At 35.3% G+C, this 118,635-nt stretch overlaps 8 protein-coding genes across 17 annotated transcripts; 5 read left to right on the top strand and 3 right to left on the bottom strand.

Annotated features, from left to right (window-relative positions):
• Positions 1-4,293: 4,293 nt before the first annotated feature.
• On the top strand, positions 4,294-7,739 carry LOC122293192 (3'-5' exoribonuclease 1-like). Of its 4 annotated transcripts, none has more exons than XM_043101688.1 (6): positions 4,294-4,522; positions 4,648-4,727; positions 5,069-5,189; positions 5,683-6,239; positions 6,358-6,533; positions 6,927-7,739. In XM_043101688.1, exons 3-6 carry the CDS (start codon positions 5,120-5,122, stop codon positions 7,405-7,407), a joined length of 1,284 nt encoding a protein of 427 aa, XP_042957622.1. In that variant the 5' UTR covers positions 4,294-4,522; positions 4,648-4,727; positions 5,069-5,119; the 3' UTR covers positions 7,408-7,739. The 4 variants fall into 4 exon arrangements, with proteins under 4 accessions (XP_042957622.1, XP_042957620.1, XP_042957621.1 ...); XM_043101686.1 differs by having other exon boundaries at positions 5,022-5,189; XM_043101687.1 differs by having other exon boundaries at positions 4,294-4,727.
• Positions 7,740-8,814: 1,075 nt separating this feature from the next.
• Positions 8,815-23,437, top strand: LOC122294235 (pre-rRNA-processing protein las1). 6 transcript variants are annotated; one of them, XM_043102817.1, is made up of 9 exons: positions 8,815-9,088; positions 9,569-9,660; positions 10,018-10,125; positions 13,440-13,546; positions 13,888-13,943; positions 16,667-16,838; positions 19,892-19,921; positions 20,553-20,843; positions 22,466-23,437. In XM_043102817.1, exons 1-9 carry the CDS (start codon positions 8,897-8,899, stop codon positions 23,311-23,313), a joined length of 1,896 nt encoding a protein of 631 aa, XP_042958751.1. In that variant the 5' UTR covers positions 8,815-8,896; the 3' UTR covers positions 23,314-23,437. The 6 variants fall into 6 exon arrangements, with proteins under 6 accessions (XP_042958751.1, XP_042958750.1, XP_042958752.1 ...); XM_043102816.1 differs by having other exon boundaries at positions 19,838-19,921; XM_043102821.1 differs by having other exon boundaries at positions 8,950-9,088; positions 9,514-9,613; positions 19,838-19,921.
• Positions 23,438-28,582: 5,145 nt separating this feature from the next.
• On the bottom strand, positions 28,583-30,329 carry LOC122295102. Its single transcript, XM_043104150.1, has 3 exons — positions 29,614-30,329; positions 29,179-29,342; positions 28,583-29,098 (listed from the first exon to the last, which is right to left on the bottom strand). The coding sequence occupies exons 1-3, from the start codon at positions 29,732-29,734 to the stop codon at positions 28,805-28,807; spliced, it is 579 nt and encodes a 192-aa protein (XP_042960084.1). The 5' UTR covers positions 29,735-30,329; the 3' UTR covers positions 28,583-28,804.
• Positions 30,330-46,769: 16,440 nt separating this feature from the next.
• Positions 46,770-53,609, top strand: LOC122293925 (heat stress transcription factor B-4b-like). The gene is made up of 3 exons (XM_043102387.1): positions 46,770-46,805; positions 51,668-52,012; positions 52,877-53,609. The coding sequence occupies exons 2-3, from the start codon at positions 51,761-51,763 to the stop codon at positions 53,486-53,488; spliced, it is 864 nt and encodes a 287-aa protein (XP_042958321.1). The 5' UTR covers positions 46,770-46,805; positions 51,668-51,760; the 3' UTR covers positions 53,489-53,609.
• Positions 53,610-68,088: 14,479 nt separating this feature from the next.
• LOC122295077 (F-box protein At2g26850-like) lies at positions 68,089-73,223 on the top strand. The gene is made up of 5 exons (XM_043104108.1): positions 68,089-69,879; positions 69,982-70,061; positions 70,271-70,449; positions 71,097-71,171; positions 72,677-73,223. The coding sequence occupies exons 1-5, from the start codon at positions 69,205-69,207 to the stop codon at positions 72,862-72,864; spliced, it is 1,197 nt and encodes a 398-aa protein (XP_042960042.1). The 5' UTR covers positions 68,089-69,204; the 3' UTR covers positions 72,865-73,223.
• A 1,243-nt stretch (positions 73,224-74,466) lies between these two features.
• Positions 74,467-79,693, bottom strand: LOC122295076 (protein FAR-RED IMPAIRED RESPONSE 1-like). Of its 2 annotated transcripts, XM_043104106.1 has the most exons (4): positions 79,562-79,693; positions 76,751-78,905; positions 76,579-76,657; positions 76,175-76,455 (listed from the first exon to the last, which is right to left on the bottom strand). In XM_043104106.1, exons 2-3 carry the CDS (start codon positions 78,827-78,829, stop codon positions 76,622-76,624), a joined length of 2,115 nt encoding a protein of 704 aa, XP_042960040.1. In that variant the 5' UTR covers positions 78,830-78,905; positions 79,562-79,693; the 3' UTR covers positions 76,175-76,455; positions 76,579-76,621. The 2 variants fall into 2 exon arrangements, with proteins under 2 accessions (XP_042960041.1, XP_042960040.1); XM_043104107.1 differs by lacking the exons at positions 76,175-76,455; positions 79,562-79,693 and adding an exon at positions 74,467-74,708 and having other exon boundaries at positions 76,751-79,330.
• Positions 79,694-79,923: 230 nt separating this feature from the next.
• LOC122295078 (Holliday junction resolvase MOC1, chloroplastic-like) lies at positions 79,924-97,165 on the top strand. The gene is made up of 6 exons (XM_043104110.1): positions 79,924-80,352; positions 82,491-82,596; positions 83,318-83,370; positions 91,600-91,731; positions 94,314-94,386; positions 96,711-97,165. Exons 1-6 carry the CDS (start codon positions 79,924-79,926, stop codon positions 96,797-96,799), a joined length of 882 nt encoding a protein of 293 aa, XP_042960044.1. The 3' UTR covers positions 96,800-97,165.
• Positions 97,166-109,650: 12,485 nt separating this feature from the next.
• On the bottom strand, positions 109,651-116,820 carry LOC122294999 (protein N-lysine methyltransferase METTL21A). Its single transcript, XM_043104004.1, has 8 exons — positions 116,670-116,820; positions 116,500-116,567; positions 112,658-112,777; positions 111,943-112,016; positions 111,803-111,860; positions 111,633-111,734; positions 110,924-111,035; positions 109,651-109,927 (listed from the first exon to the last, which is right to left on the bottom strand). Exons 1-8 carry the CDS (start codon positions 116,732-116,734, stop codon positions 109,807-109,809), a joined length of 720 nt encoding a protein of 239 aa, XP_042959938.1. The 5' UTR covers positions 116,735-116,820; the 3' UTR covers positions 109,651-109,806.
• Between the last annotated feature and the right edge of the window lie 1,815 nt (positions 116,821-118,635).

Below are 118,635 nucleotides of genomic sequence, written 5' to 3'. Positions count from 1 at the left end.
TATAAAAATTATATACAATAGAAAAAATTAAAATATATATACATGAACCGGTCCGGTTCGGTCTGGTCCGGTTTTAAAAAAAGAAAAATAAAAACCAAACCGATATTGACCGGTTTTAAGAAAAATAAAGTTGGTACCGGACGGAACCAAACTTAGGACCTGATCGATCCCACATGTTTGATCTGGTTCGGTCTGGTTTACTGGTTTATTTTTATACCCCTAGTTGGGAGTTATGCCAATCAAACTACAGACCTTTGGCATTACATGTACATGTATTTATTTGATTAGTTATCAGTTTATATATACATATAGAAATATAAATATATATAATTAATTTTGAAACGGTACACCAGAATTTATATCAAAATATTCTATTCTAATACTTAAATTGAAATTATAACTTTAACGAAATTTAAAACATTGATAAAAACTCTCCCATCACTCTATTTAAATGTGGATTAATAGGACTTATTGAATTCAGAAATTATCTCAACTCATTTCATTCAATTTCATCTAATTATTATAGCCTTTTTAAATTCATAAACAAAATATAATAAATAATTCAACTTATTTAAATATTAAAACAAAAATAATATTAAAAAATAATATTTTAATAATAATTTATTCAACTTTTAACTTTCGTCTCATCTATTCTCGATTCACTATCCAAACTCACTTAAATCCAAACCTCTCCTAAATGAAGTTGTTTTGATTTAATTTGTGGATTTTAATACGTCCCATCAATTTTGTTTGTTCTATTTTCTTTTTTTCTTTTTTTTTTGAAAATGTAAGGGAGGAGAGCTTTCTGATATACTATATAATTTAAGGAATATTTGAAAATTATTTTCATCTAATTCATAAACATAATTAAATATAAATACTTTTAAATTAATTATTACAGCTTTTTTAAACTTTTAAACAACAAACATTTCAACTTTTCAAATCTTAAAATAAATATAATATTAAAAATTTAGATTTTAATAATATTTTAATTTATAATATTTTTTATTCAATTTTTTCTATTTTTTTTTTAAATCTTAAAAATACTTAACTCAAAATATCTCATTGTTATTCAGAAACCATCTTGCTACTTTTAATAAAATTCTTATCCGATCTCATTTCCTATACATCTCCTTATTTTTTAATTCACCATTTTACTTAGAAAATTAATAGAGCTATTGAGAGTTAGGTCTGGACATGGTTTTTTTTACTTACTGATTAATAATATAACTTTTAATAATGTTATGATAGAGTAGTACACCTAAACACTATTCTTTTAAGTGTGATTTGGATAATGAATTAAAATGATACGAGTTGATATGAAAGTTAAATAAAATATTATTAAAATATTATTTTTAAATATTATTATTATTTTAAAAATTAAAAAAATTAAATTATCTATTATATTTTATATAAAAAATTTTTAAAAATAATAATGAAATAAAATAATTCGAAAGGCATGCTCTTTGTATGGTTTCTTTCTCTTTGTTTGGTCCGATGTTTTCTGATTCTGTTGGATTTTATTATTTGAAAACGTGGCTAATTTCTGATTGGTCAGATCAGTTTTTTTTTTTTTACCGTTAGCAGTAGTTGAAGTTTAATTTAACTGAAGACGTAGCAACTCCGCAGATTGCCAATCTGGGCACTAGGGTAGCTAGTAAGCTACTAGCTAAAGCTTGATTGACGCGCGGGTTGGCCTACTTCTTGCTACCCTACCTACCTACTTCACCACTCATGGTGTAATTAATTACGAATTGACCGTTAACGATTCTTTTAAATATTAAAAATTATATTTTATTTTTGTATTTCTTTAATTTGATTTTAAAAAATTAAATCCAACGGGTTTAATTTTAGGAATTTGTTGTGTTTTTATTTATTTATTAATGTTATAGGATAAAGAATCTAAAGTGTTGTTTTTTCTTTAATTAACTCATACTCCATAAGGTGTTATAACCTAGTAATTTGTGTTGCCATATTGGATTTAAGTTATATATAAATCAATCCTTATTCCATTTATTTCATTAAATAGGTTAATTATCTCAACTATTAATTAAGTTGGTGTTGGGTTTGCCAGTTATGATCATAATGATTAACTATTAATGTCTAGTATTTAGTTGGAATTGGATCATATTTGAGTCAACAAAAAAAAATAAAAATAAAAATACTACTCTCATCGAGAGTTGGATCTCAATTGAAACTTAACAATTTTTTATTTAATAATTAATAAAATATTTTTAATAATATTATGATTTTAAAAAAAATATTTAAGGGTATAAAAAATGAATGAAAAAGTAAAAATAAAAAATAAATTTTTTTTACTCTTATCAGGACTCATCTTATGCTAGCACTGCTCTTGAATCAATTGCAATTCAATCCACTTAATTAAAGGGCAGAGTGGGTCCCAACATTATCCACGGATAATGTCCTTTCTCTTATTTTTTTCATGTATTTTTTAATCTCTTTAAATATTAAAAAAATACAATATTATTTAAAAATACTTACTTAATCACTAAGTACAAATTAAAAAAAAATCAATAAACTCCATGGAATAATCTATCAGTAACTTTAGCATTATTCTTAATTAAAAGAGTTAGACCTTCAACTTTTCGTAAATTTCTCTCGAGTTCTTGAATGGTAAAAGGAAATTACTACTCCTACCTAATACTTTTCTTCCATCTTCTTTACTCGTTGGAATTTAATTACTTTTTTAATCTTATTTAGTACTTCTAATTTTTGAGCTCATAAAATAATAATGTACACATTGGAAGAAAAATATTTAAGCATATGCCTCAAGCTTAGTCTCAGCCGTTGTTCTAGGAGTGTAACTAGTTTTTCAAGTCTCATTCTACTCGGGTTTGTCCTAGACTTTTTCTTTTTACTGGGTGATTGAGTATACCACAAAGCTAAAATTAGAGCAACAATCAAACATTTCATAACCTAATTACTTCAAAAAGAGGACCAATGAGAGAAAGTGTGTGTGTGTGTTTCAATACTTTTGGTGCATTTCTTATATCAAACTGACTGAGAGATTTTCTCCATTATGTTACTAAGCTTGGCCTTAAAGGCTAGCATTTTAAGTTTCAGAAATTGTCCTAAACCTCCATTCAATCTCAAAGAGTAACGCATGCCTTTATAGCTAGGCGTTACAACCTTTTGTAATTGGTTGAAGAGAGGATTGCTTATACGGGTGCGCTCCTTTAGATTACATTTTAAACATGGTCATATTTGCTTTTTATTTCTAGAGCACTACTCGAAAATTCCAAAACCTAGTTACTTTTCACAAAGAGGATCAATTTGGGAGAGAGAAAGTGCGAGTTTCAATGCTTTTGGCGTGTTTTTTATATCAAACTGATTGTGAGAATCTTGCTAGTCCGTTACTCGAGTTGGCTCTAAAGGCTAGCCTTTAAGTCTCATAACGTAGCTTAAAGTGTCACTTCAATCTCGAGATACAACCCAGACGTTACAATCTTTTGTAAGTGGTTGAAGAAGATGAGATAACCTACATCGGCACCCCTAGTTACATTTTAAACATATGCTATATTTGCTTTCTATAGTATTTATATTTCTTCAAAACTTGTATTGTATTTTTTCTAATGTGTGCATTTTCCTTAGATTTTAGACTATCATTATTAAATATGACATGAATCTTTCGTACCTATTAAGTTTTGGAAAAACGTCTAAATTCTTGAAAAGAACTAGAGCACATTTATAGCAAACCTAACCTCTAGTCCTCTACACTAATCTCTCTTCAAAAAGCTTATCTAGTATTTTAATGAGCAATACCTTACATAATTTAATTTAATTTCAAGAAACTAATCAATTAAAAACCCACTTATTATCCTAAATTTAAGTACGAAAATAATTTATAAAAAATAAAAAAAATTAAGATTGAACTAAAAAAAATCAATTAAAAAGAGTGATGCAATCCATTGATGTGATTAGTTAAAATAATTATTTTATATTAAAAAATAATATAATTAATCATATTAATAAAATATATAAAAGAATATATAAAATAATTTCACACAAATTTTTTTTCTGAGAAAAAGAAAGAAAGAAACGAAGACAAGCAACAGAACCAGGTTTGTGGGTTGAGAAAATCAGAATCTCACAGTAATTAATTGATTAGAAGAATAATAAATAACAAAGGGAGACGAATCCAGCGTATCTCAACAAATCTTATCATCAATTAACAATGCATGATTTTAGACGCGCAATCTTCGCAATCGGCCGCGTGTGCACTTTCTTGAAACTATGTGACCGAACACACAGAGAGAGACGGACACAGACAGAGAGAGCGCGCGCGCGCGCGCGAGAGGAGAGAGGGGGGAGAGAGAGAGAGCGAGTACTCGGTGCACGAGCCTAGAGTTTTGCCACTGCCTTGGGCTCTACTCTTCCCTTAATAAATGCATTATAAATATTAATATGCCTTCCCCTGAATTCGGTCTCTTCTCATGAAAACTATCTCACAACTGTTTCTTTCGCCGAATCTCTCTCTCCTTCTCCTTCTTCTTCTCTGCATGTAAGCAACAACACAAGCACACAGGCACACACAAAACTTTATAAAACGCCCTTTCCCTTTCATTGTGGGTTTGCTTCTTTCTTTGTTTCCCTTGTTTACGCCTCTGATGGGTTGGTTAAATTTAGGTGGAAAGTTTTGGGGGTGGGATCTGATTTTCCTGACTATTGTTAACGCTACATGATCCCGATGGCCCTTGAACACAAAGGTATGTTCTTGTTCAGTAATTTTTGTTCTTATTTCTTCTTCCTTCTCTCTCTCTCTCTCTCTCTCTCCCTTCTTCGTCTCTGTCTCTCTCCGGGGGGCATACTCTGGTGCATTGTTATTTGAATCTAAAAGTTGCGAATTTCATACTATTTTGGCTATTTAGATTTTGTGGTGGGGTATGGAAAGTGGGTTTTTTGTCACAATGTTCTTCTTTTTCTCAATCTTTTTCTTAAATTCTCAGTACTTTCGGATCGGGCATTGTGGACCCAAGTGGAGTTTTTTCGTGTTTGTGCAGTTTAAACATTTGTGGTTGTATTAATTTTATGTTACGACGCTGAAAAGATTAAAACGTGGAGCTTTCGAGAAGAAATTTTGAAGAATTTGATTTCGAAGATGATATGTGATGATCTAGCACCACATAAACGGAAAGCCCAGCGATCGAAAGAAGCTGAAGTTTGTCGTGGTAATGAAGTTAGTTATCCTGTTTCTTTTCGTGTTTCAGGAGATGTTTGGGAGGTTGACAGAAATTTAGTCGAGTCCCCTTTATTGGTTTGGGGGAACTGAAGCTAAGTGTAAAATGGAAATATTAGCGTTTGGAGTCATGATTTATGCGAGGAAAGGCGTATGCTCTGATTACAAGGGATTTAAGGTTCAATTGTATTTGATATTAATTAATTGGCATCAACCTTAAACAAGAACTTTTCTGATTAGGGGCATGCCACTACCATATATTTCTCTCGTTCACATACCAATGCTTGACGTTTTATAAATCTCCCTTTCACACCATTTATTGTTTTACAATATTCTTCATTACTCACGTTGAAGTATATCAGACTTGGAGTTTTGGTTATGAACAATTCATGGATTGTCTTAATATGGAAATTCTTGACACTCTTATTTCAGTTATACTCTGTCTCATTGATGTCTTTTTTGATTTGTTGTAACTTCTATGGCAGAAACAACGCAAAATTTCTCTGGGGCACACATGGGATGCCACAAGAGGAAGGAGTTACCTTACAATCAACAAAATCCGCGGAATCTCTCTGGAGGGTTCTTTGATTCTAAAGATGAAAAAAGTAACCGCTCGGGAGCTGGTTTCATTAAACCTGACAGCTCACTCAATAGCCCATGTTTTGCGCCTGTTCATGAAGGTCATTTTAGACCAATGCTTCAACAAGACTTCCATGTTTGGTCTGCTTTTCATCCCAATGTCCAGAAGGCACGACAGAACCAGTTTTATGCATTCGAAAGCTGTTTTTATCCTATGTCATCACAATGTTACCTACCGGATTTTCGGCTCCAAGAATTCCAATATTTCGTTGTCATAGACTTTGAGGCAACATGCGACAAGGAGAAGAAGCCTTTCCCTCAAGAGATTATTGAATTCCCATCTGTATTAGTAAACAGTATGACTGGCCAACTAGAAGATTGTTTTCAAATTTATGTGAGGCCTACATACAATCAACATCTAAGTGACTTCTGCAAGGAGCTTACTGGCATCCAGCAAACCCAGGCATGCTTATATTTGAGTGCATGAGCTTGCTTGCAATTCTTTTTTTCTTTCATCTCAGTCAAAGGATAGTGCACTATAGATCTAACCATTGGCAATTGTCACTCTGAACTGGCTGCAGGTGGACAAAGGTGTTGTTCTGAGTGAAGCTCTGCTTATGCATGATAAATGGCTTGAAGAGAAAGGGATTAAACATACCAACTTTGCTGTGGTGACATGGACAAATTGGGATTGTCGAGTAATGTTGGAATCTGAATGCCAATTTAAAAAGATCAGGAAACCACCGTACTTTAACAGGTAGCAAGTTTTAAAAGTTTTGTAAGATTAAATTTTTGAAACTGAATAAAATTCACATCCTTTTTTCATTGGTTCGTTTAGTTTTCTCATGAGAATTACTCGTTCTGCATGTGTATAGTGCATTATTTAAAAAAATTGGTGCCAAGACAGAATCTCTAATCCTAACTTAGTGGTATAAATGGTTTCATTTTTGATATATTGAGTCTTTCTTAAACATTACAGAAAATACATCTGATTCGAATATTTTTAGAATCCCATTGACTCGTTTCTTTTTGGGAAATAAAATTTTCTGAAATTCACAAAATTATGACATTCTGCAATGAGTTCTTAGGTATAGTAGCATTCCACCTTGATAGCTGATGAATTAATATTTCCTTGTTTGAATTTTGGTAGATGGATCAACCTGAAGGTCCCATTTCATGAGATGTTTGGTGCAGCCAGATGCAACCTAAAAGAAGCTGTCCAGCGGGCTGGCCTGGCTTGGGAAGGTCGTGCTCACTGTGGCCTAGACGATGCTAAGAACACTGCCCGTCTGCTTGCCCAGATAATGCACCGTGGATTTAGGTTCACTATTACTGACTCACTGATGTGGCAGTCCGCAGATTGCACCTTGGCAACACAGCAGTTCCTGGATCCCCAGCATTCCGTCAGGATTAAGCACCCATCACTGCCTTTTATCTGCTTCCGCCCTGTCCAGGTTGATCCCAGTAAAGAATCTAAAGATCAAGGAATGTTCTGCTTTTGTGGGGTGAAAAGTAGCAAACAAGTGGCTCAGAAACCCGGACCAAAGCATGGGAGCTTCTTCTTTGGGTGCGGTAATTGGACTGCTGCTAGAGGTGCCCGATGTTCATATTTCAAATGGGCCACCTCTTGACAGAAGGAAAGACAGAGAACTGAAGAAGGTCGCCGGGAAAAATGAAAACAAAAAGAAACAGAAAGAAGAGAAGAGTCAATCTACCTTGACTTGTAAAGTTGATTAAGCCTTAGGAAGCCTCATGTGGAAAGACAGCTCTTAACTTCTATAGTTGATTTAAAAGAAAAAAAAAAGCATAGAAATGCAGTTGTACGAGAATGACTATGAGAATATGCTTTAACCATGCTGGGACATGGGGTTTAATCATCTAAAATAATTCCTGAATATATGTTCTTGAATAGGAAATTGGAATGACAAAAATCAGTGATCAGAGTGTTTTCCTTTGTAGCTTATGTTCTCCTGTGTTCATCATTGTGCTCTTTCCTATTCCAGTATTACTTATTTACTAGACCTGTCTGTATTCTTCAATCTTCATGACTTGTTTAGTCAGCATTCAAACCTTTTTTGTAACTTCCAAAAACAATCTCCAAATCCAATCCATTTTAAGGATAGTATCCACCTAATATAAAAAGAAATGAGGTATTTTTATTAACTTATTAAGTGAAATGATGGAAAAATTCTATATTTTAATTTAAGATGAATTTTTATAATATTTATTAATACTTGATATTATTTAAGAAACTCATAAGGACAACAATAAATATTTTAAAATTAATAAATACTTTATATTATTTAAGAAGCTCATAAGGCAAATAATAAATATTTTAAAATTACTTCATTTATTTATTTATTTTCACCTTAAATTTTTAAATTAAAATCGTAATTTGTTTTAGAATAGTCTTTAATTAATTCAAAATGCCTTTGCTTTGTTTAAAAATTTTAACATTCATCTCACTAATTTAAAATTATTTACATTATTACAGTTTAATAAAACTAGAATGATTATTTAATTTAGTCATGTAAAAAATATCAATTAAACGAAATCAACAAGATGCATAAATAAAAAAGATAAAAAGATTCTGATTTCTAAAGCAAAGAAAGGGAAGATTTTTGAAAAGAAATGATTTTTATAGTTTTAGAGATGATAAATCTCATGCACTATATTTAAAAAAGAGTAATACTACTCATCATCCTCTCATTATCTTATGATATGGCATTGAATGATTGGTTTACGAGTAAAATATCTCGTGATATGACATTAGATGATTGTAGACTATTTATTATATTTTACTCGTGAACTAATGATCTAATATTACATCATGAGATGGTGAGAAAATGAATGATGAATAAAATTTTTCTTTTAAGAAAATAAATTTAAAAATTATTATTTAATTATGAATTTTTTTAATAAAAATATATGCTTAGCATTACTCAATTTTCGAATTTATTTGGCTCATTGAAAAAGAAAAGAAAAAAAAAAAAAAATCCCCGCCCCAAGAGAAATACAAAACCCTCGTTGTTAATTTAAAACGGAGTAGGATTACGAATAAGGAGTAGGGATTAGGAATTAGGACTAGGGTTTTTACTCTTTCGGCACAAGAAAGTTTCAATGGAGTCGCGGTTAAAGGAAGAAAAAGAAGGTGAAGAAGAGGAACTTAGGGATAATGTGCAGCAGCTGGAGAGATCATTATTATCGCACAGTCGTAAATTGGTGCCCTGGTTGAACTGGGATGAGTGGCTCTTCGTCGAGCACTCTCTGTTCTCAGACTGCCCAGACACCGTAGCTTTGGCTCTTAGAAGGGTAAACGTCACTCTGAACCTCCAATACTCTGTTTTCTCATTTCTGCTTGTTTCCACGGAAAACCTTTTTCCAGATAATTATCGATTTCCAGCGATACATGTGGAAAAATACGCTGAGGATAACGCGCTTGGCAGGATAAGAATGAGGGGATACTCAAGATTTAATTTATTTGACAGTGTCGGTTGAAATTAGCTATCACAGGACATTTTTTTTTTACCTTTCCTGGACATAAAAGAAAAAACTCCCGATAAAATAATAGAATTTGAGGAAGAACTGTAGGGGGGAATTAGTAGCGGTTAATTAGAAAGAGGAGTTGAATCCCATGCGTGTGTTGCTGTTGCTTGTGAACAACGGCTAATGTATTTTTAATCAATTCAAGTGGTATAATCACTTTTTTTTTAATTAAAAATAAAATTTTTTCACAGAAACCAAACAGAGGCTCGATATTTCAAGGTTTTGAATTCTCTTTTGGGGTTTCAGATTTTGGCATGGCAAAGTAGAGGATGTCTGCCTGTGGCCATCGAGGTAACAGCTTCGATTATTGAAATTCAGCAAAAAGATCCTCATTTTAGGTAACTTCTATGCATAGTTTCACAAATTGAGCTCTGCTTGAGTTCATTTCATATTTCTTGTTCTTCAATTTGTAAGTACGTGCATTTTTATTGGTCAAGGAAAACTGAAATGCCAGAAATTGCAGTTACTGCATGTTTGCAAAAGTTATGGATGAAGAAATGAAGTTACTATGGAATTAAAATGTATATTCGGTTTTATCGAACTCTAGGATTTTGCTTTTTTTTTTTTTTTTTTTCTTCTTTCTGAAGTCTTCACCTGCAAGTTGTATGGTGTAAGCTATGTTTTTCATATATGCAATATGCTATGAATTAACTAATTGTCTAACCATTTTCTTGTGCTTTTTTGGTTGATCGTAGAAAGGACCAATCACATGGTGCTACATTTGATTACAGAGAGGACCAAACCAACAATGGTTCACTTTCTGAGGAAATTTTGGCAATGTTGTACTGCATGGCAATTATTAGGTGAGGTTCCTTTATTTACTTCATCTTTTTATTTTTATTTTATTTATTTATCATTTATTCATTCTTTTCTCGAAAGGAGGATTAGAAGCGTGTGATTTGTGCAGTGAATTTCATTGACAATAAAATGAATCCTCTTCCTTTTTCTCTGGTTGAGATGACTATGACATAAGAAAACTTGTGATGGCTAGAATGACAGAAGATAGTGTTGCTACATATTTGACAGAACCAAAAAAACAATAATAATGAATTTTTAGTCATGTTCTAAAGCTCTAAGTGAGCGATCTAAATATAGTGGTGGATTGGCATGAACAACAGTACTAGTTGAACCTGTGGAGTGGAAAATTTATAGTCGCTTTGATTATATTAGAGGATCAAGAATCTTTTTGATAGGTAATCAAGAAATTTTATTCATAGAACTAGGCAGAGCCCAAGTACACGGAGTAATGATTATACATGAGAATAACCTAGTTAGAGTTTACAATCGAAAGTAGAAGATCATGAACATATTTAGCCCATTACAAACAATAGCCCTCGCCCATAGGAACAAAGTTTTGAAAAAGAAAACTTTAAGCTCATCCATTGTTCTCTCACGGGACATTGGACTTTTAAATAGGACTAGCAGACGAAACGGGACTAGCAGGACTAGCGGAACTAGGAGCAGGACTATAAGCATTAGCAGCATTGGTGTGTGTGAGAGCAAGGGCGGTAGGTGAGCACTGAAGCTTCTAGTCAAATTCAAATAAAGGACAGGTTTTTCGATTAGCTGGCTGTTTTCAGCATGAGTGTGTGGGTGTGGTTGGTGCAGCAGAGCTTCTATCATTTCTCTCCCGCCAAATGCACCAATACATACATATAGGAACCATTCTCTAGATCGCTGCCAATTAGAGGATCAAGAATCTTATTGGGTTACTCAATTACATCTAGCTAGCTTTTTTTCTCTAGGATCCAGAGACACAAATTAGCACTACTGTGTGGTTGTTGCAATAATAAATTTTAACTTTCTGTTTACCACGAAAGGTTCTGTTGCTGATTTAGCTCAAGGATAATTTTTTCCCCAATCAGCCTTATTGAAGACTGAAGCACACTCTCACTGTAGATCATCTCATGACATTTTACCATAACATGCCATGGAAAGAACATAAAATAGTCAAATAGGGTCCTTTTCAATAAGTGGTAGAGATTATTTAGACTGTACGCCGGTCACCTGATTTACCATAAAGCAGATGATGTTGTGTATTGATCTTTATTTAGTATGTATCAAACTATTCAAAAAATGATTGAATCTATATTTTCCTATCAGCTTAAGATATAGGGATTGTTGATTTTATCGAGTATTAGAGTAGAGGTCTTTAGTTCAAACAGATCATTACCTCCCAATTAAAAAGTCCATAGATGAGGTCCATGTGTTGTCTGGTCCTGCACCAGACTGTGTTAGAATATTCATCAAATGATTAAATCTACGATTTCCTACCAGCTCATGCTTCTGGGCCATTGATGATTTAGCAGTATGGTTTTGACACTACCATATGTATATAAAAGGAGGACTACCTTCTCATGAACTGTTTCTGGTAGGGCTGCTCGATGAAAAATGATTCCTGACCTGATGTGTGTATTTTTTCCCTGAGATGAATCCACCCTCCACAGGTTGGAAGTTCATTTTGGTTCAACTAGAGGAATGCTTTTAATTCTTTTGACCAATATCCCTTTTGATTTAACCTGAGATATATATTGATATTTAATGTATGAATATATAAACTTACTGGTGCTGCACCCTGACAAGTTTCCCATTCAAAGTCATTGCCATTATTCTTAGTGCATGTGAAGAAAATCACGCCACTCATTGGCTGTGAACCATCTGAATGAAAAGTGCATTAAATATTCTCAAGTCAAAGCCTTTAATGTGTATATGTGCAATCTGTCAACCATTTATTTAGAGAGAGAATTTTTCAAACACCCCTTTTTTGTTTTGCCTTTTGTTTTTTGTACAATCAAATATATTGCCAACAACTTGAATGAAAATTGTTGACCATGCGTATTCAATTCCAAAGCACATTGCTTTGCTTGTGCTAGCTGTGCTATGCCTTGAACTCTCTCTTTTCTAAGCTGTTGCCAAGAATGGAGAATCTTTTGTGCCATTGCAGGGCCACAAATTAGCCCTAAGAGTGGTTTGAAGGCATTGCTTCCTGTAATGATAGTCCACCCAAAACAAATTCCCTTTTTAGCTCCTATGATTCTGTGTCTTTTGTGCATGCAGTGGAAGAGAGGGGTCTTTGGCTAAATGTTGGGAGAGAAGACTGGAGATGGGTAGAGACTGTTAGCTTGTTTGGTGGATGGGGTGAGGTTCTGTCAAAACTCGCAAGATCTTGGCTGTCAATGGATCTGAGCTCTGTACGGGGATGTTGGCAGTGAAGTGGGAGTTAAATCTTTGAGAAATGCTAGTTGGCATACCAATTGTCAATTGAGAACCCATTTTCACTGAATCCCTAATTTTAAATAATTTTTTTTGATCCATTAAAAATGGGTTGTCAATTGGTATGCTGTTTAGAATGATCCTAGATCTTTTGTTTACTTATAAAAAAAAAAAAAGAAATGCGGGTTAGATCTTCTGACTTTTGAGCTGAAAACCAAATTCGACTTGGCTATGTCATCTCGTTTGGAAGCATTTTCTTTCTACAGCCTTCCTTTGGGTTGGAAGTCGGAGGGGTGTGTTTCAAACCGATCAGTCAGAATTACACCCCTAATTGCTGGATTTCAATGGTTGAAAATCACAACTTTGTAGACCCAATGATATGAAGCATATTATAATCCAAGTTTGAAAGGGATACAATGTTTTTTTACGGACTTTACATGGCCTCCACTTTGCACACTCACAGGTATAAACACATCTATTTATTGAACAGGTTTAGAACCATGTCACTGAGCTATTCTGGGATGAAAGAAAACTTAATGAAGCTCACTCCAATTACCAGCAATCCTGCAAAGAAAGCGGAGATTTAACTGCTAACTATTACCAACTTTTATTCACATTGTGCAGCACGCTAATCCCACATTGGGAATATGAAATAACTCTCATGTAGTGAGTAGGTTATAAAAGTAGTCATGATGTTAAGTTCTGCATCGGCTACTTATGACTAGCTTTATGACCTACCCATTCTATCTAGATTATACATATTCCCAATGCGGATTGGGATTTGACATGTTGGCCACCCAAACTTGCATGGCAGTCATACTTATTCTTAGAGTTGATCAAGTTGCCTGTTGGTGTGCATGCATGTTATGGAAACTATGTTCACATATGAAACTTATTTTTGAAGGCTTGTGAATGGTGTTATCGAGAAGGCACGTAAGAAAACAGAGGTTTCAATTGCAGTGGCGGCTGATGCAATTGGTATTCCACGAATGCTGATTGATATTCGTCATGGTAAGCAACTTCAACTATTTAATTATAACGTGGAAATACTTTATAATTTTTTTTTTTTTTTAACTTGGAGATATTATTACATGTGTACCAATTTTATTTTTCATTTTTGGTTATGATTAATCTTTTAGTATGGTTCCTGGTCTTTGCACCCACCCATCCCCCACTAATATAGGAGTGAGTTTAATTATTTTAAGCACCCCATCTAATGTGATGCTGCTTGACTGTGAAGCCTATGGTGCTTCTCATTATTTTCAAATCCAATTTTGTTCTTGATATGTCCTGGATTGAGTCAAATAGAGAAGTAATTTTGTTTCTTGCACTTTTAATTGCTATGATTCTAGAGGGATCTCACCGTGAACTTCCTGCACTTAAGATGGTTCGTAGTGCCTCAGTGAAGGTATGTTTCATTCTCGCTATGAAAAATATAATGTTTCATTCTTGCTATTCTAATCTTTAGTTTGGACAATTTCTGATTCTTCCTTCTCATTCTGCAAGATACAATTGTGATTAGCATTTGTAGGTGTCTAGAATTACTGTCTCAATTAGGGTAGGTTTGGAAAGTGAGATGATAATTTTTGGTTTTAGATGTAAGTTTAAAATATTATTATTGTTTTGGGAGTTGAAAAAGTTGAATTGTTTATTATATTTTGTGTGGGAATTTGAAAAAGTTGTAATGATGAGATGAGATGAGAATTTTGTGTCTCATCCCACTTGCCAAACCTGCCCTTAGACATTATTACCATGGTATTAGATGACTGGACCAAAATTATTTCCCAAGGCTTCGTTCGGTTTTTGAGAAGACTAAGGACTTAACGTTAGGGGGAAAAATAATTGTGGCAAATGTGGCTCAATAATATTTGCAATTTAGTGACAATAGGATTGAGGTAGAGCGTAATCCAATTTATTTTCTGCAAATTTCTCTAACATATTAGTTCTAACAATATTAATTTTTTCACATGTATACTTCATGTGTACTTGGGCTATGCATATTTCTATATCAATAAAATATCTTCTTATAAAAAATACAATATTAATTTTATGAAATACTACGTCATTAAAATTAATGCATTTTCTCCTTTGTTATTCATAAAAAACAATATATATTTTCTCCTTTGTTACCCAATAAAACAACTGTTGGGGAAACATGAGTAGTTAGTTCTTATACTTAAAAAGAAAAAAAGAAAAAAAAGAAAAGAGTAGGTAGTTCTTCATGTTTACAATTTTGGAGGACATTTTTAAGTTCTGATTAGGTGTTCATTTGCTTTTGTGCCAAGTTTGGTCTGATCTGGGCCACTGGTTAGACCATAAATCACATCTTATTAATTGCTTTTAAGTGGATGAAGTTTCATGTTCCGAGAATAAAATTTGAAGTGTGAAATTTTCCCAATTTCCATTGAAAAGTTCTGCAAAGATATTTAGGAGCCGTTTGGATTGAGAAACCATCTCATCTAATTTCATCATTACAACTTTTCCAAATTCCTATAAAATATAATAAACAATTCAACTTTTTCAAATCCTCATTCAATTTTTTCAAATCTTAAAACAATAATAATATTAAAAAATAATATTCTAATAATATTTTATTCAACTTTCATATAAAACCATCTCATCTCATCTCATTATTCAAACAGCCCCTTAATGTAGCCACAGAGGCTTGCATGACCAAACAAGTAATTAGTTCAACTATACCAAAGCCTTACATAATTGAAGGTGTTATTAAAAAACGCAAAAAGCCATAGCCTAGATACACTTGAGTGTATAAGAGAAACACCAAATTAAGAATAGGAAATGAAACAAGAGAATCATGGAAGCTCAGCTTTTTAAAACCTATAGAAGCTACCTAAAGGAATAAAGTTATGGAAGAAGGATCGAGAGCAGAAAATGGATAACTCACATTCCTTTTGATAGAATATTATTTTTATGGGTTTGATCTGACATTTGGTAAGGTGAAAAAATAAGCTTTTAGAACTTGAATTTCAAAAGGCAAGATAGTAATGCATCGTTGAGTTGGCTTGATGTTTAGTCTTCGAGTCAAGCTCTCATGGTTTGTAATGCCTCAATGGAAGACCCAAACCACATGACTTATACTCTAAAAGGACTAGTCAATGATATAATTGGAGCCCCATTGGAACATTATAAAGAATAAGAACTTCTCATTCTCAAGCAATGTGGGATCCCATACACTACCTACCATTATTCTTATCATAGGGGGTATCACAATCTACTCTCCTTAAATTCCCGACGTCCTTGTCGGGCTTATCTGTTGTCGGTGGCACGGTTCAAGTCCCACATTTCTAGTTGGGATAGGCTCTGCTGCCATTTGTAACATCCCAATGGAAGGCCCAAATCACGTGGTATAGATTCTGTAAGGACTAGTCAATGATACAATTGGAGCCCCATTTGAATATTATAAAGAGTAAGAACTTCTTCTTCCCAAGCAATGTGGGATCCCATACACCACCAACCATTAGTCTTATCATATGGGGTATCACATGGTTTGCTTCAGTCGCCACATATTTGAGACTGTTTTCTTTAGGGCAAATTTTTTTGTGTTGGATTATGGGTTGTTATGCAATTCACAGAACTATTTGTTTTGTGTAGTAATAACTTTAATTTAACTATATGATTAAGTTGATTTTGGAGTTATCTACTTTCTTAAATACTCTCACTTATATAGAAAAAAGAAATTAGTCTAATACTGGTATCAAATCTAATATTCTTAATTTCATTTTATTGTTTTAAATATGTAATTTGGCTCAAGATCCGTTGGGCTCTGGTCAATGGCAATCTCAAATAAGTAAAGTCACATTAGGATGATTATTTGGGCCGCCTTGTTATTGATTTTCATTGAGGGAGATAATTTTTGCTTTTTGGATCCCAAGGCAAAAGAATTTTCCCCCAGTGCGAAACAATATTAATTCCGTGTCTTAAAAATTCATGGAAAAGTTAAAAAGGGGGAAAGAATAATAGAAGGGTCCACACTGTAATGTTCTGGAAGACATACCTGTCTAGTTTGGATATTTTTTACCCTAGAATCTGAGCTCATGCGTCCATTCTGTTGCAATTACTCATTCTAAAGCTTGGGACATTTGAAAATATCATGTTTGTTTGATGAAGCAGGCACTTGATTGGTTGAAATCATATTATTGGGAGCCTCAAAAGAAGGCAATTCCATATCAAGGTGCTGGAACCACGAGCATCAGAGAAGAAATTAAATTTAAACTCAGTGAATTGGCTCTCTCTCTGAAATTCAAGCAGAGTCCTTCGTATGCTTCTTCACCAAAGGGAAAACGTACGTACGAAACTTTCTTTTCTTCTTTTCTATTAGTGTTTTTGACAAGTGATGCTGTGATAATAATACACATCGCTAAGTTTTTAATATATGTGGTAAATGGGTTGATGCTATTGAAAAGGATTCTGCATTGAGCATTGTGTGATATCTATCTAATAAACATGAGCTTTGCATTCACGTGCAATCAATATTCATAGGAATTTATCTTTTTTGTCTGTCCTGTGAACGATACGTGGGCTGGATAGGTATTTCCCCCCCCCCCCCCTCCCCGCCCAGGGGGTCTGCCCACCAAAAAAAAAAAAAGAAGAAGAAAGAAAAGAAAAAGGAGAAGAAATAAAAACAATTTTCCCACCAACCATTGCTTGTTCTTTATTTTCGGGAGATCTTCACCTAATCTTGATTTATATATCATATTATAGGGTTCTTATCTTTGTTCTTGGGTTCTAATTCAAGCTGAGATTCCTCTTTCAAAAGCTGTACTCCCTTATTTTAAACTTTCCCCCCTAGTGATACCCCATATGATAAGGATAAGGGCGGGTGGTGATCCCACATTTCTTGGGAATGAGAAGTTTTTGCTCTTTATAAGGTTCCAATGTGGCTCCAATTGTATCATTAACTAGTCCTTTTGGAGTGTAGAACATGTGGCTTGGGCATTCTATTGGGGCGTTATAAATGGTATTAGAGTCTATCCCAACTACAACAGACAGTCCCGACGAGGAGTTGGGAATTTAAAGGAGGGGGGAGATTGTGAATTTGTGATACTCCATAGGGTCGACAGAATAGGGGAAGTCAGAGGGGGTTGGTAGTTTGATGTTGTTTGATCCGTGCGAAAGCTCAACAGAGGGGCATTTCGTATGGTCCCTCCTAGTGTATCCTTTGATTGGCTACCGAAAAAGGTTGAGGAACTTCAGAGTTGTATGGGGATTTCGTGTGTGGTTTATGCAGTTAAGGCATTGATTATAGCTATAGAGGCAGGACAACATGGTGTATGGTTTAAAAGAGAAATGGAGCTGAAGAGATTGAAATGGTCCATTAACTATGAAGGAAAGGAGGGGAGTGCAAGTCGTGGAAGAATAAGGGGAGGGCTGGAAAAGTTGATAAATGAGGCCCAAAATCCTAAGTTGGAATGTTAGGGGGCTAAACGAGATTAATAAACTCCTCCGAGTAAGAGCTTTATTAAGGCAATAGAAGGTGGACATCATTTTTTTGCAGGAAACAAAGTTGAAGCAGATTGATAGAAGAATTATTCGGAGTATATGGAGTTGTCTATATGTAGGATGGACCTACTTAACTTCGAAAGCGGATTTGGGTGGAATTTTGGTTATGTGGGATAAGAGAGTGGTGGAGAACATAGATGAGTTTGTGGGGGAATACTCAGTGGGGTGTCTCTTTAAAAATTCAGATGACGGTTTCCTTTTGGCCTTTGCGGGGGTATATGGTCCTAATTTGGATAGTGAGAGGCGGTTGCTTTGGGAGGAGCTACCCGGTCTATGTTTCTGGTGGGAGGCTCCATGGTGCATTGGAGGGGACTTTAATGTGACAAGATTTCCCATTAAAAGATCTGCTCGCCCGTGGGCCCCCTTGGGGCCGGCCCCCCGGGGGGGGGGGGGGGGGGGCGACAAAATCAAGCCATGGTGGAATTCTCAGATTTCATATTCGAGATGCGTCTTATGGACATATTGTTAATGGGAGGGGAGTTTACTTGGTCCAATAATCATGTGTGGTCAAGATTGGATAGATTTCTCATTTCTCCCTCGTGGGAGCTACAATGCCCAGACTTAAGCTAGAAAAGACACTCGAGGTTATGTTTGGATCACTTTCCTATAATGTTAGATGGTGGTGGCATTCAAGAGGGTAGAACGCCGTTCAAGTTTGAGAATATGTGGTTAAAAATGGAGGGGTTTGTGGACTTGATTAGGCAATGGTGGAATTCATACTCTTTTGAGGGCAACCCGAGCATGGAAAGCTGAAAGTTTTGAAGAAGGATTTGAAGATATGGAATGAACAAGTATTTGGTGGTGTAATCTTACAGAAAAAGAGCTTGTTTCAAGATTTACAAAGTTTGGAGGGTGGAGGGGAGGAGAACAATCATAAAGATCAAGTAGTTTCTGAATTAGAAAGATTGACTTTAATGGATGAGATATCGTGGAGGCAAAAGTCAAGGGCTTTGTGGCTTCGGGAGGGGGATAAGTGTACACAGTTTTAGCCTTACCAGGGATGCACATGATTGGAAAATTCTCGGTATGCTCTTTTTATGAAGTTATTACCATGCAACAAAGGCTTGATTTTCCGTGGAAGAACAATTGGAGAAGTAAAGCACCCACCAAGGCCGCATTCTTTGCATGGACAGTAGCACTAGAGAAGATTCTGACCATTGATAATCTTAGAAGACGTGGCCTCATAATTATGATTTTCTTTCATTGGGGCGTTACACCCCTCCCCAACACTGACCTGCCCAATAGTCATTTTATTTCATATATGTTTGTCGGTTATGGGACTGGAAAGTTAAATGTGGGTGCAGGTGCTGATTCATGTGGTTGTGGAGCATTTAGCTTGATCTTTTTTTCCTTTTAGAATGATTTTTTCTGCATATAAATGGTTACAGTAGGATTGTGTTGGATATCGGGAAAAAATAAGGTATTTGGCTGTTACACAAGTTGAAAGTTTAGAATTGTCAATCTTTGCTTGTTCAGAAAGATTGAAACATAAGACATGATTGAAAGTTTAGTGAAACTAGTGAGTAATATATATGGGTAGGCGAGTCTTTCAAAACTGCATGGGAAATTGCAGAAAGCAAGGACAATTAAGTGCTTTTCACTTTTACTAAAGTTCCACTTGTGTGCTGCTAAGCTATTGGTTATTTACCATTCTTCATGCATACATTTTGCATTTGATATCATATGCTTGTTATTGATTGATAACATTTTTGTTATGTACATACGATACTTACTAGTTCTCTAGGATATCATAATTCTATTGATTTTTTTTCACTTTCATAGGTAGCAGACATTGCGAATTACTTTGGGGGCGTAATAAATTTTTCTCGCTTGTAGGTCGCAAACATCAATTATCAAAATCTGGGGGTAAGATCATTGTACTGGTGATTGTTTTGACCTGGTAGATTATGAATGTGCATCTGTAAATGTACCATACTGCCTTGCCTCAAGTATAGTAAGAGGGTTGTATTGTTGTCTATATCAGAGAAGTAAAAGATGTTTGATATTAAAGAAGATTTTTGTTAAAACATGAAAGTCAAAGGAAATTTAGTAGGAAAAACAATTAGGCATTTACTTCATCAAACACAATCAAACTTAGACACCAAGTGATACAAGAGTGTAGATTAAATGATTTCTTTTTAATAAGTGAGTGTAGATTAAATGATAGCAACGAGGAAGCTATTTTAAATTGTTAAAGTGCATTGTGTTTATATATATGTAGAGGTACAGTTGTTGATACGTGCAAAAGATGAAAGTATACGGCTATCAAAATTTGCAGATATGAATCATTTTCTTTTTTAATAATTTATAAAAACTTCATTAAAAAGCATAATATCCAACTTAAAACTATAGATTGAAGCTTTTATTTTTATTCTAAATATTAAATCTTTTTTTATTTGTAATTGAAAATAAAGTTTTACTTAATTTCTTCTTACAGAATGTGCGAGCGCGCCTGTTTTCATATATATGTTGGCTGATGGATATTTTCTTTTTTCAGTTTCTAAGAAACAGATTACCAAGAACTTGAAAATTCTTGTTCAGTTATATTCATCTTTCCCATCAGAAGTTGTTTCTATATTGCTGGATTTCTTGTCGAAAGCCATAAATTCCTCAGATTTGGTTGAGCTTCCAGAAGATTTCCAAGTTGGTTCAATTACGTGTACTTCCTTGGATAATTGGAAACTTGTTATAACAAAACTCTCAAATAAGAAGCCAGAGTTACTGCTGACCCTTCTTAAAGCAGTTCTTGATATGATTGAAACTCAGGAAGCCATGAAATATGAGACAGGTAATACCAACTTAACCTTTGTGTGACATCCTTTTATATATTCTTTTGGGCCTTGTTCAGATTCTCACTTTTATGTTACTTGAAATTGCTACTTGTAAATGCTTCCAATCAGGAGGTTTTATATTGGATTCAAGTCACACTAATTAGAGTGCAATCATGATCACAATGGACCAAGCAAGTTTGTAATAAATTATTTGACTGCTGTGATTTTTTTTCCTGTTGTTGACACTGGGAATTATATTTTCTACCACCCATGCATATCTAGGAGAGCAGGAATAAAGAAATTTGTTGGCTTGTAGGTAAGCTGAGCTTCTTCCTAGCATTTTCCTTTGGCCACAGGAAGCCTGTGCATAAGCTTACAAATGAGGTCAACATGAATTCAAAAGTTGGTTCTTTCCAACATTCTTATGGCTTATTATGATTTGGTATAGGGAGTTGATATATTGCACCTTCACTGACTCTTTTTTCTCCCTTGTTTATATGTTCTTTCCAATGGAAGTCACTGTTTGATTGTTTAACTGACAATCTTCGCATGGGGAGATAGATGATGTAGCTATAGAAGAAAAATGGAGTAGTTCTAGTGAAGGGCGTTAGCACTATGTGATTGCATGATATCTATCAAGTTGAAGGGAAGATTCTGATTAGACTGCATTAAGTCCCTTCATGTTCTATGATATGGCAATTTTAGATTGTCAAAGAAGAAATTTGTTGATAAAATGAGTCTAAATGAATGAAATTGTGAAGATGTAACTGTAGGAATACTCAAAAGATAAGATAAGGATTTTAGTCATTCATTTAAAGGTAAGGAGCCTTTCCTTTCGAGGAAAAGATGAGTCACTTGACATTATCTGATAATATGGAAACTGATTAATGCATTGTGGAGAGAGACTTTTTTTTTTTTTTTATTTGATAAGTTGTTGAGAAATGATGAGAATGTTATAGATCTGTTTCTTTTTTAGTTTTCCTGTTTTCTTGTTGTCTTGAGTGTAGTAGGTATTTCCTTTGTGTACCTCCTGTGTACTTGGGCTATGCCTATTTGTGATAATAAAATTCTTATTACTTATAAAAAAAGAAAGAAATAGTTTGAGGAAGGCCTCTAAAAGCATGGTTAGTTTCGGTGAAAAAGGATACGCTAAATAGGGATACCCGTATGATTTTGGATGGAATAGACTTGTGGAAAAGGAAACATGTGGCCAGCACTGGTGAATCGACTAGGATTTATAGAACTGATTCCAATTTGATTGGGATGAAGCTTAGATGAGTTGAGTTATCCAAAATTATACTTCCGTGAGCTACTTAAGACTTTGGATTCATATCATATGTACTTGGTCAACTGAGATATATTTTTATTTCCTTTTGAAACGTGTTAGACATATCCATGCTTTGATACACAATTGACATTTTAATTCTTCATTCAAGTCTCTATCTCAAGGACATGTTCAATCATTAACTATACGTAAAGTTTTCCATGAAAAGTCATAAGAGCTGGCTTGAGAAATGGTTAAGCTGCACATAGCATGTCTTCTAGCTTTGCATGTTATGATTTGATCACATCTTCTGCAAAGGTTCGATAAATATTAATCAGATCACTTTCATGATTTGATCTGTGTAAATCTGTGCAGGAAGACAACATCAGACATGGTCAGACTATATGCAGGATATCTCCCAAATTGAGCACCTTTCTTATATGTTTGCATGGCTTGTTGAGAGTCTCAAGGGACTAAAGCCTCCTTGCCAAAAGTTTTCAGCAGCCGAAATTGAAGCTTATCCAACAGAAACAAATGTGTCAAAAACCGTTCTTTTAGAGCTTCTGCATAAATGTCTTCTGGCAGCAGCTTCAGGCAACAAGCAGCTTATGGATTCAGCCCTCCATCTTGCCCAGCTGATGGGACAAAGCTTTCTGATCGAGAAACTCAAAAAACTTCCCCCTTTAGGTTCATCAAATCTATATGTTACTGAAGAAGAAATCCCTTCTATGACGAACCTACTCACCCAGCAAGAGGAATCCATCAGTCAAGCAGCTAAGAAGCTGGAGTTGGTCAAACTTAACCGGATGAAGAGCAAAGTTGCTGAGACAAAATCCGGCGATGTGGAAAATATGAACAAATGGGTTGTGTCAAGGTCATGGAACCCCTGTCCAATTGGTATGTTGCCACATACCCTTGGTTCCTCCGGCTGTCTTCCTGTTCTTGAGCATTGTGATGTCCATGGTAAGGTTCCAGAGTCATCAGAAAGGAAAGGGAAGCGGGACTTGAACCGTTGCAGTGGCAAGAGAGAAGCCAGTTGTGACATTCAGCAAATAGACAAGTCAAGCATTAAGAAGAGGAAGGAGACAATGGAGGCATGCGTGTCGGATGCAATTCCATCAATGGAAGGTGTGAAAGGCCATCTGATGATGGGTGGAATTTGGATTCCCGTTGGGGAAGATGAGCTACTTGTCATGGAGTCTGATGTAAGAATTTTGGTTTAAATCACATTTGAATTTATATGAGCAGTCATTTATGGACACAAAAGTATTGAGCTTTAGTAGTAATACATTTGCCTAAAAGCAATTATATTTTTGAAAGAAAATTATATTTGCAGACTTTTTTTTATTGACATATCAAACACACCATTGACAGCATGCTGCATCAACACATATAAAAGAGTGTTTTGAATATTTTATCTCCCATAGTGAAGGGTATATTTGGTAATATAACTCTTTTTTTAAAATGAACAAAAATGAACAAATTAATTAACATGGATGTCTTTTTAGTACCTTGCTGACCTTCACCTTACTATTAAGCTATGATCACTTGCTGTGGCAGCATGTCGATCAGACAACCGATCTAGAAGGTGGAGGAAGGTCCTGCAGGGGCGACCTGAGAACATATTTTAACAAACATGAGAATACCCAATTGTGATCTCAGGTCGTCTCTGTTGGACGAGTCCACCTTTGTAGGGATGTCTTGCCCTTGTTTCCAAACAATTTGGTGATGCCATGGAGATATTCCATGTTACAAACTTACATAGAGTAGTCCAGAGAACACTTGAATTCCAGTACTTTTGCCCCTAAAATGTACTACACCTCAAGTAATTGCAAGAGGCATGCAATACTTGTTTTAAGTTCGTACAGCTTTGTACTCCATACATGCATGCAATCTCTACTGTGCCGTTTGAGACTTTGCCAAGAAAAAAAGAATTGAAATATCAGTACTATTTTTGTGTACTACAATTGCATTAGGAACTTCCAATATCTAAATTTGTTGCGGACTATGCGTCCAGATAGCCGAAAATTATGACCAAAAGTTAGCAGTACGTTTGTTTTGAGGGCTTGTAGTTTGGTAAAGAAGGGAAAAAATGAGGGAGGCGAGGTGAAAGTGAAACCCCTTCGACCCATTAACGGGATATACTTCCCAATATTTATAAATAAATTGAGATGCCCAATTTTTTTTATATACCAATTTAAGACCAATTACAAAGACAGTTCTTCTATTTGCAACCGCCGTTGCGTAACCGGCGCGGAACCGTCTGACGTGGCAGTGCCACGTCATTTAAAAAAATAATTAAAAAAAAAAAAAAAAAAAAGAGGCCGATTGAAATATGCGGGAAAATGGGAGGGAAAGTGCAGACCCAGAACCACAAAGTTCTGAAACTCCCTCTCTCTCCGACCGAGCACTCTCTCCGACCGAGCTCGGAGCTGACCGAGCTGAAACTCTCTCTCTTCGACCGAGCTGAAACTCTCTCTCTTCGACCGAGCTCTGAAACCGTGTCTCTCTCCGATTCCGTCTGTGTATGCGGTGCATTTAGGCGTTCGGAAACTCCCTGGATCTCCGACCGAGCTCTGAAACTCTCTATCTCCGACCGAGCTGAGCTGAAACTCTCTCTCTCCGACCGAGCTCTGAAACTCTCTCTCTCGTTGTTATTTACCTCCATATCTCGTTCTTACAAAATCTTTTTAGTCTCAAGATTCTGTCTGGGATAAGTAAATATAGTTCCTTTTTGGATTCAAGTACGTAGGTTCTGGGGATCTTATAAACATTCACCCTTCAGAACTCAAATTCCAATGTAAGTGTTTGTTTTTTCTTTTGCTCAATTTCTTTTATATCAGTCTACTTTTTTTGTCCCATTGAAAATATAGTAACCTGAATTTATAGTTTTGAAAATAGAATAAAAGACTTGTTTTTAAAATATTTCTAGTAACCTGAATTGAGGTAAAATAGTAGTTATTGTTTTCTTTCCGTATCCGTAGGCATTATGCTATTTATGTTTATTGCTTTGTCCAGTTGTTTGTGATGTCAGTTTTACTCTTTGAGACTTATGTAATGTGTTTGTTTAAATTGTTTCTGATTTTGGGTCTTCTGATGAGTATGCTATCGATATCTTTTATGTTGTGAGTTATACAGTTGGTGATAAGTAATAAAATGAAAATGCACATGGATCTTAATTGAAAATCACGACCCCACGGTATCACTCATTTCTTCAATGCTTTTATGATCATCCAACCGAATATTTTCGATCCTAAGGAAAGAAATATAGGCAATTTAGTATTCTGACAGTTTGTTCCCATTTATGGGGTTTAATTAAACTTATACCTGGGTTGGGATTGAATCCCAAGTATCGAGCATGTCTTTTATTTTTTTGTGGTAAATAACCAAATTCTATACCCCTAGAAGTTGGTGCTAATGGATTGGTGATTGGTGGTCCAAAATGTCTGACATACTAGTTTGTAGATTTTAATGTGGTTGGATGTTATGTTATACAATCCATTGCTATTGAGAAGCTGCATTATCTTCCACTCAGCATGGAAAAAGGAAAAGAACATCCTAGCACGCTAAGACCCTCTAGCTCAAATCCTGAATCCGCGGTATGTAATTTCATTTAATATATCAATCCATGGTAGAGTAGATATTAGTTGACTTTTATTTTCAAAATACATCAACTATTTGAAAGTATTTCATTTTAGGACATACCATCAACTTCTCCAAACATATCAATTCATGATTACTATGGACCAGTGCCTGTGTGGTCACCGGCCTTTCTCGATGCCAACCAATATCCAAGCAACCTACAGGTGGTGGTGTCATGTTTTCTGTTATATTTTACTAAGTTGGTTTGTGTCAAGAGTTTAATTGTGTTTGTTTTTCCTTTTTGCCAGAATGCTAGTTATCCAATTCAACATGGCATGGAAGGGCAGTTGTCGGACATCAATACAAGCTCCGCTACAAGCAGATTGCAGGGTACAGAGGATAATAGATATGTAGTTGGGGAGGAGACTGATTCGCCATGTACATCTTCTAGAGTCGAAGAAGTTAATTTTGATATTCCAGATGAACAAGAAACCGAGTCTGGCAGTGCAGGAACATCTAAGAAGACACAAATGGATGACATTGATGAGCCAATGTCGGGGATGGAGTTTAATTCCCTAGAAGATTTAATCAGTTATTATAAAGAATATGGTAAGAAAAGCGGGTTTGGGGTGATGACTAAAAGAAGTGAGAGGGGAGAGGATGAGACTGTTAGATCAGTACGATAATGCCCTGAAAAAGAAAATTGAGAACGAAAATGTCGCTGACTTCCACTCATTTAATCTCACAATTCCTTGCATCTCTAGATCGCCTATTGAAAAGAGATATCAAGATTTGTATACAAATGTTAAATTCAGGGAAGTTCAGATCCAGCTTACCGGCATTATCTACTTGGACCCAGTTTTACATAGAAGAGAGGGTACTGTGAAGACCTATTTGGTAGAGGATGAAGTTCGTGTTGAAGATTTTACGAAGCAAGTGACACGCTTAGTAGATTTTAATGAGGAAGATGGTGTCGCGAAATGTTCTTGTGGTTTATTTGAAATGAGGGGGATAGTGTGCCGGCACATCTTCGCTGTGTTCAAATGTAACGGGATTAAGACAATGCCACAACAGTACATTTTGGATCGATGGAGGAATGACATTAAAAGAAGATACACGTTAATTAACAGCAGCTATGACGCAGGCGAGGTGCGGGAAGATGCTAATAGATATTCAAGTCTGTTGAATATTTGTTATAAAATGATTACTTGTGCTGCGGGTTCGAAAAAGCATACTGAGGATGCAACAACTAAGTTGCATGCAATGATTGACCTGTACTTTGAGACCCAAGAACCCCCATCGCTGGCTGAAAATTGTTTAAATGTTGGTGGCATGACAAAGGAAAGTGCAGCTACCACTGGAAGTTCAACTCAAGTACTCAGTCCAAAGATAGTTCGAGGGAAAGGCAGGCCCCCATCTATAAGGAGAGCATCTAGGATGGAGAAAGAGCTGAGAAAAGTTAAAGAGAAAACGAAGAAAGCGCAGGGAAAGGGAAAACGCAAACAGGTGCATTGAAGTAAAATTACATTCTTGCATTTAATCCCGCATCCAGATTTGTTATTAATTACTTCCATATTTTATTAGCGGGATGGAGACGATACCCATGGTGTGGACACTTGCAGGAGCTTATTTGGCCCCTCCGATTTGGACGTCTCCAATATTGGACACGTGCAGGTAAAATAAATAAGTTTGTTATTTATTTTATTGTACTATTTTTAAGTCTATTGCTGTACTTTTTACGAAATTTTGCCACATCAGGCTATTCCAGACAGGTCGCTAGCATATGACATTAGGGAAACCCAATCAACAGATCCAGTGATTCAAACTCAACAAAGTGTAAGTGGATCCCCGTAGTTTAATGCTATTTTAATGACATTTGTCGTCTACACTAGTTGCTAATACACTAGTTGTTATTAATTACATATGGAATTTGGGTTGGACGGATCACAACCGCTGCACGTTGAGTTTGATGGATCACAACCACAGCAATGACAACTAGTGTGTAATTTTTCCATATTGCGAAGTATTCATCTTCTTCATCTACTTTTACTTCAACATTTGTGTCAATTACAATTGTAAAGAAAGTCGGCTAGTTTGGTGTGTATGGTTTGGTAGAAATTTATGATTAATATGCAGGAACTTTCTAACGACAATCTCATTGGCATTGAATTCATAGGACCAATGGAACCTGCTGCATAGTTGGTAGTATGTTGGGAGCAGTTTTGAGGTAGAGCTATTTCAGAAGTCACGTAAAAGTGGGAGAAGGGAAGTTGATGACTTTTTTAATATGTATCTATTTATAGATTTTATGGGTATGTATAGGACTTTGGATGGAAGTCTACTGCAATTTATTATGGCATAGAATTTTCAGATTTTGGTGGTTATGTTGATAAATTGTAAAGAAAGTGTAAAGATTCCAGATTTATGCGTGTCATGGTATTTTGGGTAGATTTAATGCTATTGGAATGATATTTAATTGGTCTTGTAATGACATTAGAAGTGTAATGAGGAAGATGGTTTCCATATTCAAGCTTGTATGGAATGATGTCTGGGCACTGCCCAGCTGTGTTCAAATAAGAGTTATTGTTGTGTAAACATAAATCGTAGTCCAATTGATGAACTACGTTCAATTGGAGGTAATTCAACTACTTTAATCCTGGGTCTATGCGCTGGCAATAAGTTGCATGCAGGTCGAGAGCATGATTGGTTTAATGGCAGAAGAGAACAACACGGATACGGGAAGAGTTTTGAATTTGGGTAAGTTTGTTTTTGTTGCACTTATAGCATCATTTGGCAGGTGGATTCACAGGACAGGCTAGAGAACAAACTTGCATGAAAAATACATGTTCTACTAGTCCTGTTATAAAATCTAGAGAAGTTCTTATGTGCCCAGCTACCAATTAGAGAATATTTACAGAGCTGAGAAGGGATCTTAACATTACAAGACCAATTACAAACATGAGTTCCAACTTCACCAAACAACTTCAATGTGTAATTACAATGTGGGTTACTCTAATCCCAATTCCAAGTCTAGAGTACAAAAGCCTACAAACATTCTGACTTCCAAAATATTGCATAAGCCAACAACGGGTAATCCCATTCACTCAAAATACTTAAAGTTAACAGGAAGGCTCAAAACAGAAGCCAACGTCCAAAAAGAAAACAGAGTACTAATGCAGCAGCCCAATACATCCCCAAGAACCGTGACACTAAACACTTCCTTTGAGAACGTTGTGCATGACGCACCAACTCCATCTCGAGCTGATCCACTATCTTGCGAAGGTCAATTTCCCTCTTTTCTAGCAGCTCGACTATCTTCTCGAGATCTTTCTCCTTCCGTAGCAGCTCATCAATTCTTTCTCGGATTTGGAGCTCAATTACTTGATTACTATCTGCCCATTTGAAATACTTGCAGAATGGTAATCCCTGAGCATACAAGGCCAAGAATATTAATGAATGCAGATAAGAAAACCTTAATGTACGTACAAGAATGAGCTATCCATTACCTCTGTGTTATAGTTTGGACACCCTAAGAAGGCTCGTCCAGGATTTTTTGCCGTAGTTGAGTACTTCAATGTGGGTTTGACCTCACAGAAGCACAGAGCTTGACTTGAGGTATGTTTAGCAAAAGAGGAAGACATTGATGTTGATGATGATGATGATGACATTTCTACCATGAACCAAAATAACATCAGCTCAAATAGAAGAGAGGCAGTACCAAGAAATTCAGTCCATAATATCCAATGTGTGAAGAAAATCATATCAATTCCAACAATTCAGTAACAGCTAAATGTAGCAGTCCCAACAAAGTAAACGAGAATTATGTTTCACATATAGGAAGATCACAACATCACAAGTGGCATACCATTAAAGCTTTACTTATAAACCAAAAAAGAGAAGAATTAATATTGAAACGGTAAAGAATATGCTAAATAATATACTTGGGGAAGATGACAGCAAGGTGTGCAAATGAGAATATGTTCCTTGCACTAATATGTATAAACCTGCAATGATTATTAGAACAATTAAGTACCCAATTATCCAATCAACTTTGAAAAACATGAGTTCCACTTAACGTAATTAGTCAATAATCATAATAACTGATCTGTGTGCGACACATCTAAATACTTTACAAAGAAATAACGCCTTGATGTATAACTTTTTTACCAACATTAGAAGGAGTTAGTTGATATTCCCCTTGCTCCAAGGTCCAATTGCACCAATGGTAGTCATCCTCAATCCAATTGCACCAATGTACATTAAAGAAACAAACGAGTGTAAAACAATCAGCCAATACACATACCTCAGACTTTACGGCTCATCAAATAGAAATTCAGAAAACAAAAAACATCAGGTCAAATAGGGGGATTCAGAGTGATTTTCACCTCTGATTTGGACTGTAATTTTTCTTTATGATGATTCACAATGTACACCAGAGTATCAAAGCTCAAAAATATAGGAAGAAAAATATAAACGATATGTTAGGTTCTTAATCAGAGCTCAAACTAATATAGGAAGAAAAATATAAAGAATCATAATGGTAATCAGAGCTTCTTAATCAGATCTCAAATACATAACAGAAAAAAAAACAAACAATCATGGACTTAATGATATCAGATTCTAAATACATAACAAAATAAAATAAAGAATCATGGACTAAATGTTATGCTCAAAAGCATAACAATAAAAATATAAACAACCAGCTAATGATATCAAATTCTAAATACATAACAAAATAAAATAAAGAATCATGGACTTAATCAAAGCTCAAAAGCATAACAATAAAAATATAAAAAACCAGCTAATGATATCAGATTCTAAATACATAACAAAATAAAATAAAGAATCATGGACTTAATAAGTACCCAATTATTACCACTTAAAAATATAAACAACCAGCTTCTTTATCAGATTCTAAATACATAACAAAATAAAATAAACAATCATGGACTTAATCAGAGCTTAAATACATAACAAAATAAAATAAAGAATCATGGACTTAATAAGTACCCAATTATTACCAGATCCAAAATATAAACAACCAGCTTCTTTATCAGATTCTAAATACATAACAAAATAAAATAAACAATCATGGACTTAATCAGAGCTTAAATACATAACAAAATAAAATAAAGAATCATGGACTTAATAAGTACCCAATTATTACCACTTAAAAATATAAACAACCAGCTTCTTTATCAGATTCTAAATACATAACAAAATAAAATAAACAATCATGGACTTAATCAGAGCTCAAGAACTTACCAATAAAAATATAAACAATCAGCTTCTTAATCAGAGCTCACATACATATCAAAAAATAAATAAACAATCAGCCTATTTATCATTGTCATAAATATATCACAAAAAAGCCCAATCAGAAATTGATACACCAAAACACATTAAAAGGGGGAAAAATAACATGATTTCAAAAAAAAATTAGACAATCAGCCTATTTATCAGAGCATAAATATATAACAAAAAAGCCTAATCAGAAATCGGTACACCAAAACACATTAAAAGGGGGAAAAATAACCTGATTTAGGGTTAGGGTTAGGGTTAGGTTTAGGGTTAGGGTTAGGGTTAGGTTTAGGGTTAGGGTTAGGGTTTCGGTGCTATGTGGTCTTCACATTCCAGATCTGGTGGAGGTCGCCGGGGATCTGTGTTTCGTCGGTATTCGGTACGATCGGTTGCAAGTTTACCTGTTGTTGGGTCCTCGGAGAGGATGAAGACAGAGAACAGACATACCGATCAAAGAACAAACAAACCGAACGAACAATAGGTCTCGGTTTGGATGGAAGGCAGGATCTGGACGACGGTGGAAGTGGAGGGTCGCGGTGAGGAGGGTCTTCGGGAGAGGGAGAAAGTGAAATGAAAAGTGAACCAGTTGTTGGGTCTTCGGAGAGGATGAAGACAGAGAACAAACATACCGATCAAAGAACAAACAAAACGATAGAACAATAGGTCTCGGTTTGGATGGAAGGCAGGATCTGGACGACGATGGAAATGGAGGGTCGCGGTGAGGAGGGTCTTCGAGAGAGGGAGAAAGTGAAACGAAAAGGGAAAATGAAATGAATGAATTCAAATCGAGTACGGGGTTGGGCTTGGGGGTTGTTTTTCTCTCAAAATGAAAACGACGCCGTTTTCATTTATTTGCCACGTAGGACACGGGGGTTACGCGAGCAGTTGCAAGTAGACTTTTTGTTACAAAGAAGTTTTCCTAAAGTACTGCAGTGGTGGGTCCTTTACGCTGTGGAAATGGAGGCCATAGCGTGAGAGGCAAGTTATTGGGAATGCATCTTATATGTTTGAAAAAATCACCCTTTACTTTCTTAAACTATCGTTCTTTCTGTATTATGATCAAACTATCAAAGATTTCGTTTTCTTCCAATTTGATACACAAGTTTAATAGTACCGTTATTAGATGAAAAATAGGCAATAGGAAACAATTTTAATGGTTGGATTCCAAATGATGGGTAAATTCACAATATGAGTGGTAATTTGAGAGTAATAAAGTGATCACTTTGATAGTTTGATAATCATATTGGAAAAGAAATAGTAATTACTCTAATAGACTCCATATGGGTTCTCTTCTTGATTTATTCTCATATTGCATATTTGGATATAGAATAATACCATATACAGTTCTAGAATGTGCAAGTCTCGTGCACTGATTTAAAAAAAAAAGTGAGATTCATTATTACAACAATAATTTTTTTTCATGTGAGTTATAGATTTATCCACTTTATTCAAAGGGAGTGCATGGAATCTGCACATCCAAAAGCTGCAAATATTATTTCTCTTAGATATATTAATCTTTGATTGAGGATGGCGTGTTTCCTTCTTTTGTAAGTGGCTTAATATTTTCTGAACAAGAGTATAAGCTTCAAGCATCATCGATCTAAAATATGCAGCTAGTTAGTTAAAAATACTGGGATTTGCAGAAGAGAAATAATATTTACAGTTTTAAGGTTTGCAATTCTCGTGCACTCCCTTTGAAAAAAGTGGGTAAATTTGAGACCTACTCAAAAAAATTATTTTTGTAATAATGAATCTCACTTTTTTTTTAAAGAGAATACGCGAGACTTGCACACTCTAAAACTATATATAGCCTTATTTTATGCTGAACAAAGTCATGCTTTCTTTGGTAATTTTTTCTGCATAATGGTCCACCTCTTTTGGTAATTTAGCATCCGAAAAGTTTTTCTAGTTTTTTTTTTTTGGTGGTATTACAACAATATTTGAGAGTGCAAACATGCTTTGGGACCTATCTAGATCCTGAATTTGTGTCCAAATCACTTTTTTTTGTTTTTTACTTAATGATTAAAGAAGTATTTTTTTAGTGATATTGTGAATTTTTTTATTTTTTAAAAAATATTTAAAAATATAAAAAAATGAATGAAAAAAAAAACTTTTTTTGCTTTTCTTGATGAGTTCTCGAGCTACATCGCTCTCTACTCTTTGAGTGTTTGCTAGTATTTTATTAATAACAGTTACTTTTTGGAATGATAACTCCTATCTTGTGCATTTAATGACATCCAATAAATAGCTAACGCATCAGCACTCCTCATAAAAGACTCATGCACCATATCACAGGATAACAAAAGTAAAATAAGTTTGGAGTCTTGGACCCATGTATGTTCTTCTGAAATTCTGAAAAGAGAGACCCATTTTGACAAACCAAACATTTGCACCCACCCCAGTACCATTGGCCATATGATACCGGCACACCAAACCAGCTCTAGACCATGCAACCCTTTGACCTTTTAAGTTACCAACAATCTTTACAATCCTTAAAATTAATTTATCCTTTAAATAATATTTACACATTGTTTACCCAAAATCAAGCTTTTGTGAAAGCCACAAAAATGGTGTTGAAGCCAAAAACCAGTTAAAAACACATTATAAACCCCAGAAAAAAAAATGGTTAATTTCACTTTACCCCCTCGAACTCTCATGCAATTCATAATGTACCCCCAAAACTAATAATTTAGATGTAATCAGGGGCACTTTTGTCTTTGCAGTGAAGGCTATGCACGTGAGTAGCACGTGGAGACACTTTCCTATTTTTTTGCTTAAACTTTCACCCTTACTTTATATGCACCTTCTTGTTTCCTCTTCAACAATCAGTCTCATCCATTTTAATAGGCATTTTCTTGGTGTCAATTTTGGCAGCCTGGACATTTCCATGAGGATCTCTTTCAAGCATCAATTGCGCATGGATTGCTTGAGGTAAAAGATCAAAAAGCTGTAGAGATTAATTTGTTAGTTTTTGTTTCCACATCCCACCTTCATCCCCAATATCTTGGACCAAAATCTCATTCAGTTCTACAATAAGGTGCTGCACTTTGGGAATAAAATCAATGAGTCCTTCAGGAATAAGAATAACTTCATAGTTATAACCAAGTTTGGCACGTTTATAGATAACATCTACAATGTAGTCTGTCACATTTCAAATCTTTACTCATGTTCATATCAATAAAGAGATACCCATATTCAAATATCCTTATCTCTCTGTGTAACATCATATTCCAAGAGTAAATCCCCGTACCTCAATTTTTGTTGCTTCAATGGATAGATCTCTCTATCGTAAGCATATTTAATATTTAGCTTCATGCAATAAATGGTGTAGAAGGATTCTACCAAGATCTTTAAATTTTTACCATCGTTAGACTTTGCTGTGAGAATCCTTTCTCCAGGCTCTCCAAATGTTTCATCATAGAATGTACGATGATAATTCTAAAAATAAATTTGTAGTTCTGCATTACTCAACTCAGCTATAAGAATCGATGGCTCTAGATACCAGTTGTTAGAACCCTAATAAGTTCAAATCACAAATTCCAGAAACAATACAGTGGAGAAGATGAATACTCAGTGAATGAAGATGAACATCAAAAGATTCATTAAAAATAAAGATAAAGACATGGATTGTTAGAGGTAATCCACCTCCAACATCCCCCTCCAAACTGTCTAAAAAAATACTAGATTCTAGGCCCCCCCCCCCCCCAATACTTCGCATTCCCCCATCTTTTACAGTCTGACCCATAACAAAAATGCATAACAAAAATAAGGAAAAGATAAAATGACAGCAAAATGCATCTGATGGTGACATAACAAAACACGGTGTTTCCTTTGGCATGAGATACTGTGTTTGTTAAGTGGTTCTTAGCTTGTATTCTTCAATCCTGCCAATGCCCCGTTTAACTTAATTGCCAATGCATCGTATTACTCTTGCATCAACTCCCTTGAAACACACTGTTAGACTTCCTCCTCAACACATCGTTTCTAGTTCAGCACTTAAGAACATAACCCACTTTAGTTTCACGTCCATCCTCGAGATCCAGCGATTTCTCCTTCCCTTCCCTAGCTGGGTTCCTAGCAAACCCCCCTCTTAAAGCATCTTGTCTACAAGGTTCTGTAATGCTTCAACACTTCCATGGAATTTATTTAGTGAAAGGTTCTAAAAAAAAAAAAAACACAACACTCTTGACAACATGGTAATCGAAATTCGGCTCTTCACAATTTTCCATCAATGAGTCAATGCAGTCTCCCAAACGGTCCATTCTTCAACTGGAGCGGCCAAATTCCCAACTGATGATATCAACTAAGTTTTCCCATCTTGAAGGAGAGCTCCAGTAGCGTAACCCAAGACATAGTCGTAACTAGAATCAAAGTTAGTTGGCAAACCATATCTCCCTTCGTACTTGAAAAAGTGGGATTGTCGTTTGAGTTGTCCTTTATATGCACATTCTTATTTCCTTTTCTCCAATCACTCTTTTGAATAGGCATTTTCTCGGTTTCAATTTTGGCAACCTAGACATTTCCATGAGGATGTCTTTCAAGCATCAATTGCACCTGGATTGCTTGAGGTAAAAGATCAAAAAGCTGTAGAGATTAATTTGTTAGTTTTTGTTTCCACATCCCACCTGCATCCCCAATATCGTGGTCCAAAATCTCATTCAATTCTACAATAAGGTGCTGCACTTTGGGAATAAAATCAATTAGTCCTTCAGGAATAAGAATAGTTTCATAGTTATAACCAAGTTTGGCACGTTTATAGATAACATCTACAATGTAATCTGTCACATTTCAAATCTTCACTCATGTTCATATCAATAAAGAGATACCCATCTTCAAATATCCTTATCTCTCTCAGCGTAACATCATCTTCCAAGAGTAAGTCACCGTACCTCAATTTTTGTTACTCTAGTGGATAGATCTCTCTACCGTAAGAATATTCAATATTCGGCTTCACGCAGTAAATGGTGTAGGAGGATTCCACCAAGATTTTAAAATTTTTACCATCGCTAGACTTTGCTGTGTGAACTCTTTCTCCAGGCTCTCTAAATGTTTCATCATAGAGTGCACGATGATAATTCTAAAAATAATTTGTAGTTCTATATTACTCAACTCAGCCTTGAGAATCGATGGCTCCAAATACCCCTTGTTAGAACCATAATAAGCTCAAAGCACAAATTCCAGAAACAATACAGTGGAAAAGATGAATACTCAGTGAATGAAGATGAACATCAAAAGCTTCATTAAAAATAAGGATAAAGACATGGATTGTTCATGGCAATCTACCCCCAAACTGTCCAACGAAATACTAGATTCCAAACCCCCCCATACTTCGCATTCCTCCCTCTTATACAGTCTGACCCATAACAAAAATGCATAACAGAAATAAGGAAAAGATAAATGGACAACAAAATGCATCTGATGGTGACAGAACAAAACGCATGAGACTCTGTGTTGGTTAAGTGGTTCTTAGCTCTTATTCTTCAGTCCTTCCAAAGCCCCATTTAACTTAATTGCCAACACACCGTAGTACTCTTACGTCAGCTCCCTTGAAAGCATCATTAGACTTCCTCCTCAACGCACCGTTTCCAGTTCAGCACTTAAGAACATAACATGTCCATTTTCGAGATCTAGGGATTTCTCCTTCCCTTCCCTAGCTAGGTTTCTAACACACACACACACACACACACACACACACACACACACACAGAGGCGTGAATTGAACTTTTTTTTTTCTTCCTTTGTTGTGTGGTCACATGATTGAGAAAATATGATGTATATGTGGTAGGCCTCCTTAAAGCATGTTATTTGGAGGAAATTAGTTGAATCGATGGGAATATATTCTCATCGGAAAAAGATTTACTTAGATTATTGTCCAAATTTGAAGGTTTCAAGTGGGAGAGAAAAAGATATATCTATTAGATCTTACAATATAATTATTGCTGCACATATATATATTTTGAACATTATTAAAGAAGTAAATAGAAAATAATATGTAACTCACTTCTTGTATCTATATCTCTAAATAAAAATTCAAAGAAAACCTTAGATCCAAGATGCTTGTCTACCACACCCAACGGGCAGATCTTTGAGCCAATCCAATGCAAAGCCCGCAGCCAAACCGAAACCAATACCACAAATGGCTCGAGGATTGTCCAACTATTTGATAACATACAAAACTTCTTAAACCCATAAGAGAAATGAAATTATACATGCTTCAAATAGACAAATCTCGTGCAGGTTTCTGCAAAAAAAAAAAAAAAAAAAAAAGCCTCCATCTTGGAAAATTATTAAAAAAATTATTTTTTTTAGTGGAATTCACTTTTTTGTAAGAGAAAAATTTCAAACATGGGTGTTAAGTGGAGGTTTACACCATTCAATGATATTGTGACACATACACTTTCTATTAAGAGAAAAATAGAACCTATTGCAGGTAATCGCCATCTCTCTCTTTCTCCTCTTTTATTAAGCCAACTGAAGTTCTCTCTTTTCTCAAGCCGCGTGATTTTTGTCTCCCACCCCCCCCCCCCCCCCGCGCCGGTCTCCTCAGGGTGTTACTTTCTCTCATCCCTTAGGTTGTTATGATTTTCATGTTATAAATCTGATGTTGTGATTTCGTTGTTGTGATTATGATGTTATGATTCTCATTTGCTATATCTCATGGTAACCAATTTGATTTAAAAAAAACCCATGATTGTGACAAATTTGGCTGCTAAACCACTAGTGATTCAAATACCAATTGGTTTAGAAGATAATTTTAAGGGAATTATTGATTTTGTGAAAATGAAAGCTATAATTTGGTCAAGTGAAGAGTTGGGTGCTAAGTTTATGTACGAGGATATACTAGCAGATCTTCAGGAACTGGCACGAGAGTATAGGTCACATTTGATAGAACCCATAGTTGAGTTAGATGATCAAGCTATGGAAAGCTACCTAGGAGTTGAACCTTGAGAGGAAATTATTAAGAAATTAATTAAGAAGGGAACCATCTCAAGTAGATTTGTCCCTGTATTATGCAACTCAACTTTTAAAAATAAGGGAGTTCAACCACTGCTTGATGTTGCTGTGGATTACCTGCCTTCTCCACTTGAATTGTTTGCGATGAAAGGGATTGACCTAGAAAGGGCAGATTTGCAAAAGAAGAGAATTTCCTGAGCGCTTATAGGGGTGAGAGAAAGTGAGAGCTTGAGAGAGAGAGAGAGAGAGAGAGAGAGAGAGGAAGGGGGAGAAAGAGAGCACCAAAGAGGAGGTTCCGGGAATTGATAACCTACACTATATTTTTCACTTGTTAAAATTCATAACGGTCACAAATTTATTAAAGGGTGTAAATTCCCTTTTAACACCTGTTTAGCCTGACCTCTCTTTTTTTTTAATGATCTTGCATGAGAATTATTTATTTGAGATTTACACCTAACATTACTCAATCTATAATATTTGTACAAATTAAGAGTACTACCGGCATGGTGTTGGACAGGGTGGACCCACTCCCACACCCCACCTCGCACCATGTTGGGGGGAGTGTTTCCAACCCTGGGTGGCCGAGACGGGGCCCCCCGCTTCGATATGGGGTTGGGGTTGAAACCGCACCCGAAAATTATAACACCTGTCTAGCCTGACCTCTCTCTCGCTTAACTCAATGACCCATTGGGTTTATAAATTATTTTTGGGTCTACAGTTTTTTTTTTTTTAAACCCAAATTATAATATAATTTTAATTTATACATTAAAAAAAATATAAACTCATTAGAATTTATTTTAGATTACCTTGGTCTCATTAGCTAACCTTTATATAGGAGGCAATACAATAGTCATATTTAAGCATGACTATTAAGTATCTATTGTATGGCTATTGTGAAGCCCCCAAGTTCTACGTACGGACACGTGAAAATCGAGACGTCCGGATGATGACAACACGGGTCACCACCCTATCACCAAGTGCCAAGTGTGTGTACATGCAATAAATGTGCAAATAAGAATACGCAGTGGATAACAAAAGTCTCATAACTAAGTATCAGAATTTTTCCTTGTTTAATACAAACCCGATTAAAACGTATATAATAAAATATTACAAGCCACAAATATCGTTTCAAACCAAATTACAAGCCATAAACTCCAAATCAATACTCCAGCGGAGCCGCCTCCTCGGGTTCAGCCTCCTCCTCCTCCTCGACCTCTGCATCAAAATTTACGGTACCAAAATGGTGCCGCAGGTAAGTAAAGATCCAAACGCCACAAGATAAAAACATATTAAAATCAAACAATATGCATGAAGGAATGCTAAATTCACATTATTTATAAAACCACATTTTTATTCCCACGCACGCAAAAAAAAAATCCATTTTGACCCAAAACATATCCTTTAAAACCAGTCTTTGTTATTATCATAGATAATGGCCCAAATCAAGAAACCACCATTTTTCCAGAAAATAGATCACAAAGCCTCAAACATAACCTCGCAATTTTTTCCAGAAAATGGCCTGTATCCAATATCCAAAAACCCGATCCAATTTATTGCATGCACCATGATCTCTTCTAGGGATCATCCGCACACTCTGGCTCCTGTGCCACACCGCAGGTAACGACTATGCTTGTGACACCTAAACGAGCGATGCCCAGTTTTCGCGCCCAGCACGTACCTAGACCAGGCCATCCTCTAGTCCCCGCCAGCCTAGGAACCACGGAGTCGACATGACAGCGTTACCATATCATGCGATCCGGTTGTCGTCCAACGACAACCCAGGGGATGTCACTCAGTATTATCCACTCCCGAGTGACCAGATGAGCTCCACCGAGATAATACCCCATCCCGGCTTGGGGTCATGATACACATGCACCCGAAAATTCATTTACACAAAAAAACTCAATTTTTCTCAATTAAATAAATGCACATGAATGCATCATGCAATGCACACCTCAAGAATAAAAATCATCCAACCAATCACAAAATCAACAAAATCAAGCAACTCCGTCCTCAATCCATTCGACTCCCAACTCCTTAGATTCAGTTCGGAATTAACCAACCAGTCAAATAATTAATTGTAAGAGCAAAAATATATTTAAATCTAAAATAGAGTTTGGAAAATACTTACAGCGCTATAAGATATTTTTCGAAAGATCACGACGTTGCAAATGGCAAAGAAAAAGCAATGTAACAGTGTAAAATACACTGTGGTCGTGGGTTGCAAAATACCCACTTTCGAACGGGGACAAACCAAGACTTGAAATTGATAGGGAATGACCTAGAGATGTTTATGAAACTAATGGAAGTGAGTTTTAGCCGTGGGTGGCGGTGGAACTGGCGGTGGATGCGAAAAAAGGGCAAATCGGAGTTGAGCTTGTGGGAGCTGCTCCAGCAACGGATCAGGGCTGGAAAAGGGTGGATTAGGATGACAAGAGGTAGGTGATAAAGTGGTGAAAAGATGGTGGCTGGAGGTGGAGCGACGGCGGTGGAGATGATCAAAAACTGTGTGGCTTAGATGGGCTCTTGGCGGCAAACGGCGGCTCAGATGGAGGTGAGATTTGGTGGGGAGGTGCACCAGCCGGAGGGGGAGGTTTCTGGGTGGGTGGTGCCGGCCACGTCGCCGGCTAGCGGTAGTTCTGGGCTGAGGAGCTGGACGGCGACAGAGGAGAGAGAGAGAGAGAGGTCGTGCGCGCGGGAGAGAAAGAAGAAAGAAGAAAGAAAGGAAAAAGAAAAGAAAAAGAGAAAAAGAAAAGATGAGGAAAAGAAATGAGGTCCAATCCTCACCTATGGAGTCCAAAAACTGATCCGACGAAAACAAATATAAAAAGTATAAAATGACTAAAATAAATTAAACACCACATCAAACTAAAATAAAACAAATTAAAATACAATAATTTAAAATAAAAGAATCAATATATTAATTAAATTAAAATACTCCTTCAGTGAAAATATACGTAAAAACGGGGTATCACATCCTCCCCCTTAAAAACAAATTTCATCCTCGAAATTTGCAAGATCAAACACTAACTTGAAGCAAGCCACATGATTCTACTGAGACCAAGTTTAAGAAACGTACCATCATTTACTTAAACAAATAGAGATACTGCTCCCTCATGTTCGCTTCTCTCTCCCAAGAGAAATCTTGAGCTAACGGATCTCCCTATGCCACCTTTACCAGAGGTATCGTCTTGGATCTCAACTGTTGCTCTTTCCAATCCATAATTTGTGAAGGAACAACCTCATAAGTAAGGTCCGGTTGCAACTGAATACGCTTTGGGTCGATAAAGCGTGGCTCTTGTTGTCCAAAACTCTTCTTCAAGGATGATACATGGAAGACATTGTGAATTTCTTCAAAATATTCTGGCAAAGCAATTCTATAAGCGATGGACCCTACCTTTTCCAAAATCAGAAAAGGGCCAACATATCTTGGATCCAGCTTCCTACTTTTATCAAAACACTTAACTCCTTTCATGGGAGAGACTTTGAGATAAACCCAATCACCTTCTTCAAAAGATAATTCTCCCCCCTTGTATCTGCGTAGCTTTTCTGACGACTCTGAGCTGCCGCCATTTTATCCCTTATGATCCGGACTTAACTTTGCATCTCTTGAATTATTTCTAGCCCAACTATTTTATTCTCCCCGACTTCATCCCAACACAATGGCGATCTGCACTTCCTCCCATAAAGAGCTTCATAAGGAGCCATCTGGATGGACGCATGGAAGCTATTATTATAAGCAAATTCTATGAGTGGCAAGTGATTTTTCCAACTCCCTTGAAATTCCATAACACATGCTCGCAACATATCTTCAAGGGTCTGAATAGTGCGCTCTGATTGGCCGTCCGTCTGAGGGTGATTTGTAGTACTAAACTTCAACTTAGTACCCAATGCTGCCTGCAAACTTTTCCAAAACTGAGATATGAACCTTGGGTCCCGATCTGATACAATACTCTTCGGTATACCGTGCAACCGCACTATCTCCTTTACATACAAGCAAGTCAACTTACCCAAGGAATCAGTATTATTAACAGGCAAGAAATGAGTACTCTTAGTTAACCGGTCAACAATCACCCAAATCGAGTTCTTCCCACTAGGATTCCTCGGTAAGCCCACTACAAAATCCATCGTGATGTCGCCCCACTTCCACTCAGGAATAGGGAGGGGTTGGAGCATACCAACTGGTCTTTGATGCTCGGCCTTGACTTGATGGATGTGTGGCATCTCTCGATATACAAGACAATATCCTTCTTCATCCCTTCCCACCAATAATTTTTCTTCAAGTCTCGATACATCTTCGTACTGCTAGGATGAACTGAATAAGAGGCCGCATGAGCTTCTGCCATAATTCGCTCCTTGAATTCTGAATCTTTGGGGACCACTCTACTATCTCAGAACCGAAAAATTTCATCTTTATCCATACTATAATGCAATGACCCTCTAGATTTTCTGACTCTTTTTCTGATATCCAAAAGCTTTGGGTCCTTCCTTTGAAGAGTCTTCAATTCCTCAAAATCAGCTACTCAAATATCAAGAATTGAAAATAATATTTCCTCTTGCTGTGAACTTTCAATAAGAAGTCTTCTCATCCCGCAAAGTAAAGAATCCAATCCTGACGATTCAGCTTTATCTTCCAAGTGCGACTTTCGACTCAAAGTATCAACAACTATATTTGTCTTCCCCGAATGATACTTGATCTCACACTGGTAATCACTGATTAACTCTAGCCATCGCCTCTGCCTCATGTTCGGATTCTTCTGGGAAAACAAGTGCTTCAAACTCTTATGATCGGTGTATACTTCGCAAATTTCCCCATACAAAAAGTGCCGCCAAATCTTAAGAGCAAACACAATCGTAGTCAGTTCTAAATCGTGCGTCGGATAATTCTTCTCATGATCATTTAACTGACGAGATGCATAAACAACAACCCGTCCATCTTGCATAAGGACACATCCTAATCCAAATGTAGACGCATCGCTGAAAACTACAAATAGCTTGTGCGGTTTTGGAAGTGCCAACACTAGTGCAGTTGTCAATCTGTTTTTCAATTCTTGGAAACTTCTCTCACATTTGTCTGACCAAATAAATTCTACATTCTTTCTAGTCAAAGCAGTGAGAGGTCTGGATAAGTGAGAAAATCTCTCCACAAAATCTTCGATAATATCCGGCAAGTCCCAAGAAACTCCGAATCTCATGCACGGTCGTCGGACGCTGCCATGATAAAATGGCTTCCACCTTACTAGGATCAACAACCACCCCGTCTTGGGAAATCACATGTCTAAAAAATCTGACTTCCTCCAATCAAAATTCACATTTGCTGAGCTTGGCATACAATAGGTGTTCTCTTAATTTCCCAAGAACTAAACGAAGATGGTAAACCTGCTCTTCAAAATCTTGAGAATAAATTAAAATATCATCAATGAAAACTACCACAAAGGAATCCAAATAAGATCGAAATACCCGATTCATTAAATCCATAAAAGCTGCAGGGGCATTGGCTAACCCAAAAGGCATCACCTTAAATTCATAATGCTTATATCTCGATCTGAAAGCAGTTTTGGGTACATCCTTGTCTCTTATTCTCAACTGGTAGTATCCTAATCTCAAATCAATCTTTGAGAACACAGTTGCTCCTTGAAGCTGATCAAACAAATCGTCGATCCGTGAGAGATGATACTTATTCTTGATGGTTACCTTATTTAGTTCCCGATAATTAATGCACATTTTGAGGGTACCATCTTTCTTTTTGACAAACAGCACTGGCGCACCCCATGGCGAAATACTTGGTTGAATAAACTCCTTATCCACCAACTCTTGCAACTGAACCTTCAACTCTTTTAATTCAGCTGGTGTCATACGGTAAAGAGCTTTATGTACAGGGGCCGCTCCAGTTTCTAAGTCAATAACAAACTCCAATTCAAGAACAGGGGGTAGTTCAGGCAAGTCATCTATAAACACGTCAGGAAACTCTTCCACAACTAGGATATCTACCAATGACTTCCTCTCAGACGGCGTAGACACCATTTGGACTAAAAATGCATCCGCTCCACAAACAATCTCTCTTCTCTCTTGAATTGCCGATATAACTCCCGGCTTTTCTTTTAACTTACTTCCCGCAAATTCCAAATAATCACCATCTGGGAGCTGAAAGCTAATTACTCGACTTCTACAATTAATACTCGCAAAATATCAATATAGCCAATCCATCCCAAGGATAATGTCGAATCCCAGCAGCTTAAATACAACCAAATCTGCATCCAGAAACCTTCCACCAAAATTCAAAGGGCAACCCAATGCAACTTTGGAACACCACACCACTTCACCATTTGGCAGAGCTACTCTGATTCCAACATTACTCTTTTTGTATCCCACCATTCCGAAGCAGTGCCTTGCAATAGATAACTGGCATAAAGTATTTGTTGCGCCTCAGTGCAACCATAGACTTCAAAAGTTCTTTCTAAATCTCTGACCCACTTTCCAGCCCTAAGTGGATCATCTTCTCCCGTGAAGGGTGGAGTTCTATGCGCTAGAAAGCGCTCATAGGTACATCCAGCTTGCACCACTCCACTAGGCCATCCTTGTTGTGGCCAAGGCCTTTCTTGTTGTGGTTTAAAATTTTGCTGCATGAACTCAGTCATTTGCCTTAGCGCTTGGGCTATGGCATCATCTCTCGGCGTATCGACCCGAGGCTCTTGAGTAGACTTTCTTGGCCTTACCATCTTCCTGCCATAACACAACCTTTGACCCCCTTTAAGAAACGAATAAAACCAACAACATAAAACCAAAACCAAAACCAAAACCACATAACAAGAAAATAAAATATACTAGCATGCAATAACATAACTAAATAAATAAATACGAACAAGTTAACTCAAATAAATTCAAATCAAATAAAACAAATCAAATAGCAAACTTTAATTAAAATAAATTTTAAATCACAACTTTAAAAACTTTCTGGTACTACACCTACGGGACATATGGTTAAACCTAGAGCCAAACCGCTCTGATACTACCTGTGACGCCCCCAAATCTCACCTACGGACATGTAGAAATTGAGACGTCGGGATGATGACAACATGGGTCACCACCCTATTGCCAAATGCCAAGTGTGTGTACATGCAACAAGTGTACAAATAAGAACACGCAGCAGATAACAAAAGTCTTATAACTAAGTACCAAAATTTTTCTTTGTTTAATACAAACCCGATTAAAACGTACATAATAAAATATTATAAGGCACAAATATCGTTTCAAACCAAACTGCAAGGTATAAACTCCAAATCAATGCTCTGGCGGAGCCGCCTCCTCGAGCTCAGCCTCCTCCTCCTCCTCGACCCTTGCATCAAAATCTACGATATCAAAATGGTGCTGTAAGTAAGTAAAGATCCAAACGCCACAAGACAAAAAAATATTAAACTTAAACAATATGCATGAAAGAATGCTAAATGCACATTATTTATAAAACCACATTTTTATTCTCACGCACGCCAAAAAAATCCATTTTTGCCCAAAACATATCATTTAAAACCAGTCCTTGCCATTATCACAGATAATGGTCCAAATCAAGAAACCACAATTTTTCCAGAAAATGGATCACAAAACCTCAAACATAATCTCGCCATTTTTTCCAGAAAATGGCCCGTATCCAATATCCAAAAATCCGATCCAATTTATTACATGCACCATGATCTCCTATAGGGATCGTCCGCACACTCTGGCTCTTATGCCACACCGCAGGTAACGACTACACGTGTGACACCTAAATGAACGATGCCCAGTTCTCTCGCCCAGCGCGTACCTGGACCAGACCATCCTCTAGTCCCCACCAGCCTAGGAACCACGGAGTCGACACGACAACATTACCGTATCGTGCGATCCGATCATTGCCCAGCGACAACCCAGGGGATGTCACTCAGTATTATCCACTCCCGAGTGACCAGAGGAGCTCCACCGAGATAATACCCCATCTCGGCTTGGGGTCGTGATACACACGTACCCGAAAATTCATTTACACAAAAAAACTCAATTTTTCTCAATTAAATAAATGCACATGAATGCATCATGCAATGCACACCTCAAGAATACAAATCATCCAACCAATCACATAATCAACAAAATAAAGCAACTCCGTCATCAATCCATCCGACCCCCAACTCCTCGGACTCAGTCCAGAATTAACCCACTAGTCAAATAATTAATTGTAAGAGCAACAATATATTTAAATCTAAAATAGAGTTTGAAAAATACTTACAGCACTATAAGATATTTTTTGAAGGATCACGACGTTGCAAACGATGGAGAAAAAACAACGTAACAGTGTAAAATACACGGTGGCCGTTGGTTGTAAAATACCCACTTTCGAACGGGGACAAACCAAGACTTGAAATTGATAGGGAATGACCTAGAGATGTTTATGAAGCTAATGGAAGCGAGTTTTGGCCGTGGGTGGCAGTGGAAATGGCGGTGGAAGCGAAAAAAGGGCAAATCAGAGTTGATCTCGTGGGAGCTGCTTCTGTAACGGATTGGGTCTGAAAAAGGGTGGGTTAGGACGGCAAGAGATAGGTGATGAAGTGGTGAAAAGATGGTGGCTGGAGGTGGAGCGACGGCGGCGAAAATGGCAAAAAACCATGCGGCTTAGATGAGCTCTCGGCGGCAAACAACAGTTCGGATAGATGTGAGATTTGGTGGGGAGGTGCACCGGCCGGAGGGGGAGGTTTCTGGGGTGGGTGGTGCCGGCCACGTCGCCGACGAGTGGCGGTTCTGGGCTGAGGAGCTGGACGGCAACAGAGGAGAGAGAGAGAGAGAGAGAGAGAGAGAGAGAGAGAGAGAGAGAGAGAGAGAGAGAGAGAGAGAGAGAGAGAGAGAGAGAGAGAGAGAGGTCATGCGCGCGGGAGAGAAAGAAGAAAGAAGAAAGAAAAGAAGAAAAAAAAAAGAAAAGAAGGAAAGGAAAGAGAAAAGAAAAAAAGAAAAAGAAAAAGAGAAAAGAAAAAGAAAAGATGAGGAAAAGAAATAAGGTCTAATCCTCACTTTCGGAGTTCAAAAACTGATCCGATGAAGACAAATATAAAAATTATAAAACGATTAAAATAAATTAAACACCACATCAAACTAAAATAAAACTAATTAAAATACAATAATTTAAAATAAAAGAACCAATATATTAATTAAATTAAAATACTCATTCAGTGAAAATATACATAAAAATTAAATATCACAGTTATTGTATTACTTTGACCTCCTATATAAAGATTGGCCAAGACAATTCTTAACTTGAATTCAACTTTTAAGTTTTTAACAAATTGTATATATATATATATATAAATTATTTATAGAAATATTAAAAATATAATTTTTTTTTTATATTAAATAGAAGAGGGGTGCGGATGGGTGGGGACCACTGGGGTTAGTCCACTACCCGCCCCCGGTAGAGCCTTCCATGCGCCCCCGGTGGTTGGGGGGGGGGGGGGGGAGGGAACCCCCAGACCACAAACCATTGCAGCACACACTATATCCTATTAAAAGAAAAACACTATAAATTTATAATACCATAAGAAAGCGTACTTCGCGGCTTCAGAATATTCTGACAAACTAATTACTAAAAGTAGAGAGATTCGCTTTCAAACACTCAACAAATACGACAGGACATCCCATTATCTTTTTATCCTACGATGTTCAAACTTTTGTACACATGAGAGAGGGAGAGAGAGAGGGAGCAAAACCATATGAAATTACTCTTTCCATCTTCTTTTAAGTGCACAGCAATCAATAAATTTTCTAATGCTCTGCAGAGTTTGACCCATATGGATGTCTTTTATAGAAAAGAACATGATGTTCCTCTCTAGACCATATTTTTTTCCTTTCAAATCACCGACCATTATGTTTTTAAAATAAAATTTGAAAAAAGCTTTATGATCATCGATTATAACATGCATGCTTTTTAAAGTTTTCATCAAATTCCTCGTCAATTTTATATCCGAATTGAAGGGAGAAAGGGAGGCCCATCGGGTCATACAGCCCACCGGGCCTGCTTGCCGGCCCGAATTTCGCTGCACCTTCTGCTCCCAAAGTTTTAACCAGAGGCATATCAACGCCCAATTTCACAAAAGTGCAAAAACTGGAAAAACCTCATAGGTAGATTCACCTGAATATACAGACAATTTGGGTGGTACCTGCTTCAGCACACAGTGGGACACAGGGTATGGGTTTATCATTAGAACTTCAATCTTTATTATAGTATGAAGCTTCTTTAGAGCACTGTGCAGAGACAAATGCATGAGAGGTAATGATGCAAAATATCCACTATGCAAATCTATTTCTTCAAAAGACCATAAACATATATTCATTATGAGCAAAAAGTTAAGCTGAGATCCATTGCATGTGAATTTTAATGATTTGGGTGAGATGAGGTGGTGTCTTCTCTACTCATGTTCTTCTGGATCTCTCTAAGATTACCATTTGTCCTATACTTATTCCCTGCACTACTTTTGGCCAAGTGGTCACTGAAAAGCAGATCAAATGGAAAACCTGAAAAACTCAAGACTCTCCCTGCATTCTAAATCTACTAGCAATGGTAGATATAGTAATGGTGTGCACGCTTTGCGTATTTTATTGAAAAAAAAAAGGAGTTTGTTATTAAAAAAAATAATTTTTTAACTATGAGCTGGCTTACATTATTACGTGGCATCATGGGATAGAGACCTACCTTACCCCTCAGGCAGGCAGGCAGCAACTTCTATTGACTTTTCCAAATCAGAAAGCAGGAAACTCTCACGTGGTTAGCTACAGTAATAAATCATTTTAATAATACAGCTCAAGACAATTTCTAGCTCCTTTTGATCCTTCTGTAATAACCTGAAAAGCCACTGGATTTAACATATGATATTCATGTTTTTTTGGATGATTGCTTATGCCCACATGCACTACATTTAGATTTGTGCTAATGTAAGACAAAGCTCTCTCTCTGAGTTTCTCAGACTCTTTTGTCGGTATAAAAGTGAAAGCAGTACTACTTACTGCTAGGGGGTCACATGGGGATGGATAAGGTCATGTGATGCATGATGTAATCCATAACACTTCTTCCACTGCAAATTTCTGAGCCTTTCAGTAAAACGTTCATATTAATTTGGAATAGAATCTTCCTCGTTATTGGATTTCTTGTTGGACCTTTGGAGTATCAAGCTGGTATTTCAGAGGTCTTCATAGGGGGAGCCAGACAACCTCTGTGTTTTGATCAACCATGGTAATAAAGCAAAAAATCACTTCATCTTCCTATATCTAATCATTTTCCATTTTAACACCTTCATAATTTACTACAACTCCTATAGTTTGAATTTGAGAGTTCATGGTAAATGTTCGTGTGGGGTCCACACTGTTCGGAAACTCTAAACGAGCAGTAATAAATACAAGAAGGCACATTTCATATCTCTCTCTCTCTCTCTCTCTCTCTCTCTCTCTCTCTCTCTCTCTCTCTCCATAATTAGACCATCCAATAAGCCTCTTCCCCACTAGAAGAAGAGGCACATAATCACATCACACATATGTAAGCAGGGAAATTTTAGATCTTCAATGAAACATCAACGATTCAATGAACATCAAGAGAAAAATCAACCAGAAAAGAAGCTGCATATAAAGATTGACATGGAAGGCTTCATTTGCTACCTCCCCTTCATTATTTTGTTTTGTTATATAGAAGTGCATGTGTTTACGCCAGAACATGCAAAGGGAATCTAAAGAACTTGTGCATGAGGCCATTCTTTTTTCTTTCTCTCATATGGGGATGCAGCTTTAAGAATTGAAATACGCCCCTCCTTTATCCAAGCGACAGAAATGGGAACTAGAAAATGATTTTTCAGTTTAAAAGTAGTTTTTTTTCATCAGAGGATAAATATACTATTCCTTCTTGTCTGTCACTGCGAGGAACTACTTTCCTACAGCTTCTAAGTCACGGGTATACATTGGAATGTACAATATAATGAAATAGATGGGAGTTTAGAATTCAGCAAAGGGCAGGAATGTTTCTACTCCCCTACATAAAAAATTGTTTTATCGTTATATAACTTGACTAGGGGATGCGATTGGCTGTGGTGTATTAACTGATCACTTGCAAATTAGGATTTTATTGTATGAAACGATTTCCTAAAACTTTTGTTTGAACAAGAAAACTTGAAGGTCTCAAGTGGGATAGAGATACTGCGTGATATCAGAGACTTCGTGGCTATAGATAAAACAGGCCTACCACATATAGGTATCAAATGACAGGGTTTAAGTATCCGTATTTTGTTTTGTTTCTGTCCTCACCATGTGAAGATATTGAGTCTTGTTGGATTGCTTGTTTGTTTTTTTGCACGGGGCTTCAGTGAGATATATAACCTGTAGGTGTTTGAAATTTTGTTGCCACAAAATTCCTCCACAAGTGAAGGTTTTTTTCCCAATAAAAATTGGGTTAATGTCTTTTTCCTATAGCAAAGTGGGAAAGAGATATACAGACGAAGTGAGTTCTACAAAATTTATTGCTATCCATGTTGATATTTTAAGCAGCATTAAATGCTAAATAAGAGCAATCACCATGAATTGCCGAGGTCATGATGCCTTTGGCATTGCATATGATGGCCTTCCATTGATATTTGTTGAAGGAGAAATGTTGACTACTCAATCTAATTAGAGAGAAGTTTAGTAGTAGAATATGTAATAGAATTTATTTTCATTCAAAACTAAAACTTAGTGTAATTAAGGTTCTTCACATCCTTCAATAGAAAACTAATATATAAGCTTTCTATCGAAGAATTGGAAAAACACACCTTAATTGGATTAAATCCATTAAAAGATAAAAAAGAAAAAGAAAATCTTAAAAATAAGGTTGATGCTAGATACAAGCATATGGGTTTGTAAAATATCATCTTCTTCTTCTTCTTTTTTAGCAAAAACTGAGTTTCTAATGAGTTGGGTTCTCATATTTTTTGAAAGGAGGGGGAAGTCGTTGTTCTATAATCTTAGATTCTTAACAGGCATCCATCCACCCACCTCTACAGTGAAATGAAACCAAGGGTGCGTGACTGTGGGACCTATATATGGGCCACCAAATCAAGCGACAGATTTTGGTTTTCTAGTCCGAGAAGAAATAATTATCCGTTTACTTTACTCTTTTTCCAGAAGTAAATATTGGTGCATACTTCCCATCTCAGAAACCTGAAAGATGAGAGTATGGAAAGCTTTGTCAGATGCTTTGAAACAATCAATCATAGCACACCCTTATCTAGTGCAGATCTCAATCGTAGTATTGCAAATCCTTTGTGATCTTGCATTAAAAACCACCTTTTAGCATTCATTTCCTTGATTTGTGGGAGGAAAATGAGCCTGGACGGACCAATATTTTAGCTCCATTGCCACTTGTTTGCTTTTAATTATGAGTTGTATTGCTTATAAAGTAGTGTTTTATTGGGGCACCCCGTTCCCTCTTTCTGTATGTATATTTTCAGTTTAAGAGTAATCATCTTCATAAAAAAAAAAAAAAAAAAAATGAAAGTAACAATCAATAGCTAATTAATAGGTGATTGGTTCTGCTTAGAAATAAAAATAATAGCTCAGTTGTTCTTATTATAGAACCACTAGCTAGGAAAAAAAAATCTGTAGTATACTGACATGGTCACCTGCTTTTCGAAGGTAGGGAACCTGTGAGAGAGAATGAGAGCACAAAGAGCAGCTTTTATTTTAGTGATGACATGCTCATGTATGTTTTTGTAGAGAGAGAGAGAGAGAGATTTAAACATCTTGGGGGATTGGAGTAAGAGAAGAGAGTGAAAACGGGTGAGAAGAGCATCATTTCATTCTTTGGAAATGGCTTTCACAATGGATCAGAGCAGTGAAGAGATGGTGTTCTCGGTAGAGTCTCAGAAGTCAGTGCCAGCACCATTCCTGATAAAGACATACCAGCTGGTGGATGACACTCGCACTGATCACATTGTGTCTTGGGGTGAAGATGAAACCACTTTTGTTGTGTGGAGGCCTCCAGAGTTTGCTAGAGATCTCCTCCCTAACTACTTCAAGCACAACAATTTCTCCAGTTTTGTTCGCCAACTTAATACCTATGTGAGAATCCCAACCCCATCTTCTCTCTCTCTCTCTCTCTCTCTCTCTCTCTCTCTCTCTGAAAAGCACGCACACACTCAAATCATGAATACAGGACCCTGTTGTTCATCTGGTTTGTCTTTACTGTTATGAGCTAAGCATGGTTTGAAATAGTTTCTAGGGAGTTTAGAGCAAATTAACGAGCTAGCTGCTAGTTCAAAGGTATCTATGCCACCAGGATTTTCAAGGATGTTTTGTTTCCAAATTCTGGGAATTCTTTGATGAAAACTAGTCTGTCAATGTGTCTGTTCTAATGATATTAAGCTGAGAGATGTAGACGGCTGGATGTTACTTTTTCCTTTTTCAAGTTCACATGTTATGAGAGCCCTCAAACCAACACGTACACGACACAACTTATTGATTAAAGTATTTTTTTTTTCACTAGATCTTACTTCTTAGAAACAAAGTCTCATATGAATTTCGTTTACTGTTTGGTTTATTTATATAATTTTAAGAACAAAGCCCTTGCAATGTTCTCTGGCTATTGAAAATATACGAATATAATTATACATACATACACTAAAAGACATGACAATTGAAGATTCCTTACAGTTTTTTTATTCAAATATTTCTACAATTTGAAAAAAATATAAACACAGCATGTGGACTCTACTGATTTGTCCCTCTTAATTGTAAGATGTGGTAGGCTCATAAAATTGTAGAGCATCTTGATATCCAAAATGGAGATCTAAATCCGCTAATTACTCCACAACATAAAACAGAATCTCTTCTCATTAACATTCATCACGGTAGTTCAATGAGTGTCCATATACTTCCAATACAAATCTTGAAAGACTCTATTCTTCCTAATGGTTATGACTGCAGGGCTTCAAAAAGATAGCTACAGATCGATGGGAATTTGCAAATGAGTACTTTAGAAAAGGTGCGAAGCACTTACTATCAGAGATCCACAGGAGAAAAAACCCTCAGCTCCATCACCAACACTACTACCACGACCATCAAGCACACCAATTTTTCCAACCTTCAGGTGATCAGATTGGTAATTGGTTTGAATCTGATCCATTGCCATCTCCAAAACCGAATACCGATATCCTCACAGCTCTTACCGAAGATAATCAAAGACTGAGGAAAAAAAACTTCATGCTCTTATCTGAACTTGCCCACATGAAGAATCTCTACAATGACATCATCTACTTCATTCAAAACCATGTAAAACCAGTACCCTATGATCAAAAAAGCAGTGATTCTTCTGTTCCAATGCTCATAGATTTGGATTCTTCATGTCAGGTTCAGAGTTTTGTGGGTTTTCAAGGTTTTAAAAATGGCAGCATGGGTAAGTCTTTGGTGACTAATTCAACAGAGGAAAGAGATCATAGCACCGCTGCTGTCAAGCTCTTTGGGGTCCCTCTCAGTGGCAAGAAGAGATTGTATTCAGAAAAGGCTGATCATCAACCAGAAGTGGAGTTTGGTGTCTGAGATGTTTAATTAGCTTCTAATTTTTGTAGGCTCCCATCATTTCAGAAAAAAGGCTATGTACAGTTTAAGAATTGAATTTTAGCTCAGGTTAAGAGCACAAGGTCCACAAATTTGGGGTTTCCATTTTTTTCTCCAAGACAAAAAGAGGATGAACTTTGACATATTTAAACCTTAGTAATATGCTAATCCATCTTACAACTTTTTTTCTTATCCTACAGGTTGGCTCAAACAAGAATTTATATATTTAACTGATTATAAAACCTTCAATATGTAAAGGGTATAAACCTGATTTTTTTTAGTATAAACCAGAAACTTTTATTCATAAATCAGAGACTACAATCTTTCAAATTAGAGACAATATCACTTATATCACTTGGACACTACTTCATCCAAGAGCTCTGAGTCAAGAGCCAGAGCCTTTTTTGCCAATCCATGAGCAGGCTCATTAGCTTTTCTTCACACGTGTTGAATTGACCAGTCCAGAAGACATAGCTCCAACTTGATTTCTACTACAATTTGACTATAGGTGGTCCATGATTCTCATTCTTTGGACAGCTTCCACAACCTTTAGGGGGTCCCCCCTCTAGTACCACATTTTAGCTTCCTGTGATCTTGCAGAAATTAAGAGTCTTCCAAAGGGCCACAACTTCAGCAACAGTGGGATCAGTAATACTTTGGATAGGGACACACATTGCAGCTAAAACTTCCCCTGCTGAATCTCTTATTATTATTCCAACCCCGATCTTCCTGTTCTCTACTTGGAGTGCTGCATCCAAATTCACTTTCACCCTGTTCATTAATGGCTTTTCCCATCTTGCAGTAGAAGCTGGTCTACTTGTGAAAAGAACAATACGGTACAAACCAACCAAAACTTTCATTCCATTCATGATCAGTACTTTTCTTTATATAAATCACTCTAATATTTTTTTGCAATGTTAAAAGCAGAGTTGGAATATATATAGTCTGCCAATAACCAACATTTGCTGGTAAAAAACTGATCATTAGGCGCTCAGCATTGGAAAAAAGTAGCATCATTTTCATCACTTTTCAGCAAGATGCTTTAGGGAATAAAAGATTTTGAGAGGGTAAGAAAATTACAAAAGAATAGAGAAATCCAGAGGATTCCAGCTGAGAGGAATGGATATTGGGCAATCATGTCATGCATTGAGTTTGACGTTTTCATCATGTGGAATCTATTTATGTTCACTTTTCGGTTTGATTCTGAAAAGAAGAAAAGAGGCCACAGAAAAAGGGATCAAAGAGTTGCCAAAGGCCTTGGGAGGGGGGCTAAAGCGATCAAAAAAGGCAAAAAATTGGCAAAGATTGCTTTGGGATTGTAATTTGGTGCACTTTTTCTTTCCTTTCCTTTTTTTTTTTCTTCTTTTCGTGCCTCAATCGAGATTCTACCCAAGTTCGTGTAAGTTTTATAGTGCTCAGTTTCAGTACCCAAAAAGGTAGTAAAAAATAAAGTAAAAAGCCCACTAACAAAATCATTGGGCCTCTTGATACTAAAATACTTTCGTCAAGGTTGTGTTTAGCCATGAAAAATTTTCATTTCAAACATAAAATTCTATCTCATCATTACAATTTTTTTAAATCTCTATACAAAATATAATAAAAAATTTAATTTTTTCTTAATTTTTTCAAATCCCAATACAATAATAGTATTAAAATATAATATTTTAATATTTAATCTTAAAACTCAAAATTCCTATCTAAGAATTCTCAATGGTCAAGCAGAACTCGAGGGGCAATTTGGTTTACAAAAATTTGAACACCAACCCAATGAAAACTCATATCTTGAAATCCGGAATCCCCGGATCATTTGTTTAGCAAGGTGGGATTCCTAGTACCTCTAACCTTCCTCATAATATTCCTGTCGAATTTCTAGGCAGATTTTCTTTTTCTACAAATATCTAAACAAAATATTTTCGAACCTTTGTTAGAAGTAGAGGGTCCTACTCCTACATGCCCATCAAAAACAACAAGACAAGACATCTTTAAGGATCAACCCAGCTTTGCCTACTCTGTGCCCACCAAGCCCACCATACTGGACCACTGCCTTTCAATTTGTTTTCCATAATATTTATGGGACTGGTCCATATCAATTTCTATTTTCAAATCAAACCATGCATGATATTTTCAATCATTTTAAAAAGAAAAATTGTATTTGTAGTTATGAAATACGCAAGTATCGTATAATTTTTTAAAAAATGAGTAAACACGGAACTTATGGGAAGAAAAATTAATTTTTTAATAATAGATCACACGTTCTTTTTCAAAACAATTGTGCAGCGCTTACGTATTCTACAACTATATGTAGCATTACTCACATTAAAATAAATCCATCAATTGGACTATAAAATCATTTCTATAGTGTCCTCTCCTTGATCAGATCAAGGAACATAGGTCCATGTCTAATTTATTGAACCCATTACCTATTTATTTATTTTGTATTGTTGCACTAAACTTTCTACAGTCAGATTTTGTTGGAGCCCTCTACCCCTTCCTATTATATTCCTATTTTTAATTGAATGAAATATTGTTTAGGAAAAAAAATTATCATATAGTAATTATCTATTGAATTATGCTATTATCTCTTGTGTGTGGTTGTTGCAAACTGTTAAAATTTTTACAAAAATGATAAGCCCTTAAAATCTTTGAGTTGAGAGGATCAAAGACGTTAAGTATATAATGTATTAAACAATAATCTTACATTTAGAGAAATGATATTTATAGTCAGAGTTTTAAGTGTTGCTTATCCCTTTTTAAAAAAGTGAATAAATATAAAATTTATATAAAAAAATTTAATATTTTTAATAATAAATTTGACTTTTTAAAAAAAAAAAAATGCATAAAACTTGTATATCTACTCATTCGTACTAGTGTTATAATTTCATGAAGAAATAGCTAGGCAAGACATCTTATGCTCTGTTTGGACGTTAAATTGAGTTGAGTTCTTTATTAATAGTAATAAGCGGAGATGATTAAGTGAGTTTTATAGAGCTTACTTAAGATGATTTAAGATGTATTTAGATATTAAAATAAGTTTAGATATATTTATAAAAAATTAAAAAAAATTATGGGACTCGAGTGTAAAAATATATTGACTTGATAAAAGTTGTAGATTCTACGTATAAAATCATTTTGAGTTGAAATAATTTTATTAATTTAAAAATTAAATATTTAAATATTTAGATATTAAATTTATCTTAAAATTAAATTAAATTAAATTGATTTAAATTCAGTTTAAATTCTGTACGGGACATCAATGGATCAACCTAGGGCTTGCCTACACTGTACTGTCCAAGCCCACTATCCTGATTCCTGGACCACACAGTTGTACCTTTCTCTGTTTTCCCTCACAGTTTGCAGACTGGTCCGTACCAATTTAAAATGTGAATTTCAGGCAATGATATTTCCATTGACTTTGTTTTGAATGGCAGTCCAACATATTTACTAGAAATGATACAAAGAAAATGCTTTAAGAGTCGAATTTGTGTCTCTAATAATTTTTTATTTTTTATTAAATAATTGAAAAGATATTTTTTTAATAATGTTGTGAATTTTTTTATTTTTAAAAAAATATTTAAGAATTTAAAAAAATAAAAAATTTATTTTATCTTATTTGCTATGTATTCGAACTACATCCCACCAAATAAAAAATATTTGGCGGGATGTAGCAAGACTCTATTATTTCATAAAAATATAATTATAAAATTAATTTTTTTACCTCATGTCAAATAAAAAATAATATTTTAATATATGTTGTAAAAATAAGAGTTTGCTTTATCATTTTCTAAGGAATACTCTTAGGGTCTTGCCTAGCAGTGACAGTTAGGTGTGGTCCTAGGCAAAATTTATGTTTTTTTTAAATTTTTTTATTCATATTTTTTTAATATTTTTAAAAAATATAAAAATATATTAATATAATAGTAATCACTTTCTTAATTAATAAGTAAAAATAAATAAATAAATGTACAAGCGGTTAAAATGAGAAGATAAAATGAAAAGATATAATAATATTATTATTTTAATTTAATATTTAGTACGAGAGAGAATAGGCTTGAAGCTTAACCTATGATACTTGAAAGATTGAAGCATTCTTCTCTTGTTTGTAAAAGATTCACATAAGAAGATTGATGCACACAAAAACACTCGTATCATTCAACATGCACGCGCAAACTTATGAAACTTGTGGGCTGTACAGCTATTTTTCAAGAGGGAAGATGTCAATGTCAAGGGTGCGTAAATTTTGTGTAATTTTTTTAAAATATAGATAAATTTAAAATCTATGTGAAAAAGCTTACATTTTAATAATAAGTTTCATTATTTTTCAAAACAGAATTATTACAGACACAAAAAAATTATATAAAATAAACTCACATATTGATGTGACTTTATAAAATCTGTTAAATCTACTTTATAATAAAAGTAATTTTATAATCTAATGTATCATATTAAGTCACATCAATTCGTAGATTTACTTTTATGTAATCCCTTTGTGACTAAAGTATTTTTTTTTCTAAAATAAGCTAACAGAGGCTTGCATACTTTATAACTATATCTAACATTACTTTTCATTATATGAGTATACATGTAAAAGTTGTGTATTGGTTACATCCTCACCATTTTTGCCATTAATATTCTATAAAACTTTGGAAGACTTGGGTTATAACTTACATTATATATAGAAATCACCACATATGTACGTACACATGCATACTGTGGAGCAGCTGACTTCAATGTTTAAATGGAGGGTGATGGAGGAGATGCTTTTAAACTTTAGGAGACAAACATCAACCCCAAAAGATTGCATCTTAGTGGGAATTTCAAACTATACCTAAAAATATGCCTAAATACCCTATTCCCCCATTCCTTATCAGGATGCATAAATCCTTGTAAAGCTTTTTCCCCGTCACTCCAAAACTATTTGCTCCACAATCCAATGCAACAGCCTCAACAAATCAAAGGAAAAACCATTTCTCCTAATCATCATATGCCACCATGAGAATAGTGACAAGTGAGAACCAATAACCAACCAACTTTGTTTAGGTCGGGTTGGTTACATAAAATCAAAATTATCTCATTTTATCCCATCTTATAAAATCATTATAACTTTTTCAAAATTTTATATAAAATATAATAAACAATTTAACTTTTTTAAATCTTAAAAAAATTAATATGAAAAAAACATATTATAACAATATTTTATTCAATTTTTAATAAAATATCTGATATCAGTTCATCTAAATTGTGTAACTAAACGATGCATTAGTCATGTACCTTCTTTTTAGCCTCACTCTTCTCTCTATTTCTTAATTGAAATGATCATTTTAATCTTGATCATTATCTTATAAGAAATCATGACACAATTTTCTTTATTCACTACGTTGATTATTTAAAGTTCGTCATCATAAGAGTTTGTTATTTTAGTAACATATATTAATGTAATGAGAAATGATATTTACAATCATGAATGCATGAGCATCGCTTGTTTCTTTTGAAAAAAAATAAGTGAATACGAGATTCACATGAAAAAAATTTATTTTTTTAATAATAAATTATATTCTTTTTTAAAATAATTACACGGTACTTACGTATTATGTAACTATATTTAGTATTATTTTTTTATAGTTAACCTTTTTTTTTTGCAATATTTCAGTCCAAGTGCCACCATGTTGTGTGGATAGAACTGTGCTATTGGCTAAAGTAGGTGGTCTGTTATATATGCTTTTATAAATTCCCCCACCCAAATCATATCAACATTAATGCTCCTTTAGACTATCATAGAAAAATATGCCAAAAATCATATCTTCCATGACTTTGAATTTGTAAACTCCATCCATTCATTTTTTAGATTCTGTTTAAATGATAATTCGAGATGAAATAAAAATTAAAAGTTAATAAAATATTATTTTATAATATTTTTTTATATTTAAAAAAATTAAATTAAATTTTATATTTTATATAAAAATCTAAAAAAATTATAATGATTGAGATGATTATATATAAGACTTTTAACCCAAGAGATTGGTTGGAATATTTATGTAGGGCTGAGCAGAAATCCGAAAATCCGACTCCGACTCCGACTCCGATCCGGCTCCGCTCCGACTCCGACAAGTCGGAGTCGGAGTCGGAGTTTTTTTCCCCTGGAAGTCGGAGTCGGAGTCGGAGTCGGAGGCAGAGGTGTCCCGACTCCGATCCGATCCGACTCCGACTCCGACACACCGACTCCGACTCCGACTCCGACTCCGACTCCGACTCCGACTTCCAATCCGACTTCCAATCCGACTCCGACTCCGACTTCTACTCCGACTCCGACTCCGATATTGTGCATATTTTATAAAAATATTTGTTATCAATATATTAACATCTAATAAATAATAATCTATAAACATTATAATGAATAATATAAGTTAATATAGTTACTATAAGTTAATTTACATTACTAATTTACTATAAGTTAGTAAGATACTATAAGTTAATATAGTTATTAGTTACACTATAAGTTACTAATTACTATACCTTATATAGTTAATTTACATTACTAATTTACTATAAGTTACTATAAGTTACTATAAGTTAATATAGTTACTATATAAGTTACCATACCTTATATAGTTAATTTACATTACTAATTTACTATAAGTTACTATATAAGTTACTATACCTTATATAGTTAATTTACATTACTAATTTACTATAAGTTACTATATAAGTTACTATAGCTTATTTTATATTTTACATTACTAGTTTACTATAAGTCAATATATAATATATAGTTATATATATACTATATATATTAAGGGCTTGTATAGTATATAGTTACTATACTATGTATAGTAATTAACTAACTATACTTATATAATATATATAGTTATATATTAACTTACTAATTAACTATATTTATATAATATATATAGTTATACTTATATAATATAATATATATAGTTATATATTAACTTAGTAATTAACTATACTTATATAATATATTGGAGGAGTACTTATATACTAGAATATATATAGTTATATATTAACTTACTAATTAACTATATTTATATAATATATTGGAGGAGTACTTATATAATATAATATATATATATAGTTATATATTAACTTACTAATTAACTATACTTATATAATATATATATATAGTTATACTTATATACTAGAATATATATAGTTATATATTAACTTACTAATTAACTATATTTATATAATATATTGGAGGAGTACTTATATAATATAATATATATATAGTTATATATTAACTTACTAATTAACTATACTTATATAATATATATATATATAGTTATACTTATATACTTATAGTAAATTAGTAATATACTAGTTATTAGTTATAACTTTAAGTTATTATATATATTAAATATATATCTTTAAGTTATTATCTATTAGTACTAGTGTAACTAGTGTTATGGACATATTATTAGTTACTAGTTAGTAGTTATTACATCTAGACTATCTAGTTATTAGACTATAGTAAATAAGTTAATAAATATTACTAATTTACTATATATTAATAGACTAATAGTATTAGTATTAGTATATTACTAATATATAATATATTTATTAGTATACATTTTTACTAACTTAAATATATTTTTACTAACTTATTAATTTATTTTTACTAAATTATTAATTTGTATTTTAACTTTTTTTTTTCCCAATTTTTTAAAAGTGAAAAGTGGAAAACCCTAATGGGTTAGGCTGAAACGGCGCCGTTTCAGCCTAACCCATTAGGGTTTTTCACTTTTCATTCCCCCCCCCCCCCCCCCCCGGATTCCCTCCCCTCCCCCTTCAGACTTTCAGTGTTTAGTCACATCACCGATTCCCTCCCCTCCCCCCTCCCCCCTCGATTCCCTTCCCCTCGCCTTCACCGAAGCCTTCTTCCCTTCTTCCCTCCCCTCCCCCTGCGCCGAATCGATTCTCTCTCTCACACTTCAGAAATCGATTGTCCCCTCCCCTTCCCTTCTTCCCTTCTTCCCTCCCCCATACCCAGTTCCCAACTTCCCAAATCGGCAAACCAAGTCATCGCACGGTGCCAAGTCCGACGCCAGTGCCATCGCAGACCTGGGTCATCAGTCATCGCACGGTGCCATCGCAGCCAGCCAAGTCCGACGCCATCAACGCCGTCGCCCAACTCCGACTCCGTTCCGACTCCGCTCCGACAAGTCGGAGGCGGAGTCGAAGCGGAGTCTAACACCTTCGGAGGCGGAGTCGGAGGCCGGATTCGGCCTCCGATAAAATCGGAGTCGGAGTCGGATGACTCCAATACCGACTCCGATTCGTCGGTGCTCAGCCCTATATTTATGGATTCATGATTATATATAGAGAAATATTTTTTGCAGTCGGCAGATGCAGTCGGCGTGCAGTCGGCTGTAAAAAAAAATTAATACAGGACCTACATAAAAAAAAAATATTTTTATAACTTTTTATAATTCATGTAGGTCCCCTTGAATATAAAAAAAAATTTTTATAATTTTTTTTATTCATTCTGTACAGTCGACTGCATACCGACTACATTTAATGACTGTATGTAACAAATCCCTTATATATATTGGTGTAAGAAAGTGCTGGAGTTTTTTGCAGAATGTTTTGTTGTCAGCCGTCCATGTTTGCTGCAACAAAAGGCCGAAAAGCTGTGTAGAAGTCACTGGAAATTGTACTTAATTAAAGTAATTTGACACATACAAACAAGTTTTGAAAAGAAAAAGTAAATAATAATAATAATTGTGATTTGGAACAGAAAGGAATGGTGGCCAAATAGGATTCCTATCCTTTATTTAATTTATCAAAAACTTTATGCATAGTTATAGTTATATATTTTTTATATATTTTATTAATATAATTAATCAAATTATTTTTTAATATTAAATAATTATTTTAATTAATTATATTAATAAAATGTATAAAAACTGACTCTATAAGATAACTCTTTATTTATTACCATAGTATGATATGCGCTTTTTATTTTTATTTTTATCTTTTTTCTTCTTCATTTTCCATATTTAGATTAATAGAAAATATTTTTTTGACATATAATTTTAGAATGTACAAGTTTTTAAACACACTATTGTACACATCGTTCTATTTGAGAATGATAGGCTATCTAGTTGAAAATTGCTACAGATACAAAAGTGATTAGATAAAAATAAATTAATAAACTGATGTTACTTCATATAGTCTATTATATCTATTTTATAATAAAAATAATTTTATAATTTGATATATTATATCAAACCATATCAGTTTATGAATTTAATATTGTATAATCCATTTGTAGCTAAATTATTTTCCTTTATTGACTTACTTGTATTGTTAAAAAGCAAAGAAAATTACTCTTGAACGGCTAGAAATGATGCATAAAACGAATTGAACCAAATGTAAAATGGAATAAATTAAATAAAAACCTTTAAGTTTACATGAATTATAATGAGCAACGACCTTACTTCAACATGAATTAATCAACATATATATGATTTATAGGGAATATAATATGCTTGGGACTTGAAAAAAAAAAAAAAAAACCACATTTCTTAGAAAAAATTTGCAAAATTCCTTTCACAATTGGTTAAGAGAGTAAGCTTATATCTTATTTTTCTCCGATCCATTTTCTTTTAAGGAGAAAATATGATTGGTCTATCAAGTCAGTGTATAAAGTATATTTAATAAAGTATTTACATGACATAATTTGATTTAGGTCTTATTTGATTACACAGTTCAGATGAGATGAGATGAGATGTTTTGTTAAAAGTTGAATAAAATATTATTATAATATAATTTTTTAATATTGATTTTGTTTTGAAATTTAAAAAAGTTGAATTGTTTATTGTATTTTATGCGAGAATTTGAAAAAGTTATAATGATTATATGAGATAAAATAGTTTAATTTTATGTAACTAAACTAGTCCTAGAAGATAAATTTTAAATTTCAAATTTTACAATAGAAGTAGAGAAATAATATTTATAGTCATGAAGTGAATAAGCACCACATATTTTTTTGAAAGAGTAAAAAAATATAGACTTCACTTAAAAAATTAATTTTTTACTAATAAATTTTACTTTTTTAAAAAATAAATACGTAATATTTATATAATTTACAACTGTATCTGATATTAATAACTTAGATGAGATGGGTTAGGCTAAAAATAAGAGAGGAAAGAAAACTCAACATATTTTCAAGTCAACATCCTGAATTGGGCACAAGGCGACAATTATTTTGGCTGATGAAACGACAAACGAGGACGAAGTAAAGTAAATGGAAAATAAGAAAGAAGTGGGAGATAACAAGGAACCCACTGCCACTGCCAACTTTCTGATTTAAATGAAATTAAGCAACACGTTATTTTTATGAGGAATAGTTTAGTTGTAAGTATAATTGTATATTAATATGTATATTAATTTATTATGATTAGTCAAAATATAAATTTTATTAAAAATAATAATAATTTAACTTTTAACTAAGAAAAAATTAATATTGAGACGCAAATTAATATGCGACTTTATTTATACGTAACAAAACTCTTATTTTCAGTAGTAGTAATCAAGATATCCTTAATCCTCTCACTTAATTCTATGCTGTATTGATGTTGAAAACATGTGATACCCCTTTTCATTATATGTGTCTCAATAATTGCAAGTGCTTCAAGAATTATTGGGTGGTTTTGTAGTAGGAAGATATGATATTTTTGTCATGTATTTAATGACATGACATAATGTGATAGGATGTGTTGTGGACGTGTCTCTCCGCGACTTACACTAGATCCTTTGCAACCAAAGAGTTGAATAGTTTGAGAGTTCTAGAGAATACCTCTGATATTTAAGTTAATAATAATAATGGAAATCTCTTTTACTATACGAATGGATTAGGTAGCCTTCAAATACCTGGGTCGTCTGTACATATGGAGTCTGTGAGACTTTTGTTATTATGTGATAGCGAGCTTATCTGTTATTCGGAATTTAAGTTATGGATGAAGAACTTATCTATAATCAAACGATCAGATAGCTTTCCTTTCCCGAAAGACTCTTAAACAGTTATCATCTCGATGATCATGATGGATTGGACTCTAAGGGGATCAAGTTCTTTGGGACCTTGGGTTAATGTCCCAAATTGTACCCAGATCTAGAAGACATCCCAATAGACCTCGTAGTGGTATTCTAGGCTGAAAGCATCACGAATTCATATTTGAAAAATATGCAATAAGTAACTCAAATTTGTCTAAGAAATCTTGGGGTCGATTTTTTTTTTTCCCTAAAAGTATTGTAGTCTTGGTCCTTCAAGTTCCAATTCTCATTGTATTTAATCTAGAAAGAATAAAAATGACATTAGACGAATTTTATTATTATTATTATTATTATTTTATATTTTTTATGTGACTTTAAATAATTTATTAAAAAATAAAGAAACATAAATTCATTCATATAAAATGAAATATGAATACATAATTCAGTTACATTACTGCATCTAATAAAACCCGAGATATAAGGAAACCAGGACATTGACGCCACCATTGAATTGTATATTCCATTAGCCTAGGGTGACGGGCTAGCAAGTGAGCAGCCTCATTATCCTATCTTCCAATACGAAGCACCTTGCATGCTTGAAATTTTCATAACAAACATTGTATTTCCATAACCAAGGGACTTATAATAGTGAGATTTTGTTCTCTAGAAATCACAGCTTCAATAATAGATAAATAGTATATAGAAACACACATTTTTTCTTTTAAAAGGCCTAATAGGAGGAGTATAGTAACTCTTTATAAAGTTCAGGATGAGTTTGTTTCTAAGCCGTGTGAGACTTCTCAATACCGCTCCCTCACGTGTGGACTGGTATTTTCGATACCATCATCGTGGGTAGGTTGCAGGAGCCCATCATCGGTCATAGGTTAACCTGGCTCTGATACTATATGAAAACACACATTTCTCCCCTTAAAAGGTCTAATAAGAAGAGTATGTTAACTTCTTATAAAATTCAGGATGAGTTTGTTCCTAAACTGTGTAGGAATTCTCAATAGAGTCACATTCTATAATTAAACCACATATACCAAGATGAAGAACCATCTGTAACCCTCTAATTGCAACAAGAGCTTCAATCCCATCCAGTTCAAACTCACACACTTCTCTCCCACTCAATGCCATCAACACTTCACTCTTATCATCTTGTCAGATAACCCTGATTCCAATAGATACAAAATGTTTAAATATAGTCCATCACAATTCAATTTTACCTTATAATAAATATTTTTTTTATTGTAACATATTGCATCATAACATAATAAAAATATAATAATTAAAAAAATTCTAAAAGGAAAACTTGTAGCATGATTGTAACTTTTGTCGGCAACCTACTCTTGAAAAAAGAATCTTGAGATGAATGATGGCATTGACAGACAGTTTGGTTTATGACATATCGTACCAAGAAAATAAAAATCTTCAATAATATTTCATTATTTATTATTATTATTATTTTTCAAAGAATAATCTCTCTCTCTAATCTCTATCCCTCTGTGTTGTCACTTATCACATGTTCTTGTTGCTTTCATGGTAAGTTGGCACTTGATAGGAGCTGCCAAAGTCCTATCCTTTTCAGCATAAATGCTAAGCATGTTGCCTTTGGTGTCAAGAGACTGTCAATTCAATATCAAAGCAATAGAGATGCAAACTCTGGGAAATCATTTGGAAATTGTAATTAGGGGCCTTGGGGGGGAAGAAGGACAAAGTTTATAGACATTTTTTTGCATTTAGACACTATCAATCTTTTCAATTGGTATCTTCCCCCCTTGTAGTTGAATTTTCAAGATCGGATCTCCTAACTCTTAGAGGAGGGTCGGTAAGTTGGATAGTAAGTTCAGATAAGATTAGCTGAGATGTAAGTTAAAAATTGAATAAGATATTATTAGAATATTATTTTTTAATATTATTATTGTTTTGGAACTTAAAAAAGTTGATTTGTTTATTATATTTTATTTAAAAATTTTAAAAAATTATAATAATTAGATGAGATAAGATGAAATATTATTAGAAGATGCTTGAAAAATAAAATGAGATGAGATGAAAATTTTGTACAGTAAGATAATTTGTGAATAGTAGTAAAATAGTTTGAATTAATATTTTATGGAGATTTGAGAAATGAGAGAGAAAAAGTTGAATAAAAAATATTATAAAGTAGAAAATTGTTAGAATATAATTTTTTAATACAATTTTTATTTTGAAATTTGAAAATGTTTGAATTGTTTTTGGTTTTTGTTTGAAATTTTGAAAAAGCTGTAATGATAAGTTTATAAATATTGTAATAATAAGTTTGAAAATATTTATATTTAAATAATATTTAGAAAAAAAATGAAATAAAATAAGATATAATGTGATAAATCAAAACTATTTCCCAACATCCTTTTAATGTGCGATAAAAAATGACAGAGCTTCTATTGTAACCCAATTTTAATATAAGAGTTATGTCATATACAGTTAATTTTATATATTTTATTGATGTGATTAATTAAAGTAATTATTTTATATTTAAAAAAATGATATAATCAATTATATTAATAGAATATATAAAAGAGTATGTAAAAATGACTGTAAATAAAATTTTTATTAATACAATTAGTGTTTTTTTTTTTCATTTTAATTCAAAGTAAAGGATCATAGGATTGGTGCAAAAAATAATAAAATAATGTGACACGTAGGACAGTTGTAGTAGACTTGTAGTAACTGTATCAATACTCATATGTGATCATTGACATCGATAATTTATCGATTTTAATAATGAAGGACCCTTCCCTGTAGGTTTGACATATAAATTAGATAAGAAAGAATATTTATAGTCATAAAATATGTTATTATTATAATTATTTAAAAAAAATATGTAAATATAAAATTTATATGAAAAAAATTAATTTTATTTTTTTAAAAATAATTATACAATATTTATACATTCTACGATTTTACGTAATATTAATCAAATTAGATATACTTTTAACAGTAAGGCATTATCCATTTAAAACCAAATTCATTTAAATTTGATTAAAAAATTTCAACTAATGTTAACAGTAGAGCAATTATAAATTAACAGTAGAGCATGTTCACGTGAAAGCAACTAATGTTAAGATTATATTCCTCCAACTAGATTAGAGGAATATAATGGACTCCATAGTATTTATTAATTATTTAATACCCCTAAAACGATTTATTCGAACAATTATAAATATTTTAAGATCTATTTTATATGTATATCCCACTTATATTCTTAAATACCGACCCTAAAATTTGCTAAAAAAATCCAAATCCTAGAAAACTTACACAAGGTAATAATGCAATAGAGCTCATTATTTTTTTCTTCTTATTTTTAAGGATGTATATACTTTCTCATTTGTTCTAGGGAACCCTTCAATTTTATATTTTTATATTTTTAATTTTTTGGTGTTGCTTGTGGTTGCCCACAGCCTTTGAATATCTCTTGGAAACAGTATCCACCAATAATTTCTCTCTCCTTTTTCCTTTTCCTGAGCCAATAATATCCCTTTTTCCTTTTATTGTACATTGAATTAACGGCTACTTTGTCTGGTTAAACGTTATTTTCTCCAAATTGTAAGATTTGCTATGGATTTTGCTGTGGGAATTAGAACAATAGATTTTGCGTCCACACAAATGAACCCTCGAAAATTATGTTCAACCAGAACCGCCCATTTCAGTGGTATAAATGTACAGTTCTGTTTTCCCTCCCTATATTTGTTCATGACCTGTTTGATATTCTGCCTTGCTCAAGAGAAAGAGAGATTGAAAGGTCTGCTGGTGGAGGAGGATTTGGTGAGTTGTGATGAAGAATCCGTTGGACTGAAGTGAGAGGGACCCCACACTTCACGTCCATCATCGTCTTCATCAAACTCTTATCTTCTCTTCCTTCTTACCACCACCATCAACACCACCAACCCCCCACAAGATTCTATTATCTTTGCTTCTGGTGTCTTTTCCATTAGTTTATACAGATTTTGAGGGTGCACCTAATTGTGCTTCAAATCCCAACTTATTCCCAGATCTTCTTTCCACCTTATTATTCTCAAAAAAGATTTATCAGTAGACTTCAAAGATTTTGGGGATATGGGTCTTTGTATGTAGACTTATCTTTATCATTCATCTTGGGTTCAAAGTTTTCCTGGTGTCAGGAAAAATCTATATCAGATCTGAGTGCCCCCACCTTCGTTAGCTTCCTGAATTCATCCAGTGCTGTCCCCCCTCCCAATTTACTCTTTGTATGACACCTGCTGAGTTTGTCTGTACGGTCGGCTTCCTTACTTGGAGGGCCATTTTTCTAAAGCGAAAAGAGGGAGAAGAAGCTCTTAGCTTCTTCGGCCTTTTAGATTGGATTGGCTAAGCTGACTTTTCATCAAAGTTATTTCCTTTGAGTCCCTTTAGTTGCCCATCTTCTGTTCTGATTAAACTTTGACAGGGAGGCCCACCGTTGGGTTTGGTGGGCTTTCTTTCAACCACTAAAAACCCATATGTGGTGAAAGTGATGGGAAGATCCTTCTTTGCTTGTTTATGTTAAGGTGGTTGAGGAAGAACTGAAACAAAAATTCAATTTCCTCATTATTGTACCATTGCTTTTAAAGTCGATTGGTTCTTCCTTTGGTATTGCCATATTCATTGATGAGCAACCCGTTTTTGACCCTAAATAGTTGTACCCTTTTCCAATGCTACTTTACTTATTGATCACTTGCTTCCCCTTCATCCTCTTTATAAAGTCCCTCCCTCTCAAACCGCTCCCACCACCAGGGGCTAATGATATGAAATTGTCGTTCCTCTGGTTTTGGAAAATCTTATCATTGTTTCACATATCTGAATTGATAAAGGATACGCTGTCAAGTTGCTATCATTCTCTAGTTCCCTACAATATGTCTCTAATGAAGAAGAGTCCAAGTTCTAAAGTAGAGAATGTTGAGGAGACCGGAGAGATGTCGGTATTGGACTTGCCAGAATTGGCCTTGGAATGCATTCTTGAGAGGCTACCTCCTGCTGCACTTTGTAGCACGGCTGCTGTTTGTAGCTCTTTGAGGGAGAGATGTATGAGTGACCACCTTTGGGAGAAGCACATGAGACAGAAGTGGGATAGAATTATCGGTCCAGCTGCATACAGGGAGTGGCAATGGTATATTGCTTTGAACATGGACTCTAACAATCTAAAGCAAGGCAAGCAAAGGGGCCTCATGAGGTTTCTATCTCTTAGTTGGCCTTTTTCATGGTTTAGATGGAGGGTTGACAATGGTAGCAAGCAAAGAAGTTCTTTGCCGGTTGATAAAATTATGGGTTGGTATCTTGCCCTTGAGAGTGGCAGGTTCTGTTTTCCTGCTCAGGTCTATAACCGCGAGGTACTGACTGTACTAATGTGAATTCTTTTACAGATAAGTTTCTTTTAGCTTCAGTTTTATATTTGCTTATCAGTTTTTTTAACCAATTAAGCTGTTTTGTAGAATGGCCATGTTGGGTTCATGTTGTCATGCTATGATGCTGAGGTTAGCTATGATTGCCGTACTGACACCTTCCAAGCCAGGTAATTGGACTGACGGCCTTCTAAGAACATAACTTTGAATGAGTTTAGTTTTTTTTTTTTTTTTCTTTTTAGGTTTTTTTTCTTGATAACCTACTCTGGATATTTTAATTAATAGCTTTTGTTTGAAAAAAAGTTAGGCTTTTTTAATCAAGAATTGGGAGATGATGATGTACGGTTATTTGATTTGGATGATTATCTTTCCATTGCAGGTATCCACCTCATGGAAGAAGAGCTGTTCCTATTGAAATTGGTGTGCCATGGGAAAGGCTAAGAGCACCACCTGTTGACACTGCTCCACACGACCTCCATATCTCTGACTGTTTAAATGAGTTACGCCCTGGAAATAATATTGAGATTCAGTGGAGAAGAAATAAAGAGTTCCCTTATGGTTCGTTCCTTGCAGAGATCTCTTGCAATGAATGTCGATTTCAGTTTTATCTAAATCAATATAGGGTCTCTACTCGTTTTTATTTTCTAGATTCTTTTTCTTTGTTTCATTTGTTCTTTTATTACATGATTTGGGTTGCTAGGAGATGGATAAAAGGAAGTCGTTTGAAGAAACTTCATGAAAGAATGAATACTTTTTTTTTACTTATCAAAAAAAAGAATGAATATTTTTTTTGCTAGATAAGAATAAATACAATGATGAGAAATACAAACTGACATGTCTGTTACTGGTTTTTGAAAGAGAGGGAGGGAGGGAGAAGTAAAATCTTTTTCCTCTAAAAAACATAAAATTTGTTCAAGCTTGATCGCATTTTTTTTTTTTTTTTATATTTTTCATGTTGCCTCAAAATATAAGCTTGATCACCTTATTCATCCCCAAAACTGGTCACATGATTCACACCTAATACTTGCACTGTCAATCTAAATCATTTTGGAAAGTTTCATTGTAGGAAGTAAACTTTTTTTTATCAATAAGAGCTTGAACGTAGCTAAAGTTTTATTTAAATTATTTATCCTTTAAATTCATCTACCATATCTGAAGTCTATTATACGATCTTTTGTTAATGATAATCACACCATCATTTGCAGGTTGGTGGTATGGTGTAGTAGGTCACTTGGAATCATGTGATAGAACTGAGAATCACTGCCGTTGTCATAATAGTGGTATGTTGATCTCATCTTTTTTCCTTGCATCTAGAACTTTACACTTTATAATACTGATTTGGACATAAATGAAAAAGGAGGTGGGGAGGGATTGGACTGGAGCTGATTCCAAGTTTTTCTGTGTTTCTGTCTGATAGTTGGGCAGAGTTCAATTTGATCTGCTTTAAGTTTACTTATCAAAAGAAAAAAAAAAGTTGGACAGTGCGTATTTTAGCATAGCAAGTTTCCCATCTTATCCATAACTGTCTTGAGAAGAGAAAATATGTGTAGTATAAAGAGAAAAAGATGGGGGGTTAAAAATGCATAAATATTTTTTTGATAGGTCTTTAATAATTATCTTGTAAGAGGCCAATAGCATCTCCAAAAATGTGGATGGCATGAATGTGAAGTTTACTTTCGCTGAACACGCCAGTTTTAGCAAAGTCCCTTTCTTGAAATCCCATTTTTCAAGTGTGGACCGCCATTTATGATATTTGTTGGTCCCAAGACATATCTTTGTCAGCATGTCATAGTTTCCACGAACATTGTGATAATTTCTGTCTCGGTGGAATATTTATGGCCAACCACACTGACAGAAACACAATGTTTCTAGTACGCTGTCTTTTGCCTAGTAGTTGTTCTTTTTTGTTATGAGGGCTATTATGGTGGAAATTAGGGGAGGTTTCAATAGTGAGTTGAGATTAGATGATATAAAAGTTGATGGTTGAGTAAAATATTATTATAATTTTATTTTTTAATATTATTTTTGTTTTGGGATTTGAAAAAATTGAATTGTTTATTGTATTTTGTGTGGGAGTTTGGAAAAGTTGTAATGACTAGATGGGATGAGATGAGTTGAGACGCTTATTGGATTCAAACAACCATGCTTCCAAATTTTCTTTGATTGTTTTGTCTTGTTGACAATCAAAATATGCAATTTGGCAAAGTTGCACCTCGGAGTGACATGCATCTACCATTCATTTCACGAGAAATTTCTGTCCTTTCCCTGGTCACAACAACTAAATAAATAATAATGATCAAGAAAATAAAAGCATAATAACGAAATAGTTTCTGCTTGTTACTTGTTACTTGCCACTTGACACAGTTCCGTAGTCTTTTGTGTTAAAACAAATAAGTTTACTTTAAGCAGGTAAGTTTTTTTTTGGCATGTGAGCAAGTGAAACCATTTTGTACCTGACTTCTGACAGAGGCTGAATTTTATATATAATTGATATCAATTTTTAATTCTTTTAACACCGGAAGCTTTTGCCTAGGGATGATTTGGTTCCATGCTTTGGCATGTCAAACCTCTTCTTAAAGCAAAGTGATAAGCCTGGTACTTCAACAATTTTTTTTGTTTTGTCAGTTAGCCTTTACTAATGAATATGCATAATATGGATACATCAAATAAATAGTGTATACAGAACAAACCAGAAAGAAAATGGCAAAAAGAAAAGGATATTGGTAGCAGCAAGTCCTGTAGGGTAGTCTGGATGCTAATTGTAAGCCTTCAATTTCTGCCACAGACACTGTAGTGCTGGAGTTCAATCAGTACACCACTGATTCGCGGTGGAGATGCACAACCATCAACAGGAAAGACCACAGGGAAGAGGGAAATGAGGCAGATGGATTTTATGGAGGAATCAGAAAGCTTAAGAACCAGGAGGAGATTTCCACGTGGAAGCAGCTTTGGCCAACTGAAGTCTTGGAGTAGCATACATTATATCAAAAGGGGCCAGTAAACATCACCATCTGCAAACACATGCAAACATTCTTCTGTATCAAGCGAATTCCTGAATTTTCACTTTGTAAAAGTGGATTTCAGAAGTTGGAAAATCTGCTACCTATTCAGTCACATGGATGTGGAGGCATGATCCCTTTCTTCCCCATCTTGCTGTTAAATTTTTTTTCATGATAGACTTCAGGATGTTCTTGTAATGCCAATCATGAAAATTTCCTCCCATTTAGGCCAAATTGCTGTACAAAAGTACCTTAACAATTTGCTGTAATCAGTAGTTAATCTCTCCTTGTTTTCGTTGAGATAGCAATAGAAGAATGATAGCTTTGAGATCATACATCATCCATTTCTCTGGATTTCAGGTTATCTATTGTTTACTGTCAATCAAATGGAGGATTGTTAGCATCTTTTTTGAACATCAAAGGATGAAGACTAACTTCTATCTAGGTATCAATAGTTTTTGTCCCAGATTTTAGCACAACCTCCTTAACTTGGAGTGCATTTTTTTTTTTTTTTTTTTTTTTTTTTGGGGTTTCAAAGTCAGAGATGTTTTTATTTTTTGGGTTCTAAAATCAGAGATGCATGTCTATCCGTTCACCTACATCTATATGATTAAGAACAGATCTCAAGTCGAGCTTCCAGCATAATGATGATATATCATAACAAGTAAATCGTAAGGCTCCGATCAATTCTCAATTTTTCTTATGCACGAAGTTTTGTTTCTATGTCCATAGCATATAAAAAGAACTTGCTTCAATAGATTCTGGCAGACCTTCCTTCCAATATAAGACATATTGTTTAACTAACATGCATCACGAACAAGCTGAATCTCTGACGGAGACTTGCTGCTAAAACCCAATATAGAAATGTATTTTGTGAGGAGTTTCAATATGAGTTTTGCTATATACAAGCACAGTCGAGCACTAATCTGTGTACCAATACTGATTTATTCATATTTAAAATTTAAATTAATATTGTTTTCAATAAAATCTACTTTTTGACCAATCACATTACATTAGTGCACATATTAGTGCACACTTGTGCTTGCAATTATATTTTTCCTTTCAATATTACATGATGTTACTCTTTTTTCGTAGAAAAATTTATTTGCAAATCTATTTTTTGACACACCAAACCTACCATTTAAATAGAAAAAAAGTTTTAATATTTGACTCAACTTGAGAAATGGTATCAATAGTGAACACCATTCTTTTACAAAAGAATTACATAGCATTTGCCTAGTCCACGACTATATCTAGCATTACTCTTTGCTGGGCATGCAATCTGTAAACATTTTAAATTTTCTTAATTTGCTCTAATTCTAGTGCTATAATTTTTTTTTTAAAATATTATCCATTTCTAATCAATATGTATATATTTATAAAGAGAAATGATATTTGCAGTTGCGGTTGTACAAGTATCGCACAGTCTCTTTGAAAAAAAATAAATTAATATGGGATCCATATGAAAAAAACTAGCTTTTTTAATCATGGACCCACTCTTTTTCAAAGCGATTGCGCGGCGTTTGCATACTCCACGACTGTACGTAACATTACTCATTTATAAAGGGTGAAAGGTTCATTTAAACAAAAAATATTTACAAAATCTAGGAATGTATAATAGCTTTGTCTAATTATTAATACAAAGATACACTAGCCTAGATACTAATAAACATATATTCTCTCTCAAGTTTGAAAACCAAGCACAAGCCGAATACATTTGTAAGCAATATTGTTCTAGATGAGGCCAAGCGAGCGCGCAATATGTTTTCTTGAAGATGGTCGTTGATAAAGAGATTCGTGGCAGATGCTGCGAGCACTCTGCATAACACCATGATTATTACAATGAATAAGAAAACTATTTATCTGACGAGCATTTATGTTCTTTAAAAATCATCATAGCGATAAAAGGGTCAAGCATGGGATATCCAACCTCAGTTTTAGAGCAGATGACAACAAACTATTTCTTGCTAAGTCAAGAAATCAAAGAAATTTTTAGCAAGAAGCAATAACTTATAGTTTTAATAATTTGTACAGTATCTGAACCTTATAGTTTTCTGATTGTCACTTTACATCTCCTCAAGGAAGAACAAATCGCCGGAATTTTCAAATGTGATTCTGTGGAGGCGTGTATTGGCACTCAAGAATTTCAGTCTTTGGCAATTAGTTCAGATGGCAAGTTTCTCATCAAGGTAAAATTGCTGCATAAAGGGTCTCTTGTTTAAATGGTTACTAACTACAAAGGTGCCAACATTTGCAGAAAATATCGTTATCCCTCTGATGTTTAGATTATATATGTATTTAATCTGATGCTAACCCAATACTTGGCCAATATATGTTTGAGTTGCAGTATTATGAGAAGATTGGAAAGCCTACTTGAAATTCTGGCAGGGTGCTCATGATGCAGAGATCCTCTCATTGATCTTTAGCCTCTCAAGCAAAAAGTTTTTGGTCGTTGCTATTGGTTTATTTTGCGATTATTTTTCGAATTGGAGTGTAAAGTGCTAGTTTTTGCCACTCCTTTTTGAAAGCACTGCACTGGAAGCCTGAATTTTGACTAATAAAAACAGGGGCCAGTAAATCATTTTTTCTTAGAGTAAGCCAATGCTTGTAGAAGTTGTTAGGGCAAGTATCCATCCCTTTGAAAGGCAGATTATTGTGATTATTGTCAATATCAATCTACTGGGGTTGCTTGAGATGAGATTGAGGACTCACTATATCGTGCGCAGTGTTATCTTTGCATTATTTCTAATTTGAGCTAACAAGTTTTGTATAGACTGCTATCAGCTAGTGTAAGGCAGAATTGTTAAAAATACTGGCCCTTCTGACTTTATTTAGGAGATCTTGTTAGAAATTGTCCTGATGAAGTCGCAGAATATATTTACTATTTTGTTTTGAATAAAGGGAAAATGCAAACAAACTGAGGGAAGCACAGTTTAGTACTCTTATTTTAGTATTCTTATTTTTAGACATTGTTGTATTAATTGTAATTTTCTACAATGATTTGTACACGTTGTTTGTTGGAGGAAAGGTCATACTGCAATTACTTTTTATGGGCAGATATCAACGTAGGAGAGGGAGGAAGAAGTCTAATGTGAAAGAGAAGAGATTCAAAAAAGGGAGGAGAACATTCAAAATGATCGGGATGAACTTCATGTACAAATGAAACTCTTTGTAACCTATGATATTGTAATATTCATTATCTAGCAGTTGTGTATGAAACTCTTTGTAACCTGTGATATTTAAAATATATTATAAAGTGTTGTCATTTTGTCAGACACTTTGGATTTGGACTTGCTTTCAATACTTAGAATATCATAAAATAGTTAAAATATCCAATGCCATCAACAATACATCGAAAATGCCTTCTTTACAACGTGAACTATACTTGTACAACCGCCTGAATAGAGATACAAATCCACCATGCAAAAATAGAGTTATTCCAAAATAGAGTTCAGGTATCCCTATGAAGTGCCAAGACAGATGAATCCTTTGTTGCAATAACTAAAACTTTCTTCTCAAAACTATGTAAACTGCAGCCTTGTAATTGGTTTTGATATACTGAAACCTGTATAAAAAATGAGTAGCCGAGTACTTATTCTAAGCTGAAAAAGAATAAAGCAACAATCTTCTCACCTCTTAAAAATTCATTAACCATAAAATAGAAGGGAAGTCTAAAACGTCTTCTCACCTCTTAAAATAGCCAAATTGCAGCAGTCTACAACTTCTTCTCATCAATCCTTGAGAGGGCCATGATATTGGTAGTCCACCTGAAAGTAGTTTCAAACATTATGTAAAAATCATGCAAATCTTCTCATTACTTGTTCAGCATAGAATCAAAACAGAATGGTAACTATATTTACCTGAGAAATAACGCTTTGTTGTGTATTTGCAATTGTGGCCTGAGATTTTGATTTAGTGAAAATCAAATTCACTGCCTGTAACTTCCGTGTCATGTCTAGGGTTTTATCTTCGCTTTCTGCTGCATTTGTGGCTACTTCGTAACATATTTTTATCAAACTAGAGTACCTACTAGCAGCTGGTTTACCACTCAAGTCATCGTAACTGCTTCGAATGAGAGCATATCTACGTTTAATGTCCTTCCTCCATCTGTCCATAATGTACTTTTCTGGCAACACTCGAACATCCCTTGCGACGAAAATTGCAAGAATGTGCCTACATATAATTCCTCTCATCTCAAATAGTCCACACATGCATTTCGCTTCGCACTCATCTTCATTAAAGTATGCCAGCAAAGTTGATCGTTTGATGCAATCTTCAACTTGCCTTTGATCATTAACTTGATATGTTGTAATCACCCCTTCCGTTTTTATGAGAACGCAATGAGAATAGATAATTCCCATTACTTCTGCCTGCACTTCCTTAAACTTAGAATTCGTGTACACTTCTTGAAATTTCTTTTCCACGGGTAAATGAGATATACATGGGACTGTGGCATTAAATGAGTGAAACTCCGCTGCCATCTCATTCTCTACTTTCTTCCTCAGTGCATTGTCAAATTGATCAATGAATTCTTTTAACGTAGTATCTGAATGTACAAATCCATCAAAAAAGACGTTCATGCCCTCACTCCTCTGAGTTGTGCTCATCCCAGCCCAGAATGTATCTTTCAGGTATACAGGAACCCAATACATTCGCTCACTATAGAGACTTTGAAGCCATGTATTCTTGTGCAAATTGTAAGTGTTAAGAAACACCTCCCAAGACTTCTCAAACTCGCCAGAAGTCTGAGAATCATAAACACATTTTTGCAATGCACTCTTCAAACCACACTTAAATTCAGCATGTAAGCCCAACTTCTTTGACAGTTTTCGCATTATGTGCCACAAACAGTATTTGTGCCGGGTGTTGGGAAAGACTATTGCAATAGCATTTTTTATGGTCTTGTCTTGATCACTTATGATAGCTTTTGGCGCTCTCCCATCCATACATTTCAACCAAGTCTCAAACAACCAAACAAAAGTTCTAATATTTTTACTTGATATCAAACCTGCTCCCAACAGTATTGATTGTCCATGGTGGTTAACACCAACAAACAATGCGAATGGCATGCCATATCTGTTCGTTAGGTATGTTGTATCAAACGTCACAACATCCCCAAAATACTCATACGCTGCTCTACTACGTGCATCGGCCCAAAAGACATTTTGTAATCGTCCATCATCATCAAAATCCATCAATGAGTAAAACCCATTATTCTTATATTGCATTCTCTCAAAATAACCACAAAGTGCATCAGCACCTCCTTTTCCAAGTCTAAGGTGTCGAGCCTTGTCAATATAATTCCATGCATTTTTCTCAATAAATGGAAGTCTCTCAAATCCACCAGCTTCGACAGCCAATGTGTTAAAATTTTTGGCCATACCCATGCCTGCCTTGTCGTTAATATCTAACTGCCTCTTTACGTTCTCATCAATAGCTTGATTGCATCTAAAATTTTTTGCCTTTCGTGGACTTAGACCATGGTTGTGTGCATTTTGAACAGTAGTTATGCATAAGACACCATCAACAAAGATTGCATTAATCTTCGCCTTACAATTGGTCTTCGTCGTTGGGCGTGGTTTAGAAAGGTTGGTAATACGGTTCCTCGCCTTACCACCATGAGCACAACCTATTGTTACATATCTAACACTCCCATCCTTTTCTCTTCTACTTCTTTGGGTCATTATTTTAAATCCAGTCTGTTTCCCATATTGCTTATAGTAGTCAATGAGTTCTTGCTCAGTTTTAAAAAACATCCCCGATGTTGGTTCTGAAATCCCATCATCAACATTCTTAAGCGTTGGCTCTAAAACCCCATGATCCTCATTCCCAAGCGTTGGCTCTACAATCCCATCATCATCATCATTTCCCGGTGTTGGTTCTAAAACCTCATGATCATCAGTTACTTCCTCATCATCTCTCAAATTTGGGGTATTCATATAAGTACTACTTTAAGAAAAGAACAGCGATCGCCTAGTAGATGTGTTTTCTTCTCCTTTCTCCATCAAGAACAATCTTGAAATATTTAACCACAACATGAAATTAAAAAAAATTAAATAAGTACAAAAGTTTGGTACTAAACACAACATTGTTCCAAACAAACACTTGCTTATTCTAACATCACAAAGCACAAGCAGGGGAATTGATGCTACAAGCATATTTTCAGTGTATAAAATTGATACTACAAGCTGATTTTTAGTGTATAAAATTGGATTTGGATTTGCCTTTTTATATCTTTTTCTGAAAGGTTTAACTCATTGAAAATTGGGAGACCAGCTCACTCTTTTTTCTCCAGTTTTTTTCCTCAACAAAAGATATCGTGCAAATCAAAAATCACATGACAGTGGAAATTTATTGGAATGAAGTTCTATGTTCATAAAACAGATTTCACATAGTGGTTGTAATTTTCCGATGGAAAAGGACCGCTGTTTGCTTTTTGGTTGTTTGTTTCGCATAGAAACATGAAAAAATAGAATTTTTCTTGTTTGTTTGTTAATGCAGCTATTGCTTGGATGTATGGCCCGTAACTATTGATGAATATGTTCCTTGGTTTTGTGAGGATTTTAATCAAAGTAAAATGCATGCACCAGAATGATTAAAAAAGAAAAAAAAAAAAAAAAAGAAGCACCCAAAAGTCGGAACAACGTCGTAATACAAGCACCGAGAACAACCTGTGGAGGAGAACCACACTGCGGTGGAGAAGAATCTGGTGGAAGAGGAGGCCGGCGATGGGCAGTGGAGGAGGTCGCCGATTGTTGGGCTGAGAGCTTGAGAGGGAAAAACCGGAAAAATTGCAAGAATCAAATTCGTTCCGAGTTTGGGGCCTTGGGCACAGCGATCGACTGGGGTTAATTTAGAAAATTACTTCATACACACGTGCGCACGTGTAGGATTGCAAAGGCGTCCGGGAGGCCAGGAGGGGACTGTACTGTAAGATAATACTCGAGTCTCGACTCCTTCCTCGGACTGGTGCAAAAAATATATATATTTTTTTAAAATTTTCAACTGTGGAGAAGCATGCTGTTTTGATGGAATGGAAGCCCTCCAAATTAGTCCACAGAAGCAACTAAGCAACACCTATTTCATGAACTCGCTCTCCTCTAAGCTCAATCCAACCTTCACCTACTCTTTCAAACTCCGAGCCTTCTTCTGTACTTCTTCTCTAACTCCATTAAATTCAGAACCAACCCAAAACCTTCTAACCCAACCTCGAATTCTTACTCCAACAAAAACAAAAGCCGCTCTTTCCAGTAACGGTGTTGCGAGCAGGGTTGTTGAGGCTTCGGCTGCTCAACTCAAGGAGAACTGGTTGGATTCCCTCACCTGCCCTTTCCCTGATAATTCCGCCCCTCTCGAGGACAATGGGACCAATGCGGGTTCGGATTGGGTTCTCGGCATCGACCCGGATACTCATGGCGCATTGGCGCTTTTGAGAACCGCTGAGTCCGGTTCTTCTGCTCAGGCAAGTAATTGGGTTGGCTTCAATTTTCATTTTTTATTTACTTTTTTCGTATGATGAATTTTTTTTATAAGTAAAAAAAAATATATTTCAAGATGATGGATGTATATGATATTAAGCATAGTGAGATGTTGACCATGGATGGAGTCCTTATTTGACAATGTATGCTTGGACTCTGCAAGGGCATTAGGTAGACCACACAATGTTATGGTGCATCAGGAGAGTTCAGGATTTTGTGAAAATTGGGACGTTTGGATTATGTGGTCTGAAGACGGACGTTGACGAAAAAAGGAATTGGATGCATGTAACTTACTCATTGGCAGTTTCTTGTTCTTTTCTTTTTAGTAAGTTATTTGGGTCTTACGGTTCCAAGGGTTAATCATACTTGTTTTAGAGAAAGGGATGGGAGATTCAGATCATGTTGTGGACCCTTCTTTTGGGGTTGCTTCATAGATCTCCGGATTTCACCCCTACACACGAAATTCTACTCTCCTCTGTCTCACTCAAGTAAGTTGCTTTTGAGAGCATTCCGCCATTTTTTTGCGACTTTCACTTTCAACAAAATCTACTGCCTATGCGCCCTTTTCGCCCAGTCATTCCAAAGAACACTTGCCCCCCTGCCGCACAGTAGCCAGGGCTTCTTCCTGTACAGCGTGATTTGGTTTTTGAATTTTGTGAGAAAGAACTGTTAGACCTTAAATTATACTGATTAAAATGAAGTTTCATTCTTGGGATTGCGTTTTGAGTCTGTGAGACCTAGCTGTTTCTCTTCTCTTATTATTATTTTGGACTTACCTTGAGGTTGCATGTGACCTTTGTGCTTGTGAAGTAGATTTCTTATGGATGAATAGAAGAAGAAAAGGAAAATATTTTATGTGGATGTCGATTATAATGTGGATTCTCTTACAATTTTTATGCTGGGCTTCCTTGGATTGAAGTTGTAAAGAAGTGGGACACCTGTCTTAAGAGAACTATGGATCAAAGAATGTTTTAACAGAACTGCTTACCCCTGCTTGGTGAGGCTCTTTAATGGTAGTGATGACTTAGCTTGTAAGCTAGCCAATCTTGGGGAAATTACTGTTTTGATTGATTGATTTGTTTAATCTAAATAGTCATGCTACTCAAGGTCAGTTTAGAAAGCTAGCTCACAATCAGTTATAAGATAAATGACCTGGGCTTGAGCAGCCTACTACTTGGCTTAACCTGGCTTGTTTACAGCTCCGATAGGGAGTCAGTTGTGGGATTTTTCTTTACTTAGTTGATACAAAACATCTACCGATCAAAAAAAAAAAACTTAGTTGATACAAAACATCTGATTGGTTTTAAAGGATATTATGTAATGAATACAGACTACTTATTCTAATTTTTGTCTTTCATTTTTATTTTTATATCTTCTTAGTATTGCTTCTCTCTCTCTCTCAAGTGGAGTGTGTTTGTCATGACCTCTTAACGGAGTGGTTTTTATTTTATGGAGATCCTTGCATGCTTAAAAGGGTGTTTTTTTTGGTAATAACATCTTGTGTAAAATACTACCTAGCATCACATGGACTTTGCGGCAATAGAGAAATTATTGAAATTTTAATGGTATTGAGTTCAACCAGAATGTGGTTTAAGTCTTAATTTCTAATCCATTTTGAGATAATTGGATGAAAGCAACTGGCCTATTAGCTCAGTTGGTTAGAGCGTAGTGCTAATAACGCAAAGGTCACAGGATTGAGACCCGCATGGGCCAGACCAAAATTAATATGTTAAAAAAAAAACAGATAATTGGATGAAAGCTTTTGGAATCACCTCTTGTACTTTTTATTGGACTTTCTTCAGCTCTTGCTGTCTATACTTGTGTAATGAGGTCATTCTCTCTTTAATGAGATTTTTATTGGTTATGGAAAGACAACATATTTCTAACAAGATGCAGGTTAGTAATGCCTTTCATCGTTATAATTTCTCTTGCTTTCATTGGCATGTGCTCTGCACTTATCGATCATGGTTTGCCATGATAAGAACGAGATTCAACTTGTCATGCTTAGATGGTTTATATGTTTTGATTTTTATTATTTGTTGCTTTGTCTGGTTCAATAATACTGCTTTAGTATACTTCTCTGATTAGTATTATTATTGTCATTATTATTTTAATGCTACAGGTATTTGACTCTCCACACTTGCAAGTACTAGTTGGGAAAAGAATTCGACGACGTTTAGATGCCAAGTCTATTGTTCAGTTGCTTCGCAGTCTTGATGCTCCTTTTGGTATTATAGTTCTTTTCCTCTCTCTCTCTCTCTCTCTCTCTCTCTCTCTTCCCCCCCACCCCCCCTTTCCCTCTGTGTGTGTGCACACATGAGAACATTTTCAGACTTCTTGATTGCGGGCACTGATGTTCAGCAACATGCTTTCTCCTCTATTCATGATTTTGTGGTGGATCTTAGCCTTAAAGGGTGGAACTTACTATTAGACTGCTAGTTTAGTTGAGAGAAATAGTATACAGTCTTCCTCACTTGTTGTGGGAAGAATCTGTGCTCTACTGCGGGGGAATGAGTGTCACTTGACTTGTTTTGGGGAAATGTAAGATGTGAGACTTGGATGAAATTTTATTCAACAACTAGGGGCAAGAGTGATATATTTTCTTACCCAATTTGGTGGTCTTTTTGCCACTTCCTAGTCCATCATTCTGCCATCTTACTAGAGCCTTGCTCTTGTCATATTTGATAAATGTTTTTTAACAAATCATCATCCATGATGTTTATCCTTACAAAAAGAAAAAAAAAAGTATCTATACATAGATACATGTTTACTTCTCTCTCTCTCTCTCTCTCTCTCTCTGATCTTCCTGTGATGTGCAATATACGGCCGACAAGATGTCTTGTTGTCATTCATTATTGGAGCAATATTCTTGAAATCATGGTTATATGGGTGCTGTATTTTTTTGAAAGCTTGAGTATTTTTCTAATGAATTGACCGTTTCATTTTCAGGAACTACTGCATATATAGAACAATCAATCCCCTATCCACAGGATGGAAAACAGGTTTTTCTGGTCCCTCTCAATAGAAGATATCTAAACTATTTTCCTAGTGCTGTCATATACCTTTAATCACTTGTACTTGTCATAGCCACTGCTTTTATTTGTTTTTGACGCTCTAGGTTTTTTATATGTGGTGTTAGGTTACTATCCTGTCAAAAAGAGAGATTCATTTTCTATTTAATGTATTACAATACTAGTGCAATCTAATTTAAAGCTGTTCCCCTTGCCACCTCACAATGCAAAAGTAAATGATCCACAGATTCTCCATGCTTCTTACACATGAAACACCAATACATTTTTCTTTCAATGAGTAAGAAATTTTATCCAGACAAGTAGCAAGGCAAAGCCAAGTACACAGAAGTATACAAAAACTGAACCTAGTTACAACTCATGAACTAGAAAAAGAAACAAGTAAATCATGGACACTAGTTCCATTAAGCACAATAGCTGAAGCCCATTGAAATAAGGTATTAAAGAAGAAAACATCTAAGATCATCCACCGAGCATTCCTTATCTTCAAAGCATCGACCATTCCTCTCACACCAATACTTAACAGTAAGACCAAACTTCCTCAAATTGTCCGTCGTCAAAATTTTCCCAAGCGAGGCAGTCCGTATGAGAAAAAGCAACTTTGGAAGGCACACGAGACCTCCAAATACACTTCCAAGGAAAAGGAGGACTGTTCTGAAAGTCAACAGCTTATAATACGATCGAACTGTAAATTTCTGCTCTCCTTGGACCTCCACAACATCCTATCTCCCATCATTACACCAAGCCTCAGAGTATAAAAAACTGAAAAAAGCTGATACTTCATCGATCTCCCAATCCACAGCTCTAGTAAAACAAACATCCCACTGAAAAGTGCCATTAGAACGAACTAACAAATCTGATACAGATTCACACTGATCAGAAACCAGGCGAAAAATGGCTGGAAACACCCTATTAAAGGCTGATCACAACACCAAATATCAAAACAAAAACAGTTCTTCTATATACAGTCATTAAGTCGGTGTGCAGTCGGTGCGCCATGTCAGATTTAAAGAAAAAGAAAAAAAGACAGAAGAAAAGAACCCGAAACTGATATAAGAAAGAAAGAAAATTTTCTCAGCATCATCTGGAAAAGCTACTCTCTTATTAAGTTTCCAACTTTCCCAAACCTCCCACTTTGAAATCTTTTTAAGGCAATGGTAAGAATATTTGGAGCTTTTTTACAGTAAGAATATGGGTGAAAATCTTTGCAAACTTTGGGTTGCCCTTTTAAAATGGGTTTGAAACTCACATAGAAAGCGCCAACCATTATGATGGCATTCTCTTTGATGGCCTTTCTCCAACTAGTAAGCAGCAAGTGGCTGAGTGAATGTAAGACATTGCAAAACCAAGGGCAAAGCAACTGTTTCCACAATTTAGAAGTCCACAAGGAGGAAATCCACGCTTCTCCCAGTTGAAAATCTTAGAAACTCGTCATATAGAAAAAGAATCTTTTCTGGCTGCTTGATAAACTTAGAGGTTCCATGAGCAGAACTAATGCAATTGCCGGTGGGTTTCTTACTGCAAGGCTAGAAGTTGAATTTACTCAGATGGTTGAAACTTGCAATTCGTCTTATGCCCAGATTTCACGTGTACTTCTTGGCACTTTTACGAACAGTAGCGAACGGCCTTGCAGCGGGACACTTATTGGTGGCGAGATTGCCGCAGTTGGCGCAAATGAAGCTGTCATACATGAGAACGCGGGGCATTGGGGCTAGATCAGAGCGGTCTCCCATTGCTTCAAAATTTGCACTGACCTCAAAATAATTCTAGGCCGTATTCTTCACCAGGTGGAGCAATTCCACAACAATTACGAAGATTGTGAATATAAACTGAACAAACCAATTTAGGTCCAGAGGCACTGCAGAGAACGAGCCAATTTACGAAGATGGTGAATATAATCTACGCCGATGCCTCTTCAATCCTAGGGTTTATCATGGACACGATCACTCTTTTAATTTCCTCTAATTGAAACAAGCAACGAATCAATAACTTAGACCACTAAAGAAACACAGAGAGGGAGAGAAACATAGAGAGGGAAGGAGAGTTGAAGATTTGGGGAGGGAGAAAAACACAGAGGAGGAAGGAGAGTCGAAGATTTGGGAGAAATGGAATTAGAGATGAAATGATGTGTTTTTATTTTTACACGTAAGAGGGCGTTTGCCCTGCGCTTGCAATAGGCCACTGCATATAGCTTTTTTCAAACAAAAAAGGATCCTAGATCCCTCTCCAACAGCATAACTAGCATGGCTTACAAAATTCTCCCAGCCTTTCTTGACATTTTGAGTTTTTTGTTCTATATTTAAATAGTTTTACTTATAAAAAATTATATATTTGAATATTTCTAGCATCTCATACAACGCTCAGAATTTAAACCCAACTAGAAATACAAATTGTACCCATTGTGAGAAGGTTTTGGCATCTATGGTTTAATCTTGTTGATGTGTCGGAGATATGTCTCAGATTAGGGAGTTAGTGGTAGAATCTAAGAGAATCACTATCGCAAGCGAGGGAGTAAACTTTCGGGTAACGGAAAGGGGTTGGAAAGAAAAATACGAGGTGGTGGTCTGCCGTAATACAATACTATGGCTGGTACGTGTGCTGGAGGAATGTTTGAGGGGAGGAAGAAAGGAGATGTATTCGGTGGTCCGAGAAGGTTATAGGAGTTTTATTGCTCAACGCTGTGCAAACCACCGTGGGAGATATCTGTCGATGGCAGAGTATGGGCGTGAGGGAAGAACATCTCTACTCTGTTTTCCAGAAGGGTATGGTGGATGGGGATGGAAAAGCCTCAAGGAGATGGTTGAGGAGATGACACACAAAAAGGTGCCGGCGGTAAAAGGAGATGGGAATCAGTTGTACAGAAGAGCATGGAAACCCCATACTGTCACATACGCAGAGGCTCTCACGGCGGCAAAGCAAGTAAACGGCGTGCAGAAAACAGAGGCGGTCCAGCAAGGGGGTGTGTCTCGAGCCTCTAAAACAGTACAGAGGTCAGTTTTCGGCAGGCCTAAGGTGGGACAGGAGACGTGGGTGAGTAGTAGGAGACTGTTAGAGTTGCAGGGACAGGTGAGGAGAATGCAGAGGGAGCTGGAAGATTTACGTGCCTATGTCGGGATGAAAAAGGAAATAAAAGGGAAGGAATTGATGTTAGGAGAAGAGAGTCAGGGAGCGGGGACGTGGGGTTCTGATTTAAATGGAGATGGACATGGACCTGGGCCTGGGCCTGGCACGGCCCATGTGGCTGTTTTAGAGGAATCAGGGCCGTCGAAGTTTTTAAATGGATGTGGGCCTGGGCCTGGGCCATCCCAGCCCATCCCAATTTTAAGTCCTGCTGGCCCTGACCCGAGCTTTCCGAATCGGTTACCCCGACCCGCTGACCCGTCGATCTTCACCGAGACACCATCGCGTGTTCTGTGCACGCAGTCGAGTCAGATGTCGCCGGCGAGTCCACAGAAGCTGCCGACGGGAACAGGGGGACACTCCGGCAAGGTCACGGCGACTACAGATGTACCCAGCCCAACCCCGGTCCAACCCCTTTCAACGCCGATGAGTGAAGGGAACTTTTTCTCTCTATGTAATGGCCAGAAAACGCCGATATCCTCTAGAATCAATGGGGAAGATGGTTTGGAGCCCATAATCCAACCAGGCAGTGATTCAGAATTTGAGGCAGAGGAAGGAGATGGGCCCGATGAGTGTAGGTATTCGGTGGAGGGTGATTATGTGCTTCCTAATGAAGAAAAACAAATGGGTTTGGATGATATTGATCTGGATGGAGTCAGTCACGAAATTCTGCTGAGTAGATTGGAGGAACCTACCCCTTTAAATTTCTGCCTCCCTTCCCAACCGATTGTAACAGATTGGGTTTATCATAAAGTGAAAGAAATTCAAAAAATAGTGGGGCTTGAGTGTGATGGGTATGAGGAGCAGTTTATGGCGTTGTTTACAGCCATCGAAGCAGGGCACAAACAAAAGGATAAAGGAAAATCAAAAAAGCATAGGGAACTCCAAAGATTGACTTGGTCGATGAACATGGAGGGTAGTGCTAGTAGGGGTAGGTTAAAAGGGAAGGGGCAGAATGTTTCTCCATGAAACCAAAAATTGTGTCATGGAACGTTCGTGGGCTTAATGAGGGGGATAAGCGCCTGCGGATTAGAAATATGATTAGGGAATGGAAAGCGGATATTGTGTGTTTGCAAGAAACTAAATTGAAAGGTATGGATAGAGAAATAGTGCGAAGTTTATGGAGTGGTGTACATGTAGATTGGGCTTATTTGGCCTCTAATGGAGCTTCAGGGGGAATTGTGGTTTTGTGGGACAGACGTGTGGTAGAAAGGGTGGAGGAATTTGTTGGTAATTATACGGTGGCATGCTCGTTTCTGAGTATAGCCGATAACTATCGTTGGGCTTTTGCAGGTGTTTATGGTGCCAACTCAGATTCTGAAAGAAACTTGCTATGGGATGAACTTGCCGGGATTCACAGTGTGTGGGATCTCCCCTGGTGCATAGGGGGGGATTTCAATGTCGTGAGATTCCCAAGTGAAGGATCGGGAAGCAGAAGATTACGACCAGCAATGGAGGCTTTCTCAGAGTGCATTTTTGATTTGAATTTGGTAGATCTGCCTATAGCTGGGGGTATCGCTACCTGGTCGAATAATCAGTCCTGGTCCCGACTGGATCGTTTTCTCATTTCACCGGAATGGGAAAGTCACTTTCCGGAGGTTTGGCAGAAGAGGCTAGCCCGTATTGGCTCGGACCATTGGCCAATTATGTTAGACTGTGGAGGTATTCGGAAGGGTCGTCGGCCGTTTAAATTTGAGAATATGTGGCTAAAATCAGAAGGTTTTGTGGATAGGGTTAAACAATGGTGGTCCTCCTATCAGTTTCAAGGAACCCCGAGTTACATTTTTGCGGCGAAATTGAAAGCTCTTAAAAAGGATCTCCAAACTTGGAACTTGGAATCGTTTGGCAATGTAGGGGAATCCAAAAAAGCAAAGCTGGCGGAACTTCAGGCGCTTGAGAGACTCCAAGAGGTACAACACCTCACACAGGCAGAAAAAGACAGAAAGGTTGAGCTGGGTGCAGAAATTGAAAGGTTAATCCTATTAGAGGAGGTGTCGTGGCGTCAAAAATCAAGAGCTATATGGTTGAGGGAAGGGGATCGGTGCACGGGCTTTTTCCACAGAATAGCAAACTCACACAGGAGAAACAACAACATTGAAATGTTGAAGGTGGATGGAATGGAGTGCAGAGATGAACAGGAAATTCACAATCATGTTGCGGGTTATTATGAGAACTTGCTAAAGGAACAGGCGGGATGGCGGCCTCCTCTGAATGGGCTGGATTTTAATACCATTGGTTTGAGTGACGCATCACATTTAGAAAGGGATTTTGAAGAGAGAGAGATCTATGAAGTTGTGAGGAAAATGGCTAAGGACAAGGCACCAGGACCGGATGGTTTCTCTATGGGTTTCTTCCAAGACTGTTGGGGTGTTATTAAGGAAGAACTAATGAAAGTCTTCCAGGAGTTCTTTAGGGTGGGAAGATTTGAAAAAAGCCTTAACGCCACTTTCTTAGCTTTGATACCTAAGAAGGTGGGAGCGACGGAGATTAAGGATTTTAGGCCTATCAGTCTAGTGAGTGGGGTGTATAAGATAATATCCAAGGTACTTGCGAATAGACTAAGTGAGGTGATGGGTAAGATTGTTACTCAACCCCAAAATGCTTTTGTTAAAGGAAGACAGATCTTAGATGCAGTGTTAATTGCCAATGAATGCCTCGACAGTCGACTAAACGCCAGGAAAGCAGGAATCATGTGTAAACTTGACATGGAAAAGGCGTATGATCATGTTAACTGGGAGTTCCTTTTACACTTATTAAGGAGGTGTGGTTTTGGGGAGAGATGGAGGGCTTGGATTCGTTGGTGTATTTCTTCGGCAAAATTTTCGGTACTATTGAACGGAACCTCAGTGGGATTTTTCCAGAGTTCACGTGGTTTGAGACAAGGGGATCCATTGTCTCCTTTGCTGTTTGTCATGGTCATGGAGGCGCTAAGCAGGATGATATCGGCACTGGTTGTGAATGGTGTTATTGCAGGTTTCCCGATTGGTACCCCAAGCAGGGGCATCATTGATATTTCCCACTTATTATTTGCAGATGATACATTGATCATGTGTGAAGCTGAGCATAGGCAGGTTCAAGCGCTAAAGGCTGTACTGTTCTGTTTTGAGGCTGTCTCTGGGCTGAAGGTGAATCTGGATAAATCAGAATTGGTGCCAATTGGGTCGGTTCCAAACACCCGCCTATTGGCACGAACGCTGGGTTGTAAGGTTGCTTCTCTTCCTATGACCTATCTGGGACTGCCTTTGGGGAGTGGTTCAAGGGCTACTTCTATATGGGATATGGTGTTTGAGAAAATTGAGCGGCGACTGGCAGGGTGGAAAAGAATGTACTTGTCTAAAGGCGGTAGGATCACCTTGATAAAAAGCACACTTTCTAATCTACCCACATATTTCTTATCTCTTTTTCCAATTCCAGCAAGTGTAGCAGTCCGTATTGAGAAGCTTCAACGAGATTTCCTGTGGGGAGGATTGGGAGATGAGTTCAAGTTTCACTTGGTCAAGTGGAAACAGGTATGTAAGTCTATCCAGGGGGGAGGTTTGGGTGTTAGAAACCTAAGGGTGTTTAACCGGGCACTATTAGGCAAATGGTTATGGAGATATCCCAGAGAACCAGATGCGCTATGGAAAATGGTTATAGAAAAAAAGTATGGCGGCTTATGGGGAGAGTGGAGCACGAGAGAAGTAAGGGGGGCTTATGGAGTTGGTTTGTGGAAAAACATTAGAAGAGGATGGGAGGTTTTTAACCGTTTTGTTAAGTTTCAGGTGGGTACAGGATCCAGGATTAAATTCTGGAGCGATGTGTGGTGTGATTGTCGGGCCTTAAAAGATGCGTACCCATCTCTCTTCCAACTGGCGAGTGCAAAAAATATTTCAGTGGCGGATGCTATGGAGGTGATGGAGGGACGGATTGTTTGGAATATTCACTTCGGTAGGGCGCTACAGGATTGGGAGATGAGTAGCATTGCAGATTTTTACAGCTATATATACTCTATAAATCTAGACAGCCAGCAAGAGGATGTCATGTGGTGGAAGCCAACAAGAAAAGGTATTTTCTCGGTTAAATCTTTCTATAAGGTTCTTACCCCAGAGCCTACTTCTCTTTTCCCGTGGAGGAAGATATGGCGTCACAAGGCACCTCCAAAAGCCTCTTTCTTCGTCTGGACAGCAGTGTTGGGTAAGATTCTTACCACTGATAATCTAAGGAAAAGAAGGATTATCATTGCAGACTGGTGTTGTATGTGCAAAAGTGGAGGAGAGTCAGTCGATCACCTTTTGTTACATTGTGGGGTAGCAAGGACTTTATGGAACGAGGTGTTTGCTCGCTCGGCATTGACATGGGTGATGCCAAGAACGGTTGAGGCAGCATTGGCTAGCTGGCCAAGCATAAGAGGAAGGCGGCCGATTAAAGCTATGTGGAGAATGATTCCGATTTGCATTGTGTGGAGTTTGTGGCGGGAGCGCAATGAAAGGACGTTTGAAGACCAAGAAAGATCTATAGAGGAGCTTAAACTTTTATTTTTTAGAACTCTTTGTAGCTGGGCCATAGCTGTTGATTTTAATGGTATGGCCCTTCGGGACTTTCTAGCCTCTAATGCACCTACTTAGGTGGGGCATTAGAGTTGTAACACAGGCGTTTTTGCCATTCTTTTGATTAATATAATTTTTATTTATCAAAAAAAAACTGAGTTTGGCCAACACTAAGAACTTAACAGAATTGAAGAGTGGAGGGTATTATTGCTCCAAGTCTATTTATCAGCTGTCATGAAGAACTTCCAAAGTTTTATGAGCTAAATACATTTCACATCAAGTTTTGAATGCCAATTTTATCTTTTGAACTGGAGTTCATTAAATTAAGACATCTCATTGACTTGCAATTAATATTAAAGAAACCAGTATTATCTAGTTTAAATGGACTTCATTTTTTCTTATTCCGGTTGTGCTTCAAGTTTGTTTGTTTTTCCTAATTGGTGGCACTTCACGTTCACTAACTCTCACATCTTTAGTTTTGCCTGCATTTTATTTCAGCAAATTGCACCAAACTTCCATGCTCATGCTTACAATAATTTTCTGTTTCTGAATCAAGGGGTGGTGGAGCGGAGGCTTTGGGTATGGGCTATGGATTGGGATCTTGGTCGCCTCTGGATTTTCTGTTGTTCCAGTGCCATCTATATTATGGAAAAACCAGTTTGAACTCTTTGGAGGGAGATCTACGAAGGTTGGTTTGATCCTAACTTTACACACTAGGACTACTTATCAAAAAAAAAAAACTTTACACACTAGGACAAGCTCTTCTCATTCTTATCTACTGCAATGAGGTTGGCTTACCATCATTGTGTTAATCATTATATGCCTGTTAAATTTTCTCTTTGATTTGTTATCCCTTTAAAATCCCAGAAATTGGGTTGAAGAGAAAATTTATGTTGAAGACCCTTAAGATATCTCATTCCTGCTGTGGAAAATGATTTGCAGATTACATGTTTGGTCCTATGACCATTTGTGAACTTCTAAGTTTCTTGGGAGATTTATTTATTAAAAAAAAAAAGATTTCTTGGGAGATTTCGTCTTTAAACTTTTGGAGCAAAAAATCTTACTCCAAATAGATCAGTGGCTATCATTTGTTTGACCTTAACTCTCTATTGATGTTGGTGGCACTGCTGTTAAAGCAACAGCAGGCAGGTAGCACCACTGTTAACTGGGTGTGACATATTTAAGTATTCAAGAGAAATATTTTTTTTAATCGGTAAGTAGTCAAGAGATTATTTCTGTCATGATCCCATTGTAAAATTTCTAGTGTTGCAGTGCCCACCTCCCTTCCCTTTTTTCATGGTGAATAAAATGGGAAGGTGCCAACACCTAAGAAAAGATTGAGGTCCAATGAATGCCATGCAGCTTATTTGATACCTCATACATGCCTTTTGTAAGAGGCTATATCAATCAAAAGGGGGGAGATAACCCTTATTAAAAGCACCCTTTCCTATCTTCCTACATATTATCTTTCTTTATTCCCATTACCGGTTGGTGTGGCAAACCGGATTGAGAAATTTTTTAGGGCATTTTTGTGGGGTGGCATGGGAGAGGAGAATAAATTTCATCTTGTGAGTTGGCATAGGGTGTGCTGTCCGATTGTGAATGGAGGTTTGGGGTGTAGAAATTTGAGTAATTTAATAAGGCACTATTAGGGAAGTGGTTGTGGAGTTATCAAATGGAAGGGAATTCGTTGTGGAGAGAGGTTATTGATTGGAAGTATGGATGTGATTGGGGGGGATGGTGTTCTAAGGAGGGTAGGGGGTCTTATGGTGTGTGCCTATGGAAATTTATTATAAAGGGGTGGAATAGTTTTGAAAAACATATTAAGTTTGAGGTTGGAGAGGGTGCAAGAATCCGTTTTTGGTTTGATGAATGGAGTGGTGAGAGAGCTCTTTATACTATTTTTCTGGTTGTTTTCAGCTTGGTTGGAAATCAGCAGGCTGCGGTTTCAGAGGTGTTATGTCGTGCTAATGGGACTGTGCATTGGAATGTTATTTTCACTAGAAATGTTCAGGATTGGGAATTTGATGAGATTGCAGATTTTTTCAGCTTGTATTCTCTGTATATGGGAGGAAATGGGAGGGATCGAATGCTGTGGATACACACAGGGAGCAAAAAGTTCAGTTAAATCATATCATAAGGTGTTGACTGTACAGCAGCATATCTCTTTTCCGTGGAAGAGCATTTGGAGGGTTTTTGTGCTGTCTAAAGTTGCCTTTTTTAATTGGACAGCTGCACTTGGGAAGAGTTTGACGGTTGACAATTTGAGGAAACGTGATATGATTGTTATGGAGTGGTGCTTCATGTGTAAGCAAAATGGTGAATCGATTGATCATTTACTCTTACATTGTGAGGTGGCTAGGGCGTTATCGTTTGGTGTTCTTAGTAGAGCTGGGTCAAGTTGGGTTATGCGAAAGAGAGTGGTGGATCTACTTGCATGTTGGAATAGGCATCATAGTAGCTCTCAATTGGCAGCGGCGTGGAGGATGATTCATTTGTGCATAATGTGATGTATATGGATGGAAAGGAACGAGAGGCGCTTTAACAACAAGGAGCGAGCTGTTGAGGATATCTGGAAATTTTTTGTCTTCTCTGCTTCAGTGCTTTTCTGCTATTGTGCTTAAGGGAAGGAATGTTCACGAGTCTTTGTTTTCTTTTCAGGTTTCTAGAATGTAATTAGGTGTTTCTTTTGTATACTTTCTGTGTACATGGGCTTCGCCTAGTTTCCTTCGTTCAATAAAGTTTCGTACTTATCAAAAAAAAAAAAAAATGCCTATTGTAAAACTCAGGCTTTTCTTTTGATATGCACATTAATTGTGTGAACAGTTAAAACGTGAATAATTCATACAGAGGGCCATGCTTTGTGCACTTGGATAATTGCTTGATGAATTCCAAAGTAGAATTATTCACTATTCCCCCCCACCATCACCACAAGCCCCCAACAAAAAAAAAAAACACAGGTGGGGCAGGTACTGTTATCCACTTATATACATATATATAATACAAATTTTTTAAGAAAAAAAAACTCCATATAAACTATTTTCTCATTTAGTGGCTTTTGCTCTTGCACCAAGCCTTTCAAACTCAGTTATTAGTCTAAGCTAGAGCTCTCATTAGGGATTTTTTTCCCTTTAAATATTGCTTTCAATCACATTATGCTGGCTTTGCCTTTTGTGTTCAAAATTTTTATGGGATATTTCTGTTGGCACTAAGTATAACTTTATGAGCTTCCTTTTACTCAACATGGTTGGGTGGATTTTGAATTGACAGGATGATAGCCGGACAGTTGCAACCGCATTATTTCCATCATTGGGTCCCTTACTGAAAAGAAAAAAGGACCATGGTAATCACTCTCCTTTTTTCTAAGCTTTACTATCTCCTTTATTGATTAAAAACTATCATTGACTGTTATGGCTTAATGAATGGAACTCTGCCCAAACCCTTGAACGATGTAATGCTTCAGAGCTTGTATTATGGGGCTCTTTAGTTGTATGAAAAAAAAAAGGTATTATGGAGCTCTTTTCCAATTGAAGAGGGTTATATGATAGCCCACAAGTTGCAGCAGTATGGAAGATGGTCCCTATCTGTCTTGTGTGGTGTATTTGGAGGAAAAGGAATTATAGAAATTTGGAGGGCCATGTATGGATCAGAAGAACTTAGATAAGTTTTTTCTTAACATACTCTGTTCCTATGGGTAGCCACTATGGATTAGAATGGGCTGAGTTTTCATGATTTTCCTGTATCTTTTTCTTTTCTAATTCAGTGTTTCCTTGCAGACGTCTTGTGTACTTGAACAATGCCTCTTGTATACTTTATTTTCTCTTCATAAAAAATTCTGTAATTTTTTTTTTTGGCATAATCACAAGGTACTTGATTCTGTTGTAGCATAGAGTTGGATTCCCCAGAATGAGCTAGACTGTTAAATGAAAATTTGGTTTTTCAAGCTGGCCCATAATATGCATGAAGAGGCTAGTCACAGAGAATTATTTTATGCCAGTCTCCATGTCATCTTATCTTAAAAGTGGCTTGGTGTGTTTGTGTCTAGCCAAGTTGAATTGCCCATGTCTTTTGGAGTGTCCATGTTGATTATAGCAGGTACTGGATGGACTCAACCATCCTCTATCACCTTTATTTTGGTTTGCAATGGAAATTCTCCATGCATGTAGCACTTGTAGTCCTCATATCTCTCTTATCATACATCCCTAGGTGAGACCATGTAGAAGTAAATCAATGTCTTTCTTTCTTTTTTTCTCTCTATTTTTTTTTTTTGTTTTATAGTTAATAAGAGTTTTATTACCATAAATAGGCAAAATCCAAGTACACAGGAAGTATACAAGGAAATACCTACTTACAGCGGCTAAGAAGAAAGAAAAAACTAGAAAAGCTCCAACATTTCATCACCATTCAATACAAAAGCCTTAGCCAAAAGACTTTTAACCTTAGGGAGACGTTTTCCTCCTAGCACGAATCATCATTTTTTTGGGGCTAATATCTCTAGGCGAGAGATCGACCCAATTCCCAAGTCTTCCACTGTTCCACATCTTTATAAGCATGTAATTAAATTGTATGTTTTTCTCTCTATTTTTTTTTTCTCTCTGACATTTTGGATTAGTGTAATCATTATCAGATTTAGATGAAACAGTTTTTTTTTTTGCAAAATTGTATTTAATTTTTCAATTGTATGAGAATGAACTTTAATGTTAAAATGAAAAACCAAATTGATGAAGAAGGTGCGAAATGTTTCAAAACTATTAAATTATTAATAATATAATACAATTAATTAAATCTACCTATTCCTATCAGTTTAAGCTTTTGGGGCAAGTGGTGACATGGTATTAGAGCAGAGGTCCTGAGTTTGAATCTGACTCTACACTCTATTCCATTTAATTAAATATTCCACATGCTAGGCCCACTCATTGAGGGGGAGTTTGGCCCACACATGAGGGGAGTGTTAAGAATATAGTACAAATAATTACATCTACCTCTTCCCATCAGCTAGCTTTTAGGACAAGTGGTGATTTCACAAAAATAATACCAAAAAAAGAGTAAGATAAAAGTGCTTGTTTGAGCTGGCAGTATAAACACACGGCAGAGACACAATTTTGTCAACTTTGATCTATATATAATGATGTTGATAGGAAGGAAGCATAACCTTCTTCCTCTCATTTTATGTGTAAATCCTTTTCTTTAAAATTGTCAACAATCCTTTTCTTGAATTCCATAAAGGGTGACTCTGCCTATAAATTTTTTGTTCCTCCATAATTCTTGCAGAATTGTCAAGAACACTGTAAAGATGATTTACATTTTGTGTCATTGGATGCCTATCAAAACTACCAAGAAGTAGCTCCCTTACATATTTAATAAAATTATATACTCATTCTTCGATTTGCGTGGATCTCATACCATTGTTGTGTTCAAGATCAAAACTATATGGTTACGACTTTTGTCTACACTTCGTCCATAGAAAAAATGTTGCCCTATCTTGAACTGGAGAACCAAATCACTTCATAACTAAATGCCTGTTGTTCTTGAAATACAACGATGGAGAAAATCTTTTCGATTGGTACGTAGTATCAACTGAGTCAATGAAAAATATTCTCATGCGAACTAATCATAGATTGTTTTCCCATTTATTTCTGTCCTGGACTGATTTCCTGAAATTCACAGGAAGGGCTGAAGCTCTACTTATTGCTGCCTATGGCAAGGGCATGACGAAGTTAAACCCATCGTGCACATCAGATGAAGTGGTGCCTTAATATGGCATATTGCACCAGCATCTCTCTTTAACTACAAGATCTTAATATGTGCCAGGTGTCAATTCTCTGAAAGCTTGTGGTGGAATGAGTTATTGAATGAGAAGTGAACTAGAGCAGCTCAAAAGATTCGCTTTTGTCAGAGCTCTGGTGTTTATCTCAGACCTGGTAGAAGGCTGATATAACCATTTTTTAGTGCTGACCATATACTATTTCCATGATTGAAGTCACATCATGTACATCACGCTGTAGTGTTGCAGGAGTATTAGATATTTGAAAAAGTCTTTGTTTCTGGAAAAAGGGCTATTTCTTCTTGCCATGTCAATGCACTCTGTATGTCTTATATGCTAAATTATGATTTGCAGTTCAGATAGCCATCTAAAACAAAACAAATGCCTAAGGACCTGAGCTTTATCCGTTCCAATCTCTAAAATGAGAGGAGATGATACATGGAAACTGTTTTTCAAAGAGTTCTATTATGAGGCGAATGAGATTGCTTAAATACAGAGGGTTGCTAGAATGATTTTCCTGTGGACATGATAGCATGGAGCTGTGACAATCAATGTAAGCTTAAGGATTTTTTTTTCTTCTTGCCTTTACGATTGTGCTTGAGATCTTTAGGGTATATTTGGTTATGATAATGTTTGAGAATTTTTTTAGATGTACTGTTTATTGGGTTTTGAAAAAGGAGAGAAAATATTGAATAAAAATTTTGGTAACCAACGAGTCTATTTTCTCTTTAGATTCCTCCAATTTTTCTTTAATCTCTTCTTCTACCTCAGACTCTGAATTGCACTGTTTGATTATGACTTCTTGTTTGTTTCCCTCAATCTTACTTGGTTTCCTGCATATTTATTTTCTCATTTCTGTCCTATTGTCCTTCTTTCCTCTTGATTCTTCATTACGTTTTTTTCTCCTTTTTTTTCTATTTTTGGATTGGATTCTTGCAGGAGAAAACGCTTTTGGCTGTGGTGATGAAAGTATGAGAAAAATATTGATTTTGATTTAAGTTATTGGTTGATTTCTACACTTCTGCTGACTTCTAATGGAAGAAACCTTTGGACTAACAAAGTTGAGGATGTGAAGATGATAACTTGTTATATTGATCCTAAATAAATAGAGGGATGAAGCTAATTGAAGGTATATGGATTTTGGAGGAATTGTAATTTGTGGGGAGGATGATTGGGAATTGTGGTGCACTCATAGGGAGAAATTATTGGATCTGATGAGGGTGATACTGCTGTAAATCCTTTCTGGACAATGTGGGTGGAGAAATAAAGCCCGGGACTGGCTTTTGTTAATTCTTTCAAAGCAATAGTTATAAAAAAAAATGGTAAAGAAGGAATTCATTTCTCCCCCTGAAGATATTGAGAAGAGAGACCTTATTACTGAAATAAGGTTGGTAAGAAATGGGGAAATAGTATAGTGCTAATTGGTTATTTCTTAGAATCCTCACCTTACTCTAAGTTGACGTTCAGTAATGTTGAATCTTGGAAAAGATGTGTAAAAGTTCTTTAGTTTTGTTGGGAGAGATTAGACTAGCATTGCCTCTTCCAATTTAATAATGGTCTAAGGTTAGAACTGTTGCCCAGATGACTAACACAAGAGGGGGGGTGAATTGAGTTTATTTAAAAAAAATAACAATTATAAATCAAATATACAATATAAAATATAAACAAAATACGAAACAGTAATAAATATAAAGAGTAAGGGTAAGAGAAAAGCAAACTCAGTATGTTAACGAGGTTCGGCCCCACTGCCTACGTCTCGCCTCAAGCTACCCCTTGAGGATCCCCAAATTCACTATTCAACCTCCTTCAGGTGGAGATAGAAACCTATTACACCTTTGAACAACACCGCTACAAATGATCCGTGTAGAACATCCTCTACACTTGCAATCACCTTACACGTGGTGATTTAACTATTCCCTGTATAGAACACTTTCTACACACACAAGGGTTATACACACCCTTTTACTAATACAAGAGCTGATAGTGGGTAGGTTATCAGAAAACACTCCTCAATGAGTGAAATAAGAACAATACAGTGCAAACTATATCTCTCAAAATGAACAAGGATTAAGGCTCAATGCTTAGAGAAGAGAGAATGAAAGCTTTGAATGAATGTTGTATGCTCTTGGTGTTGTAAATGTGAAACTCTCAAATGATCTATTTATAGGCATATGAGACTTCATATTCAAATTTAAAAAGATTCACATGTCAAAAACAACATCATTCACTTTTTCAAAAAATTCAAATAAAAGGTTCTTCTTTTTCAATTGTTAAAGACAACATCATTCACTTTTTCAAAAAATCAAACTTAATATTTTACTTTTGGCATATGACAAAATGAGCACACTTTCCTTTTCAAAAAATTCAAACCTAATCTTTTACTTTTTGCATATGACAAAATGAGCACACTTTACTTTTCAAATTTTTCAAACAAAATCATCTACCTTTTGTATAAGTCTAAAAAAGAATCAATCACTTTTGAAAATATTCAAATAAAACATGCACATGTGAAATATGACAATCAATCATCTTTAATATTTTCAAAGTTCAACCCTTTAATCAAGACATGCACATGCAAAAGATGACAATCAATCATCTTTTAAAATTTTCAAATTTAATTTTCAAAAATATTCATGCACATGTGGAAAATGTATTTTAATGTTTTATGATAAAATATTAATTTTGAGCATTAATCCTAATTTCGAATTTTAAGAGATTTACAACGTTACTCTATGACTTTAATGTGAACTTGTTTCCTTCTTGCTCATGTTTGGTTCTTTGATGTGCTTGATTCCATTGTGTGAACAACTTGAGCTTGAAACTCCTTTATTCTTTGAATTCATTTGTTATCATCAAAATCTATGTGTAGATTTATAATCACATGAAACTTGAAACCTTGGGTTCAACAATCTCTCCCTTTTTGATGATGACAAATACTTGATAGAACTTGAAACCTGTATTAATACTTAAGTCCCCCTGAAAATATGCGTTAGTTTTTCAAGCAAAAGTATAAATATAATTCCAAACATATATAACAAGTTTAGCAATTTAAACAATGTTAATGTTCTAGTCTAAAACTTCTCCCCCTTTTGGCATCATTAAAAAGGATCGACAGCAAGTAAATGGACTGAAGAAAACGATGCATTTAATAGTCACTGTAGATAGTTGAAAAAGGAGCCGTTCGTGACCCGACAAATGCTGCAAAGTCTCGAGGCCTAACTCTATGAATTTAGTGCAGCTGGAGATTTAAACAATCGCCTGATGTTGTTGACAACCATGATTGAAGGCTCTGAGTTGCTATAAAAAAATGATCATTTTCATCTATCGGATGTCAAAAAATAATCGCTTCTTGACCTGAGTTCTGTTTTTCCACAACGATAGAATGACTGAGCAATTCTCTTCCACTAATGTTCCAGACTTGAATCAGGAACCCTTGACGCATCAATCATCAATCTTCTCTCCTGAAGTCGTCAATACCATGATAGGAGCAGAGAACCGTTTTTCTAATAAGGCTGATTCTGATATTATTGCATAATCAAGAATGCTCAGTAGTCAATATGCTGCCTCTATTACGATCATATCTTGGAGGTTAATGGCGAGGGTGAGTGAGATTGATCATCTTAACATGCAAATATTTGAGTTACGACAGAAGCTTGCTAATAAGGATAGTGAGAATAAAAGGCTAAAGCAAGAAAATCAAAAGTTGAAAAAATTTGCAGATTGGTATGCTCATGATCTGCAACCACGAATAGAGGAGCTGGAACGAGAAAGGGTTCAGATACAAGGTCAACATCGGTAGATAACAGCAGAGGTTCATCGTTTACTAGAAAAATAGGGACAATCTACTGTTAATCTCGTTGGCTTAGTAAGAAAACTTTTGACAATGTGTGTCCAGCATATCTTGTATTTCTTTTGACTAAATAAGATTTGAAGAGACAATAGTTTGTCTTATTCTTTATGCTATCTCTATAAAATCAGTCCTGAAGTTCATCCAATCCGCATCAAGTTTTTATCTATCTCTATAACTCATCTGCATTCCTTCAACATTCTCGTTTTAAGTCTTCTATTCTTTTCTCAATGGCTCATTCTTCTAACATTTCTCTAGATCCATCCATGAGGCATTCTGCATCTCAACCTCCTGTCCTTTCTGCAGCTGCCATTGGTGCCATGTTGCAGCAAGAAAATAATAATCTGACTAATAAGTCAGATTCTGATACTATTTATGACTTGTGAGTCTTGGGACTCGCTACTCTTCCTCTATTGTTGCTTTTTCTCAGCGGCTACAAGCCAAAAATCATGAAGTTGAAAAGCTCAAAGAACAAATTGTTGTACTTCAACAAATTGTTCAAGAGTCTCATACAAGGGAAGGAATCATTCGGCAAAAGAATAAACAGTTGAAATCTTTATTAGGTTCTTCATTCCGCTTGCCGGTTCCCATGGATAAGAATGACATGATATTGTATGAAGAGAATGAGCGTCTCAAACATGAGGCTAAGAATCTCAAGTTTATGTAAAAGTATTTAAAAAATCTATCTCTATTTTTATTGAATCTGGTCTATCTTTTAAGAGATATTCATAACATGCATCATACCTATTTCTTTTCTGATCATACATAATCTATCTTCTGATAAAGGGTTTGTGAAAATATTTGCTAACTGATCGTGTGTATTTGTGAACTCTAGTACTATATCGCCTTTCTGCACATGATCTCGAAGAAAATGGTATCTTATTTCAATATGCTTAGTTCTAAAATGTTGTATTGGATTCTTTGAAAGATTTATAGCACTTGTATTATCACATTTGATTGGAATGTGATTATACATGAGTTTAAAATCTTCAAGTTGTTGCTTCATATAGAGAACTTGAGCACAACAACTACCCGCAGCAACATATTCTGTCTTAGCAGTAGATAGAGCAACAGAATTTTATTTTTTACTAAATCAGGAAACTAGTGCATGACCTAAGAAATGACATGCTCCACTAGTGCTTTTTCGATCTATTTTACAGCCAGCATAATCTGCATCTGCGTAGCTGATTAGATCGAAAGATGTGTGCTTAGAGTACCATAACCCTAGGTTAATTGTACCGCTAAGATATCTAAGAATGCGCTTAACTGCAATTAAATGTGATTCTTTTGGAGATGATTGAAAGCGTGCACATAAACACACACTAAACATAATATCTGGTCTACTGGCTGTTAAATATAATAAGCTACCAATCATACATCGATATATCTTAGAGTCAACTGGCTTACCAGATTCATCTTTATCAAGTTTAGTTGATGGGCTCATTGGTGTTCCAATTTTCTTAACATTTTCCATCCCAAACTTCTTCAGTAATTCCTTAATATATTTTGATTGATTGATGAATGTCCCACTTTTTGCTTGCTTAATTTGCAATCCGAGAAAGAATGTAAGTTCTCCCATCATGCTCATCTCAAATTCTTCCTGCATAGTCTTAGAAAAAACTTAACACATATTTTCATTAGTAGCACCGAATATTATATCATTAACATAAATCTGAATCAAAAGAATATCATCATTTTCATATTTAATAAAAAGAGTCGTGTCGATTTTTCCTCTTGAAAAACCTTTTTCAATCAAAAAACCACTGAGTCTCTCGTACCAAGCTCTAGGAGCTTGTTTAAGTCCATATAGTGCTTTTGTGAGCTTGAAAACATGATTTGGGGAAATATGATTTTCAAAACTTGGAGGTTGCTCAACATATACCTCTTCATTTATAAAACCATTTAAGAAAGCACTTTTAACATCCATTTGAAAAAGTTTGAAATTTTTATAACAAGCATATGCAAGTAGCATTCGAATAGCTTCTAATCTTGTGACTGGTGCATATGTCTCATCATAATCGATTACTTCTTCTTGATTAAAACCTTGGGCTACAAGTCGAGCCTTATTTCTAATAATGACTCCGGACTCATCTTTCTTGTTTCTAAAAACCCATTTTGTTCCAATAATAGTATGATTTTTGGGTTTAGGAACAAGTGTCCAAACATCATTTCTTTCAAATTGATTCAATTCTTCTTGCATAGCTAGAATCCAAAATTCATCAAGAAGTGCGTCATCAATATTTTTGGGTTCAATTTGAGATAGAAAAGCAGTATGATTGCAAATATTTCTAAGAGATAATCGAGTACTTACACCTCGTGAAGGTTCTCCCAAAATTTGTTCCACTGGATGATCTTTCACAAATTTCCACTGTTTGGTTGCATCTTGTATTAAATTTTGATGATCTTTCCTGATGGCTCCGTGTTGAACTTCCTCTATTGTTTTCTCTTTGTTGAGATTGAGACTTTCTGTGTTATTTATACCCCCTGTTTCTTCATCAATAGATTTCTTGGCGAGTGGATAATTAGATTCATCAAATACTATATGCATAGATTCTTGTACAGTCAAAATCTTTTTATTGAATACTCTATAAGCTTTACTATTAGTAGAATACCCGAAAAAGATACCTTCATCAGATTTTGCATCAAACTTGCCTAAATTATCCCTGTCATTCAAAATAAAACATTTGCATCCAAATACATGAAAGTAACCAATGTTGGGCTTTTTCTCATTCCAAAGCTCATAGGGAGTTTTATCTAATTTAGACCTTAGCATAACTCTATTTATAACATAACATGCAATACTTACCGCTTCGGCCCAAAAATAATTAGGCAAGTTGTTCTCATTGAGCATTGTTCTTGCCATCTCTTGAAGAGATCTATTTTTCCTCTCTACTACCCCATTTTGTTGAGGAGTTCGAGGAGCAGAAAAATTATGCACAAAACCATTTTCATCACAAAATGTTTCAATATTTTTATTAACAAACTCTTTTCCCCTATCACTTCGGATACTTGAAATAGTATAGCCCTTTTCATTTTGAATTCTCTTGCATAACTTGGTAAAAGCATTATGTGCCTCATCTTTATGAGCAAGAAAGATGACCCAAGTATATATAGAGAAATCATCAATAATAACAAATGCATAATATTTTCCTCCTAAACTTGCAACTCTATTTAGTCCAAAAAGATCCATGTGTATCAGTTGCAATGATCTAGTAGTGGAAATATATTTCTTAGTTTTAAAAGAAGTTTTAGTTTGTTTACCAAATTGGCATTCATCACAAATTTTATCTTTAAGAAAATATGTTTTTGGTAAACCTCTCACAAGATCATGTTTTGAAAATTTGGAAATAAGTTCCATGTTGGCATGACCTAGTCTTCTATGCCATAACCAACTAGTTTCATTTTGAGCTCAAAAACAAATTGCATCTTGTGGGGTAATTTCTTCAAAATCGATTGTATAAACATTGTTACTTCTAAAAGCAATAAAACAAATATTACAATCATGATCATTCAAAATAATGCATTTATCCATTTTGAAAGTAACTGTAAATCCTTTATCACATAATTGACTTATGCTCAAAAAATTATGTTTTAGACCTTCAACAAGTAGAACATCTTCAATTATGAGAGAAGATTCATTACCAATTTTACCTATTCCCACGATCTTCCCTTTCGAGTTGTCTCCAAATGTCACGTGTCCCTCTTCTTTAGATCTAAGATCAAAGAACTTAGTCTTGTCTCCCGTCATGTGTCTTGAACATCCACTATCTAAAAACCACTTGTTTTTGCATGTGAATGACTTCATGCATACCTATAAAAACAATTAAAATGATTTTTCTTGGTACCCAAGTTCTTTGGGTCCTTTATTTATTAGTATTAGAAGAAATAAGATTTTTAGGTACCCATATGGCCCTAATAGTCATTGTATGATTTCTTCTAATAGGACAAATATGATAATTATGACCATTTCTATTATAGAAATTGTAAATAGCATGTGACATATATGAATAACTTGAATGATTATAATAATAATTTTTTTTGACAAAATTATTTTTATGAAAAGAATTTTGATTATTGATTTTTGATGTAGAAGGATTATCAAAAATTTTTTTATAAGTTTTGTATTTTTGTTTTGGCATATATCCTAAACCTGTTTTATCAAAAACACATTTTTGACTACTAAGAAGTTTTTCAAAATTTATTTTTCCATTCGTAAAGTTTTTAACAATATTTTCTAAATCGATTTTCTTCTTATTCAATTCAAGATTTTCATCTTTTAAAATGATACTTTCTTTTCTTAAAATATCAATTTCATTTGTTAAAGAAGAATTTTTCTTTTTCAAAGCAGTATATTTGATACCCAATTTTTCAAATTCCTCATAAACCTCTTCTAAAACATTTTGCAATTCTTCATATGAAGGATCTTCAATATTATCAAGATTTGTTACCTCAATGTCATCTTTAACCATAAGACAAAGATTTGCTGATTCTTCATTGCTTGCTTCACTATCTGAACTATTTGAATCATCATCCCATATAGATTTCATTGCTTTCTTGCCCTTGTTTCGATCTTTTTTTAGCAGAGGACAATCTGGCTTGATATGACCAGGCTTATTGCATTTATAACAAATTAAAGTGTCATTTTTACCTGAATCTTTCTTGGAAAACTTTTTGAAGGATTTCCTCGGATGAGTTTTATTTTTCTTTAAGAACCTCTGAATTCTTCTTGTTATCACCGCAACTTCTTCATCCTTATCTTCATTTTCCTCATCTTCATCACTTTCACTTTCATGAGGAACAGCTTTAAGTGTTAAGCTCTTCTTTGGCTTTTCTTCTTCTTCTCCTCTTTTCAATGTGTACTCATGGGTGATAAGTGACCCGATGAGTTCATTGACTTCGAGTTTCTTGAGGTCTCTAGCTTCAAGAATTGCTATAACTTTTGATTCCCAACGTTTTGGTAAAGAGTTGAGAATTTTTCTTACTATCTCCACCTTAGAATAAACTTTGTCAAGATCTGTCAAACTGTTTATGATGTTAGTAAAATGAGTATGCATACTAGAAATAGATTCATCATCATTCATCTTAAACATTTCATATTCATGAGTAAGAATATAAATTTTTGATTCCTTGACTTGCGAAATTCCTTCATAAGTTACTTCCAAGTTATCCCAAATTTCCTTTGCCGTAGCGCAATTCATTATTCTATTAAACTCATTTCCATTAAGAGCATTATATAATAAATTCATATCAGTTAAATTTAAAGTATAAAGTCTATCGTCTTCACGATCAAACTCTTCTTCTTCCTTTTTGACCTCTACTCCATCAACCACTTTTGTTGGAATATAAGGTCCATTTACAATACATTTCCAGATTTCTCTACCTTGAGCCTGAAGAAATATTCTCATTCTAACTTTCCAGAATGAGTAATTATCTCCACAAAAGAGTGGAGGCCGACTGCTAGATTGACTTTCACCAAATGAAGCTGCAATGTTAGCCATAAGATCTTAACTCAAAAGATAGTTAATCTTATAATAGAGCTCTTAGCTCTGATACCAATTGTTACTGATCATAGGCCGCACCTATGTCATCTAACAATTGTACCTACCAGACTAACCGGCCACCGTCTCTACCGGTGCACCGTCACTCATGGTCGGAGAGTCTTACTTCGGTGACATAGTCACAAGAGAGAGTTCCCATGAGTGATCTGCCTGTATGAACAGTACAGGTTAACTAGCTCTGATACCAATTGTTGCCCAGATGACTAACACAAGAGGGGGGTGAATTGAGTTTATTTAAAAAAAAATAACAATTATAAATCAAATATACAATATAAAATATAAACAAAATACGAAACAGTAATAAATATAAAGAGTAAGGGTAAGAGAAAAGCAAACTCAGTATGTTAACGAGGTTCGGCCCCACTGCCTACATCCTCGCCTCAAGCTATCCCTTGAGGATCCTCAAATTCACTATTCAACCTCCTTCAGGTGGAGACAGAAACCTATTACACCTTTGAACAACACCGCTACAAAGGATCTGTGTAGAACACCCTCTACACTTGCAATCACCTTACACGTGGTGATTTAACTATTCCCTGTGTAGAACACTTTCTACACACACAAGGGCTATACACACCCTTTTACTGATACAAGAGCTGATAGTGGGTAGGTTATCAGAAAACACTCCTCAATGAGTGAAATAAGAACAATACAGCATAAACTATATCTCTTAAAATGAACAAGGATTAAGGCTCAATGCTTAGAGAAGAGAGAATGAAAGTTTTAAATGAATCTTATATGCTCTTGGTGTTGTAAATGTGAAACTCTCAAATGATCTATTTATAGGCATATGAGACTTCATATTCAAATTTAAAAAGATTCGCATGTCAAAGACAACATCATTCACTTTTTCAAAAAATTCAAATAAAAGGTTCTTCTTTTTCAATTGTCAAAGACAACATCATTCACTTTTTCAAAAAATCAAACCTAATCTTTTACTTTTGGCATATGACAAAATGAGTACACTTTCCTTTTCAAAAAATTCAAACCTAATCTTTTACTTTTTGCATATGACAAAATGAGCACACTTTACTTTTCAAATTTTTCAAACAAAATCATCTACCTTTTGTATAAGTCTAAAAAAGCATCAATCACTTTTGAAAATATTCAAATAAAACATGCACATGTGAAAGATGACAATCAATCATCTTTAATATTTTCAAAGTTCAACCCTTTAATCAAGACATACACATGCAACAGATGACAATCAATCATCTTTCAAAATTTTCAAATTTAATTTTCAAAAATATTCATGCACATGTGAAAAATGTATTTTAATGCTTTATGATAAAATATTAATTTTGATTTTTGAGCATTAATCCTAATTTCGAATTTTAAGAGATTTACAACATTACTCTATGACTTTAATGTGAACTTGTTTCCTTCTTGCTCATACTTAGTTCTTTGATGTGCTTGATTCCATTGTGTGAACAACTTGAGCTTGAAACTCCTTTATTCTTTGAATTCATTTGTTATCATCAAAATCCATGTGTAGATTTATAATTACATAAAATTTGAAACCTTGGATTCAACAAGAACACAGCCCTTTTATAGAAAAGAATAGAAAACCACTAGTCAACTTTTCAGAGGAAGTGCTCATGGATGGCGTGTGGTTAGTTGGCTGTTTTGTGCTCCTCACCCTACCTAAGTGTGAGATTTTTGTGGATAAATAAACCTAGGATCTTTAAACTATCAGTTTTCACCTTTCACCCTAAACTATCATTGTAGTCTCAAAACTACCAAAAGCACTTTGTACCCTCCATTAAGATCCGACCATCAAGTTTGTGCACAACACCTGTTTTTCATCAATTTTAGCAGTTGAGTTATACTCTTTTTTTTCCCGTCAAAGTTAGAAGTGTTTTTTCTATTATAGGAACAGTTGTTTTTTTTTAAGATCTGAGTTCCTGTAGTGAACTAAAAGAAGCAAGAAGATTGCAACTATAAACCTCATGAAAGAGAAGAACGATCAAAGTAGAAAGATAGTGTTGCAGGACTATCAAGCTTAGAAAAGTGAATCAGGAACAGATTGAATACACTGAAGTGGCCATGAAATGAGAACTCAGGATGCTAGTGCTTGTGAAAGAGGCTTTAAAAAGTTTTGGATACAAGGGGAAAAAAAACCTTGAAAGCGGAAGCAACTAGTTCATTAGTCAAGTCCCTCAAGCCACTAGAACTTGCTGACAAAGGTGGTGGTTCATACTTCTTGAAGCTGACTGTAAGCCGCTATCGCCAAGCAAGGTGGGTTAGAGCAGCAACAAGAAGAGACGTGATATTTCTCCTATTGGGTTCTTCTTACAGCAGCAAATTGAAAAAATTGGATGCAGCCAATTGCAGGTGGTAGATGTTTTAACACCGCAGACCCCTGTTTTCTGGAGTTAGAATTACTGTTCTAGACTTCTAGTTGATCTCAGACCCTTGTTTGAATTTGTTCTCTTTCCTTGAAATATCATGTAGTGTGAGAAAAGAGGTAGCTTGTATATGTTTTGCTTTTGAGGTGGTGTGCATTTGTCTAGCTTCTCCCTCAACATTTCTGCACCTTAAATGCTTTTCATTCGTTAGGAGTTCACATTGATCATAGATTTGAGTGTTCAACATATCTCTCCAAAATAGTGTTTCTGGAACTTTGGAATATTTACAAAGAGATCTACTTGGTTCAGTCCCATATTTTCTTCTATAGATACAAGAAAATGGTCTCTGTAGAGAGAGGACGGTATGTGAGAAAGTAGAGGTGGCGGAGTGGTCCTAAAGTGAGTTATATAAACCAAATGTCTTGGATTTGAAACTCTACATTCATTGTTTGAGTCATTAGGCTGATGAAACTTCATTTTGAATTATCTAAATTACACTTCGAGAAACTCTTTGTCAAGAACTTCTGAGCCCTTGGAATTAGTTGGGATTTTAAAGAAAAAAAGAAGCAGAGAGGTCAAGTTGGACCGAACATACCGCAGCCCTGGGTGCTTAGGGCAAAGGGCCCATGTCATGGAGCTAAGCCTTGCTATTATCCCTGGGGTAACTTTGCTGGGGAGGTTTGAATATTAAAATTATTTCAACTTATTACATCTGATCTAATTATTAAAGTTTTTCTAATTTTTCAAAAAAAAAAAATACAATAAAAAATTTAATTTTTTCAAATCTCAAAACAAAAATAATATCAAAAAATAATATTTTATTTAATTTTCATCTCCACTCAGTCCAAACCGTCCTCTCTAAGTTTGGATTAGCTGTGCGCATGGATTGAATACTTGGTTCTTGGTGAGCTGAGAAGAGTGAAGGACCCGTATGAAGTTATAACTGCCGTCTGATTTATATCTGCTCGGCACCTACCCTAGCATTTAGCAGAACAGCATTGAATAAAAGAAACTGATTTGATAAGCAAATTGTGTTGGCTTCCATGAATATGATTAGAATTGAAAGTGAAAACGAAAATATGTACTGGACTTGAGATTCAATCATCCAAATACCATTAAATTGAAGCACTTTAATTTTGGTCAAATGACAGACAAGGTCAACTTTTGCAGGCACCACTTCCCAACCATATGGTCTTACAAGCTGATTTCATAATGAGGAAGTATTTGCTCCAAATATCTCGTGTTTCTATTGAAGGGTGATCTCAAAGATGGTTCCATTAAGATTCCCAACCACACATCGTGTCCCAGCTACTTCAGTTATTTTCAGTCCATGCTGAATAGCTTCATTAATGACCAATGAATCCATGCTGCAGAAAGAGCGATCAGGGCATAAGAAAAAGGCAAGTTTTAGAAAAAGCTTCTGCAACATTTATGTCTTAACAATCAAGATTACGAAGAAATGCACCCTAGTACTACTTTGAGTCTTTGATCCAGATAACAAGTCAGCTACGAATTGATAAAAAGCTGGCAAAAGATTAAATATAATGATAAGATAGTGAACGTTATATAGCAGCAATGATTTGATGGTCTATATTCATTAGGACTGAACATATACTTCAATTATCGTATCAAAATTCATGGAAGGTTAAAAGTTGCAACAAATTTGCAACCATTGAACAGCAAAGATATTCACGGAAAGGAATTTACAATAGGGGTCCTGGGGTTGGATCTAAATCCTCCTAGGGGCATGAATAATCAAAGAAAGCAGCTAAGAAAGGGAGTGTAATGCAAATCATTCTGATATGCAGATTCCAGAAGTTCTACCAAATTATTTTTCCACCCAACTCATAACACAAGATGAAGATGGGATACCTAATGGGTCAGATCTTCATACTTCCCCTGATCTTTTCAAAAAAAAAGTTTGGAAACATTTAAAACAGCAGCCTAATAATTTTCCTTGGGCATTTCAATTAAATTACTCTCGATCCTACATCAGACCTAAGTATGCTTTAGGCCTTGAATTAACCATTTTTACAACCCTTTATACCACCATGTTTTAAAAAAGAGTATTTATGTAAAGTGATGTTACCTTTATAAGTTATTTTACAAAAATGGCCCTTCTTTAAAACATAGTTTATAAAAGGTTGTAAAATAGGTTGTATGTCCATCATTTTCCACAAGTTACACCTGGATATTCTCAGAATTTTCCAACAAAAATTTCCATCAGCTCAGTGGATGTGGATGTAAACAAAGAGTTTACATAGTGCAAGGGGGTTTATAATCAAGCATATCAGTGACATTGAAGTAAAATATTATTGGCTGTCAATAAAATTCACCAGATGAAGCAATTGTGAGTTACTTACATCTTAGTTCGGGATACATAGGCAAGTATGAATTTGCACCGTCCTTTCCCTCTTATTTGAAGGAGATGTTTCACGGTGTCATAAAGCAAAGGAATGCTGGATTGTTGGAAGCTTATACACTGTCAAGGATTATTTTCCTTCCCTTTTTTCACAAAGAAATTTCCTACACTTTCCCTTTTCTATTAATAACCTAATATTTTCAAATCATGGTCCTACTTAAAATAGATAAGTAAGTTACGATTATATAACATATGGTCAAGAGATGTTAAGTTCAAATCCAAAGCTTATAATAATAAATTACCAACAGGTCAGGTAAACAGTTTTGACACCAAAAAATGCAAAAGCAAAAGCAAAAGCAACAGCAATGACACGTGCAATGAAAGATAGAATAATAACTAAAAACATAAACCCATGCAAGTGCTATGACTAACATAGTAGAATCTGAGGAGGATATGGATTAACTTTCATGGTGTTCCGACTACCCAAGTTCAGAGATTAACTTCCATTTCATGTGAATTACAGCACTGGGCAAGCTCTTTTTTCTTTTATAAGTAATTCAAATTTCAGTAAGAGTGCAAAGGGGCCAACCCAAGTTCACAGGGTGTATGTGATAGAAAGCACCCGATTAGAAAGGGGGAAAACAAAGAAAGCAGCCAGTTTATTGTAGTTCTTGAAAAAAATTATAGAAGAATGAAACATTTAAGGATATATATGTCAGCTCCAAGAACTAAATCAAACCCTCCCGAATGATTTTGTAGAATTTGGTTGATCTGATCAATATTTCCCCATTCTAGCTTCTCAGCTACTAATCCTGCATACATGAAATCAAAAAGATCAGCGACTCACACAGATCTTCCAATTTGAGTCTATTTTCCTCACCAGTACAACAATTTGGATTTTCAGGAGATGCATGCAGCTCTATATTTTTCTTCAGTATCTGAAACAGGTAGTATAAATAGTCAAGATTGAAGATAACCTACCAAATGTCAAAGCATTAAAATCTAACTTCATCATCTTGCCTTGAGCACTTCATCATTATGGTCTGTCAAGACAAAATCATGGCAAAATCTGCTGCAAAGTATTCCAGTAATTCCTGTAGTTCAACAAGCAGAAACCATTATGGCTCCAAGGTCTGGATCAACAACAAAACAAAATTTTGTGGCCAATGTGTTCTTTAATCACAGTTCCTTATGAAAGTATGCCACCCACGATGTCTTAGAAAGCTGAGAACAACAAGGATGCAAGGGTTTCTACTAGTCATAACAAAATCAAATATTTTTATGGATCACGTGTTTTTGAGGATGAATAACAGATAATCCTGATGCTTGCCTAATGTAAACAAGACATATGATTGTACGTTCATCTCAAGCTTAGTCAAAGTGAGTTCCTCTGCCCTAATAGATATCTCATGTATGTACATCTTACCATTTCAAAAATCAAAGTGTCTTGTATGGTTTTTGTGTATTGGGGTAACGCCCTTTCTTGACATTAATAAAGATAATTACAAAAAAATCAAAGCATAACAGGGAAAAAAAATGTTTAAATACTTTCATGAACAAAACCTCTCTCAAAAACCCTAAGCAGCAGGTCATTTTTCTCTCTCATAATCAAACTTTAATAAATATCATCTAATTGGTTTTTTTTATGAAGGTTCGATCCATGTCATGGAGCATTTCTAATAGAGTAAACGCAACACTATTAAAGCACTGAAGACTCTTTTAAATAGCCACTTACCAACACCAGAGCCTAATTCGATAACAGAACATCCTTGGAGCATCTCAGCATTCTTTGAAAGGCAATCATTCAACAGCATGGCGCCAGGCCAAACCAATTGTCCCGTCAAATCATAATCAGCTGTTTCAAGAATAGTTAGAAACATAACTTTAAAAAAGAAAGAAAGAAATGAAGAAACTACAGTTGAATATAAACGAGTATATAAGTAACAAAGAAGAGAAAATTAAACTTTAGAATACCATATCAGAATGACAGATAGAAAACGTTAAATCATCTTAGAGGAAGCAAGAAAATTTGAATTTAAACTTAAGAGAGTTTACATCTACAAAAGCTTGACAAAGATACTACGCTGCCTACACAAAAGCTTGGAATACTGTAATGAGAATATCTTATCACCGGTCGGTCTGTTTCTTCTAAAATAACAGCCCTCCAACTAAAAACTTCCACGTATCTCTTCCATTTCATATACGATGTACCTGTCCACACGTGAAATCCCTTCTTCCTGCAGTAGCCCACTGAAGCATCCCCTAGGTTCCTCCTTCATCAACTTTCGTTCTAATTTTTTTCTGGTTGATTGATTTTTTTTTTCAATGTCTAGTGCTTTTTCTTTCTGAGTTACAGATTCCCAGTCATTCATCAGCATCAACTACGACTAAGTCGCCGGCACCTTTCACCTTCCACCTTCGGTTTTCCTTCAACCGTTCGTCATCACATAAATTGATGAACACAACACCACACTCCATAGAAACTTGCAGTTTATCCGATTAAGAAAGGGATTTAATGGTGGGTTTGTTAATGAGTTTTCCTTCAACCATTCATCACCACATAAATCGGTTTGTTAATGAGATTTAATGGTGGGTTGTTGTGAATGTGAGATCTGGAGCATTAGGGCCTTGGAGAAATTCTTTGTTGTGATTTTTTTTCCTATTTCTTTAAGGGTTGTTGCAATTGGGTTTGGGTTTTGTTAGTGGGTTTTCTTGTTCGGATTGATTAACGACATGCGATTGGATTTGCGTTTTGCTGGGAGAATGAGATGCTATTGAAGATTCGAAGAAGTTGGAGGGAAGAGACCGTGCTCTTTTCATTCGTGGGTTTTAATCATGTGTGGGTTTATACATTATGTATTTTTCTAATTTTCTTACGTGTCTGTGTTATTGGAAGGCTGATTTTCTCCCATTACCGGTTGGTCTGTTCCAAAGCGTTTCATTACTGTAATACTCTAAGCCTTCCACAAGATCCAAGATTCCTTAACTCCCCTCTCATTAGATTCTAAATAAAGGTGAAACGTCACATAAATATTTTTTTGATAATTAATCATAAACTTTATTCCCAAGAATAGGCAAAGCCCAAGTACACAGAACGTATACAAAGGAATACCTACATCTCTCTAAAAACAAAAGAAAAGCTAATACAAATTCAGGAAGTCAACATCATCCATTACAAGTGTTTTAGCCCAGACACAAAGTACTAAAGAAAAAATCCTTAAAGTTCTCCCATCAAACGTTCTTTATCTTCAAAGTATCTCTTATTCCTTTTGAGCCAAAGACACCACATCAGACAAGAAGGAATCATCTCCCATATATCAACAGCATTCTTTCTTCCCTTTAGTCCATACCAACCTGCAAGTAGATCCACCACATCCTTAGGCATCATCCAAAGTAAACCTGACCAATTAAAAATCTCATTCCACAAAGACATGGCCACTTCACAGTGAAGAAAAAGATAATTAACAGATTCTCCATCCTTCTTGCACATGACACACCAATCAGCTATGTACATACCTCTCCTCCTTGGATTATCAGTTGTCGAAACTTTACCAAGAGATACCACCCAACTGAAAAAAGCCACCTTGGTAGGAACCTTCAGTCTCCAAATATTTTTCCAAGGAAACTCAGCTCCTGTGACAGGTTAAAATTCTGTAAAAAGAAGAGATGGAGAACTTGGAAATTCTTGCAGGAACCCACAACATACTATCCTCCCTTCCCGGCATCACCTTTGAACTATAAAGTCTTCCCAAAAAAGCAGTAATGTCATCCACTTCCCAGTCATTGGCATCCCTAAGAAAGTCAACATTCCTTTGAATATTAGTATCAATACATGAGAAAAATGTTCCACAGCCGCATTTTGATCCCTTGCAAATATCTCCAAAGCCATTTTCCAAGTAGTGCTCTATTAAACAACCTCAAATTTTTTTATCCCCAAACCACCACAATAAATCAGTTGACAAACCTTTTTCCAGCTAACCAAATGAAACCTTTTTTCTTCTCCTTTACCACCCCACAAAAAATTCCGATACAAACTCTCAATTCTTCTTTCTACCCTTGCCGGCAATGCGAAAAGAGAAAGAAAATAAGTAGGAAGATTTTCTCAATCACCCCATCCCAAATAGTAATTGATTTGTGTGAACCCGCAATGGAAGACCGAGATATCTCATAGGAAGCGAAGCAATTCTGCAACCCAATATATTGGCCAGTCTGAAATATTCTGAATGGAACCCACAGGAAAATTTTCAGATTTGGATAAATTAACTTTTAACCCCAAGAGCTTCAAAACACAGCAGTAGTGCCCTTAAAGCATGAAGATGATCAGTATTAGGTTCACTACATATCAAAGTATCATCAGCAAATAATAAATGAGATACTTTTAAACAATTCCGGGACTCATCACTCACCAGAAAACCTGACAAAAAGTTACCATCCACCACCTTCTCAATCATTCTACTCAAATCATCCATAATCATAACAAAAAGGAAGGGAGAAATGGGATCATCTTGTCTCAAACCACACGAGCTATTAAAGAATCCAACCAGAGAACCATTCACAAAATTGAAAATCTCAACGACAAAACACAGTGCTGAATCCACAAACACCATTTTTCTCCAAAACCATATCTCCTAAGCAAATAGAAAAGGAAATCCAAGCTAACATGGTCATAAGCCTTCTCCATGTCTAATTTAATTTAATTAAAATTCCAGCTTCCCCCATTTTAACAGTGCTGGTGAAACGTCACATAAATATGCAAGTGATAACTAATTCTTTGGAAAGATCAGTCACTTCAGCTATAATCACGATTGCAATATAACGTGGCAACTCTGATCTGCAGCATAAGAGTAAACTGGAATCCAAAATATCTTTGTTTCACGAGTAATTTACTATATGTGCATAAATATTTTTATGTGCCAATGTAGACCCTTATTTTTTCTCACTTGCTTACCCTAGGAATGGTGATTTAAAGACACCCACCATTAGATAGTACCTAGAGTTTGAGTGTGCCATCATTTAGTGGGGCTGTTTCAAAACTCAGTGCCCACTTAGAATGGGAACAACTAATATCCTTTGGGTCAATATTCGATGGTACAAAATCCCATTCAAAAACTTGGACTTATCTGATTAGAAGAGAACTATGATACTACTACCATGATCTAAAAGAAAACTCGTGTTGTTGCCCAAAATCTATGACAGTTTCCCATGTTTCCAGTCAAATCAACTTCGTCGCCATGCTTTTAGAAGTATTCAGTTTAGTTTCCAGAGTAGCAATCATTTTTCTGTCTATTCTACATCAACATGCTAAAGAACTTCCAGTTGAATCATTAGAAATTAACACCAGAAATGCTTCAAACAAACAATTAAAAAAAGAAGAAGAATAGAATCCAGCCAACAGGCAAAAAGCTTATGCAAAATGAGACCACTGTAGCGTAAACGATGAAGTTATTACATTTATATTTAAGCTCAGTCCATTCGTCCTTAATACAAAAAATCAAATCAAATCAAAAAACAAAAATATTTCTAACCTAAAAAAACTACAATGAGGAAGTAAATTAATTACTAGAAGAAGAAGCTTACTAGAAGCAGAGTGGAGGCAAAATAGTTGAATAACTTGAGACCCAAATGTAAAATTCGTTAGCTGGTAACTGCACATTTTTAACATCATTTTACTACTAATTAATAGCCAGTAAAGAACAGAAAGATTATTTAGAACAGAGAGAGAGAGAGAGAGAGAGAGAGAGAGAGACTCGTCATTGATGAAGAAAGATTGGTCCAAGCAAACTATCTCGTCCTCGTCTTCTTCTCCTTCCATGTCCAACGAGAACTCTTCTTGCTTCTGTGTTCTCTCCGTGTTGGAAAAAGCCAGAACTCAGAAGCGTTTGTTTGCCGAATAATGATTACCTTATCACTATTTTACCATTTTTTTATTATTTTTTTAATATTTTATAAAAAAATTTTCTTTTACTTAATAATTAAACAAGTTATTATTACTAAAATTATATTTTTTTAATTTTTTTTAATAATTAAGGATGTTAAAAAATTATTTAAAAAAATAATAAAAAAATAAATATATTATAAATAATAAAGTAATGATAAACGAATGATAAGTATATCATTAGCCTTGAAAATTTTAACAACATTAAATTAATATAAAAAGATTTAATTTATTAGAAGAATTAAAAATTAAAATTAAAATTTTTTATAAATTAAGATCCCGATCGAATGTTGAGCTAAGTTCTTTATAAATAGTAATAAATTGAGATGGTGAGTTTTGTGAATCCCATCTAAAATGAATTTAGATAGATTTAAATATTAAGATGAATTTAAATATATTTATTAGAAATTAAAAAAATGTTATGGGTCCCACATGTGAATAGGTGTTGAGTTAAAAAAAATTATAAGTTCCATATGTAAAAGAGGTGTTGAATGAAAATGAATTTAGTAATTTGACAGTTGAATATTTAGATGTTAGACTCAACTTAAAATTAGACTAAACTAAATCCAAATTTCAAACAGAGTAAGTCTTGCAATATCAATAAAGTATAAATGTGGCGCAAACTGACTTTCAAGTATAAGAACTTCCCTAAAATAGATTTGGGAGGAATGAAAAACAATTCCTCAAAATATTTATAGTGTCTTTTTTTATATAAATGAAAAAAAAAATTGAAAAAAAAATTATCTTAAAAATTCTTATTTATAAGCCATATCAATATCTACTAACTCCAAATATTTTTATTATATTTATTTAACACGTCTAATGAGAAGAATAAATAATAAAATAAAGAGTTACTGAAATATTTATTATGAAATATTTTATATTTTTATTTTGGCGACATACAAGAATTTCTAATTTTTTTAACATATATATTAATGTAGGTATAGTCAAACTAATCAATTTTTTTTTTTTTTTAATGATATAGCATTGTTAGAGCATTCTCGTTAACTAGCAATTCCAAAAGTCAAAGTTTAACTAATATATCACTTTTTGACTTTTGGCTAATAATATAAAATTTTAACTCTATATTGAATTAGTCATCTCACTTTATATAATAATAAAATATTTTTTTATTTTTATTTTTTAATCTATTTTCAAATACATTTTTACTTATATTTTTATAATCTCCAACAACTCCCAACAATCATTTTTATTTTCACAATTCAACATTCTATGCAATTATATAAAATTATATAAAAATTTTATGTGCAATCACTTTTACGTACTTTTTTGTACACTCCATTAATGCGATTGGTTATATATTAAAAAATTTAATACAGTCAACATATCAGATAGTACACAGAGGGTACTATAGCTCATGGGCTAGACAGCTTCGGCGTGGCTAATGCAATGTAGTCCAATTTATGATGACATTAGCTAAATTAAGAGCTCAAGTGGCATTTGACTAATCCAATAAAGATGCTATTAAAAATAAAGAGGTTCAATTTCATTTTTTTAACAGTCAATCTAAGACTTTATCCTTCTTAAAAATGTCTCAAATATAAAACATTTTTTAAAATTAGTTCTAATTGGACAGGTTACTAACTAGCTAACTATGCTTTTTTTAAACAAACAAACAAACAAACAAACAAACAAGCTTTTTTTAACTATGCTTTGTTAGCCATTACAAGTGAAGAAATACAAGGTGCCACAACATATATGTCAAACAACTCTGAATTAAGCCTCACTGCTTGGAAGCCTCCACTAGCTACATGGAT

This window comes from Carya illinoinensis, chromosome 14, assembly GCF_018687715.1.
Source record: "Carya illinoinensis cultivar Pawnee chromosome 14, C.illinoinensisPawnee_v1, whole genome shotgun sequence".
NCBI lineage: Eukaryota > Viridiplantae > Streptophyta > Magnoliopsida > Fagales > Juglandaceae > Carya > Carya illinoinensis.
The sequence above is the reverse complement of the archived record's forward strand: the minus strand, read 5'-3'. Positions and strand labels throughout refer to the sequence as shown.

Excerpts from the sequence above, each read along its gene's own strand:
- LOC122293192 (XM_043101688.1), top strand. The coding sequence starts at position 5,120 with ATGATATGTGATGATCTAGCACCACATAAACGGAAAGCCCAGCGATCG. Across the intron at positions 6,240-6,357 it reads CTGGCATCCAGCAAACCCAG|GTGGACAAAGGTGTTGTTCT; the intron begins GCATGCTTATAT and ends AACTGGCTGCAG. Across the intron at positions 6,534-6,926 it reads AAACCACCGTACTTTAACAG|ATGGATCAACCTGAAGGTCC; the intron begins GTAGCAAGTTTT and ends GAATTTTGGTAG.
- LOC122294235 (XM_043102816.1), top strand. The coding sequence starts at position 8,897 with ATGGAGTCGCGGTTAAAGGAAGAAAAAGAAGGTGAAGAAGAGGAACTT. Across the intron at positions 13,944-16,666 it reads TTCGTAGTGCCTCAGTGAAG|GCACTTGATTGGTTGAAATC; the intron begins GTATGTTTCATT and ends TTGATGAAGCAG. Across the intron at positions 19,922-20,552 it reads TCAATTATCAAAATCTGGGG|TTTCTAAGAAACAGATTACC; the intron begins GTAAGATCATTG and ends TTCTTTTTTCAG.
- LOC122295102 (XM_043104150.1), bottom strand. The coding sequence starts at position 29,734 with ATGTTTTTCAAAGTTGATTGGATAATTGGGTACTTAATTGTTCTAATA. Across the intron at positions 29,343-29,613 it reads CTTGCTGTCATCTTCCCCAA|AAATGTCATCATCATCATCA; the intron begins GTATATTATTTA and ends GGTTCATGGTAG. Across the intron at positions 29,099-29,178 it reads GTCCAAACTATAACACAGAG|GGATTACCATTCTGCAAGTA; the intron begins GTAATGGATAGC and ends TTGTATGCTCAG.
- LOC122293925 (XM_043102387.1), top strand. The coding sequence starts at position 51,761 with ATGGCTTTCACAATGGATCAGAGCAGTGAAGAGATGGTGTTCTCGGTA. Across the intron at positions 52,013-52,876 it reads TTCGCCAACTTAATACCTAT|GGCTTCAAAAAGATAGCTAC; the intron begins GTGAGAATCCCA and ends TTATGACTGCAG.
- LOC122295077 (XM_043104108.1), top strand. The coding sequence starts at position 69,205 with ATGCTACTTTACTTATTGATCACTTGCTTCCCCTTCATCCTCTTTATA. Across the intron at positions 69,880-69,981 it reads CTCAGGTCTATAACCGCGAG|AATGGCCATGTTGGGTTCAT; the intron begins GTACTGACTGTA and ends GCTGTTTTGTAG. Across the intron at positions 70,450-71,096 it reads AAATAAAGAGTTCCCTTATG|GTTGGTGGTATGGTGTAGTA; the intron begins GTTCGTTCCTTG and ends CATCATTTGCAG.
- LOC122295076 (XM_043104106.1), bottom strand. The coding sequence starts at position 78,829 with ATGAATACCCCAAATTTGAGAGATGATGAGGAAGTAACTGATGATCAT. Across the intron at positions 76,658-76,750 it reads AACAAAGCGTTATTTCTCAG|GTGGACTACCAATATCATGG; the intron begins GTAAATATAGTT and ends AACTACTTTCAG.
- LOC122295078 (XM_043104110.1), top strand. The coding sequence starts at position 79,924 with ATGGAAGCCCTCCAAATTAGTCCACAGAAGCAACTAAGCAACACCTAT. Across the intron at positions 82,597-83,317 it reads CAGTCTTGATGCTCCTTTTG|GAACTACTGCATATATAGAA; the intron begins GTATTATAGTTC and ends TTTCATTTTCAG. Across the intron at positions 91,732-94,313 it reads TTGGAGGGAGATCTACGAAG|GATGATAGCCGGACAGTTGC; the intron begins GTTGGTTTGATC and ends TTGAATTGACAG.
- LOC122294999 (XM_043104004.1), bottom strand. The coding sequence starts at position 116,734 with ATGGAAGGAGAAGAAGACGAGGACGAGATAGTTTGCTTGGACCAATCT. Across the intron at positions 111,735-111,802 it reads AAATCCAAATTGTTGTACTG|GATTAGTAGCTGAGAAGCTA; the intron begins GTGAGGAAAATA and ends TCATGTATGCAG. Across the intron at positions 111,036-111,632 it reads AGTTCTTGGAGCTGACATAT|GCTTCCAACAATCCAGCATT; the intron begins ATATCCTTAAAT and ends GACAGTGTATAA.